Below are 144179 nucleotides of genomic sequence, written 5' to 3'. Positions count from 1 at the left end.
TGCGTTTATTTCTAAATAGTATTTATTATAAATAACTATGTTTTAAAATAATTAACTTCAAAATAGCACTGTCAATGATCAATTTACCTATTCCAATATTTTAAAAATAATACTAATGTGACTCTCGATTCTTTCTAGTTACATTTTTTTCCTTTCAACTTTTTAAATGATTACCCAACAAAAAAATTTCATTTTTTTCTGTCTAATCTAACTTTAATTTCTGGATTGACTTTTTAATTGAAATAGTTATGAACACGGATGGAATGTAGAACTTTAACTTAGTAAAGAAAATGTGAGAACTTACTTTTATTATTTTGAAAAATTGAGATATACAAAAAAAAAAAAAAATTATTTTCCCAACGGTTATGACTTATGACGTACTAGCTAGCTTTATAAATTAAAAAACAATTATTAAAAATTGCCTTACAGCTATATATATAATATGCTTGAGTCCCCACGAGTCCTTATTCTGACAATATATCTCAATCTTTAATTGAAATAAATAGAATTATAAGTTAACCCCACCCACTCCATAAGAAATCAAGACATGTTTAAGCAGCTAGATCAATCAAATAACATATAAAATAGTTTAATTAATTAAAGAAAGTCACTTCTAAGTTCAAACAAATGTAACCATCATTCATCTAAAAAAATAATAGCATTTTATATAGTTCTGAAATTAAGGTAATAATAATCACATTATTTTTATAACTTGGTGAAGCCATCAACCAATTAGATGTAAGTGTCTTGTATATGGACCATCAACTAAGACTTTAGTCATGTCTTGCATTGACATCCACATATAAACAACTATAAAATTAAGTTCAAATTAATAAAGTTTTATTTAAATGATTAAATCATCTCATCAATCCACTTCATTTTGAGTGAGCAAAAACTTGATGATGACAATTAACCCAATAAAAAATAGATTAATATAAGTTATGTAATTCAGATTCTAGTGTCACTGTCATTTGTTATAGCATCTCGAACATGTTATTACTGTCATTTGTTATAGCATCTCGAACATGTTATTATGAATATTATTCGAATTTAATGTATATAAGATCTTTATACGATACATTGGGTCCATTCTCATACTTCTTCCTCGTAACATAAATGTATCTCATTTTCGGTCATTCCCTATACTTAAACCTATTAGTGTGATCAACACTTGCCCGGGCCCTCCACGACAATAACATATGTTGGAGGCAGGATGGACGGGTGAGAATAATCGAGGTGTCGTGTACATCATAGACCCTTTCAATGTGATCCTCTCGCTTAGGTTAGTAGATCGAGATCTCTTAAAAAGTGATGGATCAAAAGAGAAAAGAGTTCATCGGCCAAAGATGTGTGATGCACAATATCCCCAGTCAGCCTCTTGATCGCATAGGTAGGCTCCTCAGCTTCCTCTTAATTAGTTTCCAACCATTCAAAATCATTTATCATAAATCCATAATGTAACCATTTTATGATCAATTATACAAATATCTTTGATTCATATTTCATAAAATAATTTATCAAACCTTAACATTTAGTAATAATAAACGTTTTGTAGTGAAGACGAAGCAAGTACATTTATAAATCATTTGTAAAAATTCCTTGCACGGAACAGTTTAGTTCTTAGATTAATTGATCAAATGCGAAATTAAACTTTTGAACCAAATTATACAATCTTTATAATCCTTTTATTTTTCACCTTGTCTCAGTTTGCGTTTTTATACCTAAACAAGGTTCATTTAGTCATCTATGGTGTTGTGCTAGCCTCCTCAGCTCTTCTAAAGTATAAACTTAGTCGAAAAAAAGTTTTTTTTAAGCATGTGTTATGTCACCTAAAAAGGTGACACATTTTATTGCTTTGTGGCCATAAATGTCAACAACACAAAATAATGGGCCAAGGCCAATTTCAAAGGCATGATGTCAAGTGTTACATTTTCTATAAGAACAAAAAGAAAAAAGAAAAATCAAATGTATAAGTGGAAGGAGCTAAGTTGCTGTCATTTATTTTCATTCCAAAAATAGAAACTCAGATCTACCAGGAACATCAACTTTGTTTCATGGTGATATTTTCAAACCAAAGGTAAGAGATCGATAACCCAATCATGAAAAATTGTTAGCGAACTCATTGCGTAGCTTTTTGTTGGGGTACCCCGAGAAAATACAACTATTAAACCCTAATGCATTAAGATTCTTACACTAATTTTTAAAATAAGTAAGTAATTAACAATTAGCTAGATTAATTAAAACTGTTCAAAATTATTTAATAATCTAGGTTAGAGAGCCTAAATTCCAAAAAGAAATAAGAAAAAAGTACTTACTAATTACAATGCAAGTAAGAAACATCTAAAAGACATGAAAATGAAAACATCCACAAACCTTCAACCTAAAGGACCTAGATTTTGACATGGATTATTTTAGCTTATCTTGGAACATATTTGCCCATCTGTTTCTTTGTCTAGGTTTAGGAACTCCTACTGGGAGTTTTTTTTTCTTGCTTGTGGAGCCAAAGATTTGATCATTAAATGATGTCAAGAACTTGTCGACGTCGCAGAATCTTCAACGAAATGATATTCAATAATTGTAACTTAATTTTGGCATTATATATATGTATTTTATTTTTGTGTGAATTGGATCACTTGTGAGTGCCATGTAAAAACTAATTACAATCATAATTACCTGATCATAAACTAACCTCAATGATGAATTTGTCTTTGTATTGTTTTTTTTTGTTTATCTTATTAGTGTTATGTTTATTTGATTAATTTTTAATAAGCATCTTAATTAATTATTAAAAAAAATAAATAATAGTTTTGCATGTGTTATAAATTTCAAAAAAATAGGTTTTAAAGTCCTCTAGCTAGTATATATATAGCTTAGCTAACTTAGGTGACTTGAATAAATAAGCATTGAATTAATAACGTACGTCGACCCCACAAGATCAAATGCATGAACAAATACAATATTGGAGCCGAAGAATCCTTTTTTTCATAATTAAGTGGTGACGGGTGCATGCATGACTTAATGGACATATATATGTATATATATAAATATAAATTGCGTGGTTTCCGTGACCATTTGATATTTGATTGTAAAGAGTATATAAATGATTACTACTTTTATGTCATTTCATTTTCTCACTTTAATATTTCTTCTGCTGTGAGAGGTTCAAAGCACCCAACATATAATTAAAATAACTAACAACTAATTGAAGGTACAAGTATAAATTACTTGTGGGACTAGTACTGCTCTATATCACACATTCATGAGGGTCCTCTCTCTTAATTTATTTATTTTAAATAAATAAATAAATAAAAGAAAAGGAAGAAATTAAAGATATGCCATTGAACATAACTACGTCTTATTGGGGGTGATACATTTTCTCACAAAACCCTAAATGGATATAGGCATCATAACCCATATGAGATTAAATATATACATCCCAACATAAGGGAAATTCTTTGTAGATAGAAACATTTTTATTCCTTAATTTTTTTAAGATATCTTGGAAGAGTATAATATTCAATTATGGATGATACATAAACCGATGGAATATATTATATGTGCTTCTTCCACATATAATTAGGTGCAAATAAAGAAATTAATGACCAAAAGTTTGGGAGAATGATGCATTTACCATTTGAGTGAAAGCAAAAGTCGAGCATATTAAGGAAGACTTTGTAGCGTTTAGTGTTCAATTCGAGTTATTGAGTAAAGTTTGTTCTTATTGTTTCATTCTTGTTTTGTTATGTTGTTTGGTTATGTTTTTATTCTTTACTAGACAAGTTATCTCATTTTTGTATGATCTTATGTTTGATGGTTTAATGAAAGTTTTTACATATTCAATAAATAATTATGTCTTAATAACATGAAAGTCATGAGAGATTCCAAAGAAATAAAAAATAATAGAATTATTCATCTGAATAATATGCTTAAGTGGTAGAAATTAAGGAAGTTGTTTATGAATTTTAAACTCTTCCGCCTCTGAAGATGAAGACAACAACAACGTCGCATAATGTAATCATATATATGTCGATGATCTTTATTGAAGTTTCTAAAATAACTGACTTATTATTGTGATTGGTTTATTTCTCTTAGTTGTTCATGGTCATTTGAATAATTAAATGATCGAATAATCAATATTGATAGTTGACTTTCACATTTAAGGTCTTATCGTTGATACTTGTATTATATGGGAGTTGATTACTCATCTTTTCTCAATATCTTTCTCTATCACTTCACCTAATTTCCTTTTAATAAAATCACTATTAAGTTAAAAAAACAAAAACAAAAAACTTTATTCTAATAAGTAAAATATCTTAATTAAATTATCTTAAACTAAGTATGATGTGATGTTCAATGCCGACAAATCACAATAAATATGAATTCATTATAAGAGTGAAGTTAATAAACTACACATATTTAATAAATACTTTTTGAGCTTGAGTGTAGTAATTTATTTGATGATATTTGTAGTTTATTTTCTTTAGAGGTAACAATATCCGGGTTTGGGGCATTACAAGTGATATTAGAGCCGACCTGCTGGTAGAAACAAAGTGTCACTCACGGGGAGTACCTCTTGAATCCCAACGAGAACATCGCGTGACTAGGTTGGGAAGATTGTGATGTTCCATATTGGAAAATCACACTAAATATGATATTCTTATAAAAGTGAGGCTAATAGACTGTAAATACCTTCATGGGTACCTTTTGAGTTTGGTATGTGGTGACTCAATGGTTTGTTTAGGGTATTTATAGTTCATTCGTAGTCACAGACTCCCCCGATTAGGACTGTAGAGAAGTGACCCACATGAAACTCTGTTCCCGTAAGATTCAAGAGGTTCTCCCTTGTATCCGGATTCGGGGCGTTATAAGTGGTATCAGAGCCGACCCGATGGTAGGAACAAAGTGTCGTGTCGTGGAGAAGCACCTCTTAAATTCTGCGAGAACAAAGTGTCACGTTGGTCACTTTTAGAGTTCTAACTGGGGAATCTATGACTATAAATGAGATGATGACTAAGTTAGAGAGATTATGATGTTTTCACATCGAGAAATCAAAGTAAATATGAATTTTTATAAGAGTGAGATTAATAAACTATAAATACATTCATGAATATCTTTTGAACTTAAACTGTAGTGACTCATTGATTTGTTCGGGGTATTTATAGTCTATTTTTTCACATGTAACAATACATGTTTGGGGCATTACATACCAATACGCCTGAAAACAAACAAGAAAGCCTATTAGAATAACAAAAATAAAAATCAACAATAGTATTACAATTCAATTTTTTTGGACCATTGTTTATGAGAAATGACAGGGTGGTCAGAAAATTTATGGGAGGAAATAATGTGGCGAAATTTTCTTAATTGAAAAAATAATAAAATTTATATCTCTTTTACCCTTTTATATATCTTTTTCCATTATTACTCCTTATTGTTTATTTGATCATGTATAAGGCTAGCACACTGTTCTATTCACCACCACCAGGACATTGCACTTAAATTAGATCATTCTCTATGGAAATGTAACTTAAATACGAATTATTTTTTTAAACAAAAATATAATTTCTTTTTAAAAAAAACTCTATTATGATAGACCAATTAGATACTTCAACGCGTAAAAGTATAAATATAAATAAATAATTGAGCTAGCTATAGCAGCTTAAATTTGACTAAATAAAACTATAATTAATTATGACGTGGGTAGGTTTACCGTTTATGCATGAATTCGACCAAACTAAAGAAATTGAAGCCCACACTCACCAAAAAGAAGAAGTTGATCATGATGGTGACCAGATATCTACAATGATTTCATGATACTAAAAGAGTTTGGGATACTTGGGACCAATTGAGTGAATAAATAAGATTTGTTTGTTTTGGGATATAATTATATAAAGACATTATCAGAACATAGACAATATAATGTTGGTACCACGTACGTAATTAATAATGTTCCTTCAAACTAAACACGCAATGTGATGTGTAACCATCAATACTTACTTATCAAACCCTTTTTCTTCTAATTAATATTTCCATTGTAAGGTTTTCTAACTTAATTCATTTGTTGATTGATCACGACCTCACACGAGTAAGTTAGATCTCATGGCCAATATAGTGAAGGGTATGTGACGAGAAATTGTGATTTGCATACTTAATTGCTCTCGGAATTAGATTGATCGTTGTGTTGAAACTATAATTTTTATTACAGACGAATTATAAGAATATAATTATGTCTTTGTCGAATGATAAGAATTAACCAGACGATTTAATTGTTTTGAGCTTGAAATGCAACAATATTAATTATGCTAAGAAAAAAATATATTGCATAATTATTATTATTATTATCCTATCTATATAAAAAAGCATTATTTCATTAGAAATTCTCTTAATAGAAAAACAAAAATAAAATTGTAGCGATATGTTTAACCATTTAAATTTAAAAAAAAAATATTTTAGCAACAATTTTGTAATATTGTAGTTTACAGCTTGAAATGGAATATTTTTTATATAACTTTAAATAGTCATGCTAATTTCTTGATTTTTAAAAACAAATATCTTTAAAACTTACAAATATATATAACTGTTGCAACACTTTCTTGTAATACTTTTGTAACTATTATTTAGCCATTACTATTGTAATTTTCATCAATGAAATTTACAATGTATCTTCTAATTATTATTATTGTTATTATTATTAATATATATGATATTAAAATTTAAATCTATTGATTATTTGTAAACCATTAAATATATGTACAATATTCCAAAATATCTAAAACATAGTATGCAAAAAGATTAAAACATATAACTATGTAACAAAATGGAAGCATTCCACTTAATTACAAAATGGAAAAATTCCACCTTTAATTACATTATCCATTCCACCTTTTTCAAATAGACCAAATCTTTCCTCTCCAATTTCCAATTTGTACCAACAAAACATGAGAGGTTTGTGAGAGATTATTCAAAACTTACCAACACCTAGCTCAATCATCCATAGATTTCGGAGGTATATTTGCATTTCCTCTCGAAAACATCGATCATTCCTCCAACATGGATCCCTTCCTTGAAATGGAAACAATTTAAGCACTTATTATTATTACTTAATGATGAACACCTTCCACCTGAGTAAATGCATGTACACACACGAAAAACATAAAAATCCTAATTGTTTTTTGTTTTTGTTTTTTTGTAAGTAATCCGAGTTTGAAGATTCAAACCCATGATTATAATTTTTTTTACCCTACCATTGAGTTACGAATTTTTAAATGTAAACCCTAATTATTATTAGACAAAAATAGTAAACATATCGACCGCATACTACGAAGTTATCATAAGAATTAAGATTAGTATCTATAGTGGTAGTTATAATTGTGGACAAACATTCAAAATAAAATAAAATGAACAACCTAAATTTCGACCATATATGTCTACTTTTGAGAAAGCAATTCAAGTCAAGGAAGGATAATGAGAATGAGAAAGAATAGGATCAGAAAGTACATGTTAGCATCCCACCAATCTTGAACTAAGTTCATAAGGAAGTTTCCAAATTTGAAACGTCTTCTTCAAATTAGGGCTGCCAAAATAACATATGACGTATGGTAGTCTCACTCCTTCATATCATATTTCTTAATTTTGAACTACTTACTTTACTTTTAGATACGTTCACTCTATCATATTCATTGAAATCTAGCTAGATCATTTTCATTGTATATTGTTACTTGTTAGTGGTTCAAACGCTTTATATAACTAAAACAGTTATTTTATAATCGAACAAGCTAGCGCAGATAGATATTAAAAAAAAATAGGATAACAGATTAAGTATTTAGCCGCAAATACACTTAACCAGGCGCAGAACTTGTCGGATGTCCGGCTCGAACCTAGGAACTTAGGATTAATATCCATATCTTATTACCGCTAGACTAGAAAATGTGATAGCCAGAGTATATATCTTTTTCCTATACTATAGTTGCAAGTCTATTGTTGTGTGTTTTTTTGGAATTAGGGGAAACAAAACTTCAACAAGTAGAAGCTTCCTGGCAAAGCTTCAAACAAATAGCCAGAGTATATATAGATATAGATATGTGAGTTAATTTATTTACTTAATTATCAAAAGAAATTACTAATATCCACTTTTAAACAATTACAAATTATAAACTAACATATAACAACTTTTAATACAATTTGAATCGTTACGCAATAAACATTCGCAACACTTTTACTGACATATACAACAACATATCGTGAAAAGTTACAAAAGGTCCGATTGTATTTATCTATTCACGACACATTTTACCAACAAAATTTACAACTAATTTTTAGCGAGTTTCAGTTGTTAGCAATTTCTAAATAAATTTCCGATGATTTTTCTATTCTTTTTTTCGACAAAATTTGACTGATACATTACATTTTAATTAGGATAGTATAATAAGGTTATAAAATAATAGATTTCCCATGCGTGTGTTATATTGCATAGAATGGTATTATACTAACAATTAACAAATATTAAACAAATTCTTAAACATTTAAAAATTCATTTAATTATTAATTTATATATACACCTTTTATGATTTACCTATTCTATAATTATATATTCCTTATAAAAAATTATTGACATTCACGTGAGGGCCACATGTTCTTCATGTGTATCGATTAATTTATAAATTCTATTTTATTAAGAGATTATTGCTATTGCCCACAAACTTTCTTCTGATTTTAATTTTGCCACCAAACTTTAAAAAAATTGTCACCATTGTAATCTTATAGGTAGGGTTAAGAAATTGGGGAGAGGTTAAAAGTTTGAGAAGTTAATTGAATATTTAATTATAAAAAGAGGGCATAATTCATATTTTGTGAAGAGGTTATTTAATAAGAGAGAGAATGGGTCCCATTAAAAGTTGACACATGGGTAGAAAGAGAATGCCCACCTGGTACGGTGAATCCAACCCCATTCTTTCTTGGTCTGCTTACGTGTCAACTTTGACGACTTGAGTAACCGACGTTTGATTATTAACGGCGAAAGTGACGGCGTCCATCTCAACCCTATCTTATAAATAATCTTTCTCTTTTTTTTCTTTTTCCCATGGAAATCGATCCCAAATCCAAATCCTCTATTTCTCTCTCTAGAAAATCTGACGTGGATTTACATGCACTGAACCGGCTTGAGATGATAAAGAGATGGGAGAAGGATCATATGATGATGAGAACATACGAGGTTGATCGGCGACCATTGTTATCCGACCGGATCACAATTTACAAGATAGCAACAAAAGAGTCGGTGGTACAGAACCGGAGCAGTTTGTTCATGTTGGCGAAATACTTCAGTTTGAGATCGGTACTTATAATGGTGGCTTTAACTGTCTCTCTTCTTCTGCTGCCTCTAATCCTGCCGCCGCTTCCGCCGCCGCCATCCACGTTGCTCCTAGTTCCGGTCATGATTATGGTGCTGCTTGTGCTTTTGGCCTTGTCTCCTCCGGATGTTCCTGGAAATTACGTGGCATTTGCTTCTGTCTAATTTTCTCTCTCTTAAAATCTATTCCAATGGCAGATCGATTACTTAATGTATGTATAATCAAATGGTTTAACTTAGTTGTTGTTGTTCTTTTGTTCATCAAAATGTGACGAAAATACTTCTAAAGGAAATCGATCAATAGTTCAATTTTGGTTCAAGTTTGTTTCGATTTAATTAATAATTAGCATCTTTTTATTTTTTATAATGTTTTGTAATTATAAATTAAAACTGTAATGAAATGGGTTAATTTTATCCTTTCAAATAACTAAAGTTGGGTGTACAATAATATGTTTTTATAGATTTTTTTTTTATGAAATGTCAATAATTTAATTGTACTTGTTATAAATTCAGTGTTTATTGTTTAGAATGAAAACTTTAATAGGCTGTCATTGTCTTTGTCCTTATAAGTGGAATAAATACGCTGTTTAATTAGTTGATGGTTTTCTTAGTTGGATGCAGATTAGCACTTGAGTAGCCGCCACTCACTTCAATGGTTTATTGAGTTGTTAAATAAACAACTAGATTATTTGAATGATTTTTTGGATTATAGGTTAAATTTATACCCAAAACGACTTTAATTAACTTAATTGGTTAAATGGTTTTACTTGATTATCCCTTCTAGTCTAGCAACAACAAGATATGGGGCCTTCTGAGATTTTGGGGTCGAGCCTGTCAGACGATAAATTAATCTGTGTCTAGTTAAATGATTAAGTGTGTTTACGGGTTATGTGCTTAACCCGCAGGAATTAGTCGCATTTCATAAAAGAAAAGAAGCATGTTACATGTTTGATCGATCTTAGATGAGATGAAACTACAATATCATTGTCTATTTGTTGCTATGGACAAATTTCAATTAATCCAACTATGGACAAATTAAAGAAAAATATTGTTGCTTGACTTGACAAAGTTAGCATGTGTTTAATCAAATAATATTTACAATACAAATGCTAACTCATTACTTTTTTTTATATAAAAAAACTTTATTAAGAATAGTGTTATGATTAATATAATCTACATACTAATTAATATTCGCTACTATTTTAAGTTTTCAGTACTAGAAACTCTAATATTTGTGTTTTGCTAACCAACATTAATATTATTATAATAATCAGTCCATTTATACAAACAATGATTTGATGTTTAATATATATATATATATATATAATGATATAATATTTGTAATATTTATGTAATGGTGCTTTAAGTTCTAATGATTAAATTTTAATTAATAACTTAATATGCTTTGCAATAAATATAATTTTTGTAATTTTAGAATATGAGATTTAATTTTTTTAAGTAGAAAATATAAAAGAAAAACAGTTAAATATATCTTCTCAAATTTATTTTACTTTTTAAATAAAGGATTAAATGCATAACTAATACATGCACAATACTTAAAACTAATTTAAACACAACAGATAAGATATGATCAAAAACAAGGCAAGACACGGTGACACGGTAAGACACGAGTTATCAGGCATGACAGACTCGTGTCCATTTTAAACACAGATATATACGACTGAGTGCTTAATAGCTATCATAAATTTGTAACCTACAAAACAAACAAAGTTATATAAAACAAACAAATACATGCAGAAACACGACAAGCATGTTGTAGGTGTTATAAGCAGCGGTCTTAAGTTTGACATGTGTAGTGGCGCTCTCCGACTTCGAAAATAGAGAAGTTGTTCAGACGGTGCATGAGACTTTATTATGGTCAGATAAGTACATCTGTATGAAGACTAATATTTTTCAAATGGATACATCTGACAACAGAAGATGCTGGTTTAGTTTTGTCATGATCACCAAGATAAATATATTTTTTTTTTTTTAAATTAAACATTATAAAATATATATCATTATCAATTTTTAGAATAAAAATATAATTTTTTATTTTTTAGATAGGCTCTTCAACATGAGAAGCATACTAAAATTTTAAAAAACATATATTAGTTAAATTTTTAAAAAAACACTAATTACTTTGATTTTATACTCGCTAAACTTTTATAATTTTGTGGGTTTATAAATTATTTTTATTTTATAGGAATAAATGAACTTTTATTTATAAATTAAAAAATATCACTAATTTTAATAAATGAATTCATATAATTAATTTTTATTTATTAGATTAATTGTATATTTAATTATATATAATTAATATTATTTTAAAATAAATTCTTAAAATTTGAAGTAATTCTTAATTTACTATACTTATATAAGAAGGGATTAAATATAATTTAGCTCATAGATTAGTCAATTTCTTAAGATTCGTAATTTATGATTTTATGAATAATTTTAATTTTATACTATTTTATAAAAAGAAATTGAATTTAAATTTAAAATTTCAAAAAAGAAATATTTATTCAAAATTTCAAATAGAGAAATTTATATAATTATTTTGTAAATATTACTTATTTTTGTGTCATTTATTTATTATTAATATTATTTAAATGATTTTTATATTTAATTATATAAATATAACTAATAACTTGCAAATAATTTTTACAATTTTATTGGAATTAGGGGTGAGAATTGAGTAGATTAATCCAAAATTCCGATCTAAATCCGAATCCGAAATACTAATTTGGATTGGATTAAGATCATATCGGATTGAGTCCGGATCGAATTAAATTTGAATTAAATTAGGATTATTCAAACTATCTAAATAAAAATATAATTTTCAATTTATTTTTCTTTAAATTACATTTCATGTCAATATAATATGTTTTTTTTACTTATTTTCTACCTCTTGTCCGGTCAATTTTACATGTTTTTCAGATTCAAATTATAAATAAATTAAATAAATTATAAAATTAAAAATTGAATACTATTTTTTTATAATTAAACATTAAATAATAAAATAAATTAAGTAATTAGATTTTCTTAATCCAAGAGATGAGCATTTGACGGACTAATCCGAACCGAATTCAAATTACAAAATTGAATTAGCTATTTCAATTTGGATTAAATTCGGATTTAGTTTAATTCGGATTGGATTTAAATAAGTAAGAAAAAAGGAAAATATTTTTTCTTAGGATTCTCTCAAATATAAATAGAAAACAAAAATACTAGAAAGATTGCTATAATCACCTTCTTCTAGAGAGATCATCTTGATGGTGAGAATTCAGTACTCGAAAGTATCACTAGCTTACGCTTTGACCCGAGTAGCATGGGGCACGTGGCAAGGTTAAGATTGTTTCGTTGGACCGAACCAAGGAATCCCTTAGATATGATGTAAAAAGATCTTGTTCTATCCTTAATCATAAGAGATTACTCTAAAAAGTTGTTGAATAATTTTAAGCTGACATTTACAAATATATAAATATTTTTTTAGTTTGAATCGTACTAATCATATTCATTTCAATCCATATATCCTTATTAATTAGTAAAATGATTTGTATTACGAATTAAATAAATTCAATTTTAATTTAGTATGGATAGAATAAAACAAATTGATTTTTACCTTCGTTCTAACTGGAATCCCCCAATTTTGAGTTCGGACTGTTTTGAAACAAATTGATAGTTGTCTTTTTTTTTTTTTTTTTTTTTTAAATAGTTATATATCTATATTTATTTTGTTTCAGTCAAAATTTAGAAGGCCCAAAACCTTTTTTTACAGCCCAGGTTCAAACAAAGCCCATAGCCTCCATTAGCATTATCCAACCCAAATTTTCTACTAAAAAAGTTGGGTATTACAAAACGAAAAACACAATAAAAAAGTTTTGTGAGCTTCATGGATTAATGTCAAATTTCTCCTCCAAAGTGCATGCTGAATTGTATCATAATTTCATTTGAAATGAAAGTTTAACATAGCTGGTCCTAAAAGAAATGGATAACTCAAGTCAGCCTGTACCTATTGGCGCAGTTTGTTTGTTTTGATAGGTTTATATATGTTGGGTAATCATTGTTTGATTGCATGCCATATTAATTGGCCTTTAGGCCTATTTACTTGTTATAATATTTTTAATATTTATGTAATGGTGCTTCAAGTTCTAATGATTAAATTTTAATTAATTATAATTGAATATGGTTTGCAATAAATTTAATTTTGTAATTTTAGAATATGAGATTTGATTTTTATTCTTTTTAACAAAAAAAAAAAAAAAAAAAAACTATTTAATGTTATATGAAAGAAAAGCCGTTGAAAGTTAATAAATATTTTCCCTCTTATTTTACTTTTTAAATATAGGATTAAATACACCACTATAATACATGCACATTACTTAAAAAACTTATTTAAAAACAATAAATACATTCAAACAAGGCAAGGCAAGACACGAGACAGGCTATCAAGCATGGCGAATTAGTGCCTAGTTTAAAAACAAAATAAACAATGTTAATCTTTGTAGTCCTACAAAATAAACATATAAAATAAACCAATCAACTAAACTAAGAGTGTATACGATTATGTTTTATCGGTTTATGGATTGAAAGGCACATTTAAATTGTTGACGTCGGTTTATTAAATTTCAAACCGTTGGTTGTTCGGTTTGATCAGCTTGATTTTAACGGATAGAAGATCGGTTTAATTGGTTTGATTCATTAACGAATTTGTTAAAATATATTTAAGAACATCAATAACAACTAGCATATGAACAAATGACAATAATATAAATATAGGTGAACAATATAAGAATAATGTTAATAACAACATATTTTATGAAAAACTTATAAATAAACTTATATTGTAGTTATATGAATAATATCATGTATTAAAATATCACTACATAAAATTTAATAAATTGTTCTCCAAAATAAAATTTTATTATACTAAGAATTTATTTTTCGACACACTACACTAATCTTAGTCAATAATTTTGAGATTAAGTTTGTTTACCAATGAAAATAGTTAATATTCTTAATAATTTTTGACATGTCTAAACGTTCATGGTGCTCTTTAGTTACTTTTATTTTAAAGGTTTGTTGTTACATAATAAATAATTATAATACATTACTTATCACTAAGTGTTTAAGACGTTTTATTTAAACATTTGGTCAGGTTGAACGGTATAAGTAGTTTCAGTGGTGTTAAACCACAAACCAAATTGTTGGATTGATTTGGTAAAAAGAAACCGTAATAAATCTGGTTTTATATTTAGTTTTGTTTCAACAAACAAAAAAAACAATAAAAAAGGATACATATAGAAACACCATTTGATGTTTTACATATGAAGTGGTTCTCTCAGACTTCGAAACTAGAGAAGTTGTTCAGACAATGCATACACAGATGAGGCTTGAGCTGGGGTCTTAAGCCCATTTAAGCTTATCCCTACTACTAAGTTGTTAAAATAATAACATATACCCAATCTGAATTTGAGGTGTTAGAGGATGATATTTAAAAGAAATTTAATTAGATATAATTATTTGGATTTTATTTATTTTTTAGATTGGTTTGATACGAAATTATTTGAATGTTTTATAATTTATGGATATTTTTATCTTTAAAATCTATTTAATTCCTTTATAATCAAATAATATTTTATAATAAATAATTAAATTTTAAAAATAATTAACATTTATGTAGAAATTTTTTATAAAAATATTATTATTATTATTATTTTCTTAGACTAGTTTGATACATATTATAAATATTTGGATTCTTTTCCACTACATTTTTTTTTAAATCATCCCAAATATTGTTTTTATTGTTTTCAAGTCACCTATAATATTACTATTTTAACATATTTGGTTTGACGATTTTTTTAAATTTGAATTATTTTTATTATATTAAATATTATAAACATGAACCAAAATCAAAACAAAAGAAGTTCTTAAACAAACACATAATCAAAGTACTACACCAACATTTGAAGTCGAACCAAAATTATAACAAAAGTTCTTACTTAATTTGCATCTTCCCTAGAATCATCGTTGTCTAGATGTTGGGGCTGCACGTGTAGAATTATTGTAGATGACCCATGACACGATGATTGAATGCCAATATTAGTAAATTGTGCAAACAATGTAGGATCTATTGAAGCACCTCCAGACATAAACTGTGTCATAAGACGCATCATCTCGGCTCTCTCCACCCTCATCCTCTTTTTCATTTCAGCCTTCAACCTGTTTTCCATCTCGGCCCTCTCAGTGTCCCTCTAGGTCCTCATCATCTCTTCCATATCATTGAGTTTTCTTTGTATTGTCACACTGTCCTGACGTAGTTGTTTTTTGGACTGTGCTGACCCTCGAACTTGGGAAGCTAAAACTTATCCCATCACAATAGTTTTTCCCTTATCTTTAGGGCCAAAAATTCCTTCAACTAAATCGACATCAGAAATGTTAGGACATTCAGATTGCAAATGTTTTAGTTCATCCTACAACAAAATATGTTAATGCCAATAAAATATAAAATGTAAAGTAAACATATTTACTTACCACTTTCTCTAGCATGTGCGAATCAACATTTTTATCCTTTTTGGTCTTAGTCACCAAAAAAAATATTCATAGGATGTAATTGATCCTTCTTGCACTTTCTAAGATTGTAAGTTCAATTTTAATTTATTTGAAAGCAAAGTTAAAAAATAAGTCTTACCATTTATCGCTGCAGCTGTGTAATGATTTGCTACCAGGTGCACATTTTGATTTTTTTTGTTTTCTATGCTAGCAGCGATTCGTTTCTACAATTAATATATATATATAATGTTAGACTAAAAATGTTATATTACATACGAAATTTGAAAGAAGAAACCTGAAATTTATCGGTAAAATAATGGTTTTTAAGCAGCCACTCCCAATCTTGTTGGGTCATTTCATCAAGCTTATCCACCCTAATTGCTTCCACATTTCCTTCGTGCTTCCTTATCTTTTTGACATTTATGTCATACCTCCAATCCTCCCACCTCGTCTTCATGTGTCTCAAAGTGTCGTCTCGATAACTCTCAATATCATTTGAATCAAATTTATCCTGAAATAAAACGATTTATAAGAAACAAATTATTTATTCAAACAGAAATGTATTAAAAACGATTAAATTACGATAAAGAACTATCACAAAGTATCTTATGTGATGGGGGTGAGGTGGTGCCAATGGACTATGCAATGTGGAATAACATTATTCTCTCGAATAGTGACCCCCAAATACCGACTCCATAAGCACCTATTTTTGTAGCACGACTTTATATCAATTGGGTCGAATATGACCCGTACCATTTCTTCATTGCCTATCAATTTGGCCAATTCAAAGTTCTGGTTGCTATCTCGCTTTCTCTAGGATTTGGAAGACTCTATATTTGTGTCTTCATTAGTCGATGGTGTAGGGCTCATCAAGATTTTGCACATCCTCATCAGTGGATGGCCGTGTGGGCTCAACAAGATTTTGCATATGCTTAGGGAGATCCTCCACTGGAGTATGCGATGAAGAGTCACCCGAATTTTTTTCTTTCTAAGAAAATTGAGTTGTGACTGTAAAAATCCTGGTTGAAAGCTCTTTGGAGGTGTCATTTATACCTGAAAGAAATATTTAAACATTAATATTTGAACAATAGTGAACAATAGTAATATCATACATTTGACTGTTTAGGATTTGTCTTTGTTACAATATCCCAATCCGGTTTATTACCAATGTATTTGTCATAGAATACTTGTTTTTCTTGGGTTGCCAATATAAACGACTCATTTTGATAATGAGACTTCCGTTTAGGATTAACAAATATGTATTTATTAGTTTGATGTCTTGTAGCTACGGAATTCACATCATACCAAATGCACTTAAATACGACAATTTGTTTACCATTAAGGTATTGCATTTCAATTATATCTGTAAGTAGCACACCATAATAATTTTGTGTTTCCGTGTCATGACAATCAATCATGAGTATCCCACTATTTTGAGTCTTCAATCTAAGGTCATGTCTTCTAGTGGTGAATTTATATTCATTTACTTTACACCAAATAAAAGTTGAGGCATATTGTGTTGGACCGATTCCTAATATTTGTAGCTTTATACTTCTTTCTCTTTCGTCAGAAAGTTGTTGAACCTTTAAAATTTACAAATATAACGATATTTAGAATCGTCTTAAGGAAATTGTCAAAAGAAATTTCACAATAGTTAACTCACTCTATTTTTGAACCATTTGTTATATTCTTCATTGCATCTTGAGCATTCTTGGATATACTCGCTACATATTAAAATTAAACACATAATCAATTTTTTTGATAACATTCATACATATAAAATAACTTGAGAACATTCATATCGATAAAATGGCTCCGCTTCTTCACAATTATTTAACACATATGAATGAGCCAATTCTTGATCATCTAATTCATAAATGTATGTTCTCCGTGATGATAATTCCTTAATAGATGAAAAAATGGCAAGAGAACTCGGTGGTTAGGGTGACATGTGCACTAAGGAATCTTAAAAATACGTAGCACACAAGTGATACTTTCATTTACCAGATAACTCTCACTAATTGATGCTTTAGGATGATATTTATTTTGAACATATTGTTTCAAAGTTCAGATATATTGTTCTATTGGATACATCCATCTATATTGAATCGGTCCTTCAATCAAAGTCTCCATTGCTAAATGAACAGAAAAATGTATCATAATGTCAAAAAATGCGGGCACAAATATTTTTTTCTAACTTGCAGTGTTACAACAATATCATTTTGAAGTTTTTCCAAGTTGAATTTCAATAGTGATTTCGAACATAACATCTAAAATAATTTTGAAAGACCCACAAGAGCTTTATATACATCATTCTCAAGTAAACCAAGTGTCGCAAGCGGAATAAGATACATTAGTGAAATATGTCAATCGTGACTTTTTAATCTAGAAATCTTTAAATCTTTGACATTTATACATTCTCCAATGTTCGAGCAAAACCCTTCTAGCATTTTTATGTCTTTTAAAAATTGACACAATTTTAATTTTTTTTATTAGGAAATGTATAAGGACCTGCTGGATATTGAAGAACACCCCTCACATGAACTGCATGTAAATAATGACGTATATTCATGAGCTCTAAATCTTAACGTGCTTTTAAATTATATTTGGTCTTTCCTTATAGATGCATGATGGTTCCAAGAACACTATCATATATATTTTTTCAATATGCATCACATCTAAATTATGTCTCACTAATAAATATTTCCAATAAGGTAATTAAAAAAAATACTCATCTTATTCTAATTGTCGCCCCGATTTTGATGATTCACAATATCCTTTCTAGTGGGATCTCGAGTGAGAACTCTACCTTTAAATTTGTGTACTTGTCTAAGAATCTCATGTCCCGATAATAATTGAGACACAATTCTCAATTCGTTAGTGTCATCAAACAATTCCTTTTGTCTACGAAATTTATGATTTGGTGGGAGAAATCGTCGATGACACATGTAACACTCTTTCTTACTATTTGTTAATCTCATGGAGCAAGTGTTCTTATTACAAGATGTGCATGCCAATTTTCCCTTTGTACTCCATCTAGACAAGTTTGCATAAGCAGGAAAGTCGTTTATTGTCCATATTAAACTAGCACGCAATTTAAAGTTATGAGAAGTTGATACATCATAAGTTTATACGTCGGTACTCCATAACTCATTTAATTCGTCAATTAATGACTGTAAAAATACATCAATTGTATCGTCTGGACTCTCTAAACCCAGAACTAACATAAATAGTATAAAATTAGAAGAGTTCATGAAAAGTATCAGATGAATGTTTTAAGGAATGAGGATCACATGCCAAATGTTATACGATGCATTTCCTTTTACAAACGGTTGAAATCCATCACTTGCAAGACCAAGTCTTACATTACGAGGCTCGATTACAAAATCAAGATAATCTTCATTGAATGATTTTCATGCCAAAGAATCAGCGAAATGTCGCAAAACTTTATCATCAACCCTTGTATCTTTATGCCACGTCATTAAAGGAGCAGTTTTAGAACACATATAATATTTGCAATCTCGGTATTATTGAGAAGTAACCTAACACCTTATTGGTGATAGTTTTCCATTCTCATTCTTCTTAGGTTTTCTATTCGATTCTTCAGTTTCCACCAAGAAACTCCACACACTTTACAAGAATTCAAATTCTTATCATCTTTTCGATACAACATACAACTGTTTTTATAAACATCTATCTTTTCATAATAAAGACCAATATCTGTAAAATTCTTCTTACAATGATAATATGAATCGGGAAGATTTGAATTTGCCAATAATATTTCTTCCTTTAACAAATTTAACATATTAAATAAAGAATTGGTCTATTTTCCAACATTATTGAGGTGGAGTAATTTTAATAATGTTGATGCCTTTAAAATTTGAGAGCCTTCATATAACGCTAGAGCGGTTAGACGGGCCAACCCATAGCGGGGCGGGCCTACCCACCAAAATCCATCGTTTGACGAGTCGACGGCGGGCCGGCCCCCCCATCCCGACGGGCTGAAAATCCCCAACCCAAGGTGGGTTGCGGGTTAGGCGGGCTAGCCCGTAGGTTGTCTCACTATAAATATAAATAAATATAAATCATTAATAGTTCTAGAAAATAAAAGTTCAAGAACATGATCAAATGATCATAATACATACCAAACAAGAGTATTGTCTATCGTTACACATTAATTGACCAAATAGTTCAACAAAGTAACTAAATTTTGAAAAATTTATAAAATAGAAATTTCAGTAAAGTCAACATTCTTTAAATATCATTAATCGAGATATAATCCATGTCAAATCCTTCTTCTTCATCGCCTTTCTCTTCAATGTCTTCATCAGCATCCTTTAGAACATTTGATCATTACTTAGCACTTTCAAAAATTAATCAACATCCATATTTATCAACATCTAAATATTAGAATATTCCTTAGACTTTTTAGATGACCCTTCATCATGCTTAACACTTTCAAATTCATCAATATCCAAATTAATACCTTGATTTTGAGAGAAGTCCATTTTGAAAATGATTTTTTTATTTAATAAAATATTAAGTTTCAGACTTTTAGTGTGAAACTTCTAGAACTAGAACCAAGTTTGAATCCACGAACCCTTGAAAACAAGAACGAAGAGAAGAAAGGCAGAACAAATAAGTAGTTGGAAGCCAATGGACGAAGTATTGAGTATTGACTGTTGTAGACTAGAACCAAGTTTGAATTCAGGAACCCTTGAAGGCGAGAACGAAAAGAAGAAAGGCGGAACAAATAAGTACCCAACGGTTGATGGACGATGTATTGAGTATTAACTGTCGTAGTTCTGCTTGGGAGTGAAAAAATAGGGTTATGCGGCATATGCCTATAAGGCTATAAATCAGAATAATTTTTTTTATCAACCCGCGGGCCAACTCAAGCCCGACCCGCCTAGTCCCGCAACCTGAGCGGGCTGGCCCTTGTAGGCCCACTTCTAAATGAGTTGCTAATATTTCAACCTAACCCGTCTAAATTGTTTGGCGGACCCGACCAACCCAATGGGCCTAACCCAAATTAATGACTCTATATAATGCTTCATTAGATTCGTTTAAGAGTCTATAGAACTTTTTAGCATTCTCATTTGTTCCATCCTCATTTGTACTATCCTTATTTACTCCTTCCTCATTTGATGCATCAACACCACATGGATGGAAATCGTATAAACGTCTCCATCAAAATCATCGCGCTCCGAGTTTACATCCATTGTAGCATCAATATGAAGTTGTCCCAAATTATATATTCTTCAGTTTGTACATTAGAACTACTATCAATCTGTACAACAATCCTATCATTGTGTTGTTATTTTTCCCCATGATAATTCTAAAATGTATAACTCTTACTTATTCCATACAAAATCAAATGTTTTTTTACGCATTGTTTGTCAAAATATTCTCTATTACCACATTTAATTAATGGACATGCAATGTTGGTAATTCGGCTAGAACTCACAATAAAACTGAGAAAAAATATACTCCTTGAATGTATTCTGGAAGATATCGATCTTTTTTCGTATACATTATCCATTTTTTATCAGAGATATCCATATTTAAACTTAAATCAATGTGAAAACCTAAATCAATATCTATCAAAGAACCATATCTATTAATAATCCATATAATAACTTAAATAAATATCTATCAAAAAATCATATATATAAAAAAATCATATCATAACCTAAATCAATGTCAAAACCTAAATCAATATATATCAAAAAACCCATATATATCAAAAAGTCATATCATAACCTAAATTAATGTCAAAAGTTAAATCAATATCATAACCTAAATCAAATATCATAACCTAAATCAAATATCAAAACTTAAATCAATATCATAACATAAATCAAATATCAAAGCACATAATCTTTTAGTACATACCTGAATTCAAGAAAAAACTCTGGTCTCAAATGAAGAAGAAGAACTCATGTCGCACAAGGAAGAAGACGTCTACAACAACTCCTTGATATATCGCTCAACCAAAAAGACATGGAATGAAAAAATTAAATCATCTACTAATAAAATTGAAGCTCAATTTGATTAGGTTTTGTGCAATTAAATTAACATCATCATGTTTAACACAATAAGTAATTAAATTAGCAAAGTTGAAGCTCATTTCATGAAGAGAAAAGAAGTTTGCACACAACCTAATCATAGTCTAGTTTAATTAAAGTTATTTCATATCAAAACCTAATTCCTATCAAAACCTAAAAGCATATCATAGCAGAGTGTTCGTAACCTAGCATTACAAAGTTCGTACACTAGTAAAAAAAAGTTCAATAACGATGGTAAGAGTCGTCGGTGTTTAGATATATACCGTCGTTATAAATAATTAGGGAGGGTGAAAAAGCGGTCGTCAGTTGTCGGCATTGCACTTGTCGTTATTGCTAACTAACACATATACCGACCGTTTCAGCACAGTCGCCATAGAATACTCTATAACGACCACTATTACCGTCGCCATAGAGAATTTTATAATGACTACTCTTACCGTCGCCATAGATGACTCTATAACGATCACTTTTACAGTCACCATAGAAAGACTATATAACGACCATTCTCACCGTCGCTATAGAAGACTCTATAACGACCACTTTCACCGTCACCATAAAAGACTCTATAACGACAACTCTTACTTTCGCCAAAATATGCTTTATGGCGACCACTTTTAGCGTCGCCATAAAATATTTTATGACGACAACTCTTACCGTCGCCATAGAATGCTCTATGGCGACCACTCTTACCCTCAGAGTAACATGTTTGTAATGTTATTTTTTTATAATATATTTAAATAAAATAAATGATATTCTTAAAACATAAACCAAACATCGAATATTATAAAATATTTAGTTTCAAAGTTTTAATAAACTGATTTCTAACTTTCCATTGATCTTTACTACAAAAATAAATCGAAATTGTTTAACAACTTTAACAAAATGACCAATTTAAGACAAGAAAAGTGAGAAACATTCAAGAGAAAATTTATCAGTTCCACTTCACAGTTCAAAAGAATCCTCCTTAAAGCACACCAACAAGATCTACTTCGTCCACCTGAACCGGAAACAAAAATGAATTATATACAAACCTTACACAACTATTGGATCAATCTATCTATTTGTTCGATTCTAAACTACAAAGATCAATCTATCTATTTGTTCGATTCTAAACTACAAAGATCAATCTATCTATTTGTTTGTTAGATTCTAAACTACAAAGATCAATCTATCTATTTGTTTGTTCGATTCTAAACTACAAAGATCAACTATATAATATTCATTTTACACATTAATTTATAACTTAAGGCAACAATAAAAACTATGCATTGTCTTCTTGAATATCATTTAAAATGAACATATCTGTGAAATAGTTTCTCATTAGATTCATGATGTAGAAAATAGTTAAAAGCCAAGCAATTAAAATTCACAACTTGTAGTTAACAACAACATAGATTAGAATGTTAACAACTATAAAATGATAATGATAGTAGTAGCTTTCTAGTGTGCAGATTAGAAATAAAGAGAAATGCAATCGATAAACTAAAAATAATTACTCTTACTCAGTTTCCAGCTATAAAATATTGGTATTCCTGAAAGTGAAAGATATAAGGTATTACATTTGAACCTTTTAACAAAAAATGTGTTTGATAAAACTGAAAATTTAGTGTAAATGTTGAATCGTAAGTGCTAAATCGATTACATCTTTAAACAATAAATGTTGTTTAAACTCTAAGTACTCGAAAAATACTAAAGTCTATTTACTCTTCTAATTTGTCTTTTGGACGCTCTAAATAAAGTCCATACTTAATTCATTTATAACATAATAAATAAGTAAGATTTTTTAACTTAATTTGTACTAAATCTAAATAATTAGGTGACAATAAACAACTGTTATCAAATGATCTTCATTAGAACAAATGGAGAAAGAACAAAGATTGTAATCTTATATAGCGTTCCTATAAAGAAAAGTAGGGTCAGGGAGAAATGAGTAATAAACATACTTTTCTCTTCATCTTTTTAAGCATGTCTTTCAATTCATTCTCGTTGGGCACCAAGATTCTCCGATTGCCTCTACAATAAGAAGGGAAAGTAGTCAAGAATGAAAGAAATAGTCAAAATGGAGAATGACTATTCAATACAGGAAAAACAAAAGAAAAATATCAAATATAATTTTAATTGTTAGCACTATTTCCACCAAATAAGGTCACATTTAACAACTTACATTAATTGAAACTCATATGTTTAATTTGGATAATAACTACTTGTAAAATTAACAAGATCCTAATGGGGCAATTCATTAAATTCCTGAGTTAAATTAATCATAATTGGTTTTATTGCTATATTTGTAGAGAAGTAACACGCTGCAATTCTTATGAGTTTGCCAACTTATAAGTTTTGAGGAAGTTAAACTCTAGAACATGAATTCTAAGTTTCTGAAGTATGATTTCAACAAAACTACAAGGTTGATAAATTATATTAGGAAACTGGTGATTGTATTTTCATGGCACTTCTCATTTACTCCATCCATCATTACTATCAAATTAATGTCCAAATTAAAAAAATATTAATACTGCATTTTGTGCACTAAAAATATGGAGTAAATTGAACTTACTAAGCTTTGCATTAAGGCCCCAATCACAACATCTTCATTTGCATTTAGTCACATAATGTGCCTCAACAATGTAGGAAGGGCAGATTCAATCTGAATATCAATTTAGACATGTTAGTATTAATTTTTTAGACAAACACTTTTTTTCTTGGAGAAGGCTGGCACAACATCACACCGTTGTGACCCCACCCCGAACCTAAGACTTCAACCACTTAGTTCAAGACTTTTACCACTTGAGCTACTCTAGGTGAGTATGTTAGTACGATACTTCTCCACTATCAATATGAAATACATATTCTGATCCTTTCAAATTGAATTTGAAGGTCAAGACAGAAATTGAAGAAAGCTCTCACGGTAAAATATAAATTCCTACTAGATGCTTGTTAAGGATTGACATAAGTGGTAAATGATCTCTAACTGATCGCTCATGCGAACATTAGTTTCTGAAGCTTGCTTCAAATTTCCAGCAAATCTATTTAGCCTATCAAGCAAGTTCTTGGTAAGTCTACTTGATTTAGGCCTAGTATCAGTAAAACAAGACAACAAAAACACCTTGTAGCATAGGAAATCATACCTTCTCCATCGACATGAATGCTTCATCTTCAAGAATGATAGAGTGTTTAAATTTAGGAATTCGTTTAACATCCAGAATCTGAAACAAAAAAAAGATGAAAAATAAGCAAAATAATTGAAGAATGAAAGAACATGTAACTGAATTGTATACTTTCACAAGATCAAAACTTCAATGACCTTACTTTCCAGAAGATTATCAAAATTCCAATCTATATATCAACCTTCAGCAACTCTTAATCATTCAAAAAAAATTGAAAATGAAAATATCATAACTACACGATGAAAATATATAATAAACAATATACATAACTTATTGCAAGCAAGTTATCTGCAATAAGAAGAGCATTAATGGCCCAAATAACTTGAAAAAATGAATTTGTGATAAAAAAATAGATAACTATAGTGCCTCTCTTATCCGATTAAGAGGACAAAACTTATTGATTAGATTGATCATGTGATAAAATGCCACAATAGAAACAAATAAAATTATTCTTTTGTCGTATAAAATGTACCAGTATTGTCAATTACTATAACAGGTTGTAAGGAAATTAGTGTTTCTGATTTCTTGATGAATCAGGTTGTAAGGAAATTAGTGTTTCTGATTTCTTGATAAATCTTGTTTTTAGTAATGGTAAAAATTTAGGGGGAAAAAGGGTTGAAGAGATAGAGAAAAATGTGTAGAATGATCTCTTTCACTCAAAATAATGATGCTTTTTTCCCCTTTTCCATACCAAGGTTTTTTTTTCAGGAAAGGCATGAGAATCAACCAAATTATGAAGCACCTATTTAACCTCGCCGATTATATTTACTAAATAAGAAACAAATTGGTAAATAAAATTCCAGATCACATCTTTCTTATCCTATTCACTAATGTACTACTTACATTTTATACACGTTTTTAACTAATTCAAATTTTTAACACAAGTTTTAACCTCATTCGAATGATCATTCCATTGAGGATCCATCTTTACCTTATTTACTACAACAATACCTAACATATGCCGAATATCTATGTATTGATGTTCCAGAATAGGAAATCTGGATTATTAGAGTTAATATGACATTTTATGGGGAAGTTTGGAATGTGAAGACCCCCTTCAAATATGAAAGCACTTTGCATTCACAATTATTTTATCTAATAAAATTCACCTTCTAAGAAAGATATTAAACCTATAACTTTAATACGAATATTCTGGTTTTAGAAAACACAGACAGTAGAAAAGTACAAAAATAAAATAAAATTAACCCATCTTACCCCATAACTGTTGAATTCCCAATCAATCCCAACAACCTTAGTCTCTGAATTGCTCGTGGATTTGGTTTCTTTAACAATAAGCTAAGATTAAGATACAGTAACTTCATTTCAGTAGTTCAATGGATGTTTGAAAAAAAAAGTATTCTATAATAAACACATCAAATGCCTCAAAGAGAAGAGAAGAGATAAAACATACTGCTGGCCCTGTATCACGAAGCCAAGAATCATTCAAGCTCATTTCAATCACCATTTTTGCATTGTCTCTCCAGTTATCTAGAAGTCCTGTAAAATAAAAATAACTTCGTAAATTCAAATGATATTTTTGCATTGTCCTGCCCGTTTATACATCAATCATGTGTGGACTTTAGCTTCTCCCATTTAACTAAACTACGTGCTAATCTGATTCAGGCAAATAAAATAGAAATACATATAGATAGATAGATTGTGTGTGGATTGAACTCACAGGACAACCGATCCAACAATGAGAATGATGTTCCCATTCTGCAGACATAATGTATCCATAAAGAACCGCGTCCCTTTCAAATCGATCCATTACCGTCTTCAATAACTGTTACCATCTCTTCTTCTAGATCATAGATTGAACAGAGATATACAAACTTGTAGTTAATTTTGTTAGACCATAGCTCGAAAAGAAGGGAATCAAAACGGGCGACTAAGATCACTTTACCCTAATTTCTTCGCAGCCTAGACAATCTCACTCTTAAGTTTTATGTAAGTTCACGTTTATTTTGTACTTTTATATATATATATTACACAGTTTAAGTATAAATAAAAACTTATCTCAATATATATTAAAAGAGGATAATTAATGTTGCCCAGGCAACAATCAGTTTCAATTAGTAATTGCTAAATCAATTTTTTTCTAAAATTAACAGTAATAATTAACACAGTTATTTTTCATTAAAATAAAACCAAACCAGATCAAACAATAAGATTTTAAATTGTGAAATAAGATATTGAGTTAAAATTATGTATTAAAAATATGAATAAATAATTTTAAATATTATGATTATTCAACAAATTAATATAGAGTATATTAATTTGATAATATATGATATATATAAATATATTACCTTTTATTTAAACTAAAGACGTACGAGGACCTAAATCATACCGAGGGTCTTTTAAGCGGTCGTTATTAAGCCGCAAACACCGAAGGTTTTTTAAGTAGTTGCTATTAAACCCTAAATACCTACCACTATCACTTTGGTTGGCAATGACATGTTATATACCGACAGTTTTTATTTCTGTCAGCATTTGTCGTCGCTATTGAAGTTTTTTCTACTAGTGGTATCATAACCTATAAATTATAAACAAACCAATTTCCTTTTGTCAAGGTGATACTCATAATCATTTCAAATATCCAAAATCATGAAACTATTTTAATTCAACTCAAAAATCATCTAATCCATTCAAGAACACATTCAAATCATGTTTAAAGTTATAAACATTCAACAAAATGCATTTAAACAAACACATTGTGAGGATAATTTAATTCAGAGTAATGCATTTAACCAAACACCTTGTGAGCATGATTTCAAATGAAAATAAGACATTAAATTCAACAATTGCGGCGAAGAAGACTTAATTGGAGACTTGAGGAGAAGATGTGCAAGAGATGGCGGAGGGTGGCGTTTTGCAAAAAAAACCTAAACAAAGATGAATAAGATGTAAATAAGATGAATCTAATTGGACGACTCTAAACGAAGATGAATAAGATGTGAAAAAGACGAAGAAGACTTACCGATCGGATATTGGTTGTGAAAGACCCCTTTTTAGTAGTGCTCTATAAAAATATGTCTCACATTTTGAAATTAATTATAATAATAATTATTTTTTTAATAAAATTTAGATAATATTTTAGATTTAAAATAATCAAATTACAATTTGATTAAAGAAAATTGTATTTAAAATTAATTAAAAATATTATTTATTTATTGAAAGAGTCGCTAATGGATTTTTAATTTTAAAATCAATAATATTATACGTCTACGTATATTTGACCAATTTTTTTTTAAGTTCGGTGTTTGGTGATACTCGAAAAGGGGTTTTCGCACTATATCCCTCGTACATGTTAAAGAACGGTCTTTACCTTATAAAGTCTTAGCTTTTGAAAATTTGATTTTATTACGTTTTATTTAACCAATTATTCTTCAGATTCTAGACATACATATGTTTTGCATTTAAAATTGTAGAATAATATTTAAATGAAAGTACCTGAAAAATATCGTTTAAGGTATTATGATGTAAAAATAAATCCCAAACAAGCTCTTATCAAAATATTTTTTTATAAAACTATTAAAAAATATATTTTAAAATTGTTTTCTATTTTTTCAAATTTTTAGGAAGTGATTTGGAGTTCCAAATTAAAAAAGTATATATTTTTTTAAATTTAAAATCCCAGCCAAACAGGCCTTACACTAGTAAAAAATACACAATTACCGAGAATGATTTCCGAGAACGAAAGAACGCTCTCAATGATATTAATATAATAGAGAACAAATGGTTGCTTTTGGTAAAATTTATGATTATAACCGAGAGTAGAAGGTTGCTCTCGGTAAAGTTACATTTTTGCCCTAATTAATTACAGCCGCCCAAAACTATCTTTCTCTATCTCTTCTTCTTCATCTAAAATTCTTCTTCCTTTATATTCTATATCTCTTATGAGAAATGATAAACCCAACGAAACTTCAGCGAAAGCAAGTCCACGAATCCTACGTGGCCTTTCCACGTGGGTAGGAGAGAGAGAAAAAAAATTAAAAAATATAAATAATATTAAAAAAATGTTTCATTTCCCAGTTCCCCCTCTTTCTTCTTTTCATTTTTCATTTCTAGCGATTGTTCTCTTTCTTCTCTGGCGATTTGACTCTCCGGCATCCGCGACTTCTTCTCTTTTCTTCATCGTCGTCCGACCGGAAATGGTAAGTTTTGAAGCTTTCCTTCGTGTATCTTCACTTCATTTAGGGTAGGTTCAGGTTCATACTACTCTTCTTTTCAGGCTGGTGTTGGTCCAGGTAGATCGCCCGACAAGACTCCAAAGACTCCAAGGTAAATCTTATCTTTTTAGAAATGAATTTGTTTCATATAGATGATTTTGAACTCCATGCAAACCCTAGAAATGTATACAATTCATGGTTTAGGGTTTATGTTTTAACGTAGAAACGTTTTTGGTATCCATATATTGTGTTTAATTGAGTGTATATTGTGTCCCGAAACCACAATTTCGGGACAAGAAACTACCCATTTCGGGACGAGAAACATTTGAAAAGAAGAAATTATGGTTTCGGAACCCAAAATGGTGGTTTCGGGACAAGAAATGATGGTTTATTGTCCCAAAATGTTGGTTTCCGGACCTAAAAGGGTGGTTTCGGGACACACTATGATAGTTTTAGGACACCATAGGATGGTTTCGGGACCCAAAAGAGTGGTTTCAAGAGCCGAAAGGGTGGTTTCAGGACCCGAAAGAGTGGTTTCAGGACCCAAAAGGGTAGTTTCAGGACCTGAAAGGGTAGTTTTTGGATCCGAAAAGATGGTTTCAGGACACAATATGATGGTTTCGGGACCCGGAAGAATGATTTTTTGTCCCAAAATCATAGTTTTGGGACAAGAAATGGTTCATTTATTTGCTTATCTGCTTCATTATTCATTTATTTGCTTATCTACTTCATTCTTCATGGTTTTTAAATGATTATCTTTTGTTTTTGTAGAGCAAATAAACGTAAAAGGAATGCCGCCCAAGAAACCAAAGTAGCCCCCCACAACTTATTTTTAACTAGGACCTCGTCTTTTGACCTTTTCAATCTTCTTCAATTGTTTTCTAATGAACAAAAAGAGGATGTGAAGTCAATAGGTTTTGGCTCTCTTCTATCACTATCGCTTTCAAAATGCCCCAGCGCGATCTCTCGTTATCTCGTCAAATGTTTTGAACCTAGTAAATGTGCATTCATCCTAAAGAGTGGTGATGAGGTAAAAATCGAAGAAGAGAATATTCAAATGGTATTGGGTCTACCCAGGGGAGAACTGGACATTGTAGATACGAGCATAACGAGACCGATGAAAAGTTGAAGGCCTTTAGGACTCGATGGGGTAACCCTGTTAACGACGCTCCTATAGTGATCGAAATGCCAATGAAAATCATGGAGAACAAAACAACTGACAACAATTTCAAGATAGATTTCGTATTAATTGTTGTCAGCTGCTTTCTCTGGTGTGATCACCTGGGTCAACTAACCAGGTATATCTCAAAACTTACATATATGTACGGTATATGCATTGTTAATAATCCTCAAATCTATTTTTTTCACTTGCAGATTTAGAATTCTAAAATTTATTTCAGATGTTGATAATATCAAAAAGTTTAATTGGTGCAAATTTGTACTTGAAGGATTAGTTCAATCATGCGCAAAAGTGAAGGCGAATGAAAAACGACATTTCTAAGGTCCACAGACGTTCCTTATTGTAAGTTATCACTGATTTATTTCCGTGGTTGCAAATGTAAATGGTTTTAACATATGTATATTTGATGAGCATCGATTTCCTATATTGTCGTGTTGGAATTACACGAAGTTGAAGCTTAAGTTGGATTCGGAGTAGAAAATGGAGGATTCGGACGTGGAAGCGATGTTGGACGCATTCCACTACCACCTCTTTAGAAAGAGGAGACATATAGGGATGAGGGGGAGTACGAGGATGTAGATATGGAAGATAAGGATGGGGGGCAAACGTGGATGCATATAAGGAGTGCTTGAGCCTTAGAAGGCAGCGCCTAAGAAGACATCACCTAAGAATGTAACACCTATTAATGCACCACCTCTAAACACAATAGCACCTATTAATGCACCACCTCTAAACACATCAGCACCTATTAATGCACCACCTCTGAACACAACAGCACCTCGGAACGCAGAAGTAGCTGGGAATGCACCACGTGCGAATTTTATAGAGAAATTGTTTTGCATTTCTCAATGTACAGTGATGATTGACAAAGCCACCAAAAAATTGTCATATTTAAGTGGCGGTTGGGATACAACGCCATTGTATGACAACGCCATCCACATCTTATCACAAAGGCAATTATGCAGCGGAATTTTTCTAAGTTTTTCGCCCTTGTGCGGCCTGCTTTGCGCACCAAAACAGTCAGCCAACTCCGAAGTTCACTTCTCACAAAGAAATAAACAACTCACTCAACGAAACTGCCCAGTCCCACAATGATAAATCAAACATTCAACAAAGATAAACACACACAACAATTACGGGCAAATGCCCAACTTTGTAATATATTCACTCACAAATATCGACTACAAAGAGGCTATAAATTATCAAGGCTGCACACAAAATGACATTCACTTGTGGGGGATATTTTCCTATCCGAAAATCCAACTAGATCCCAACAACTCGTCTTGTGCAGCTCATGACCTATTTATAGCCATAAAGAATAACAATGGGAAACCTAGAGAGTAAGGCAGCAGCCCTTGGCCAAGTCGTTGCTGAAAAAGTCATCCAAGACTTGGCCTTCCGAAAATATAGGGTCTTGACCGGGCCCTCCCGAGATACTCGGTCGTGGCTGAGACTTGTTCAATCTTTGACCTAGCGACGCACTTCTCCTCGGTCTCCAAGTGGGTCGGAGCGGGTACCAGTCCAAAACCGGCCCAAGGTCCGATCCATGGTCGAGGCCTGACCCATGCACAATGATCCAGCCCATGTCTGAAACACTCGGTCCTCAGTCCTCGGTCTGATGCTTACGCTTGGTCAGTTTTCCCCCTCGGTCGGATGCTTCTGCAAGGCTAACCTTCCCTCGGTCTGATGCTTCCTTCTCCACACTTTTCCCACTTGATGCCCGCACACTCCATGCGCTGGCTGTTGTTACTCTTTCGGCCCTAGGTCGCACGCACACGACCCCACTTAGGCCTCCACTCGGTCCTAGCCTTCCGCAATCTGGCCCCCGACCGACATTTTACCAACACCTTGTGCCTTTGTCGCACGCACACGACACCCCTTCAGCACACCCCTCTCGGTCCTGGCAGTCCACACTCGTGTCATGACAAACGCATGCTAACATTAGTTTCTCGGTCCTGGTACTCAACCCTTCGGTCCCGACAGCAACTTTGATTACTTAGCATTCTGGGGCCAGTGCCGCACGCCCTCGACACTCTTCTCGGCCCCTCTCGGTCCTGGCATTCCACACTCGTGCCATGACCAACACATTCTAACATCATTCTCTCGGTCCTGGTACTCAACCCTTCGGTCCGACAGCAACTTTGATTACTTAGCATTCCTGGGCTAGTGTCGCACGCCCTCGACACTCTTCTCGGCCCCTCTCGGTCCTGGCCAACACACGGCCAAGACAACTTGGTTGAAACCCTACACCTCAGTCGCCCGCACACGACTTCGTCTCGGCACACTTCATCTTGGTCCTGGCGCTTCACAAAAGTGCCAAAACATCAGCTTTAGTTCCATAGCCTTTCTCATCTCCGGTACCCTGCCGCACACCCGCGACTCTTTTTTGGCACCTCTCGGTCCTGGCCATCCGCAATCAAGCCCGGACCGAGGCCAACATGTTACGCTTGTAACACACCACCCCCACTAGAAGAGCACAACGTCCTCGTTGTGGGTTGCACCAAACACGCCTCGCCCAAGTACTTAGAACATACTTTCTCGGTCCCCCTAGCCAAACTCACCTTTAGCATCCGCATCAAGACCGTGTACTTATCCAATCTATCCACACCCTGGATAGAGGTCTTCCTGTTCGCCTTCAGGAATATTTCCGCATCCAAATATATGAAACACCCTTCAATAGTCTTCTCGGTCGAGCATCCCTTCATCCATTCAAATAAGACTATATACTTGCACAATCTATCCACTCCCGGGATAGAGATCTTCCCGCTCTCATTTGGGAATCCAAGAAAAAGGCTCCCTGAAAACCGTGGCCACATTCCCCAAAGAATCCCCAGCAGTAGCACCCCCTGCACCTCTTTCTCGGTCTTGTCTAGGCAAAACCCTAGGCAAGTTATCATCTTCCTCGTATAAAGTTGATGTGTGAAGTCCGCCTTGGTTACCTTTCGAGCATCCTTCGAAAGTCTGGACTTCATAAGCGCCGGGCCTTTAACATAGGCCGACACTTGGCCCTCGCTGGCCCTATTCTCCATCACAGCCGACGCATCCGCCTCTTCTTCCCCCATTCGGCTCACAACTGGCTGAATGCTTATGAGACATCTCGACTTCTTTCTCCTTGGAGAATCGCAAGTTTCTGCCATAAAGGAGAGAGAGTTCGACTCTCCACTTGGCAGCACTTCAAAATAAGTCTGCACCTCCACCTTTTCTTGGACCAGAAACATCTTTCCTAGGATGATATCACCATCATCTAGGAGTACAGAAACACACTTGATCCGCCCCGGCCAATATTCCACATGGAAATCAGCAATCTACCCGCCTTTACTCGGCGCTGCTTTAGAATTCAAGGCCTTCTCACGGCCTTTAAATTGGGACCAAACATATCCCCGCTTTTGAATTCCTAAGATGACTTCTCGCAAGCCCATCTTCTTATGGTTTGAACAAGGACCTTCGAATAACCAAGCCCTCCAATAGAGGTCTGCATCCCCCATATGACACATGTTGATTCTAAGTCCTCGCTCCTCCATAAGGACCTTCGTTGCTGTGCAATCTGCTCCAGAATCCCACATAAACTTTTCTCTTTCTTTGCAGCTCTTCAAACTGCCAAAGAATGTTGGTTCACGTACCTTGAACCATGTTGAAGAACATGCTACTGTTTCCAATCTCGAAGCAGCAACTTTCTTCCACAGCTTGATCTCTCTATCAAGTTTTTCCCGTTTAGACTCAAGGTCTTCCTCGCATAGAAACACCTTCTTTCCAACAGAATCCGAAACTTCAGAATTAGTATCCCGCCTGGACAACCAATCTGAATTTGGGCAGTCTGTTCCGAAAATAGATAAAGAATCTTCTCCACCGGGAGTTGGGACATCAACCAAGTCTTCAAGGTGTCGCACCCTTGGTTCTCACTCTAGAACTCGACTTCTGATTGATTTATTTTCGGCCATCTTTTGAAAAATATCCAGCAACTTGGGCTCTGATACCACCTGTCATAACCAAGGTCCGATCCATGGTCTGATGCTTACGCTTTGTCAGCTTTCCCCCTTGGTCGAATGCTTCTGCAAGGCTAACCTTCCCTCGGTTTGATGCTTCCTTCTCCACACTTTTCCCACCTGATGCCCGCACACTCCATGCGCTGGCTGTTGTTACTCTTTCGGCCCTAGGTCGCACGCACGCGACCCCACTTAGGCCTCCACTCGGTCCTAGCCTTCCGCAATCCGGCCCCCGACCGACATTTTACCAACACCTTGTGCCTTTGTCGCACGCACACGACACCCCTTCAGCACACCCCTCTCGGTCCTGGCAGTCCACACTCGTGCCACGACAATCGCATGCTAACATCAGTTTCTCGGTCCTGGTACTCAACCCTTCGGTCCCGACAGCAACTTTGATTACTTAGCATTCTGGGGTCAGTGCCGCACGCCCTCGACACTCTTCTCGGCCCCTCTCGGTCCTGGCATTCCACACTCGTGCCATGACCAACGCATGCTAACATCATTCTCTCGGTCCATGGAGAATGATAAACATTTTAGGGATGCCATGCACAAATACTTCATAAATCGAACACCCATTGCAGAAAATGAAGATGTAAATACAAATGAAAAAACACCCGAAGTAGGGGTACCAAAAGGGGGAGTACCCGAAGTGTGGGTACCAAAAGGTGAAGTACCTAAAGTGGTGGTACCAAAAGGTTGAGTACCCGATGTGGAAAATCGTTTACATATGGTGGTTTGTGTTGTACGACCAGAAATGGTAGCTAAAGAAAAAGCCAGAAGAAAAAAATGCCCTGCGAAATGCGAAAGTTCCAGCATGCCTTCAATCTCCATATATGATGAAGAACAAGCAAAGAAATCAACTTTACTTTGAGTCTGCCCAAATAGATTACCGAGATGAAATCATTTTGGGGTTCATTTATGCAAATGAAGATGATGAGATTGCAAGGTAATTACTGATGTTTATATATCTTAGTTAGATTAAGGGTGATTTCGGGACCCAAAAGGGTGGTTTTAATTTGGGATCCTATATGGGTGTTAATCGTCCCTAAATGATGGTTTTTATTTGTGTTTCTTCATTATGTGGTTTCAGAAAGGAATTGTTGTATGAAACCGAGCATACCAAGATCAACATAGGGAATTTTCAATCAATGAAAAATGGATGCCATGTTGAAAGTGGTATTATTGATGCGTGAGCACACATTACGTGTAATAATAGTCAAAAATGTTCCTAGGAGAAAATTTGTTTTTCAACAATGGTTTCTGTAAGTCACTATATCTTTTATTGTTGTTTAAACCAATGGTCTAATTGTGATGTTGATTTCATTTGCAGAGCTTTTATGCAGATTCAGAACTTTTTAATGACCAAGTTATTGAAGAAATGAGAATATTCATAATAACACCCGAAGACATAAAAATGTTAATCTTGTAAGTCCAATTTTTTAATATCATTTGAATCTTACTCATATATATCATCTGAATCTTGATCATATTTTTGCAGATATTTTTTCCAATTTTATACGAAAGTCACTATTATGTTGTTTGCATCAATACGCATAAGAGAGTAATCGAAATCATCGACAACCTCCCACTACCCAAAAAAATTCCATGGGAAGATAAATATGTCACAACTCAGAAATTGGTAATGTTGAAGTGTTTGTATGAACGTGTTTGTATGTTAAAGTGTTTTCAAATCTCTGTTTATTAACTTCATTGGTAAAACAGATAGAAACCTTCGTGGAGTTCTTCAAAACCATCGACCTGAACATCGCAACCAAAATTGCTAAATTTCCGGTCCAAGTTTGAAATTATCTTGACAACACAATTCAAATACAACAGATTGCGCAATATACTATATGAGACATATTCAAACTTATTTGGGTGGTGCAAAGTGGGATTGTGGTATAACCAATACAAATGTAAGTTACATATTTCACATTTGGATTGTTTTATAATTCTTTAATAACTGCTGAATTATCATTTTTTTTGTAGGTAATGGGAATCATTGAAGCTTTATGAGTAAAATTCTGTGCGTTCATCGTTAGGTCAACTTTAAACAAAAATTTGAACAATATCTTTAAGAGATATTTAGAAATTTTAAAAGAAGATTGTCCTGAAATGTATAGGTTGTATTCAAATAAGTAGTACATTGTGGATTTTCTAGTCTTCAATTATATTCGATTTACTAGTCTTCAATTATATTCGATTTACTAGTCTTCAATTATATTCAATTTTTTAGTCTTCATTTATATTTGATTTACTAGTCTTCAATTATATTTAATTTACAACTCTTTAATTATATTCGATTTACTAGTCTTCAATTATATTCGATTTACCATTTCGGGTCCCAAAACCATCATTTCAGCCTCTTCTTTATTAGATGGTATTCAGTATGGCTTCCAAGTTTTATAGAAAGTTTCTTCATTATATGCCACAAACAAAATCGATGATGAGTTTTAGGAAATACCTTCTCAATTGCAATCGCCATGGATCGACATTGGTCTGTGATTATGGCATTTGGAGGTCGATCATCCATACATTCCAACCAAGTGAAAGAATTTGAATCTTCATTTAACAATAATCCACATCCAAATAAAATGGATTGACCATGATGATTAACCCCGACAAACGGAGCGAACGGCATGTCATAGCGATTTGTCAAATAGGTTGTATCGAAAGAGATAACATAGTAAAAATCTTCAAAGGCAACCCTGCACCTACCATCTGCCCAAAACATGTTTTTAATTTGGGATTTCTCGTCCAAATCAATAAGGTAGAAGAAGTTTGAGTTCCTGGTTTGCATTCTTAAAAAATAATTAGTGATTGTTTTAGCATCCCCACTCCCTAACCTCAACCTTCGTGCTTCTGTAACGTAATTTCTACATGTTCTCTCATTGAAAGACATGTTTACATACCCTCTAGCTTCCACTACAAAGGCAGCCTTGCACCTACCATCTGCCCAAAACATGTTTTTAATTCAGGATTTCTCGTCCAAATCAATAAGGTAGAAGAAGTTTGAGTTCCTAGTTTGCATTCTTAAAAAATAATTAGTGAGTGTTTTAGTATCCCCACTCCCTAACCTCAACCTTCGTGCTTCTGTAACGTAATTTCTACATGTTCTCTCATTGAAAGACATGTTTACATACCCTCTAGCTTCCACTACAAGGGATTGAAATGTTTTGGCCACAGTTATTCTAACTTCATCGTTTGTATTCAATCTTCTCTTTACATTTCCGTTTATTATTTTGTAGAATCTAACATGGCATATCCTCTTAGGGTTTAATGTATGGTTGTGCTCAAGACAAATACTTGTTATTACATATTCCCCTTCATTTCGAACAACAACATTAATCTTTAATTTACAATCTATATTTGTTATTGGTCTAGGCTGATGAAACTTATTTTTGGCATTCGATTCTTTCATAAAACTCTTGGCACAACCAATGCTGAAGTATTTCTTCTTACCACCTACATTTTTCTCCCTAACTTAGTAATGCTGAATCTAGTTAAGTGGGCATATGATGTGTAGAATTCAATAAGTTGTTCTTCGGAGGAAAATGTCATTCCAACACTGGGAATGTCACTGTAAAAAATAAGTGTAATCGTAAGAAATACATCCCGAAACCACCCTTTCGGGTCCTGAAACCACTCTTTTGGGTCCTAAAACCACCCTTTTCAAGTTCCGGAACGACCCTCTTGGGTCCTGAAACCAGTATTTTTGGTCTAGAAACCATTCTTTTAGGTCCCAAAACCATCCTTTCAGGTCCCGAAATGACCCTCTTGGGTCCTGAAACTAGCATTTTTGGTCAAAAAACCACCATTTCAAGTCCTGAAACCATCCTTTTGGGTCCTGAAAAAACCCTCTTGGGTCCCGAAACTAGCATTTTTTTTGTCCAAAAACCACACTTTTAGGTCTCGGAACCATAATTTCTTGTCTTGAAACCATCCTTATAGGTCCCGAAATGATAGTTTCAGAACCTGAAAGGATGGTTTCGAGACATTTTGAGACATTGAAATATACATTTTTATACCAACAATCGGGTACCTTTCGGGTTCAACATGAGTGGATTTGTTCAGGTTCAGTGCTTCATCTATTGTGTTGTTCAAGTTCGGTGCTTCAGTAGTGCTGGTTTCCTGAAAGTTCAAACAGTTCATCATCATACAAAAACGAACTGAAATAAATCCCTAAACCCTAAATAACTAGATTTGTAAAAACTAAATAACTAAATCTATAAAAACTAAAAACTAAATAACTAGATCTGTAAAAACGATACCATGGAGTTTCGCCGGAGAGGTTTCAGGGAGAAAAATAAATAATGTCGTAGAAGTTTCAGAGAGAGAAATAATAAAGCCGGAGAAGTTTCAAAGAGAAATAAATGAAGCCAAAAATAAATGAAGTCGGATTGGTGAATATATTTTTTAATTTTTTTCTCTCTCTCTCTCCTACCCATGTGGCAAGGCCACGTAGGATTCGTGGTCTTTCTTTCGCTGAAGTTTCGTTGGATTTATCATTTCTCATCTCTTATTCTCTCTCTTCTTTCATATGCAAATCTTTTTCCTTTATATTTTGTCATCTCTTATTCTCTCTTCTTCTTATGTTCTTAATTTATGTATTATATTTATATATCTATAATTTGAACAGATCTGAAGAAGCTAGTCCGATCCGACGAGATTAGCAGCGATATCAAAGAATCACCCAGTTCGTAATGTTCGTCGTCAAGGAAAGTTGTTGAGGCTTCACCTCGGATCTACAAAATAGCAATTCCACCTCAGATCTGCAAAAAAAACAACCAATTACCTCAGATCTACAAACCCACTTGTTACTACTATTCTAAGACAGATTAATCAAGATGAGATCGCACCAGATTTCCTCCAAGTAACAAACCCACTTGTACGATTCATCCTTCTCTACTTTGACATCTAAAGATCCATTTTCTATTTTCTTATTCTTATTAGAGGCGCGTTCTGCACAAAATTTAACAAAACAAAACCCCTCTTTTTTTCTCTCCACTATATCGCCTATTATGCTCTCACAATGTCTTCTATTCTGAATACTCGTGTTTTTTTCTTCACTTATTGAAAAAGGTAATCGTTTCCTGTAATATATTGACTTGGATCCGTTGTCTTTATGGATTTTGTGTTTTTGTTTGTTCTCATTTATTTTTACATATGATGCTTTAGCTGTCACCAAAACTTGGTGAATTTATCAATAATACCTTCAGATCTTCCACCGCGAGCAAGCATGTTTTACTAAGCGTTTTTTAAGAGTGTGTATCCGACAAATTTATGAATAATAACTCAGATCTGTAATTTGTTGGACTATTCAGATTTCATATTATATTTTTTTTTATAAATTTTTATTATCACCGAGAGCTAATAGCCCTTGGTAAAAAATTAAATATCTCCGAGAGCTACATATGCCCTCGCAGACATTTCCGTTTACCGACATTTATATCACCGAGATGCTGCGAGAGCATTTAGCGCCCTCGGTGAACACTATTACCGAAGGCATTTTGTCTTTCTTTAAGGGTTTTTCCTCTCTTTAAAAATCATTTTTTTACTAGTGCTATGACAGGTTCTCTCGGGTTGAGACCTCTCGATCGGGGTGCGGGAGCTCTCGGTTGGGTGTGGAAGGCTCTCTATCCTAGGCTAAGGACCCTCGGTCGGATGCGAAACTCCTCGGTTGGGTTCGATGAACTCTCGGTCCTAGACTAAGAATCCTCGGTCGGGTGCAGGATTCCTCGGGTATGATGAGCTCTCGATCATAGGTTAGTCCCATGCTATGTTTCCTTAATTGGAGTATGATGAGCTCTCGGTCCTAGGCTAGTCTTGGGCTATGTTTCCTTGGTCGGGGGTGCGAGGATTTCTTAGTCCTAGGCTAAGTTTCTTTGGTCGGATGCAAGGGAGGGTTCAATTTTCTCAATCATAAATCAAACCCAGGTTAAACCTTCGGTTGGTTGTTAAGAACCTCAAACTATAGGTTTGATGATTTTGACTATGGCAATGATCTGTTGATCCAAGGGCATGTGGAGCTTCACCTAGTCTCATGGATCATTTATAACATCATCCTGATGCATCATTCGATCGAGATGATATTTTATTCAACTTAAATAGTTTTGAGATAAAAAATGGGTTTTCGATTTTTAAAGTTTGATAAAGTATATAAGGAGCTTGCCAATAGATTCCTTATACCTTATAAGATCAAATGAAACTAAAACATGATCGGGATGGCTTGAAATTGATATGGATATGTTCCTAACATCCTTAGAAATATATTAGGAAGGTTTCTAAATTGATGTTCTTGAGTTATCAATCAAGAACAGAAACCTGGTTTTAAAAAATTGAAAAATCAAATTTGGGTACTTTCAATTAGGATCGATTGATTTAGATTTGTTTCTATAGAAAGATTACAAATGATCTTAAGATCGTTTACCAATCAAGAAATCAGATAATCATGAAACTAGTCGAATTGAAATGTACAAATTTCAATTTAAACTTGTAAACCGAATGATAGTATGATTGGAACCTTGTTGTGAGTTGGAGAACACTCCTACACTCTTAAAAAAACCTTTGTGAATACCTGGATCCGAGTCTTATAACCTTACAAACAAATTCTATTTTTTTAGAAAAAGTTTGAAAATTTTAATGGCGAATTTCGGAGTGATTGAGGACATTGAATTGGATTCCTTGCCTTCGGTTTGCTTGGAGGAAGCTACTTATAGCCTCCCAAGGACAGTTGATCGACAAAGTGGATTGAATTTCAGTGAAAAACCATCAATGGAATTTTGTCTGTTCATCATCCAAGTTGATCGATCAGGCCATGATGAGAGCTATGATCCATTTTCAACATTTGGGCTTGTTTGAAATTGATTTTTCTTACATCCCTTTGACTTTATTTTCAACTTACAAAATATTTTTAATAAATTCAACATTTATTTTGCCTATTTATTTTATTTTATTTATATTTTGTGGGTTTAATAAATAATTTATTTATGATAAAATTGATACAACAAAATTATATATTTTGATTCTTTTTGACTTCTTAAAATTAATTTGAGATAAGATGAATATAACATCTATCTTAAATTATTTATTTTTCTTGGCCATTATATTAATTAATTTGAATTTAATTATTATAATAATTAATTCAATTAATTATTTAATTATTGACCTTAATTTTAAATATTTTAATTTTATTTATTTAAAATAATTATTTTAAAATTTATAAATTGGGTAACTAACATTATAGTGCTTACAATATATATATATATATATATATATATATATATATATATATATATATATATATATATATATATATATAAAAGGAGTGATAGAGAGAGGGAATTTGGTGAGGAATGACTTGACATCACCTTTTCATTGGTTGGAAAATGTAGAAGTGGGAGGAAAGAGAAAAAATAGAGAAATTATTTAATTTTTTCAGCGAATAAGATTATTCCAAGTCATTCCCTCATCAAATTCCCTCACCAAATTCCCTCACTTAATCATTTCTCACACACATATATATATATATATATATATATATATATATATATATATATATATATATATATATATATATAATTAATGATACTTAAAATTTAAGCTCCCCATAATCATTTTTTTCTCTTAATATATATATATATATATTATTTTTCTTCATTAATTTTATATAAATACATTTTATTTTTTATCACACATTTTATCTCATCATATATATATATATATATATATATATAATATTTTCCTTATCTCATAAATAATTTTTTAATTAATATAAAAATTAACTAATTGGTAAAAAATATTAATTAAAAAAATATATATACATACACAAAATAATAAAATTATTTCATCAATCTAAAGTGTTCTAGCAATTAAAGTGTTCACATTTCATATTTAAGACCAGGGTTCGAATACCAAAACATGCAAATTTATATTTATAAGAAGTCATTTTTTATTATAATATATGGTGACGTAACTTTTAAACAAATGATACGAGGGATCTGAAAGTATAATGTCACGAGATGGAGGTCGGGTGATTGGTGGTTTGTCGAGTGTGAGATCGAAATTAGTGGTTGGTTTGACGATTATTTAAAAGTGTGAGGTCACGGGATGGAGGTCGGGTGGTGGGTCGTTTGTTGGCCAAGATGATAAAGATGCATATGAAAAAGTGTAAGTCACAAGATGAGGGTCAATTGTGGGTTAGTGGTTAGTTTGACGTTGGATAAGAGGTCTATGATCAATTGAGATTGATTGTTGATTTGTTGAAGTGGTAGTAAAAGAGAGGTCGATTAAGATTGGTGAGTAGTTTGTCGAGGGATAAAGAGGCATATGAAAAAGTGTGAGTCACAAGATTATGGTCAGTTGTGGGTTAGTGGTTGGGTTTTGACGATGGATAAGAGATGTGTGATCAATTGAGATTGGTTGTTGTTTTGTCGAAATGAGAGTAAAGGAGAGGTCTACTAAGATTGGTGAGTGATTTGTCGAGGAATAAAGAGGACATATAAAAAAGTGTGAGTCACAAGATTAGAGTCACTAGGTGGTTTGTCGAGAAGATAAAAGATGCATAAGAAAAAGTATGAGTCAAAAGATGAAGGTCAATTGAGTGTTAATGGTTGAGTTTGACGGAAGATAAAAGGTGTGTCATCAATTAAGGTCGACTAAGATTAGTGGGTGGTTTGTCGATGAGATAAAAAATATATATGAAAAAGTAAGAGTTACAAGATATAGGTTAAGTGGGGGTTGAGTGGATAAAATATATGTTAACATTAACTTTAGATTAAACTTAATTTTTATAAATTAAAACAAATTAAAATTAATTAGATTTGAATAATATTGATTTTATCTAAAATATTTATAGATAAATAATATTTTCTATATATTCTTTTCCGTGCAAATTCACGGGATTAATTGTAGTATATAATTAATATTATTTTAAAATAAATATTTACAACTTTAAATAATTATTGATTTCACTAATTTATAAGATCCAATCAATCTAATTAAACTCTCTATTTAGAAATAGACATTTGTTGGGTTTACATATCATGTTTAGTTGTTATAAGTAGAAACATGTTATTACAAGTGTTCACGATTAATTTAAATCAATAATTTTTTTATATTTTAAATTTATGATTGTAAAATTTTACAAGTATATAGATAATAAAAATATTTAACGTATTTTAAATAAATTCGTATAATTTTAAATAATAAACTCTCAATATTTTACACCATGGTCCATGAATAGAGAATAATTTTAAATAAATAAGATAAGGCCCAAAAACATTATTTTTTCTTCAGCTCAATATTCAAACAAGGCCCATAGCCTCCATTAGCATTATCCCACCCAAATTTTATACTTAAAAAAGTTGGGTATTGCAAAAAGAAAAACACAATAAAGTTCACTATTCATTATCAGATGCATTGTCAAATTTTGTCTCTCAAACTGCATGTTGAATTTGTATCACAATTTCACTTGAAATGAAGTTTAACAGTTAGATCTATATGGGGCTATGGAACCAGCTGGTGGTCCTAAAAGAAATTGATAACTCATGTCAGCCTGGACCTATTGGCTCAGTGTTTAGACCTCAGGGATAGGGATGTGTGTTTGTTTGTTTTGAATGAAAATGCAGATCGATCGATCGATCAATGGCAATAAGAGAGTGAGGCTGAGCTTGCTTTGATATATAGGTCTATATATGTTGGGTAAGCCATTGTTTGGCTGCATGCCTTGGCCTTTTGCGCCTATTCACTTGTTATTATTATATGGGTTCTTCATGATTAATGGTCCCTTTTTTATATCTATTAAACGATCAGTTCTTTTCCTTTTTATTTAATTGTTTCTTGATTTTGATGTTCCAGAAAGACACCACGTGACACTCTCATCTTTCTCTATTTTTCAAATTTTATGATCTTGACTGGTGACCTCATTTGAAAGCTCAAGTTTGTGTTTTGGAGAGCAATTTATAATTTCATTTTATACATTTTTAATGTAATATATATATCAAATAATTTGGGTTAAAAGCTTACTTTTCTCATAGTGATATTGATATAATAAAATGTTGTAAATGATTGTATCAGTGATTTAAATAGGGATATCATATTGATAGTATAAATTTTAATAACACACTCTATTCAAATGATGTTGTAGGCGCTCTTAACTCACCTTTTTCTCCATTGTCATTTCGGAAACAAAGTCCATCTTTCAAGGAAAATGTGACTCCCATTATGATTATTATTTGCTGTTTTATTTGGATAAAAAGGATTCTAATAGTTTATTCTGATTGAGATTGATATGGGAGCTTCGATTTCAACAATGCGGGACATTTCATTTTTATTGATATAAATGACATTTATTAAGCAAAATTTATCATATGGTATGTGTACACACCCTCCTCAATGTTATAATTTATATATTTAAAATAAATGTTGAACATATAGTTATTTAAAATTTATATAACGGATTTTTGCACAATTTTTTAAATAAATAATTGTTTTTGTAGACATCGGTTCTTCTGATTCCGAAAATAATTATTTTCGGACTTTATAAACCAAAATAAATAAAATAAATGATAAGTTAGTAAATAGGTTAATTTTAAATAATTTAATCTATTATTAATTTTATATGTATTTAAATAGAGTTAAATCAAAATATATTAAAAGAAATTATAATTTAATAAAAAGATGAATTTTACATGAATTTATTTATCATTATTTTGTTTTGTAGGTATTTTGTAAAAATAAAAATATATATTTGTCGCTTAATTCAGAAGAACTAGTGGTGATTTAGAGCTGATTCAAGCTCTAGGCTTAGAATTAGCTGATGAACTTTTACTCTAGTTTATAAATACCTTAAAACCCTAGGCTAGCTAGCATAACAATAGTAAGGACACTTTCCCATACAAAAATCGAATTTTTTTTTCTACACAAATCGTCAAGTTTGTCTTCTCTCACGTACAGAGACGGACCCAAGATTCGGTGGTTGAGTGGGCTTAAATTTTTTTTAAGGTGGGCTAAAGTAAAAAACGATTTTTTTTTTTGATAAAACGAGTAAATAAAAGTAAGTTTTACTATTTTTTTAATAATTAAATAAATAAAATAATGAATTCTATTGAAATTTTTTAATAATTAAGGAATAATGTCACATTTTAACCGTAAAAAAATTAAAAAAAATTTTGGGCGAGCTTTCAACCCACCCGAGTCCCCACATAGATTCGTCCCTGTTCACATCATTTTAATTATTTTGCTTTAAAATTTGATACATGTATTCTATGAGATCCATAAGCACTGTAAAGATTTTTTTTTTATATTTAATTCTATGGTTTGTAAGCCACATTTAATAAATCAATATATTGGCATTTTTGAAATTTTGTATGCATATGATGTTTGAATGTTGAAATTGAATTAACATTTTGAATATTTGAGTGATTCTAAAGCTTTCTATATCCCCAAAATTTGTTAACTTAATCCCAATTGAAAAAGTTTAAATTTGAAAATCGAAGTTTGGAATGACTTTTAACTTTTATAATTTTTTCTTTTCTTTAATTTTTTATTCTAGATGTTATGGATCAATATTTTGTATTAGATTTGTTATAAATATGTTAAATAACATTTATGTCTAATTAAATTTCAATTTAGGTCAAGTTTTAGGTACCAAGTGTTTTTGGCCAAGAACACCCGAATGTGAGAAGAGAGCAGCGGTCGAAGATTTTGGGCATGGCTTGATTTTCGATCGAGAAACCCAGCCATATCATGATTTCTGACCAAAAAATGGGAGCAGCGACCGAAGATTTGGGCCATGGCTTAGTTTACAAACGAAAAAATTAGCCATGACCTATTTCTAACCGAATTTTGGAGGGTGACCAAGAAAACTAGCTAGGCCTATCAAACGACAGTATTTTTCATCCATTCGACCGAGAAAATCGGCCTTAGCTAAGTTTTTGACCAAGAAAATTAGTTAGGACTGGCATTCGATCTCTCGGTCTTAGCTAAGTTTTTGATAAAGAAAACTAGTTTGACTGACATTCAAGCGCATTTTCTAGCCATGGCTTGGTTTTCTACTTAGAAGATTAACCATGACTCGTTTTTCGATTGAGAATCGCTCAATTGGCCGCTGAGATGCCTCCTAAACCTAGTTTGGCTCGGTTCAACTAGTATGGTTTATCCTTAACCTGTTTGCGTGTTGTTTTATGTTTATTTTATTTATTTTACTTCTTTTAATTATTTTATCACTTTAGTTAATTATTAAAAATCTAAAAAATAGAAAATGCATGAAAATATTATTTTTATCCAAAATGAAAAATATCTAGTTAAAATTTAACATTTTCTCAACTTTGATGAGACAACTTTATTTACTTCATTTGTCCAAAAAAAAATATGAAATCTATTTATTTGCACTCACAAATTATTTCTAACTAAGAAATCGATTCCATATATTTTATTTATTTTTTATTATTCTAACTTTTTCACTATTTTATGACATGTCTGTATGTTTGTTTGAAATGTTAAATAAATACCTATGAATCTCATATAAAATATATTTTATTTTTTTCTGATTTTTCCATGATCAAATTTGTTATCCATGATTTGTATACTATTTTATCTACATGCATGTCACTTGCTTGTATATATAATAGTTTTACTATTCTTTGCATTTTTTATATATTCATATATATTATTTGTAACCAGATCCACATAGATGGATGGAATTTATTTGTTTTTTTAACTATAGAATTAGTCTATGTGACTGATCATCAGGAGGAAATCACTCCTAACACTAATAGAATCAAATTAAATTGAATAAAAAGTCAAGTGAGGATATTTTTTAAAAGACCAAAATCATATACTATTCATAGTAGTATAAACTCTCTAACTAGGCGAGGCGAGCGTGTGAGACATAGCTTTGATACCATTTTTTCACATATAACCAAGCATCAAATTCATTTTTAAAGAATCTCCTTACTCTTACTACTCTTTCCTTTTGAGACATGCCACCAATTCTTAGTGTCTATACACCAAAATATATTTTTCTAATTTTGCGAGAAAATTAGGTTGCGGTTCTTTATCATGAGATTATTTTTAAATCAAAAAAACTAAAATATAAGACATATGTTAAATTTACCATTTATTCAAAAACTCAACTGAAATTCGATAAGAAGAGTTAATTATGAGATTTAACTATAAACTCTAATTTATTTATTTTATGAGACTTTCAATTTCGTATATTTTCTAAAGAATAAATTCTTCAGTGGTGCAACCCAAAAAAACTGAGCACTTTTTATGTACACTATAAAGGAGCTCCTCAAAATGATTATGGCATGTGTCTTTCTTTATTCTCAAAATTTATTCTTTTTTGCTTTTACTTCAAATTCAAATAATCTATAAATAAGGATGAATACTAAGTCAATTCATTAATTCTAAAGGATTTGAATGATACTATCAATCCATTAATTTATGTCATAACCATATCAAACCTTAGTGCAATACTCAAGGTTTTTCGCTAATTAAGGAGCAATTGAGCAACACATTATTAGGGTGAGCAAATAGGTAAAACCAATTCGTTTTGCCCAATTCGTATTAAATCCAAACTAAATTTATTCAATCCATAATCCAAACAATTTTACTAATTAATACGGATCGGATACGGATTGGATTGAAAATGGTTCGGATAATCCAAACAAAAAATATTTAGATATATCAACTTGAAATTAGTCAACAATTTTTTTTTATTTTTTTTTTATTATTTTTTTATTTTATGTTTCGATTTTTTATTATTATTAAATTTGAATCTGAAAAAAATATAAAAAAATAATAATAATAAAAATAAAAATAAATATTGTTGTCAAAGTGATGATAAGTAAAATATATATTATATTAAGATGAAATTTAATTTAAAAAAAATAAATTGAAAAATATATTTTTATTTAGATAGTTTGGATAATTTGGATAATCCTAATCCAATCCGATTTAATTCAATCCTAATTCAATCCGATCCGATCTCAATCCAATCCGAAATATCCAATCCGAATTAGTATTTAGGATTCGGATTGGATTGGATTTCGGATTAATCCACCCAATGCTCACCCCTACACATGATAAATATTGCTGAGTAGACTTGAATATTTGGGTTACCTAAGAAAATGTTAAGCTATCTTGGAGACAACTCTAGATCTAGAAGAGAGAAACAAGTGCATCTAGATCATCCAACACCGACGAGTGCATTTGGGCCATCTGGCACCGGCGAGTGCATTTGGACCATCCGGCACCGGCGAGTGCATTTGGGTCATCCGGCACAGACGAGTGCTTCTGGGCCATCTAACACCGGCGGGTATATCTGGGCCATCCGACACCGACGAGTGCTTTTAAGCCATCCGACACCGGCGAATGCATCTAGGCCATCCGACACCGGTGAATGCTTTTGGGTCATCCGGCATCGGTGAGTGCTTTTAGTCCATTTGACACCGGTGAGTGCATCTGAGCCCATCCAGCTCCGGCGAGTGAATTAGGGTCATCCGGCACCGGCGAATGCATCTAGGCCATCTAGCATTGACGAATGCATCTGTTAAGTTGTCTTATGACAACTCTAGATTAGAGAGAGGAGATAAAATAAATGAGCATTGATAAATGAATTTGGGGCATTTGAGGGAATTCAAGTCAAGGTGGAGATTTGTTGAGATGTCTTGAATTGATGATGCAAGGAAAGAGAATATTGAACAAATGGAAAATATATCTTTTTGGAGTGTAATCTTAATTTAAGGAAATAAGATTAACACAAAAGGAAATATGATCTTTTGTTATGGTAATATAACTAGGAAAGTATTGTGATAATATTTTTGAAATTATTTGCCAAAATATTGTGTTCACCTAGTTGAAGACTATTTAAAGGTGCAGTCGGGCACTTTAGAAAGTCGAAGTCTTTGCCTTAAGAGCATCGTTTTCAGTCCCAGTTTTGTAACTGTTAGGGTTTTGGGGGACTGAGTGTTATATAAACTCGTGTCATAACCCTAGTTTATACGGTTGTAATCTTTGTTCTGATCTTCTAATAAGATTCTCTCTTTCTGGTGGACGTAGCCAAGTTTTATCTTGGTGAACCGCGTTAAAATTTGTGTCGTTCTTTATTGCTTATGTCATTTGACGCGTCTCGTTATAACAAACTAGTATCAGAGTTTTAGGTTATTCGATTATTTGTTCTTTCAATTGAGATGGCAGTAGTAAGAATCAAGACGACAAGTTCAATGAGAAGAAGACAATGTGGCAAATCAAGATGCGAGCTTTGCTGAAACAACAGGGCTTATGGAGGTCGTTGAAGTTGTTGACAGAAGCAGAAATAACCATTGATATTGTAATTCTGGAGGAGAAGATAATGTGGCAGATCAAAATACGTGCTCTACTAAAACAACAATGCTTATGGTGTTGCTGAAGTTATTGGTAGGAGTAGAACAACCGTTGAGATTGTCAATTTGGAGGAGAAGATAATGTGGCAGATGAAAATGTGGGCTTCACTAAAACAACAAGGCTTATGGGGGTCGCTGAAGTTGTCAACATGAGCAAAAACAACCGTTGGGATTGTCATTTTAGAGGAGAAAATAATATGAAAAATCAAGATGCGGGCTCTACTACAACGATATGGCTTATGGGCTTACTGAAGTTATCGGTATAAGCAGGACAACAATTGAGATTGTCATTCTGGAAGAGAAGATAATACGGAATATCAAGATGCGGGCTCTACAAAAACGATGGGGCTTATGGGGTTGCTAAAGTTATCGGTAGGAGCAGAACAACCGTTGAGATTGCCATTCTGGAGGAGGTGAATATGTCAGAACCATTCACCTACGAAGAAACTGTATTCTGTTCTGAAGTTGCACAATGATTTACAGCAATGGGAGTATTCAAGTCAAGGTGGAGATTTACTAAGTCGACTTGAATATTTGGGTCAACAAATGAGTTGTTAAGTTGTCTTAGAGACAACTCTAAATCTAGAAGAGAGATGCAGTAGATCATCTGGGCCATCTTGGACATTGACTAATGCATCTGGGCCTTATCTGTCATTGACTAATGCATCTGGGCAATCTCTGTCATTGACTAATGTATCTGGGCCATATATAGCATTGACTAATGCATCTATGCCATCTCTGACATTGACTAATGCATCTAGGTCATCTCTAGCATTGAATAATGCATTTGGGCCATCTCTGGCATTAACTAATGCATCTGTGTCATCTCTAGCATTGACTAATGCATTTGGGCCATCTTTGGCATTGACTAATGCATCTGGGTCATCTCTAGCATTGACTAATGCATCTACTCCATCTCTGGGATTGACTAATGCATCTGAGTCATCTCTGGCATTGACTAATGCATCCGGGCCATCTTTGGCATTGACTAATGCATCTGGGTCATCTCTGGCATTGACTAATGCATCTAGGCCATCTCTGACATTGACTAATGCATCTGGGCTATCTCTGGCATTGACTAATGCATCTAGGCCATCTATAGCATTGAATAATGCATTTGGGCATCTCTAGTATTGACTAATCTATCTCGGCCACATCTGACATTGACTATTGTATTTGGATCATCTTTAGCATTAACTAATGCATTTGGGCCATCTTTGGCATTGACTAATGAATCTGGGCCACATCTGACATTGACTAATATATTTGGGTCATCTCTGACATTGACTAATGCATTTGGGACACATCTAACATTGACTAATGTATTTGGGTCATCTCTGGTATTGATAAATATATCTAGGTCATCTTTGGTATTGACAAATACATCTGGATCACATCTAGCATTGATTAATGTGTCTGTGCTATTATGGTTTGCAACAATGAGAGTATTCAAGTCAATGTAGAGATTTGCTGAGTAGACTTGAATATTTGGGTTAACTAAGAAGATGTTAAGTTATCTTGGAGATAACTCTTGATCTAGAAGAGAGAGACAAGTGCTTTTAGGTCATCCAACACCGACGAGTGCATCTGGGCCATTCGGCAACGGCGAGTGCATTTGGGCCATCTGGCACCGGCGAGTGCATCTGGGTCATTCGGCACCGGCGAGTGCATCTGGGTCATCCGGCACCGGCGAGTGCATTTGGGTCATCCAGCATCGGCGAGTGCTTCTGGGCCATCCAACACCGGCGAGTACATCTGGGTCATCCAGCACTAACGAGTGCTTTTAGGCCATCCGACACCGGTGAATGCATTTGGGTCATCCGGCACCGGTGAATGCTTTTGGGTCATCCGGCATCGGTGAGTGCTTTTAGGCCATCTGACAGTAGTGAGTGCATCTGAGCCCATCCAGCACCGGCGAGTGAATTAGGGCCATCCGGCACTAACGAGTGCATCTGGGTCATCTAGCATTGACGAATGCATCTGTTAAGTTGTCCTATGACAACTCTGGATCAGAGAGAGGAGATAGAATATATGAGTATTGATAAATGCATTTAGGGCATTTGAGGGAATTCAAGTCAAGGTAGAGATTTGTTGAGATGTTTTGAATTGATGATATAAGGAAAGAGAATATTTAACAAAAGGAAAGTATATCTTTTTGGTGTGTAATCTTGATTTAAGGAAATAAGATTAACACAAAAGGAAATATGATCTTTTGTTATGGTAATATAACTAGGAAAGTATTGTGATAATATTTTGGAGATTATTTGCCAAAATATTGTGTTGACCTAGTTGAAGACTATTTAAAGGTGCAGTCGGGCACTTCAGAAAGTCAAAATCTTTGCCTTGAGAGCATCGTTTCCAGTCTCAGTTCTGTAACTGTTATGGTTTTGGGGGACCGAGTGTTATATAAACTCGTGTCATAACCCTAGTTTATACGGTTGTAATCTTTGTTCTGATCTTCTAATAAGATTCTCTCTTTCTGGTGGACGTAACCAAATTTTATCTTGGTGAACCACGTTAAAATCTGTGTCGTTCTTTATTGCTTACGTCATCTCACACGTCTCGTTATAACAAATATGTCAACTCCTTATAAATAGCTTCGTAAATATGTATTACATTTCCCTTTGAGAACAAGAATTTCCATAAGAGATGGAATATTAAATCTATTTACAGTGATATTTGTAATTAACATTTTTTTTTGTACAATAAATAATGAACATTTTGAACTATCTCCAATTTCAATTGATAATATATATGTTTTTTCATTTTATATAAAAAATACGGTTATATGACATCACAATTCACAATCCCTGGAAAAATGAAATTGTGACGGTATTATATAAGATATTATTTTGAAACAAATTTTATTGTGATTGAAAGAAAACAAACAATATATATAATTAAAAATAAAATAAAATAGAAAAAAAAGAAGAAAAGGACCCATAAAAATGGTTAGATTCTCACTTTTTGTCTTGCTAAGGCACCCGCATGTGCACTAGTCCTTCCAAAACTTACCAAAAACTTACCAAAATATAATAATCGTAATAATAATCCTACATAAATTTTATGTTTTAAAAATGATAATAATGTTTAGGCAACAATATATCTGTTAATTAATTTCTCTAATTAAAAATATAAGGAATGGTTAAAATTTTAAAAATTATTCTTAGAGAGAGAATGGTCAACTTTGTGTAATATAGAGTTATTCCACCTATAATCCCAAAGTGGGATTCCAAACAAGCGTGGCGAGGTCTAGAATGGTCCAAACAAGCAAGCACCAAACCCTAATTAAGTGTGGTGGTTGTCCTAACGGGCGAGAATGAGATAGTAACGGTCCTACATTTGCCAGCTGCCCCAAAACTAAAAAGATACCGTTGTATGTATACTAGAAGTGGACAATAGTTGACTGTTACTAATTTGCCTTGTTTGATTTGCAAGACAATTCTATCACTTGAGAGCCAGTTTCATTTTCTTTTTTTATTATGTAATTATAAAATTTGTAAGATTTTGAACCTATATTGGCCAACAAAAGGTGTCTCTGATGAACCAAGATACGATGCGATAAAAAAATTTGTATAAATTTGATGTGAGACATTGTTATTATCTATTTGATAGAGTCGTTTCAACTAAATTTTACTGGGAGAAATTATGGGAGTCTAAGATTTCCACTAAGATATATTTTTTCGGGTGGAGTGCGATCCGCAGTGGTATTCTAACTGATGATAGATGTATGCGCAATGGTCTTATCTTAGTCAATTAATGTCGTATGTGTCTTAAGGATGTGGAGACGGTCCCTCATCTCCTTTTACATTGTAATGATGTCGCTAATATTTGGAGTCTTTTTTGGAGTATTACTAATATTCATTAAGTTATGCCGAGAACCATTGGTGCGTGTTGGGAAATATAATTTGAGACAACTAGATTTGCGAATCTGAAACAATGTGGTTATATCCCCCATTATTTTTTGGTGGGTAATTTGGTTGGAGATAAATCGTAGAACCTTCAATAATCTCAAACGATCGTTATGAATCATTCATAATGCTATCATCTTAACATTACATTAAGTTCGATGTGAGAAACCGATAAATTCAGTCGGAGAGTTTATTGTCCTTTTGGAAAATCTTTATACATATTAATTTTGTATAATTTGTGTAATTTTTTTACAAATGTATTGTTTTTGTCGTTGTGTTTAAACGAATATCCATTTCATAATATAATCGCATAATTATTTTTTAAAAAAAATTGTAATTCTCTCCCATATTATCAGGATTAATTGTCAAGTTGGTTGTTGTAAATAGTCATACTTATAATAAGATGGTTAATACGATGTTATATCTAGAGAAATGATTGAGAAGGAAATTTGGGATAGAGAATTTTAAAGAAAATGACGTTGCGCAATCTGATTTGTCAGAAAAATAACAAAATTTATCTCTCTTCTCTCTCTCCTCCCCTTTATTATTTTTCCAACTAGTGATATAGTGATACATCATTCCCTCCCTCATCCCTTCTTCCAAATTCTCTCCCTCTATAACTCGTCACACTTATTAAGTGCCAATTAAAGTACAAAATTGCATGATTCTTCAAAATTATAAATAATATATTTGTGTTCATAATTAACATTATTATGTGTAGTGTAAGATCTATGTTTTCATATGCTAGCTACTAGTTTAACATAGAGAATATTAAAATATGTAAAAAAAAATAAACAAATAAGAAATAAAATTTGTCACACATTCTAATTATAAGATATTTAAAATATATATATTAGAAAGTTAATAGGACGACACCCACCTTGATTTTAAACCTTCCTAATAAGAATTAAATATTATTTCAAATATATCATTTTAATTTTTTCATTTATATGAAGACTCATATCACACTCAAAAAATCCAAAAATGAAAAAAATGAAAAAGTTAATAGACATGAAATAATAGAATAATTTGATGAATTAATTAACACACACACACACAAAAAAAAAATTATTTGAGAAAGAAGACAGGTTCAATACACAAATGAAACATTCTTTGTCAGGGATAATTAATTTACTCATAATATAAAATAATTCTTATGCAAAAGGTCATTTTATTTTTGTAAAGCAAAATTTTGTATCTTATACCTAAAGTTTAGCGATTTGTTAAATCCTGGCCTTTTGTTTAGTTATTTTTTTCAAAGTGTCATTTAAATTCGAAATAAAATATTCAAAAGTATCTAACTGAAACGACTAAATCAAATGACTCTACTTATGTAAAAAAAGAAGTATGTTTACAATAAATTAATTTATATGTAATTTATTATTATATATTATGGTTATTTATTTTTAAAACAAATTATAGTGCTATTATTTATGGCAAATAAATATAACGATCAAATCAATTTTCTAACCTTGACAATAAACAAAAACCGACCTCAACGATTTGACTGTACATTTCCGTGTATAAATTCACCTAACCGCTTAGACTATTCAATTAAATTAGATAAATATTCCAATAAAAAAATATGTCATAATGTTTAAACTATTATTATTACTCTAATAATTTTAGAAGGAAAACTATTTTGTAAATCTAAATTATAAACAATAAAAACATATTTAAAGTTTCTTATCAATAAAGTAAAGGAGAATATAATTATGAAAAGTAAGAATTTCAGTAATTACATCTTATAAGGAATTTCATGAAAATAAGCTTTGATCCAATCACATTGGTAGCCACATGTTAAGAGCTTTTCCTTTTATTTATCTTTAGCAAAAGGTAAATTTAAAAGAAAGAAGATAAGGATATCTATCTTCAAAACTATTCCTAAATAAAGCATACCCAACGAATAATTATTATTTCCCCTCTTTCAAAGTTTTGCTATAGACTTCAAAATTAATTTTTCAATCTCTTTATTTAATTAAGATTTCAAAATTTTATTACTCCATCTTTTTATAATACTTTAAAATATTAATATTTATAATAACTTTATTTTAATGATTCACACTCACATCCTTTTTTAATTCATGTTTAGAAGTTAAGAGAATTTTTACAATGCAATATTGAAAATTCTCATGAAATATAAAAATGGGAAGTGTAAACACAGAAACATGATATCAGAAAAATAAAAATGAACTCCACGGACTTTCAAGGCAAATCTCAAAATGTCATAATAATGACATTATAGGTTATATGCATCGATCGAATACGATCACTGAAAATATAACGATTCTTTTCATGTTAAATAGTTCATCAAAAGATAACAGGAATCTTAACCTAATAATTCATACCCGTAATATCATCAATCCATATTTTCCAACAACTACCAAAAGACTCAGGCATTACTCACTGAATTTCAGTCATGCTCCAAAACAGACTCAAAATATTTGTCACCCCACGACAATGTAGAAGAATGTGAGAGGCTGATTCAATCTTAATTAGACAAATCTGACAACGACTAATCATAATACAACATTTTTTTATACACACGACGTCGTCCGTCAAAATTCCACCATAAATAACACTCTAGACGAAAAACGATATTTTAGAAAGAATATTAGATTCAAACAACTTCTCTCAACAATAATGATATGGATGATATGGAGATAACTCAAAATAAAGACATAACAATACTTTTGGTTTAACCACATTACTTCTATTATTTATAAATTACCTCAAATTTTTTGTTTTATATATTAAGCAACACTAAGCCTTTCAACATAACATATCATAATAGTAAAATAATATTTCTCAAACTAAAACATTTCTTAATAAAATCACTTATTTTCAATTTTCGCTTATAATTTATTTATTCATGGTTTTGAATTTATTTTTAAACGTAAGAATTAGTCCACGTGTCCTCTACTTCAACTTAAGACAGTCTAATTGAAAATTAAATATGTTTGACCTTTTTTAAAATAAGGTTTGTCACTTAACTAATAAGTTGAGTCTTATTTTAAATAAATTATTTATAAAAAAAAACTCATAATTTCATCTTAAATTCCTTATCTCATATAACTCTTTTTTTATACATATTTAAATAATTGAATTTTAATATGATTCAGTAGAGGAAATTAATTTAATAAAAACATAAAAGAAATATTATTAATGAAAGATAAACAAAACATGTGGACAACATTAAAATAGGTAAATAAAAAGAGTGAATTTTACTCTTTGGATAAGAGAGTTAAGATCCATTAATGGTGATTTCTTTGCCATTAAAACTTGCCTAAACCCTTTGCTAATTCATCCTATAAATGTCTCACCTTTATCATCTATCCTTCTCTCTCTCGATTTCAAAGGCTCCTACTCATAGGGTCGCATTGGCACTGCAGCAGGCGCATCTGTCATGGCAAACAATCATTTCAGCACCCACAACGGCGACGCCGACCCACTCAAGCCGGCGTTTCCAAACTCGCCGGCGATGAAGCAAAGGAAAAAGCCGGCGACCTTCTCCCGAGCCAGCTCCGACGTCGATGACATAATCAACCTCTTGCACGGCTCCGATCCAGTCAGAGTCGAGCTCAATCGTCTCGAGAATGAAGTTCGAGGTCTTAATTGTCCTCCCCATTTCCAATCTCTGTCATTTCTAACGAAATCAGACGCCTTTTTATATATTTATTTGATTTTCATTACCCTGATAATGAAATTTACCCTAAATGACTAGATTTCCATATTTGCAGATAAGGATAGGGAATTGGGAGATGCTCATGCTGAAATCAAGTCACTCAAGTACTATGAACGATTGAAAGAGAAAGCAGTTGAAGAAGTATGTTGTTGTTTAAGTTATCAAGTTGAAGAGAATCCAGAGATCAAGAAGTATGTTGATTATTAACTATCTTTAATGGACATGTAGTTAACAGATGAGCTAAAGAAAGTGGATGAGAAACTGAAAGCAACTGGACTCCTCTTAGAAAGCAAAGTATGGTCTTTCTATATTACATTAAATGGCCTATACATCTCTGCTTTATTTCATCTGAAAATGATGTCTATTAAATATGTTTAGAATCTAGAGATTAAGAAGATAAACGACGAGAAGAAGGCTGCTCTAGCTGCTCAATTTGCAGCAGAGGCAACACTAAGAAGAGTTCATGCTGCTCAGAAAGATGATGAAATGCCCCCAATTGAAGCCATTATCACTCCACTTGAGGCAGAGTTGAAGCTGACACGCTTGGAGGTAAGTAATCGCCTTCATCATCTTTATCCCTTTTTTTCCAATTAAATTTGTTCATGTTTCTGATGTGTAACAGCATTTTTGTGGGGGTTTCACAGGTAGCGAAGTTGCAGGATGACAACAGAGCATTGGATCGTCTTACCAAATCTAAGGAGGCTGCTCTACTTGAAGCTGAGAGAACTGTTCAGATGGCATTGGCAAAAGCAGCTTTGGTTGATGATCTGCAGAATAAAAACCAAGACCTCATGAAACAAATCGAAATATGCCAGGTTTTTTGTTTCTCTTACATTAGTTTCTCCTTTGTATGAATCTTAGCATTATCTAGACATGTTTTTATCATATATACTCAGGAGGAAAACAGAATATTAGACAAAATGCATCGCCAGAAAGTCGCGGAAGTTGAAAAGCTTACTCAAACTGTTCGTGAGCTCGAGGAGGCAGTTTTAGCTGGTGGGGCTGCTGCTAATGCTGTGCGCGACTACCAGAGAAAATTTCAAGAAATGAATGTAGATATATTATTTTATACTTTTATTTTTTATTTTTTTGATTATTAGTGCTTTGAAATTCTTGTGCATTCTCGTTGTTTGTTTAGGAGGAGAAAAGAATAATGGACAGAGAGCTTGCTCGGGCAAAAGTAAACGCGAATCGGGTTGCAACTGTAGTTGCAAACGAATGGAAAGATGGGAACGATAAAGTGATGCCTGTGAGGCAATGGCTGGAAGAAAGAAGATTCTTTCAGGTTTGTCTTGTAACCATAGTAAGATTAATAAGTTTGTAATTTGATTCTTATTTTCAGTGTAAAATTAGGTCTTGTGGGGCTGTTGGGGCTAAAAAGTAGGCATGCTGTAATCTGTAGGGAGAAATGCAACAACTTCGTGATAAACTAGCAGTAGCTGATCGCACAGCAAAGGCTGAAGCGCAATTAAAAGTAAGTATTAGCATATAATCCTATCTTTAATTGCAAACAAAATGCCATTTGTCTTAATCATGCTTCAATTTGACGAATTCCCAGGAAAAATACTTGCTCCGCTTTAAAGTTTTGGAAGAAAAGCTTAAAACACCATTTAATGGTGTTTCCCGTGGCCCCCCCACCATTGAACGAAGAAGCGTAAGCAATGGCCGAGCTCGTCGCCAGTCCATTGGTGGAGTTGAAACCTTGTCCAGACCGATAACCAACAGTTACTTATTGAAAAGATCAAATTCTGCCTACGCAGCTGCTAAAGCAATGAAGGGGAAAGATGAGTGCGAGAGCAGTGAAAATAATGGGATGGGAAGAACGGAAGCTGAAGAAGTAGATAGCGTTTCTGGAATTTTATACGATATGTTGCAGAAAGAGGTTGTGATGTTGCGGAAAGCTTGTCATGAGAAAGATCAGAGCCTTAAGGACAAAGATGATGCTATCGAGGTCTTGCTCTATCTATATATATATAACTTTTTGTTCCAAATTATGCGTCTAAAATTTTAGTTATGTGCAGATGCTGGCTAAGAAGGTTGAGACACTAAATAAAGCTATGGAAGTGGAGGGGAGAAAGACTAGGAGGGATTTGGCTGCAATGGAAAAGGAGATAACTGCAATGCGTAAAGAGGAGCAAGATCCAAGGACACGGCGAACTGGGGCAATTCGGGGCCAACAATTTGGCACTCAGTCGCCTTTTGTAAGAAGGTGAAGAAGATGTTAAAGGAATCACCAATATATTCTCTTTCTTAATATGAATTGGCTGCTGATATATAGTTAGTTTGTTTGTTTTCTTCAGGAACATATGAAATATGCAGCAAAGAGAAGAATATACAGTGAAAGCTCATATGTGAAAGCATATGTAAAGTATGTAGGGATTTATATATATCCTTTACCCCTCTCTTCTTCTTCTTCAACTTTTTTAAGCTATTTATGGTTATCTGATGGGTGGTGTTCTTGGTTTGATGTTTGTTGTATATTTTTTGTATTGATAATGTGACAAGGCATTCTATTTATATTTTGATGTGATCTTACTTGAGTGCTGTAAAAAGGGTGGAAGTGTTTAGGCCTTAACTGGAATTTTGGCTGGCATTGGCGATAAAATTGTTCTCGCGTTTAAGGTTCCTGAACAACCACATTTTTGGATTGGTTTCCAAAAATACTTGACGAATTTCAGTTAAATCATTATTATACAAAAGTGTGAATAAAACCACTTGTTATAGCTAGCAAATATATATATTTATGTTATGAAAACAAATAAAATACAAATTTTATTTTGATTGTGGATATTTTATAAACATGAATGTGAAATAAAATTATTTGAATTTACTCAACCACTGACAAATTAGGAAAAATCAGCCAAAACAGTTTGATTTTGATTCAGATCATCTCTAGATAAACGGATTGAAATTGTCATTCTTAGTTGCAATAGTGAGAAATGATTACAAGAAAGTACAAAAATTGACAACAGAGAAGATGATACTTTCAGTCAAAGTACAACAATGGTAGAGATAATGGAGGGATGATGATCTTCCTACAACAATTTTGTAATCTTCTAATGGGAGAAGAGATGAGTTTTAACTCAATCGATAAGTGTAAAAAGATTCATTTAGAAGAGAGATTTGCCCTGTAGAGATTAATTTACCAAGTCAACAGGCTTCTTTGAGAATAACTCTCTATAACAAAAGTGTGTTTTAAAATGAAACCACTATCTATAATAATGTTGGGTAGGGCAGTACATTTCCAAGCATTCTGTGTCCAATGACACAAAAGTTCTATAAAAGGTAAAAAGAGCATTCGAATGACAATAACTACATTAGCATAAGTTTTATAAAACAAAACCCCAAAGATGATCTTGATCTTCTTCCTCGTCGTCCTCAGAGGCCAAGGCCAACTGTGCGTCCATCTCTGCGACGAAGTCCAGCAGTGTACTGCTTCTCCAAGTCCAGCTGCAGTTGTTCCTCCCTCTGCTTGTCGGCAGCTTGATCTTGATGACCCTGATCTGTCTTCTTCTGCTCTCCCTTTACACCCTACAATAATGGGCCATATGCACCAAGCCAACCTCAGACTCTAAAAACTGTGTTAGTCCATCAGAATTAACTACTCTTGTTAAAATTAAATAAATTCTTTTCACTAAAAGTTAAAACTCATTTCTGTCAGAGGGATGGAGGAGTTTACCATGAGCTTTTTAAATTTCTCTTCTCGCTCACGGTCATTAAACAGAGATGAATCCCATCTATTATTACCAGGCTGCTGCAAAATATTCACAGGATTGAACAAAAAAACACTACTAATCTTAGTTTGAGAATATCACTTCATCTCCAATTGTCATACCTCTTCTGAAACAGTATTCTTTTTATTCCCCCATAGTAGCTTTTTCTTCTGATCAGCAGTCATGAAGCCAGTGCCGATAAGGTTCCTGTTAACTGTTTTATATTTTGATTTATAAAACAAGTCATGATGAACCAAATTTAATAAAGCATTAAGATTGTGAAATTGGGTCTTTGTTTACAGCATACCTGACTCTGCTACTTTCATTGCAGCAACCTTTGCTGCGTCTATATCATCAGAAGTTAGAGCTGGCTGTGTGGTCATCTTACTAACAACAACATCCCCGCTTTGCTTCAAACTCGAGGACTGCCCTCCACCAGCTACAAAGGTAGTAAGGTAAGTGTTTAAGAAACAAAAACAAGGGAAATAAAAATGCAATTCAATCTTGTTTGTTCTTCTGTTGCAGTTGTACCTTTCTCAAAACCGAGGAACTTAGCTTTTTTGGAAGGAGATTCCGAGTTTACTAAATGTTCTCCTTGGTCTTTGGTCCTACCCATTCCCAAATTCTCACTATCCTTCTTCTTTTCCTCTTTGTTATTCTTCTCATCATTCATTTCTTCATAGACAACTTTGGAAACTTCTTTTGATTGATGGCCATCAGTGTTCTTCTGTGAGCTTGTTTCACTTCTATGTCCCCTTGATTCTTCATGAAGATGTGAATGGTTGTTTTTCCGATCACCCGAATTCCTCAAGTAGTCCTTCCTTGCATCGCGATTATCAGATCCAGTTCTATGAGAGGCGGAATCCTTGTACTTGTTGTGTTCAGTAGACAAGGTTTCCTTCTCTCTATTATCTCTGCTGCTTCTATGTCCAGAGTAGTTTCTATCCTTATTACCCAAATGGTCTCTAGATCTATACTGATCATTTTCTTGCCTTGTCCGATCAGAATAAGACTTGTGTCTATCATGGTCATCATGCCTGCGATAATCACCACGAGAACTCCTTGAAGATTTATATGAATCACTGTTTCGTCCAACGTGAGTCCTGTCCATATCTCTCCCATCAGCTTTCCTCCTACGAGAGTCAGAATCTTTTGACAAATCTTCCTTGGAAATCATTGGGCTAGAGCTACGATCATGTCTCGGGCTCCCTAAATCCAAAATATTCGATCAAAAGGTCTATAATTTCACAGGAAAACAGACAAAAATGCCTAAACCAAAGATTTTCCAGTAAAGTTTCAACAGGGGAGCCAGCATAAACAAAACCCAAATGCGAAATGATATAGAATTATTCGAATTGAATAGAGAGAAAGGTAACTAATACCATCTGAGGAAGAGGAGCCGCTAGATGGAGAGCGGCGCCTATACTTTCGGTTGGTTGCGTCATTTGAAGGCTTACGAAACCCAGCCTTCGTATCACCACCAGTAGCCAGAGAGTCCATGATTCCTATTCAAATTTGGATGAGAAAGAAGAAGAGGAATTAGGGTTGCGAGTTGATGAAATCGTAAAACCTTGATCCGTATACGGTTGTCTCTCTAGGGATTGAGCTCTCTTCAGTCCGACATATTTCCGGTTAGATCTGTCACCGGTTCAAACTTTAACGGTTCAACCATCAGAAATTATCTTTTCTTTGGGCCTCAGGCCCAGTTCGAAATTTTATTTTCTTTTATCTTCTATACATATTGACTTACACTTTTTAAATATCAAGCAAGTGAGATTACATTTTATTTCAAATGAATTCACTTTTTAATCATGGCCTTGTTCTTATTCAAGTTTTTCAAATAACTTAACAAAATTAATTATCAAATCACTTCTCTCTTATTTATCAAATTAATCGATTCATTAATCGTTCTTTTTACCAAAAAAACATCATCATTTTCTCAAAATCACCGTCCATAATCATTGTTTTCTCCTTTAAGTTATTTAAATAAAGGAAGTAACAAGTTTTAGAACTAGTCCTAAAATTGATTATTTATTTTTTAATTTTAAATATATATTTTTATTTGTTCAATTATAACTCAACAAATTAATTATAATTTAATATTACTTATTAAAGATATTTTATTTTTTATTTTTTAAAAATATTTAATATTAGAATCTTTTAGTGAAAATAATTTGACCCAAAAAATTATAATATAATCAATTATATTATTAAATTTATTAATTAAAATATTCCTTTTTTTATTTAAAAAAAACATTTTATCATTATATATTAATAATATTTAATTCTATTTATAAAAAAATCAGAATTATTATCAACCAATAATTTTTTTTTAATAAATCAAGTTTTTTAAAATACAAAACCAAACAATCTTAAACTTTATTCTTTTTGAATTTTTAAAATAACCTAAATAAAATTAATTTTTCAATCACATCACTTCTCAACAATCACATCACTCATTTCATTAACTAAAATACTCTCTATTTTAAATTATTATTTATTATTTTATTTATATATATCAATATTTTTTAAATCTTTTTTTATCAAAAATAATCACTATCTTCTTAAAATTATCAACCACCATTATTTTTTTTTCCTATAAATTTTTTTAAAAACCCCAATCCAATCCAAACATGGCCTTAATAATAAATCATTAATATTTTGTTCTTAGAAGTGGGAGGAATACCATTTCATTATTATTTTCTCAATATATCTATATTTCTATTTATTTTCTTAAAATATTTTGAGTTCTCTAAACCCAGTTATTAGCTTATTAATTAATTTAATAATTACATACTTTTTTCTATAAATTCTTTAATTTTATAAATAAAAATATATATAATAAAAATAAATAATATTTAATTAATTTTTTTTAAACATTATATTAAAAAAATGATATATAATTAAATAAATATTAAAATAACTTATATCAAAATAACGTACCTATATTATAATTATTTAATTAAAATTAAATCTATAATCTCATACTAGTCAATTAAGAATTTTAAATTTACTCTAAATTAAATAATTTAAATAAATATTATAAACTAATATAAAATACATCTTTGTAATTCAATTTATTTATACAACTTTATATATAATGTTTATTTATTTTTATTTTTACTTATTTTTATAAATATAATATATATAATTAAAATTAAACATACCATTTTCAACTAATTAAAAATATTTAAATATACTTTAAATTAAATAAATATTATAAAATAAAATACATTACATTATATAAACGATTTAAAATAAAATACATATTTTATTTTGGTAAGTCAATTTATTCATACAATTTTATTTTATCTTTATGCATTTTATTTTAAGGATTTATGTATGTATAATTATTTAATTTAGTATATTTAATTTTAATTTTATATATTACATTTATAAAATTAAATAAAGATAAAACATGAGTTATTTTTGTAACGTCATAAAAATCAGCTTTTCTAGACTAATAATCTTCGGTCCTGATAGAGATCTAGGACCGTGGATGATGGAACTCAATACCGAGTGGTCCGACCGATAATCCTGTAGATAAAGGATTTATCAGACAAGTACCTTTTTTATAATGTTTTCTAAACCCACACAATACTATTTATTCATGTGTTTTATATAAACGATGTATAAAGTTTTCAAAGCATGTCCATGATTTCTAAAGAATGATGATTTTATATAAGGGTTATGGATTCAAAGGAATTGACGGATATAGGAGGATGACTACCAAGATGAGCTCTAGTAGTCCGAATCCAAAATATTGACTGATTATTTATGGGACTATAGTTTCTTGCGTGAGCTCTAGTTACTGCTACTCAAACTAAAAGACGGTCCAAACAGGCCAATGGCTTTTAAGGACAGACTCCTAATTGTGCCTATCCAAATACGGCTCAAACGGATTCCTTGGCTTCAGGATCAGATCTGAAAGGTGTATGGTCAAAATACGACTCAAGATGTTATTGTACAAGCCCAATGAAATCATATTTTCTAAACATGCCATCGATGTTTATAAACTGATTATCTTTATTTAATTGATGAACATTTTTATGCATATGTCTGCTTTTAAAAGCAAAGCATCCCAGTATGTTTTAAATACTTAATTGCTTGCTGGGTCATTAGACTCACTATGCTTATGTGGTGTAATCCAACCACATGTTTTATGACCGGTGAAGGAAGATTTGGAGTTGAGCATGGTGCAAGAGATGTGTGTGGAAGGAGGGACTGGGACCGTACAACCGACTATTATATCACCATTTTCAATGGTCATGTCAAAAAGGCACCCTAGCGTTTCCGCATTTATGATCGAAATCACGATGAAATAGGTGAATGTAATTAGAATTTTAGGGCCTTACAATTTTAATATATTTTATTTTAATATATGTTAAGTATTTTATTTAAATATATCATTTTTATTTTTAAAAAAAATGTTAATGTATATTATAAATAAAAAGATAATAAAAAACGGTACTAAATAAGTTATCGAGCTCGTAAATTCTCGATAAAAACGATTAATTTTCGACAAACTCTGCTGTTTTTCTAAACGAATATCAGAAAACATCATAGCCATACGTAAGGCAACTTATGTAGTTGTATAGTGATAGGGCACCACCTTAATGGGGAAATTTGATTGCATCTGTGGTCACCACATAATTTTTAATGCGCTAGTGACCACTTTATTTTTTTGGACGAAAATACCCTCATTGCGAAACGCGATGGGCCTTCACGTTTCGCGAAGGGAAATGTTCTTTATATAAATACTCAATTTTTTTTCATTTCGTTATTTTTTTTCTCTCTCTTCTCTCTCTACTCCGCGCTCTCTCTCGCGACGACGACGGAGCCCTAAATGAACACATCATACAGATCGATGACCAAAACCCGTTCTAATCAATTATTGTTCATCATACGTATCGATTTATGTTCTTATTTCCATTATGTTCATCTTCAAACCATAAACCATGAGGTTGTTCTTATTGTTCATCTTTTTCATATTTTGTTCATCTTCTTCATATTGGTTGTTCATCTTGTTGATGATGATATTTGCAGATGATGCTTTAAATCGGTTCCGTTTTAAGGAAGATTCGTGTGATCTCGTGAAGCAGCACAGTGGTCACGCGAAGCGGCACAGTCGTCACGCGAAGCGACACGGTCGTCAGGCGAAAGATCATCATGTTACGTGAAGGCCCATCGCGTTACACGAAGTGGCACGGTGGTCACGCGAAGCGACATGATCGTCACATGTTACGCAAAGCGGCACGATCGTCGTTACACAGTAGGCGTACGTGCTATGGCGGAGTTGTACTTAGATTTGTGTAAAACACCAAATTCGATTTCTATTGTTTTTTAGCTGAATGAAAAATGATTTTCTTTGTTTTGTTTGATTAAAGAATCTGTCATCTGCTCATATTCAGGCCTATTTGTTTGTCTTGTCTTATTAGTTAAATTCCTAACTATGGTTGAGACTTTTGCTAGGGTTACTTAGTATTTAAGGGCTTTAATTTAATTTGGATAGGTTTAGGGTTATGTTGAATATTATGAACAAACATTGTATCCTTAAGTCTATCAATCTTTTCTCTACTATGTTTTCGTCTCAATCTATAGGTGTAAATCTCAATCAATTTGAGATTAATTTCAAATAAACTCGTTTTCGAATAAGAATCTATAACTTACAGTAATTGAGGTTATTTGAAACAACAAGGCCTTATAAATTGCTCAAAAAATAATTGTCACAAAGAACCAAATTTAAGATAATCCAACAATTGGATAATCACACTAAAACCAGTGAAAAAGATACAACAAAAACAAGTGTATTATTAATCACTTTAAACAATTGCCTTTCTAGGCAATCTTAGAACATCAAAAGATACGAACAAGGAAAACTTTCAACAAAATCCGAGTCAGAAGGTAAAACAAAACGCCCAAGGGATGACCCTTCGCCATAAGGGATGGCCTTTCGCGTGACGACCGTGCCGCTTCGCGTAATGCAATGGGCCTTCGTGTGACGACCGTGCCATTTCGCGTGACCACCGTGTCGCTTCACGAGATCACACGAATCTTTCCTGAAACGGAACCGATTCAGAGCATTATCTGCAAATATCTTCATTGACAAGATGAACCACCATTATTAACAAGATAAACAAAATATGAACAAAACTAAATATGAACAAGATGAACAATAAGAACAACTTCATGGTTTAGGGGTTGAAGATGAACATAATGGAAATAAAAACATAAATCGATACGTATGATAAATAATAATGGATTAGAACATGTTTTGGTCGTCGATCTGTATGATGTGTTCGTTTAGGGTTCTGTCACCGTCGTGTGAGAGAGAGCGCGGAGTAAAGAGAGAAGAGATAGAATGAAAATAACGAAATGAAAAAAAGTTGAGTATTTATATAAAGAACATTTCCCTTCACGAAATGTAGAGGCTTATCGCGTTTCGTGATGAGAGTATTTTCGTCCAAAAAAAATAAAGTGGTCACTATCGCATTAAAAATTATGCGGTGACCACGGATGTAATTAAGGGAATCTTTAGGTCATTTCGTCAAATTTCCCTCTTCATGTCTCAATTTTATAATATAGTATAATTAGAGGTGGTCAATATTTGGTCTGAACCGAATATCCAACCGAATTCGAATTCACCGAATTCGAATTTCATTTTCGGTTTTCGAATCGAATTTCAAATCAATTCGAATTCAAATACGGTTTTCGAATTGATTTTCGAGTTTGGGTTTCAACTCGAAAACCAAACCGAAAACCGAATTTATTTTTTTATTATTTATTTTTCTAAACTTAGCTTAAGAAAAAGTTCAAAAATAATCAAATTAGAATATTTTAAACTCAAGATTTAATAATAAAAAAATGGTAACAAAAGCACCAGTGGTCTAATGGTAGAATACTACCCTGCCACGGTACAGACTCGGGTTCAATTTTCGTTTATTCTTATGCTAGTTTCAAAAAAATAAAAAAATCGAATTCGATTCGGTTTTCGAATTGGCTAAAAAAAATAAAAATTCGAATAAACCGAACTGAGGAACTCGAAAACCGAACCGATGAAGACCTCTATTATTAATTATATATTATATTATTATTATTTTTTCTTTTTTTTCTTTCTTTTTCATATTAAATATATATTATATATTATATATATATATAATATATAACTTTTTTTTAATCTATTTTCGGTATTATAATATATTAATTATTTATATCTTATTTTATATTATATATAAATATTAATTATATTTCACACTCTTATCTATTCTAATATTGTCACACTTTTCTAATATTATGATGTAGTCATAATTTTCTAACCTTAAACCCTACTATTATTGTGGTACTCATTTTTTATTTCTATTCTAAGTTTCTAACATAATAATTTTCTAACCCCTAAATTCTTATTATTGTTGTCATCATTTTAACTTATCTCTCTTCTATAAATCTTCAAATTTACAAATTTATAAAGATAGTAAAAATTATTTTTGAGGAAATGATGTTATTGACACACTTATTTATTTGATTTTTTTTCTTATTCTTATGTTTATATTTTTAATATTTTATCATTTTAAAATATTTATCATTATATATTTCTTATTATAGAGACATAAGACCATATATCACCAATACTATCCAATCATGCTTCAAAATTACGAAAAACATATCACCCGACCCTATCATAAAGTATTTTTTTTCTTTTTTCAAAGTTTAGATCTAGTTAAATAATTTACTTAATGTCAGGACCGGGTTAGGGTAAGGCTACCTATGAGAAGTTTTTCTAAATTAAAGTTGATAAAGAGTTACTTACGAAGTACAATGTCACAAGAAATATTAAATGGATTAGCGATGATATCATTAAAAGATTTGTCTCAAAAAATTCAAATAGTATTTTTATAATTGTTAATTATTCTCTTGTATCTTTTTCACTTTGAACTTATTATATTAATATTTTTGATATATATTATAATGAAATGTTTTATATATGAGATATTGTTGTTATTTATTTAATTAGGATATATATTTTGTTAATTATAAATTTTAAAATTATTAATTCTAAAAAAAAGTTAAAAAATAAATTATTTATAATTTTAGGGGACACAAAATTAAAATTTGCATTGGGCCGACCATGAATAATAACATTATTAATGATACGTATCGGACGACTACGATCAATTAAAAGTTCGACGATTTCTCTTAAACCAGATAATTCACCAAAAAATAATTTCGATGATAACCCAAATATGTAGGGAAATTTGAGCAAATGACCCTAAAAATAGGCCTAATTGCGTTTGGTGGGGGGATAAATTAAATAGCGTTGATGACCCCCATTTTTTTTAATGAAATTTATACCCTTGCGTAACGCAACTCCAGTTGCGTGATGCACCCGAAATCCTATAAAGTTATAATTTTTTTTTCATTTTTGATTCATTTGCTCTCTCATCCAGGTCTTCTCCGCCGTGAACCCTAATGGTGGCAGAGAAGACTTTCTCTTCTTTTTTATCGTCAAAGAATCAATCGAAGAGGCACCGTCGACCATTCCACTATATTCAATGGCCTAGAGCTGCGAAGAACTTCCAACGGCGAACTGCGGCTCCAACGGCGAACGACGACGGCCGAAGCAAAAATTTCCACTATACTCGTTTATATTTTGTGTTTATTTCGTTTATATATGATTGTTTGTGTTGATTTTCTATATATATGATTGTTTGTGTTGATTTCCTTTACAGAACGTCATTGATTCGCCCTGATTCGTTGAATGCAGGTTGGTTGGTTAGTTGATTGGATGTGTCACGCAGGATGCGTCACGCAAGATTCAGCTCAAATCCCTTACAGCAATTCAGGTAACAAACAAATGTGTTTCTTGTAGAGTTAGTTAATCCATCCAGTTCGATTTGATATCTTTAGTTATCTGGAAATTGTCTGGGTAAATGTGCTTGTATGCAGGAAGGGTTACCCCAGAAAGTGTCATGTTTAACTTTAGAACAGTGCTTCTGGATCTTCTCAGTGGGAAACACATCCCACCAAGTCATGTAAGTGCTTCCCCATATTTTTTTAGGTTGTATTAATAGAGTAGTCCATAAAAACAACTTCTAATAATTGCAAACATTGTTTATACCAAGTGTAGAATATTTGATATTAAATGAGTAATTCACTCATGTAGGTTGGTGCCTAGACCTTTAAATTGAGAAATTTGAGACAAAATTAAAATTGCATTCTTTATTAACAAACTTTGTCCTAATGCAGGCGCTTGATATGATGCGTGGGAAGAACATTCTTCTTTTGATTGATTCACACTTGGAAGGAAACTTTTCAACTGAAGAGGCTACTGTTGTTATTAATTTAGCTTCAAAATGTTTGCAGTATGAACCAAGAAAACGACCAAACACAAGAGACCTGGTTGCTACCCTTGCCCCATTGCAGAATAAACCTGATGTGAGTCCATTGTCTTTCTTTCACTCTAGTTTATAATTTGTAGCAATTAATACAATTATATCAATTCCTCCTCCATTCCATTAATACAATAATATCGATTCCAATTCTACAGTAGTTGGAACTAAGGTCTTCAAAGAACAATTCTTGACTGTAATGCAAATTCATTTATTTAATTCATTTTGCAGTTCAAAGTGTCATATTCACACTAATTATAAGTTCATTTTGAAACATTTTATGATCTGTATCCAGATCGGGATGAGAAGTCTTTTATATATTGATGATACGTTGTTTCATCAGATCCAATCTTATGTGATGCTTGGTATCCCTAAACATGAAGAGGCACCAGCCACCCCTCAACATCCTCTTTCACCAATGAGTGATGCCTGTCATAGAATGGACCTCACAGCCATCCATCAAATCTTGGTAACAACTCACTATAAAGACGACGAAGGAACTAATGAGGTATTCTTTTTTGCTAATGCCATTTTGGTGCAAACACAAGCGCTTATTTTTTTATTTGATTTGTTCCAACTTTCTTTTCAAGAATGGACACAACAGATGAAAGACATGATGGATGCAAGGAAGCGTGGTGACTTGGCATTCCGTGATAAGGATTTTAGAACTGCTATAGATTGTTATTCTCAGGTATATAAAAATAAAACATTTTGGTATGTAATATATGTATGTTTGGTTGTTTATAATTTGATTATGGTTATAAAAATGTTGCAGTTCATAGATGTGAGAACGATGATTTCCCCAACTGTATATGGAAGATGAAGTCTATGTTATCTTATGTGCGAGCAACTTGATGCAGCTCTCCGAGATGCCATGCAAGCCTAGTGTGTCCTCCCCGATTGGTCGACTGTTTTTTACATGCAAGCGGTTTCCCTTGCGAAGATGGACATGCACAAATATGCAGCCAATATGCTTAATGAAACTGCTGCCCTAGAAGATAAGAAGCACAAAGGAGGAGGGACTAGCAGATGACATTTTTTCTATTTTATTTGATTCTTCTTCTTGTTAATGTTATTGTTGTTGCTGGCTTTGACAGAACAATTGTTGTGTTTATATATATATATATATATATATATATATATATATATATATATATATATGCAAATGTATTGTTTTGGGGTGACATGCAATTCTTACAAAAAAAAATCATAGAAAGGGGAATTAGGAAACATAAAGTTCAGCTTTGCCATCAATAAAGAGGCTCATGAACTCTTCACCATCAACAGTTTCTTTCTCTATGAGAAGTTGAGCAAGCTTATGGAGAATGTCAATTTGGCTTGTGATTATTTGTGTTGCTCTCGAGTATACTTTATCCACCAGCTCCCTCACTTCTGCATCCACAACATTTGTTGTCGCCATCGAGTAATCTTTCTGTGAAGACATCTGCAATCACAAACACAACACAGACTAACTCTGTTACTACACATAACATTTTTATCAAATCAATGGATTTCGAATTTTCGATCAACACCTGTTGACCCAAGAAGGGATTTCCACCGCCTCCACCAATGGCAATCTGGCCGATCTTCTTACTGAACCCAAACCGCTCCACCATATGTTTAGCCACTCGCGATACTTGCATAAAGTCATTTGATGCTCCTGTTGTTACGTTGTCTGGGGTGCGTTACGCAGATGCGTGACGCAACTACGTGACGCAACTTCGTTACGCAACTGCATGACGCACCCGGATTCCGTCGCAATGGTGGCATTCACCTACTCAATCCCTAACCACTAAACCCTAACAAACAATGCGTCGAAAGAGAGAAATAAAGGAAAAAGGAAGAATACCGGTAGCAGCGGACATCTCCTTCGTTGGGATTCCGCCGTCTTCGTTGGGGATCGTCGTCGGGGGTGGTCTTTTTAGAGAGAATGGGAAGTGAAGAAAGAGAAAAGAAAGAAAGAAATTAAAAGAAATGGGAAGAACTGGAATTTTTTTAATTATATAGTAAGGGCATTGTGGACTTTTCACAATGCCCTCGGGTGCGTCACGCAACTGGAGGATGCGTGACGCAATAGGGGCATTTTCGTCAGAAAAAAAGGGGTCACCAGCGCTATTTAAATTAGTCACCCTCACCAAACGCATTTAGGCCTCTTTTTAGGGTCATTTGCTCAAATTTCCCAATATGTAAGTCTGTCATACCAGTCATATCAATCAAAATTTTAGCAACTACCCAAAGACTCGGCATCACTCAATAAATTCTAGTAATACTCCACAAAAGATTCCAAATATTAGACACTCTTCGACAATGCAAAAGTAAGTGAGTTGTCGATTCAACCTCTTCGTGACACATACGACTAATCATAATATAACATTTTTTCATGCACATATGATCATCCGTAAGAATTTTACCGTGAATAACGTTCAATCCAAAGAACGAGATTTTAGGTGGAATCTTTCCCTCTAAAATATTTTCCTACACAAAAATTTATTTTAATTATTTATCTAATTATTATTAATTTTAATTATATATTTATAAAAATAAGTAATTAATTAGTAAGTTAATTAATGGATTTGGAGAGACGTTAATATTTTAGAAAAGGGAATAAAAAATGGATATAGAAAAAAAAAATGAACAAAAGTAGGTATACAGAAAAGATCTAAAGTTGGAGCTCAAGTCAATTCAAACAACCCAGCTAAATCTCATCCATAAAGCTTTCGAAATGGTTTATTGTTTGGATGCATAATGGGTGATTTACCCGTTTTCAAACAAGACCATTGACTTACATCTGTTTAAAATCTAGTAAGTGAGATTACATTTGATTTTTTTTTTTTTAAAAGTACTTTTCCCACAGAAAAAATAAAGTGTATTTAAACTTACTCTCACATATATATGGATCTACTTACCCTAAAAATATCCACTTTTAAAGATCTACAAAATATTCAATTTCCATGATAATCTAATATCATGCCATGTTTGATTAGATTAAAAACAATAGCCTTAAGAAAGATCTACAAAATGTTCAATTTTCATAATAATCTAATGTCAGATAATGTCCAATTATGCCAAATACAATCACTTTAAAAAAGATCAATATATTCAATTTTCATGATAATGTAATGCAGGCAATATCTAATTAGGTTAAAAGAATCACCCTAAAAAATATCTACAAAATGTCTGAATTTTCATAATAATTTGATGTAAGTAATTTGAAGGCGACATAATTTAAGGGAAGAATGTCAATTTTATTATCGAACTAAAACGAAATATTTATGTATATTATCGAACTAATTTTTGTTCATTCATACCACTGTAGTTGAGCTAAATGTTCATCTATATCACTAGTTAACAAAAACATCTTTGTCTGTTAAAATATTAGTTCGGTGATATACGTGAATATTTCGTTTTAGTTCGATGATAAAATTGGATTTCTTCCCATAATTTAAGCATCTTAATCCATTCTCATAAATGTATTGAAAGTGACATAATTTAAGTATCTTAATCCATTCTCATAAATGCATTCATGGTTTCTTATTTATATATAACCCGGTTTAGATTCTTAAACATAAGTTTCTTGCTACGGGTTATTATTAACGCGAAACTTAGGCTAAAGACAATCTCCTTTAAAAGATCTAAAAAAATATATAATTTTCATAATAATCTAATATCAAGACATGTCTGATTATGCTAAAAACAATTGACTTAAAAATCTTTACAAAATGTTCAATTTTCATGAACATAGGTTTTTTTGGACTTTTATATTGTCCAGAAATATGATATATGTATTGTATCATATTAAATCTACGAGTCTCCCAAAGATGAATCGAAATCATTCAAAGCCAACTATAACTACTAGTTTTAGGTATACAAAGGAATTTCATGACAAACAAAACAAAACAAAAACCCTAATTTCCATATAAACATTCCATTTCCATCTTTATATAATAAATACAATAAATTATCAATTATCAGTTACATCAAACATTGAACAAGACTAAAGGAGAAACAGCACTATACTCGGTGCATGATTTTTGGGGGGAGTCGCTAGGTTGTTTCCTAAACCGATCCGGAGATATTTGTGTCATTCAACTTTCAATGACAACGGTTGGATTTGAGTTGTTCAAGCCTTCTGGAAGGGACGTGCAGAAAGGCCATGGAGCAGTCTAACAAATCCCAAAAAACTTAACTTCCCATCTGAGTGTCGTATCCAGTCCTTGAGAACTACATGAATTGGAACCGAAGGGCTAAGCCCAAGCTCCTGCAGAAAAAACAAAACAAAACAAAAGTAAACAACGTTTGCACCTCATGATGATACATACATAGTGCACATTGATGATACATACAGAAGCAAGTTCTTCTATCATAATTGATCTGTTCCCATTCTTCTCGAAAAGCTCATATGCATGATGTGCATGTTGCTCCCATGTTTCCAATCCTTCGAGCTGATAAACGCTTATAGCAGCCGCACAAAACTCCTCCAAATCAATCTTTCTATACTGAAGATTACTCACCTGCAATATTTAAAATCACTCAAAAAACATGACTGATTAACCTAATAATGCACAATCCAAACAGGGATGCTTAATTACCGATGCTGCATAATCTAAAACCCGTGAATCCTTCATGGCATCGGTTGCATACTTCATCCCAGCCTGGTTAGTTTAATGTAATCAGCATAAACCTTAGAAAAAATGACTGGTAAAAGAGACTTGTCTGGTTGGCTAACCGTTCTGAAGTTTTGCATGGAAATAAAACCACTCTTGTTTGGACCTAACAGAGTGAACTGTTCTCGTAAATAAGCCAACTGAGGTATCGTTAATGTCTTCGCAAGTGCCTGTTAGCAAATGAACGTCAATCAATAATCAATATGTAAGTAGTCGATAATTGATATCCACCATAATATTAACTCATACATACCCCTAAAGCTGTTTTTCTTAGAGAAGATGAACAAATGTAGGCTTTAACGAGCTTATACACAATCATATCCAATGGAATCTTCACCTCTTGACGATTTGCTAGCCATGGATGACCTGAATAGAACGCGAAAATAATAGAATATGTGAATCTTTAAATAAATGTTGGTAAAAAGTTGGCCAACTAAACTTACATAGAGCTTGTGCTGCTGTTAGTCTCTTTCGATAGTCCTTGTTTAACAATCTTTTCACAAAGTCAACCGCTTCAAGAGACAATGTAGGCCAAGGGGCTTCATCAAAACTTGGATCAGCTTTAAGAACAGCTCGAAAGATTCCTGATTCTGATCGGGCCCAAAAGGGTCGGCTCCCACATAGAAGAATGTAAGCAATCACTCCAATACTCCACATATCTCCTTCTGTTCCGTATGATCTATGAAGCACTTCAGGTGCAACATAATACGCACTCCCCACAATATCATTTAGTCTTTCGTCTGTATAAGCAATCAAACATTAGCTAACTTTCTTTCGGAAATAATAGAAGAATTTAATTTCACCTGGTTTCACATAATCAGAGAGTCCAAAATCAATGGCTTTAAGCGGGGAATTATCATCTTTGGTCGTGAACAGAAAGTTCTGAAACAAAATAAGAAAAAAGTTAATAAGCCGAAGAAGAAGAACAACAACAAGATGATTGACTGTCATTCAATTATACCTCGGGTTTAAGATCACGATGAACAACACCTTGAAGATGACAATAGGAAACTACACTCAAAATCTGGATTAAAACAGACTTGGCATCTTCTTCAGAGTACTTTCCACCTCTGTTGAAAGAGAAAAACATAACAAAACAAAAGACAGTAATTTATGTAAGCTATCGATCTCATCTTTGATTATAAGGATAATACAGACTACAGTACCGTGATAGTATTCTGTCTAATAACTCCCCTCCTTTGCATAACCTTAAAAAAAACAAAAATTAGACAGAAGTGAGACAAAAAACATGAAGAAGAAAAGACAAAGGATTAATTGAACTTACTCCATTGCTAAATAAACATTGTCATCATCCTCATATGAATCATAGAACTGCACAAGGTTTTTATGGCCAGTTAAAGCACTAAGTATTTTCACTTCTCTTCTAACATCCTCAATAGCTATTGTAGTTGTCATCTTTGATTTTGGGATGACTTTGACTGCAACTTCATGTCCCTTTAAGCTACCTTTCTTTCCTTTAGCAGTGCAAGTGTAACCAAAATGGCCTCTCCCAATCTCTTCACCAAGTTCATAATGATTAATGAATTGTTTTGAGAATCCAAAGTTCTTGTCCAATCCGACATCACATTCACTTCCTTCAGGAATCGAGGCTTCGTTAGGTTTAACTGAACCATGCCTCCTGGCTAGTAATGCCCTTATATGCTTTGCAGGGGAAGGAGGAGGAAAAGGGCGCTTAAAGAAACGAAGAGGGGTTGAAACGCTGGAATTGGCTGGTGAATTCTTGAACCCATTTGGAAAAGGACTCGGGCTGTAGAATGAGTAATTTGGGGTTTTCCCAATTTGGTCGGTTCCGACCAGAATTTCTGGGTGTTCTGACAGGTTTTCAGGTGGTTCAATTGGCTTCCCATTACAAAGTCCCATGGAAACACAAACCCAGTTGGGAAAAGATTACTGAGAAAAGAAAGAAAGTAAATTTCAGATTATAGAATTGAGACAAATATAAGCAGCGGGAGAAAGAGGAAACCCGAGAAAGGAGAAAAATCTCACTTGATCAACAAAACAAAACAAAACAAACCCAGAAAACAGAAGCTTTAGTAGAGGAAACCCAACTGAGCACTCGTCAGATCAACAATGGCAGAAGAATATCATCAAGAATACGAATCCGATGCTCTATTAAGTGTAGAAGATTTCAGAAGAAGAAGAAGAGAGAGAGAGATCAGATTAAAGAGCATTAAAGGAAGATGCTTGGCAGAGACTGCAAGAAAGTGAAATGAGAAGAGAAAAAGGAAGAAACCAATCACTGTTTCCTTGCCTGCCTTTTGAAGCTTTTCTTTTTCTTTTTGCTTCGAAATGTTCTTCTTTCCCTTGTTAGAAGAAGAAATGTGTTAATGTCGTTCTTCTCTTCATAGCATCATCAAATAATAATAATGGTGGTGGGGGGTTCTGTTTGGATTCTTCCAGCCTGTCCACATATAACCCATTATCAACAATCAAACAAACATCTGTTTTTTTAATTAATCTTAAATAATCCAATATTTCATTATCAATCAATTTCAACCATTTTTAAGAATAATATTTTGTTATAATCACTTTGTATGATTATCAATTAAAAGTAAAAATAATTTTTTTTAAATTGATATAAAAATTGTAATTTCAAAAATGAATAAAAAATTGACCAAATCTGTAAATCATGCTATAATCTTTTTTTTTTTTCTTTTATGATTTTTGACCACTTCAATACAAAACAAGGTAAGTTTCTTTGTCCTTTCTCATTTTCCATTAATAGATTTAATTAAAATAAAACTAATCTTATATTCATTTATTTAGTGTAAACAAATATTTTTTTAAAAGATTTATGTATATTAAAAATAAAATAAAATCGTTAAATCAAAACGATAAATAACGACATAAAAAATAAAATAAAATAAAAATAAGAGAAAATGGTACTCAATAAATTATTGAGCTCGTAAATTCTCAAGAAAAACGATTAACTCTCCGACAGAAATTGTACTAAGTCGTTCTCCCCCCACAAAAAAAACTCTCTAATAGACTCTACTAACTTTTTGAATTAATTTTATAGTCATAATAATAGTATTATGAATGATACGCATTTGACGACTACGAACATTTAAAACTCGACAATTTTTTTATAAATAAATAATTCACCAAAAAATAATTTGTATGATAACACAAATTTGTAGGCTAGATATATCAGGCACATCAATCCAAACTTCACAGCAACTACCCAAAGACTCGGACATCATCCAATGAATCTCAATAATACTCCACAAAAGACTCCAAATACTAGTCACACTCGATAATTTTGAGTTATGAGGTCTACACTTATAATCAACTTTATAATAGTTAATTAGAGTTTATTAGGTTTATATTTGGTTTGGGCTTGAGTCTGACCATGATTTATTTAGGTTTTATTACCTGAATGTTTACCCTATAAATATGTTATTATTAAGAGTTTACATTAAAAGACAAAGACATAATTCTAAAGAGATAAAGTGTGAGGCAAAAACTTTGTATTCCTTCTTTTTCTTCATAATGAAATCTGGTGGCATCTGAAGTAGACGTAGCTCATTTGAGTGAACCACTATTACAAATCATTTTAAGGTTAGATTTGAGGATCCAAATCCTAACAACTAGTATCAGAGTTACTAGGCTAGATCGGAGCATTGGAAACGATGGCAAACGAGAACAGTATAGGACATGGGATTGGAAGATTTAATGGAACTAATTATGCATTCTAGAGGATGCAGATTGAGGATTATCTCTATGAAAAAAAGCTTCACGTTCCTTTTAGTGAGAAACTAGAGAAGATGGATGAAACTGAATGGAAATTCCTTGATAGACATGTTTTGGGAGTTGTCCGATTGACGCTAGCCAAAATTGTTGCTCACAACATAGCAAAGGAGAAGACCACCATGGGTCTGATGCAAGCTCTCTCTAATATGTATGAGAAATTATCTACTAACAACAAGGTACATCTAATGAAAAAACTATTTTACTTTAGAATGGTTGATGGTACTTCTGTCATTACTCATTTGAACGAATTCAATACAATAGTGTATCAACTGATATATGTTGAGATTGATTTTGGGGACGAAGTTAGTGCATTTCTTTTGTTAGCATCTCTACCAAATAGTTGGAAACCTATGAGGGAAGCAATTAGTAATTCAGTTAGAAATGCTAAACTAAAATTTATTGAAGTTATAGATTATATTCTTGCTTAAAAAGTTTTTAAAATGAATTTTGGTGAAACGTACAAAGATTCTGCTCTGAATGTTGAAAACAAGGCATATGTAATAATAGAAATTTTAACCGAGGTAAGAGTAGATCTATGTCGAGGAATATGAAAAGTCCGTCCAAATTTGGACGAACATTTGATTGCTGGAATTGTGGTAAGCAGTGTCACTTGAAGAGGAACTATAAAGCACCAAAGAGAAACAGTGATGATAAAAATGATGCAGCCAACGCATGTACAAAAACTATCACTGATGTGTTGCTTCTGTCTATTAATAGCCCAATAAATTCATGAGTTTTGGACTCGAGAGCGTCTTTCCACACCACTGCCCACAAAGAATTAATGAAGAATTATGTGGCTGGAAACTATGGGAATGTTTATCTCGTAGATGGTGAGCCACTGGATATTGTTGGCATGGGGGACATCAAATTGAAGATGGCAAACAATTATGTTTGGAAGATTAATAAGGTGAGACACATTCTAGGTTTAATGCGCAATTTGATTTCTTCTATACAACTTGATGAAAAATGTCACAATTTTAGTTGTGGAAATGGTACGTGGAAGGTGACTAAAGGAGCGATAGTTGTTGCTCGAGGTCACAAAACTGGAACATTATACACAACTTTAACATGTAGAGAAGCAATTGTTGCTGTAGTTGATGACTCGAAGAACAATGAGCTATGACATTGTAGGTTGGGACATATGAGGGAAAAAAATGATGAAAATTCTTTTGAAGAATGGTCAGATTCCATAACTGAAGTATATTGAACATAAGTTATGAGAAAACTACATTCTTGAAAAATAGAAACATGTGAGTTTCTTAAAAATTTGGAAGGAGCTCAAGAAAGAAAGGCTAGAGTTGGTACACACTAATGTGTGGGGACCTGCACCTATTTCTTCTATTAGCGATCATACTACTACATGACGTTTATAGATGATTCGAGGAGAAAGATATGAGTATATTTTATGAAGAACAAATCTTATGTAGTTGTGGTTTTCAAAAAGTGGAAGACTTTGGTTTAAAATAAAACAAATCAGAAGGTTAAATGCTTGAGATCCTACAACGGAGGCGAGTACATCAGCTGATATTTTAGAGAATATTGTGATGTAAATGAGATTAATATGGTGAAGACTGTTCCTCGAATGCCTCAAGAGAATGAAGTAGTTGGACGGATAAATCGAACATTGAACGAGCGTGCTAGAAGCATGAGATTGCATGTAGGGCTGCCTAAAATCGTCTAGGCAGAAGCTATCAACACTACTGCCTACTTGATAAACAGAGGACCCTCTGTTCCTCTTGAATTCAGAATTCTTGAAGAAGCCTGGAGCAATAAAAATGTAAATCTTTATTATTTGAAAGTGTTTGGTTCTTTATCATATGTTCATATTAATGATTTTGATAGGAGCAAGCTTGATCCAAAGTCTAATATTTTTTATTGGTTATGGTGATACCGAGTTTGGTTATCATTTCTGGGATGATCAAAATTGGAAGATTATTCGTAGTAGGAATGTTATCTTCAATGAATAGGTTCTCTACAAAGATTGTGTTTGGAAGATATCAAATGGTGATTTCAAACTGGAAGAGACTAGTACAGTCGATTTGAGAGATTTCTCAACTAAATATATGTCAACTGTCGAAGAAGACCAATATGTTGTTGAAGATAAAATCGTTGAGAATGTGGTCCTAGAGTCAAATCAGCAAACATCGGTTATATAGTTGAGAAGATTATCAAGAAATCGAAAACCAGTCGAGAGGTGGTCCCCATCTCTGAAATATATCTTGTTGACAGATAGAGGGGAACCTGAATGCTACGAGGAAGCAATACAATCTGATGAATAAGTTAAGTGGGAGTCTGCAATGAAGGATGAGATGAATTTTTTGACGTCGAATCAGACTTGAGAGTTCACTGAGCTACCAAAGGGAAAGAAAACATTTCACAACAAATGGATCTTCAGGATTGAAGAAGAACATGATAAAACCATGAAGTACAAATCAAGGTTGGTTGTGAAACAATTTCAACAAAAATAAGGTATTAACTACAATGAGATCTTATCTCTAGTGGTCAAATTAATGACAATCAGAACTACGATACAACGATACTTAAGAGGAAGTATGAGTTTCGCTTTGTGTTTTCGAAAGTTTAATATGGGTTTGAAAGGATATGTTGATGCTGACAATGGTGCTGATGTTGATAGTGGAAAGAGCATAACATGATATATTTATACTCTGTGAGGTACTGCAATCAGTTGAGTTTTAAAATTGTAGAATATTGTTGTTCTCTCTAGTTGTGAGGTAGAGTATATTGATGTGACAAAGGTTGTTAAGGAGATGATATGGTTGCAACCCTTTTTACAAGAATTTGGTCAAGACTGCAAGGGAAGTGTGTTGTGATGCGGTAGTTAGTGTGGCATTCATTTGGCAAAGAATCTATTTTATCATGGAAGAACAAAGTATATACATGTTCGTTATCATTTCATCTGATCGGCTTTAGAAGATAGAGTGTTAGATCTTGAGAAGATTTCCGGGAGTGAAAATCCATCTGATATGCTGACGAAAACTGTGACAAACGAAAAACTAAAGTTGTGTGTAACTTTAGTTGGTCTTCTTCGTTAATACACCGGATGGAAGCCTCTACCGATCGAGAGATGATGAAGTTAGTCTCTATGTAGGAGATTGTTGAGTTATGATGCCTACACTTAGTCACTTATAATAAACTCTACAATAGTTAATTATAGTTTATTGGGTTTGTATTTGGTTTGGGATTGACCTAGATTTATTTAGGTTTTATTACTTGAATGCTTACCCTATAAATATGTTATTATTAAGAGTTTATATTAAAAGACAGAATTCTAGAGAGATAAAATATAAGGCAAAAACTCTGTATTTCTTCTTCTTTTTCACACTGAAATCTGGTGGCAGCTGAAGTGGATGTAGCTCATTTGAGTGAACCACTATAAATATGTGTTTTCTTGTGCTCTTCTTTTCTTCATTTTTACAGATTGTTTCAAGCATGTCATACTTGGGGGATTCAAATCATAGCAGACAATGTAAAAGTAAGTGAGTTTTCGATTCAACATCTTTGTGACACATACGACTAACCATAATATAATATTTTTCTATTCACACATCTTCCGTTAGAGTTCCACCATAAATAACGTTTCATCCAAAGAATGAGATCTTAGATGAAATCTTTGACTCCTAAAGTTTCTCCCAACAAAAATTATATAGAATCTTCTTAGCGAACAACTTGTATCAATGTCCTACATGCAGGGCGGATCTATGTAGGGCTCGGGTGGGCTGAAGCCAACCCCGAAAAAAAATGTTTTTATTTTACGGTACTAATGTGACATTACCCCCTAATTTCTTAAATTTTTTAATTTAATACACTATTTTTTTAATTTAATTTAAAAAAAACAAAAATTACATTTATTCACTCTCGTTTTATCCATAATTTTTTCGTTATTTTTTTAAGGCACCCTAAATTTTTTTCAAGCTTTCTCCAACTCGGATACTTGGATCCGTCCCTGCCCACAAGAAAACTATTCATATCTTGCCAACGCACAATCTGACTGTGACACTTGCTTGTGTCCTTCAAAAAGTAAAACTCTATTATAGAACGAAGTCTCCATAATGTTTAATCTCTTTTTATATCTAATTCGGCTAGCAATACCACTAGGTCGGTGATCAAACATGTCATTAACTATGACATTTCTATATATAGCAATGAAAACAAGCTAATGATACGTCGTAGCTAGACTTTTGACACTACACCAAATGTCGTTCCAAAATCTAATCGAAGAACCATCCCCCACAATGAATTTAGACGGTTCACGAAAACTTTTCCACATAAAATAAGTTCCCCTTCAAATACTACATCCCGCTAAAGGTGAGTATTAGGTGAATTAATCTGAAATCCAATCCGATCCGAATCTGAAATACTAATTCAGATTGTATATTTTGGATTGGATATTTCGGATTGAATTGAGATTGGATCGGATTGAGTCCGAATCGAATTGAGTTCGGATCGGATTAAATTCGGATTGGATTAAGATTATACAAATTATCCAAACTATCTAAATAAAAATATATTTTTCAATTTATTTTTCTTTAAACTAAATTTCACCTCAGTATAATATATTTTTTACTTATTTTTGCATCGTTTAGTCAACAATTTTTTTTCTTTCAGATCAAATTATAAATAAACAAAATTAATTATAAAATTAAAATTTTAATACTTTTTTTAATTAAACATATTAAACATTAAATAATAAAATAAATTAAGTAATTAGATTTTTTTAATCCAAGAGGTGAGCATTTAACGGACTAATCCGAATCGAATTACAAAATTAAATTAACTATTTCGGTTTGGATTAAATTCGGATTGAGTTTAATTCGGATTGAATTTGAATAATTCAATTATTTTAAAATTATTAAATAATTTCAAGTTGACATTTATAAATATATAAATATTTTTTAGTTTGGATTGTCTCAACCATATTCTATTCAATTCATATCAGATCCGTATTAATTAGTAAAATGGTTTGGATTGGATAAATTTAGTTTGGATTTAATACGGATCAAATAAAACAGATTGGTTTTACCCGTTTGTTCACCCCTACATCCTGCTAGATAATTAAACATTTTGGTGAACCAACTAGACCAATAATTATCATACTTACATTTGATTATCGATGCTCAAAGACTATTTGGATTCATTGCAAATCTACTACACCATTTTGATATAAGAACATTATTAAAAGAAATATGATTTGGAATATCTAAACCTTCTTGATCTTTAAAACCTTATCTCAATTAACTAAATAACAAAATAATGAATTAGAAAATCCCATAAAAATTTACACATTATTCTCTTATTTTTTTTTACAATCTAAACAAATTGAGTCAAGTTTTAAAACTAATACAGGTTAGAATTACAAAAATAATATAATTTATTTTTATTTAATATAAAAGATGCGATTAAAAATTATAACTTTTTGATAATTTTTTAAATATGTTACAAGAATTATATTTGTTTTTACCAATTATATTTTATTTTATTTTTGACCAAATAAAAATGATAACATATTGAATAAACTCATTATTCTATAAATACTATTCTTTTCAAAATCTAACATACTATATTTGATTTATTAAGAGTTTATCAAAAATCAAACAAGAAGACCTAAATTTATTAGTGTGAAAGATATAAACAATTGCATAAACAAATCAATAGTTCAAGAGTTTTAGTGTCTAAAAATCAAAGATTTTGAGTTCAAATTTGACTTCTAAGATTTTAAAATGAACTAAAATCATAATAAAATATACATTAAATTAGAGTTTATTTGATTTACATATGTTGAAGGAGTTATTGCTACAAATATGTAAGAGCTTTTTTAATCAATTCATTCAGAAAATTCAATAACTTTCCTTTTTTTTTTTGTTCATCATGACTAAACCATAGAGTAATTTTATGTCAAGAGATAGTAAAGAAAAGACAGTAATCTTTCTTAGAGATTGTTTATTTTTGCTTATATTCTAAAGCCAGACTAAGACTAGAAAAGAAATTCCAAACAAGCACGATTTTAATTTTTTTTTATAAAAAACGAGCTTACAAATGATCATGTGTGCTGTCCAAAAAATAATGCAAGCAAAGAATTATTCTCACAAAGAATTATATTATATGTTAATTAATGACATTTAATACATAACTTCTACTGCTGGCCAAATAAAACAGATATGGATATTTAATTTGTAGGGTCACAGTGCCTCCATCAACCATTACAATTTCTTAGAAAAAAAATCAACCATTTTATTTTTTAATAAAGTTATTTCTAATTATTTTATACATAAAGTTAATATAAAAAAATTAATTTACCAATAATACAAAATAATATTTATAAAATCAAACCTGAGAATTTAAAGATTAAAAAGTATGCCTAATTAAAATTACAATAAAAAATATCTAATAAATATATGTATATTTTTTTATGGTGGTTCCAAAGAAAAACTCATATTAGTTCAATATCAGTAAGTAATGAAGTAGAATAAGATTAAGAGACAGCAAAAATTGTCTTTCTGAATTTTTGTTTGTCAAATAATAATTATCATTTATATGGTCAACATAATGAAAAACTCATACGAATCATGACATCGATAAAAAAAACCTTCAAATTAAATATCAGTTTAAAATAATTTTTTATTGAACAAATGAAAAAAATTACAAATCCGTTAATTTTATATATTTTTTATTAAGAAAAAAACAAACACGAATTCGAGAAAAAAGATCACAAAAATAATCGGAAGGTATAGACATCAGACGACGTACCCAAAACTCAAAGTATTATTCGAATTTTAAAAATAAGTAATCCGATTCGGCTAAATAAAAATTCGTATAAACAAGACATAAAACCAACTCGAATATAAAAGTTTGTACAAATTGTGTTATTTAAATAATTATATATAATTCAACATAATTACATTCTCACTCTCATCCATCAATTCACTAATTAAAATATATTATATTTTAAATTGTTGTTTTTTTTATTGTATCATTATAAATTAATATCATTTTAACTTTTTTACCAAAAAAAATATTCACTTCCTCAAAATATCATTAAATATTATTTTTAAGTTAAAAAATATTTGAAAATAAGTAAGGAGTAGAAAAATGATAAAAAAAAATTGTGAAAAGAGGAAGGAATATAGATTGTGGGTTCGATTCCTTTAGTCGACAAATTTTACGCTGGATTAAATATTTAAGTGTGTTTGCAGACTATGTATTTAACCAGCGAGGATTAGTCCTAATTCATAGGAGAATCAGAACTCAGCGTTCTAAATATATATATATATATATATATATATATATATATATATATTATTTTTTATTTTATTCTCATATAGAATTTAATATTTGTAGGCATTTCAGTTTTATTTTTATTAAAATATTTAAATTAAAACAAAATTGTGTTATTTTTTTTAGAATAAATCCTGATTGAAAAAAAATAAAAATTAATACTTATATTATATGAAAAAAAAAATATGGAATTTTAACAATAAATTAAAATTCAGTATATAGTCACAATTCAATTTATGGATGTACTCAAACAAGACAAATATATGTGCTTCTATAGCAGTCATTCAAAAATTCATTGTTTCTGAATTTGTTTCTCTATATGAATAATTTTTCATTTCATTATTTTATATATTGGAGAATAATTTAAATTGAATTTGAAATATGATTAGCATAATGATATATATTGGCATATGTTATATTTTTATTTTGAATTTAGAAACAAATTAAAAGTTCTTTATTCATTTTCCATAAAAACTTGTCTTAGTATAAACTTATTAATCTTTATTTTTAGTTATTTAAACCATTCAAAATAATTAAATATTATTTTATTTATCTCTGGTTAATAATTAAATCACTAAATTAATTTACTAAAATATTATTTATTTTAAATTATTATTTTATAATTTATCATTATATATTTATACATTTTATGTCTATTTATAAAAAGAAATTGAGAAAGAGGGAGAATTGAGTGAGGGTTGAAAAAACGATAAAATTGAAGACAGGGAAGAGATAGAGTAGAGAGAGAAATTTGTTATTTTTTTTTTATCGTGGCACGTAATTCCTTCTCGAATTTTCTCTCCCAAATTTTCTCTTTCAATTATTAAATTATCAATTCGAATAATTACTTTTTAAATAAGAGGTTATAACCAAATTAAATCAGAATTTGAACAAATTTTTCACTCTATTCCGAACAAGCTCTTATCAATTTTTAAGTTTTTTTATAATTAATCAAAGTAAAATGATGATATTTTGGTATTTAATTGATGTTATATATTGGTTAATCATGAAGTACTCTATATATCAAAAGACCTAAGTATGTATACTATTGTTTGCATATAATCGATAATATAAGATAATTAACCACCACACAATATTAAATTTATTTTATATATTTATATTACACAAGGTAGGTATCATCTTGGCATTGGTCCTTTGAAAAGAAGTTTGCATTAAATTTGGATCATCAACTTGAGGGGTTGAAATGTCATTATCTCATTATGTTGGGTACTCCATATTTCTTTTAGTGGAATAAGAAATTATTATTATTTCTGTTTTGCTTAAGACAACAATTATATGCAATTCACAATTTTCTTATAAGTTTCCACATTTAATAAGATTAGGCCAGAATTTTAGTTTTTAATAAATTTATTTTCTATTTGAAAGCAACATTTTTAGTTTTGTTGAGTCTCACACGAAACCTTGAATGAGATGGTTTATGGTTTAAATGTTTGAAAATTCATATTCTCCTTAAAGAATTTAAAATGAACTATTTTTTTTCTTGATTTGTATTAAATTTTAGTTAAGTTGAGTATTCTACATGTAACTACATTAAAGTTTATAGTACTCTTTCAATATGGCTACTTTTTATATTTGGTTTTGATTTTTTAAAAAATTTCTGTAAAATTTTTATTTTTGTTATTGTTTTTCTCATTCATTTAAAAATAATTGCTAATAAAAGGAACAAATATGCTCAAGAATCTTAATTGATTAATTTGAAAAAATAGGACCCATTAAGATAACTCAAGTAACACGTAACAAGAGTAAGAGTGGTTCATTAAAGACTAAATATCACTGATTCGATTCTCACTTAAAACGTCTTAAATTGAGGTAGATGTCATGAGTGTAGGGTCATCGCTAGTCTCTTTCCTTAAAAAAAATCTCAATTGATTAAATCAAATTGCTAAAATGACTGATTCTCCAAATTTGAAAAGCAAATCCTTACAAATTTTTTCACAAATTTTCAGAATAACTTGTACTAAAAAAAAAATCGAACACAAATTCAATTTGAGTCATAAGGGAATTGTTCATTAAAATATTAAAATATTAAACAATCCAAATACAAACAAATGCACAACCAAACAATAATGCAAAACATGTATAGAAACAATGATAAATATTATAATTGATTTTAACTTCGTACCCTAAACAAATCATATCATTATAATCAATAGGAAGGCACTTTTTCCCTTTAAAAAAAATATTTCAACATTTCATATAGCAATCATTCAAATAATTAACTGGATAATAAATTAATACAACATTAAATCATTGTTCTTAATTTTATTTTATCAATACAAGTTCCTACCAAATTGCTGGTGATATCCCAAAATTTAATAGACACTATTATCATTATATCCTTAACAAGAATATATTTATAAAAACAATTATTTATATAATATTTTTATTGACTTCTATATTAAGAAGGTGATTTTTCTTTTTAATATTAATGGCTATATTTAAACCTTTAACATCTCAAATAAGAATATGATCACCCACCCAAGATATTACCTTATTTGTATATCTCTGATTCAATTTTTATTGAGAACTTGAAAATAGAAGTAATAATATTTATGAGTTATTGTGATATAGTTAAATAGCCTCTTTGTAGAATTAATGGAGGTAAGAAAAAATGGGTTGAAAGTTCTAATTAAAATGTCACTATGAGTCTATGTGGTTCACTAAATTGAGAAAAATAATAACATTTTTTTTCTTCTAAAATTGGTTATATTTCATATCAACAAAAGCATCACAAAGGAGGAGAGAAATGAAACAAATAGATAAAAATCATTATATATAATTTTTGTTATGAGAGGGAAATGAGATCCTTAATAGAATATGAATTAATGGTTTTCAGATCTAACCTCTTATTGTCATTATAATAAAATTGTGTTTGATTTGCAAGGCAATTGATGTTGTTAAAAAGATTACTATTCCTTTGTAACCAAATTATTCACCAAAAAATAATAGAGATGTAATATATTTTTTTGAGACCCGCAGGTCTAGTTGTCTACACCACAAATATTTTCTGACATAACCTAATAAACACCGCCTTCTTTAAAGAGACTCTAAATATCAATAACACTATTACAATAAAAAAAAAAGAAAAAAGAGATGATGATCTTTATGCTTCATCTTCAAGCCCTACATAAAAAAATTGAATACATAAGATAAAGATAGAAGAGCATGCTCAACAATCATCCTATATATATAGTCCTTCACTTTTCCTTTTGTTGTTAAAGTGATTCCTCAATTTTCAAGTCAAACTAAAAAAGCCAGATCTTTTTATAATATGCTAAATTCCCTCTTCCTTTGTCTTTGACCTATAAAAAAATTAAATAACTTGAGGCTTATATTTGAGATGAATACCAGCATATTAATTTGTTCACGTAAATATAAATTAACAGAATATCAGTAGTTAATATTTCCCGAATGCATAACCTATTTATATAATGAAAATAAATTAAGATTAATATTTTTTCTCCCCAAATAATTAACAATTTTTTCAAAGGGTGAAATGCACTAAGATTATCCAATTAAATAAACAAATAATATAACCACTAACATAATTATATATATATATATTGGCATATATAAGAAAGACTTAATTATTATGCACAGATAATATTAAACATAATTCAAAAATAATTAATGGGACAAAAAGGGCGGCATTGATAGGTTGTTTTCACAGGATTCCTTCTTCATGTCTACTTTTGCTTTCTCCTCTCTATATTTTTTTCCATATTAATTTAACTAGCTAAAGGCTCATGATTTCTATTCCAAATCCTTGAAATTTAATATATATATATATATATATATATATATATATATATATATATATATATATATATATATATATATATATATATATATATATATATATTATAATATAAGATAAGAGGGTCGATCAAATGATCTAATACCATTAATTCATTTCATTGAAAATCATTCATAATTTTAATTTTAAGGGATTGAATTAAAATATTTTTGGTAAGCTAACATTTTTATTTTTATAAAGTAAATGAGTATTACTTACACAGATAACAATGAAGGGGTTGATTAAAAGGGAAGGTATGTTGCTAATTACTACGTACTATATAATTGATTAGGTAATTTAAAACTCAATCTTGTAAATTATTTAATGGTAAAAAATAATTTTATATTGAAATAAATAACAAGTAATTCTATAAATGAAGCAATAAAGACAGAATTTTGTAAAAAAAAATCATAATTATCCTTCGTAAGTGATACCGTCGGTCGGCGTGGTGACTACAGAAACAGACCCAGAAAATAGGGTTGAAGTGGGCTTAAAAAAAATTGAGGTGAGTTTAAAAAAATAGCGAAAAAATTCAGTATAAAACTAATTGATAAAAGTAAGTTTTATCTTATTTTTAATAATTAGATAAATAAACATTGAAATATATTGAATTTTTTTAAAAAAAATTAGCGGGTATAGTTAAATATGAACTATAATTTTTTTTTTCAGGGTGTGCCTCATGCCTTCATCCCATTCGAACCCTACATAGATCCGTCCCTGACATTACATGTATATATCACTAAATTTTTTTTGTCAAATCACAACATATATGTGGAACATTTCTTCTTTTAATGCAAGTTTTTAAAAACTGCAATCCACGTGGCAATATAAATTTGAAATATTGTAAATTTTCCAATTATATTTTCAATCAAAAACATATTTTAAAAAAAATTATATTTTTGAAAATATATATTGTAAAATATATCACTAAAAATGGAAAAAATCTAATATTTTATTCTAAATTTCTATTAATATATATTCTTGCAACTAAACTAGTAATAAGAAAACCACATAATCAAGTTGATAATATCTGTTTGCAAAATGTTTTGCAATAAAATATATATATTTTTTAATTATTATAAAAAATAATATTAAAAAAATAAGATTGTGATTATTACAAATTAAATTCTAAGTAACTGAGATAATATTGATAAAGAAATTTGTAATATATATTAAATTAACACAAATAAATAATCTATTCACAACTGATACTGCAATTTTATTATAAGGTATTAGTACAAACTATAATACAATTTTATATAATACTTTTGTAAATATTTTTTAAAATATTCGTAATATAATAGTATTAAGTTATGCATTAATTCTTATATATAATCTATTCACAACTATTTATGATATTATTACAAACTACATTGCCTTAATATTTATTACTTTTGAAAATATCGTTTGACATATTTGTAATATACTAGCATTATGTTTTGCATTAAACATTATATATATATATATATATTTTCCGCAAATAATTCTGCAATTGTATGATATTATATTATTGCAAATTACATGACATATATTTAATAATTTTGAAAACATCTATTAGTAATCTATTAGCAATATATTTCAAATTAACAATTATAGATAATCTTTTAGCATTATAATGTGTAGGGATGACAACGATACCCTACCCGACGGGTAGTGAAGTACCCATCCCCGAACCCGATTTTTATTTCACTATCCGACCTCGAACCTAACGATATCTCTACTTTTATCCACATCCCCGATTCGTCGGGTACCCGATCCCCGGGTACCCTGACCCATTACCAATTAAAATATTTATAAGATTATAAAAATTGAAGAAAAGAAACACAACTTTAATAAATAATAGTAATATCAAAATATTAAAAATGCAAATAAAAACATTACTTACCTACCTCATAATTTTTGTAAATCATAAAGAAGATAAACTAGAGTGGAAAAAAAGTATAATAAATATTAAAAAAAATTACAAATTGAATATGAAAGAATGATGAGAGAGAGTATTATTTTGTGTTATATATATATAATAATTAATATTTTTAATTTTTAAAGTGTTCGGATTGCCGGATCGAGAGCTGTGGTTAATTTGGATATATATGTGAGAAAAAATGGATACTTGGGTCGGATTGACCTGCCCACATATAAACTTGAAAAATTAAATAAAAATGTGACAAACATAAATTTTGAACTTGCAACCTCAAAATATAAGTTTAATATTTTAACTAACTAGGCTAATACTATTTTATATTTTAAAATCAACTTCAAAATTGATGAACGTATGGCATTTTTAATAATATAACTTCACCATTTTAAATAATTAGACTAATAATATTTTAAATTCGTTTATATAATTTATTTTTTATATATATAACATTCTATATATAATATATATGATTGTTAGTCATATCAATTATATATTCATACATAAATTTATAAAAAGAATCAAAAAGTTTAAGTGGTGTAATTGTTAAGTATTCATTCTACATAATAAAGATCGAGGGTTCGAATCTCACCCTTGGTAAGTGGGTGAGAATAATATTGTTGTTTGTCGAAAATGAGTTGATAAAGCTTGGTAAAGAGGAGATGGTTGAGTAATATAGAACATGTTGGCTAATGAAAGTGAGTTGGTAAGTGGGTGAAAATAAGATTGTTGGTTAACCGAAGTGAGTTAATAAAGATTGACGAAAATGAGTCGGTAAGTAGGTGATAATAAAATTGTTATTTTGTTTTTAACCGTACAAATGTACGGAAACCTCGCTAGTTAAAATAAGGGAAATGATAGAGAGCGAGAAAAAATTGACAGGAATATATAGGGAAATGACGTGTCATCCTTCTATTGGATTGAAAATCTAATAGGAGAGAATGACACATCATTTCCCTACATATTCTTGTCAATTCTTTCCTACTCTCTATCATTTCTCTTAAAATAAAAGTTGAAGTTGAAAATTAATGTAGAAAAATATTTTTTTGGGAATATAAGAAAATTAAAATTGGAGTGTAGTGTTAGAGCATCTCCAGCGCATGACCTGTGCCCGCATCGAACAGTGTGGAAAAGGGCAGGTCATTATTTTTTTTCATTTTTTGCATTGGAGATAAAAACAAAAAGAGGGCAGTGCCATTTTTTTTATTTAATTATAATATTTTTTCTTATTTTTAAGTAACATTATAATAACATTAAATAAATATATATTCTAAAATTTTAGAATAATATAGAATATTAATTATATATTAAATTATAAAAATATTTTATATTTTATTATAATATTGAAATATTAGTTATATATTATCAAATTTTCCTATAATATAGTTATATATTCTCAAATTTATAAAAATATTTTATATTTCAATTTTAATATTAGTTATATATATATTTAATTAATAAATATATATTTCAAATAAATTAATATATTTTTCTATTAATTATATTAACATGTTTTAAGGATGAAATTCTCAAATTTTTCTATAATATATAATAAAGGAATATTACTTATATATTTAATTAATAAATATATATTTTAAATAAATTAATATATTTTTTTATTAATTATATTAACACGTTTTTAAGGGTTTAAATTCTCAAATTCTTCTATAATATATAGGAATATTAGTTATAATAGTATAAATTAGTTATTTATTTAAAATAGTATAAATAAAATTTATTTTTAAATTATTTAGATAAGAGAGCGTGCGGAAGCATTGGAGTGTTTTGTAGTATAATGTGTGCCCGTTTTCTGCTGAGGTGGAATATAAATTTGACAAAATAAGAGGGCAAATGTCTTGTGCGCTGCTGATGCTCTTATGACTATGTTTGGAGTGAAGTGCAGATAAGATCAAATTAAATAATGTATTTATGATACATTTGTAATGATGAAGTATTTAAAAAGTCACACATTAAACTTTAATAAAAAATAATTTTAATATTAAAATAGTCGGGTATCGGGTATCGGGTTTGAATTTCGCACACTCTAATCCCCATACCCGACCGCGTACTTTCTCCCTCTCTCCATGCCCGACCCCAAACCCGATTTAAAATATTCGAACCCAACTATCAGATACCCACAGATATCGGGTATATGAGTATTCTTTGCCATCCCTAATTTGTAAAATATATTTTTTTTAAATATTAATAAACATTCAATGCAAAATTAGTGCGAGCCTTATTAAATTATATCTCATCGATTCTCGTTTCACCATTAATTCGATCAACCAACTATGTCTTTTCCACTCTCACATGCCATCATTTCACTCTCTTCATCATTTCATCATTTCAACATATCTTTCCTATCTTCCATATCTTCAACCTATCTTCTATATCTTCAACATTTCTTATCATATCATTTCTCTTTTTATCAAACTCTTTCTTTTCATCATTTCATCATGTTTTCAATTCGTTCTACTCGCAATTGATTGCTATCAATGACTACAAGCTCCTCCAATCATTTCTACGACTTAAGTTCCGACAATGAGAATCAAACGACACTAGAGATAGAAGCAAGTATTTCTTTTGAATCCACTAGCTCCAAACCGTCAAGACGGAGCTTGCATCAACTATTTCAAATATAACAAGCATGCAAGCTCAAATGGAGGCTACGAGTAGTTATCCCATCAAAATATCCCATCGAAAGTCCCTTATCCTTTGATGGAATGTATATTCTCCTAGAGGATATACGCACAATCAATAATACAACTATCCAGGTTGTTAATGAGATGACCACGAATGTATTTCATTTGTAGATCCTTTGATTTTTATGAATATGTAACATTTTTAAGTTTTGGTATTTATTTTGTTGTTTTATTGATTTCATAGATAAAAAATGTTTTGTTGGTGGAGAATATTTTGATAGATTATGTGATGAGTTCCATGGATGCAAAGAAGATTGAAAGGAGAACCATTAATGAACTTTCATTTCTTTTGAATGATATTTATAAAGTTTTTGAACATTTGTCTTTTAAATATGTTTGGTGCTTTTGGTTATGAACATTGTGGTTGTTTAATGGTTATGAATATTTATGCTTTTTGGTTATGATTATTTATGTTTAACACTCACATTTCACATTTTATTCACTTCGGTAAAATAACTTATCTTCTCACATATCTCATCACATATTTAACATTTAGAATCTTGACTTTACACTTTGGTTAATCAAATATTTGATTCATATTTTTTAACCATTTTCAATTGATTCGGCATATTATACCTCGGCAAACCACATGTCAATCACACTTGGTTAAAATATTGTACTTGTTTTGTTAGGTTGTAAATTTGAAACCTACATATAATATTTTTAATTTTATTTTTAATCGTTTGAAGTTTATGGACGGGTCAACCCACAATCCAACCAAAATATTTATTTAGTCTCTCACACACATATATATATATATATATATATATATATATATATATATATATATATAGATTAGTTAGTTAAAAAGTTGAACTTGTAATGTTAAAACTATAGATCCCGACCCGGCAATCCGAACACTTTAAAAATTAAGCTCATTATATATATATATAGATTAGTTAGTTAAAAAGTTAGAACTTATTTTGTTAAAATGTCCCACGTTCATCAAATTTAGTGTAGAATTAAAAATATAAAGTCTTATTAGTCTAGTTGATTAAAAGGTTGTACTTGTTTTGTTAAGTTGCAAGTTTAAAACATACATATAACATTTTTAATTTTATTTTTAACCGTTTGAAGTTTATGGGCAGGTCAACCCACAATCCAACTCAAATATCCATTACTCTCACATATATATCCAAATTAACCATAACTCTCGACCCGACAATCCGAACACTTTGAAAATTAAGCATCATTTTATATATATATATATATATATATATATATATATATATATATATATATATAACTCAGTATTTAACAAATAAGAAACAACTTCAGATCTAGGAAATTCATTCATTTTACTTTTTAAAGGGAAGTACGCAGACTTTACAAACATCACTACAACAATCAGTATGTATGAGCTGCAAACGACTCACCATAGATTGAAAATATTATTCGGATTATAAAAATCAAAAACAACAAATTCAATTTGATTAAACATGGTGCTGAATCGAACAAAATATAACATTAACTCTAATTTAAATGGTAGAAAAAGAAACGAGACAATCTCTAATGCTAAAAATCATTTAGGGTGAATTTTTTTATTTTACTTTATTTTAAAAAAAAAAATTCAAGAGAAGATTATAATTAGATAGCTAGGTAAATTATCTGACGCGTTTTGAAAATATTATATATATATATATATATATATATATATATATATATATATATATATATATATATATATATATATTATAATATACATATGCAATTAGAAACACAGAATTGAAAACTCTATTTAGTTCTTAATACTAAAAATTGTATTTAATCATTTTTGTATTAAGAGTAATTACACCATTATAAGTAGACGAATCTGATCACCAGCTCACAGTCAAATAAATAAATAAGAATTTAATATAGCTAGAGCACGAGCAGGGAATATATTCTTTATAAAAGATATTATAATAATTTGGACTTAGGCTAAAAATTATGTTAGAAATGGAGACCCTTCAAATAAGAATCTATTTGTTTTCAAGAAAGAATTATATAAATGTCAGAATGGATGGATTTTAAATGATTGGCAAACAAACTGTAAAACCAATGTCAGATATAGAGCAAATTAAAGGTTTTGAATCCTTTCCAACCATTTATTCTCTTCTAACTATATATAGTTGTAATAATTTACTTCACTTAAAGCTCTCTAATTAAAGTCCAGTATAGTTTAATTAGTTGTTCCATGAAGGAATCTATTTGAGAGACCTAGGATGTAGAAAATGCATATGGACGGTTTTTTTTACCAAAGTTGCCTACCTAGAACATCGAGAGCATAATTCACTCCACGAGTAGGGTTGAGTCCGAGTATAGTTGAAAACTCGAACTCATAATCTTTAAGAAATTGAATTGATGCAGTCTACACTGAGAGTCCCTTGATGTCATTCACATGTGAGAATTTTACAACTGGAATAAAGGTAGAATAATTGGTGGCTAAATGAAAAATGTCAAATATCAAATTAAATGGAGACACAATTATTTTTATTTAATTATTCAAATTATAATAACAGTGTGACTTTTGCTTGATTTGATATTTCTTTTAAAAAAATAATATATGATTTTGTAATCACTAGTCTTTTTTTTCTATGCCAATTAGGTAAATTATCAGTCTTTACTTTTAGCCTTTTTTTTAAGTGTAATGATTATGTTTTTGACAATAATTCATATATTGTGATATTTAACTTTATTTAAGATTATTTTTAATTATTATTATTTGAAATTATAATCAAAGATAATTTGATTAATTTTTATAAATTTTAATAAACATCATATATTTAAATTCATATGATCATTATTAAAATTTTAAAGAAATTACATAAGAAACAGTCAATTTTTGCTTTCATTCCTATTCAACAACCTAGCTACCAAATCAGAAAACTACTCGAATTAATTTTTTCTGTATTTTTCCTAGGATCCAATTGATTTGATTTGACTCATTCTCTTCTCATTATAAAATTGAAAGAGAGATTTTTTTTTTTTTAAGGAGAGTGGTTACATAGTCAATAACCACATCATCAGCATGTAGGAAAATAACATGGGTTGATAATTATATATTTTCAGTTCAACAAATTTTTGAAAAAAATTAATATAAATGAAGTATTCAATTTCTGTAAATTGGAATTCCAATATTTTAATCTGATTACGATCAGAACTGTTGGATCGATCTCATATCTAATTGCAGGAAATTTGCTTTCTTAGATAACCACCAGATAAAAGACAAATAAGCAGCCCATTTTTTTTTAAGATAAGTTTTTATTTTTTTTTCCTCATGTTAGACTTTTATCGTTGTCGTGTTTTTTATTTTTTTATTTAATGAATCTTTTAAAAAAAAAAATTAATCAGACTAGCTAACATTAAAAACTCTAAAGTAAATTTTAACATTTGATATAAGAATTACTTTAGTGAAAAATATATATAATTTTTTTTATTGGTATACAGTTTTGTTTTGTTTTTCAAAATGTAATTATTATTTTATTTATGTTTTAATATTTTGTTCTATAAAAAAAAGCTCATATATTTAATTGAACTAGAAAGTATGTATCATAATACAATGTTCTTACTTCTGTAAGAGGGAACAATTTTGTGATTTATAAAAATCTTGATTACTAAGGGCTTGATTTGATTTGGTCAATTAGGGAATATGCGATTGGATTAATTCAGTTTATACATCGAAATGCATAACCAAATTGTAGACAACGGTTTGAGAAAATCACAAACTATCAATTTAGTATTTTTGGTTGGTTAAAAAAACGGTTTTGTTTGTTATATTTGTTCGCTAAAAATTATTGCTAAATAATATACATAATTATATCTAAAATTTTGCTTAAAAAATGAAAATCAATGTATATTTATTTTTGAAAATAAATAACAACTATCTATATTAGTTTTATGGATGAAAACTTAATTATTAAACAAAATATTTAGTTATAAGTTCTAATCAAATTATGTATATTTTTAAATTTTAATTATGAGTAATTGGTTGTTCGATCGACGATGACCATATTAAACCGACTAACAGAATGGACGATTTTGATTTAATATACATGGATTAAATTCAATTTTGTTTGTTCAATTAAGATTCAGTATAAATAGTTGAATTGGTTTTACAGGAAAGTGATAGTCTTAGAGTGGAAAATTTTCATCATTATTTTATTTTTTGTTTTGAATATTGCATTATTTAAGGTGACCCACTACTTCAATATATATAATTTTATTTTTGACTAGTTTGAGTTTTGTTAAAAATATAAAAATATGAAGTAAAGAAGTAAACAACTCTATTCATACTAATTTTATCCTTCCAAAAAAAAAAATCAAATCATTTTTAAGTGTTCATTTCTCATTCATTTTCTTGTTATTTGAAATAATTCGTTTTCAATTAGAGTGAAAGAATCATTTTCAAAAAGAAAATTAACTCAGTATAAAGAATTTGAATTTAAACCATCAAGATAAATTAAGTACTGACAAAAATTCTTATCTAATTAAATGACTAAAGTTGTCAGTTCACACATTCTATCACATATTAATAACACTATTTTTTTTAAATATAATGTCATAATAAAAAGTACACTCCTATCATAAAAAATAATTGAACTTGAGATGTTAAATCTCAAATTAAATTTATAGTTTAATTACAGTAGGTTTTATAACTATAAGACCATATATTAATTAGGTTCTCTCAACAAAAAAAAAACTTAATTTACAAAATAAATTAAACATATAACAAAATTTCTATTGAATTCTCTAGAGTAGCTAGGATCATTTGTTATAGTTTTTTTACGTGTCCTCCTCTATAAAGAGGGGGTAATTTTTTTTCTTCTAATATTACATTTTTACCCCTATCTATAAAGGGTACATAGAGGATTTCGTAACAAAAGATCTCCCCCACGGAAGTACTAACTAATTCACGAAGGAAAAACACATCGACAACAAAACAAACAGCGCAGATTTTCAGGACTAGCTATATAATAAGATAGCCGAAAATCGACTTTAACTTCGTAAACTTCTTTACAAACTCCGAATCACATCTCATGCATATGAGGAGTCAAGGCAAGAGTGATTCATCCAACTCTAAATATCTACGTAGATTCATCATCCTATGACGCTCAAAATTCCCATGTCTCTTTCTGGACCAAACCTAAAGTAGAGCAGCCGAGATCTCTGTTACGAAATTCTATATGTGCCCTATCACATGGAGATATAAAAATGTAATACTTTGGCATACATGGATAATAAGAACTTGCATCCACCAAAAATAATGAAAATAAAAATAAAAATAAAAGAAGCTTCAATGATGGAAAGTTTCAACAACTAGGATTGCTTCTAATTCTTGAAGAAAGAGGAATCTAAGCTAAGCTAGCTAGCTATAATAATAAAATATAGAGAAAGAAAATTCATTCACAATATATATTTTGTAAATTACACTCAAATATTTATTATACAAGATTTCCCTTAATTACGACAGTCATCGATTATTTTACCATATTATTTGCATGAATAAAGGGACTGACAATGATCATTGATCATGCTGAATCTTGATCATCACGATCACCATTAATGTTCTTGATCATGACCTCACCCGTTGTATCATCATCTAATACTCTATATTTGTAAAAGTGGGCACAAACCAAGTAATACCCGAAATTAAGCAACCCAATCCCGAACAACAACCAGAAAACAATATCCATCCTACCTTGGTCTATGTTATCGGGTAGCCAATCGGTGGACCTCCGAAGAACCCCCACTATCGCGGTGCTTAGGTAAAACGCGATCCCAATAAACATGGCCAAAGCAGCAGTGGCTGTACTCTTTAATGAATCGGGAAACTCCTGATAATACAATCCTGAGTTCCCCGGAAAATGGAATGCTTCTCCAATCCCAGCTAAGACCAGCTGTGGAGCCAGCCATAGAACCGGCATGCTCATGGGCTTTAGGGCTGATTCTTTGAGCCGCCTCGACTCCACCAACGCTGAAACCGCCATGCTCAACACGTTTATAAAGTGACCAACTCCAATTCTCTCCAAGGGAGTTGTAGACCTTCCTATGAGATGTTTTATTAGTGGGTAGAGGAGGCGGTCGAGTAGGATTATGGTAAGGGAGACGGACATGAGAACGAACACGAACATGGATCCGGCTGGGATCTTGAAATGATGGCCAAGGTGCCGGTCCATGGCTAAGGCTTGTAAGACGGCTAAACTCGATTGAATGGCTAATGGGGTGGCTAGGAATATGCCAGTGGACCATAAAGGAAAAAGCTTGATTAATACCTTTAGATCTTCAACTTGTTGGACTGTACACAGCTTCCATGGGTTCGCGATTGAACCATCCGCGTTCACATCTCCATCTGTTTTCAAAGCCGCCTTATTTAGAAATCTACAACATTTTCAAATAAAAAATTAATCTTTATAATTAATGCACTAAAAAGTGGTAATAACTACTGTTTTACTTGAAGAAACTTGATGGAGTAGGGTCGGCTCCTAATTCTTCTTGAGGGCGCTTGTGCATGAAATTGTAGTATCGTTCTGAATCAGAAGAGCCGGATGTTCGTCTCTTTCTAATAGCCGCCACAACAACACGAGCCAAACCTGCGAACGGACTTCCCTGGGGCTTAACTCGACGATAAAGTCTACCTCCGAGCAAGAACAAGGCCAAGCCCACCAAATTAGCAGCTACACAGAGCCCAAATCCTAGCCCCCAACTAACATTGTCTTGTACATATACTATGGCAATGACACTCACCATAGAGGAAGTGTACAAGGTGAAGATGAACCAGTTAAAGAAGCTCTGTTGTTGCTTAGGTTTATCCAATTGGTCTGCCCCCATGGTGGCCAAGGTGAACCGCGTTCCTCCCAATCCTATGGTGGCCAAAGTGATGGCAACGTAAAGTACTGCATATTGAACCTTTGACGGGCCTTCACACAAAGCCGACTCATCATGCACACATGGAACAGGTCTCAAGTTGTTAACCGTGGCAGTTAATGTTAGAAGTATTATCCCCTGTCAATGGCATTTAACATAAGGAAAAACAGAGATTGGTTGATTGATTATATAATTAGATAGAAAATTAAGGGTAGTACTTACTAGTAATGAGAAAAACGAAGAGATCCAAATAACAGAGAAGCAGCCAAGAAAGGAGTCAGCGAGGATTGCTCCGAGGATAGGAAACATGGCGGAGCAGCCATTGACGACGTTAAAGATCTGAGTGGCATCGATGCTCGCCACGTTAAACTCGGTAATCAAGTAAACTATCAGGTTATTGATCCATCCTCCGGCTGCTAAAGTCAATCCGGCCATAGTGGCTATAATGAAAGGGATGGTGATCCATCCACCTCCACCTCCAACAGTTGGGCTTCCCATGGTGATGATCTTTTAATGTCTAGCTTATTATCTTTCTCATATGCACAAATATATATAGAGTGAACATGATCAATAATGTAACTCTCAGAGGGCCTACTGTCTATATCTTTAATTAATTATGAGCAAATTGTTTGATCATTGCACAAAAAAGGTTCTCTTTGCATCATTTTGAATAAAAAAATTCATAATGAAAATATTATAATAAATAGAAGGTCACCAAACATTTAGAATTTAGATACGCCAGCATATATCAAAAGATGGTTGTTGTTCACAACCTTACATTATACTTTTATTATTATTATTATTATTATTATTATCTTTAAAAAAATAAGTAAATTTTATTAAACCATGAAAAGCATGAGAATGTTTTAGTGATTCCTTTTCATTAGAGTTATCTCCTTTTTAAAGGAATACATTCTCATTTGTGCATGATAAATTAAAAATTCGCTATTTGATGAAGTTTAATCAAAAGAACTCAAAGTTTTATATCCAGATTAAGCTCTAAATTAAATTATTAGTAAGAATCTAACAATTCACTCTTTGTTATAGCTAGTTTGCCTTCAAACATACAACCTTCCCCCACTAATATTACCATTACTTCATTTAGTTCCTCATATCAATTACACATGTTGATTGAATAACCACCAAAACTACTACAATTTTCAAAATACCTTACCATATTCATATCATGTATAACTTGCTAAGTATTTTTTTTTATTGCTTGTGATCATGTAAGCTCAATCATAATTTAAAGATTGATAAGAAAATCCATTTGTTTCTTAAGGGTAGATAAGTTAGTTCAATCAATTAAATAAAGATCTTTTTCTCAACACACTAGGGACAAAAATCAAAAGTATTGGAAATCATGCTTGCTTTCTAAATTATTTTATTTTTCTCATGCTATAAGCTTTATTCATGAATTGTGGATCAAGCTTATAAAATATACCAGATAATATGGATAAACTTATAACCTCGATTTCAAAAGTAAATAAGTATATAGTATTGTAATTTAATTGATATTTTATATAGTGGTTGTAGGACTATAAATAAGTTTGTATTCAAATGATAAGACTAAAAATTTCATTTAGAATGAATACACCTTCATAATATTTTATTATTATTGAGATTTGCTTATATACTGATTGATAATTCTTGATAATTTTTTATAAATTTTTTAAATAATTCATGTTTATTTATTTAGGAATTTAGTATATATTTTAATATCAATAATAAAAAATTAAATCAAACGAAATCGCTACTAATAATAAATAAGATGCTAAAATAATCACCAACCATAAGTTTATGGCATATTATATAAGCGTCACTATAAAATTACATGAATAAATAAGATTGGATGATTATCAATTCATCATTAGGCTGAATCTTGATCACCATTAATGTTCTTGATCATAACCTCATCCGGTGTATCATCATCTAATACTCTATATTTGTAAAAGTGGGCACAAACCAAGTAATACCCAAAATTAAGTAAGCCGATCCAGAACAACAACCAGAAAACAATATCGAGCCTACCTTTGTCTATGTTATCGGGTAGCCACTCAGTCGTCTTCCGAAGAACCCCCACCATTGCGGTGCTCAGGTAAAACGCGATCCCAATGAACATCGCCAACGCGCCCGTGGATGTAGTCTTTAAAGAATCGGGAAACTCCTGGTAGTACAATCCTGAGTTTCCAGGAAAATGGAATGCTTCTCCCACCCCGGCTAAAACCAGTTGTGGTGCCAGCCATAAAACAGGCGTGCTCATGGGCTTTATGGCTGACTCTTTGAGCCGCCTCGACTCGACCAAAGCTGAAACTGCCATGCTAAACACGTTTATAAAGTGGCCAACTCCAACTCTCTCCAGGGGAGTTGTGGGACGGCCGATGAGAATTTCGATTAGAGGATAAAGGAAACGATCTAGTAGGATTATGGTAATGCAAACGGATATGAGAACGAAGACGAACATGGACCCTGCTGGGATCTTGAAATGTTGGCCAAGGTGACGGTCCATGGCTAGGGCTTGTATAGTGGCTAAACTGAATTGGATGGCTAATGGGGTGCATAAGAATATGCCAGTTGACCATAAAGGAAATATCTTGATTAATATCTTCAGATCTTCAACTTGTCGGACTGTACAGATCTTCCACGGGTTCGCAATTGAGCCATCCGCATTCACATCTCCCTCTGTTTTCAACGCCGCCTTATTTAGGAATCTGCAACCAAACCATTTCAATGAATGAATACATCATGATTAGATAGATATTCATGTTTTAAAAGGCTTACTTGAAGGAACTCGACGGAGTAGCAATAACATGACCGTGGTACTCATCTGTATCAGAAGAGACGGATGCTCGTCTATTTCTAAACGCCGCCACAACAACACGAGCCATAACCACAAACGGGCTTCCCCCTGGCTTAACTTGACGATAAAGCTTAGCACCAAGCAAGAAGAAGACCAACCCGACCATATTAGTTGCGAGACAAAGCCCGAATCCTAGCCCCCAACTGACTTCGTCTTGTACATAAACAATGACGGTTGCACTAACGATTGAGGCAGAGTATAAGGTGAAGACAAACAAGTTGAAAAAGCTCTGTTGGTGCTTAGGTTTGCTCAGCTGGTCTGCCCCCATGGTGGCCAAGGTGAACCGCGTACCTCCCACTCCTATGGTGGCCAAAGTAAGAGCAATATACAATATCGTATATTGGGCATTTGATGGACCTCCACATATCCCCGACACATCTTGCTCACATGGGACAGGTCTCAAGGTGTTAATAGTTGCGGTTAAAGTTAGAAGTATTATCCCCTGTCAATGACATGCATTTAACATAAGAAAAAACAGAGATTCATTGATTGATTATACATTTAAAGAGAAAATGAATGACTTACTAGTAAGGAGACAAGAGAAGAGATCCAAATAACAGCGAAGCAGCCGAGAAAGGAGTCGGCGATGATTGCTCCGACGATGGGAAACATGGTGGCGCAGCCATTGATGACGTTAAAGATCTGTGCGGCATCTATGCTTTTCACGTTAAACTCGGTAATCAAATACACTATTATGTTATTCATCCAGCCTCCGGCAGCTAACGTCAATCCAGCTAGAGCGGCTGCAATGAAAGGGATGGTGATCCATCCCCCTCCTTTGGAGCTATGAGATATTGCCATCGTGATTAGAGGAGCTAGCCTGATGGAGCCACTGATGATCTATATATATATATGTGTGTGAAAAGGAATCCTCAAGTCATGTAACTAATTATTATTCTAGGATGGCCTATTGTTTATCTGATTAAACAATTATGGGATCTGATGTCATTGTAGAAGAAATTATGTATATCCTTGAATAAATATTCAACTCATAATAATAAAAATTAATAGAAACCCACTAAACAACATATTCCCCGGTCTATATAGTGCCCATGAGGTGATGGTTGACTTGTCACCAACCACACATATATACTACCAATAATAAGAAGAAGAAGTGAAGGATTCATTTAACCACTGAAAAAGTTACGTTTATGGATTGTTAGTGAATTTTAAGAAGAAGTTTTGTATGGTTGAAAATCATCAAAGCCAGGTCTTGTGGGTGAAAATCAAGTATCTAACAATTGGATGGAAGTTTAAAAAAATTACATATACGGGTTATTAGTCAAATTAAAGTAGAAGTTTTGTATTGTTGAAAATCATCAAAACCTGGTCTTATGGGTGAAAATCAAATATCCAACAATTGGAAATATGGGACTTTCAAAAAGTTAATCAAAGCCGAGACTTATGGGTGAAAATCAAATATCTAACAATTGAATGGACTCTTAAAAAGTTACATATATGGGTTATTAGTCAAATTAAAGAAGTTTTGTATTGTTGAAAATCATAAAAAACTGGGTCTTATGGGGGAAAAATCAAATATCTAACAATTGGATGAGACTTTTATTATGTATTTGAGGATAAGGGAGAAAGATGTCTTTGACTAATCCTTTTTGGGTTGGTTGATGAAGACCATCAAGTAGACCATCAACATCACTCATTCAGTATATATTGATAAATTATTTTATTTAGAAAGTTATGATTTGTAGTGATTTTTATGTAGTTTTTATTATTATTTTGTTTTGGTATAGAGATACTTAAATGATATGAATATATAATAAAAAATAAAAAATAAAATAAAAACTTATTTGAGTTAGTGAATTAATTAATTTAATAGGTAAGAGAGAAATTAAATAATGTTTGATTAGGTTTAAATTATTAAATAATTCAAATCAAACATGACTTAATTAATTGGTAGTTGTATTGGAAATTGATTAAAGAATTTTGGTCAACTCACGATTTACCATTGTTCTTGATACAATGATATAGAAGATAATAAAAAATAAATAAAATATTTTCTTTTGTTAGCTTCAGATTTTAGAAGGCTAAATATTTTGGCAGGATCTCCAAAATATTGATAACACATAAATAACTATTATATATATAATAATTCATATGATTGAATTTAAATAATGATAAAATCTTTAAATAAGATAATAAAATATTTTATTATTTAAGGGGTTTTACATAAATAAAATATTAGTTTTAGAATGATGAATATTTAGAATTTTGCGTACTCAAAGAATTATGGATATTATTATGTTTGCACAAATGAGTTTCAATTTATTATACTTAGGTCTAATATTATTTTTATAATATTTAAATGACTTAACTTAATATTCACTATTTTAATATTATATTTAATTTCATATATAAATATATATATATAAATTAAAAAATTATTTGTAAATTATATATTAAAAAATATACTTAATTTAAAGAGCAAAAAGAAAGATATGGTATATAACAGTTAACAGACGGGTTAAGATAACATATTTTGTTTCAGATCTATATTAAGTTCTTGAATAAAATTTATTAATGATCGGTTTCAAATGATTTTTGTAAAGTTATAAAATATATTGTATAATTTTTAATACAAATAAAAGAAAATTAATACTTTGTTTTGACAAGCAAGATCATTAATAATAGAAACAGTACCTATCCATACCGCGGGCAAGGCAAACCGTTTCAGTTTAAATAATAATATAATAATAATAATAATAATAATAATAATGTAATAACATTTAATTACAAAACATATCAAGTTTTTGATTTGGGATTCAGCCGTCCTTGAAATTAGACCCATTAATTAAAAAAAAATAAAATTAAAAATGATACATATAAATTTTAGAGTTATGACAGGAGAGCGGCAGTGGGACACGACTCCTCGTTGACTCTGCACTTGGCAACCACGTGGAAAAAATAAACAATGGTGAAAAAAAAAATCAGCGCGCATTCTTCTTAGTTTGATCCATCATAGCCCGACTATCATCAAATCATAGCATTCTCCTTTCAAAAAGAGCTCAAAAGTTTGAGCTTTAGATTTCTCTCTCAATGAGAAACCCAAATCGAAGCAGACGACAACCCTACTACGAAGACGAGGACGTCTAACTCATTTAGACGTTGTCTAAATGGAAGCGTAGTTCAAATCTAAAAGACTTTGTTACTTCAGACGCAGTCTAAAGCAGACTGTCTAAGACATCTAACGTAGTTAGATGAGGTAATCTAACTCTTTTAGACGCGGTCTAAACGAAACGTAGTTAAATGATGTAGTCTAACTCTTTTAGATGTTGTCTAAAGAGAAACGTAGTTAGACGAGGTAGTCTAACTCCTTTAGACACGGTCTAAAGGGAAACGTAGTTAGACGAGGTCGTCTAACTCCTTTAGACGCAGTCTAAAGGAAAATATAGTTAAACAATGACGTCTAACTCCTTTAGATGTTGTCTAAAGGGAAGTGTAGTTAGATGATCACGTCTAACTCCTTTAGACGGGGACGTCTAACTCTTTTAGACGCTGTCTAAATGGAAGCGTAGTTAGACGAGGACGTCTAAATCTTTTAGACGCTGTCTGAAGGGAAGAGTAGTTAGACGAGGACGTCTAACTCATTTAGACGCTGTCTAAATGACACTGTCTAAATGGAAGCGTAGTTAGACGAGGAAGTCTAACTCCTTTAGACGCTGTCTGAAAGGAAGAGTAGTTAGACGAGGACGTCTAACTCATTTAGACGCTGTCTAAATGGAAGCGTAGTTAGACGAGGACGTCTAACTCCTTTGGACGATGTCTAAAGGGACGCGTAGTTAGACGAGGTCGTCTAACTTCTTTAGATGATGTCTAAAGGGAAACGTAGTTAGACGAGGTAGTCTAACTCCTTTAGACACAGTCTAAAGGGAAGCGCAGTTAGACGATGTAGTCTAACTCCTTTAGATGTTGTCTAAAGGGAAGCGTAGTTAGACGATGACGTCTAACTCCTTTAGACGGGGACGTCTAACTCTTTTAGACGCTGTCTAAATGGAAGCGTAGTTAGACGAGGACGTCTAACTCTTTTAGACGCTGTCTGAAGGGAAGAGTAGTTAGACGAGGACGTCTAACTCATTTAGACGCTGTCTAAATGGAAGCGTAGTTAGACGAGGACGTCTAACTCCTTTAGACGATGTCTAAAGGGATGCGTAGTTAGACGAGGTCGTCTAACTTCTTTAGACGATGTCTAAAGGGAAACGTAGTTAGACGAGATAGTCTAACTCCTTTAGACACAGTCTAAAGGGAAGTGCAGTTAGACGAGGTCGTCTAACTCCTTTAGACGCGGTCTAAAGGGAAGCGCAGTTAGACGAGATTGTCTAACTCCTTTAGATGCGGTCCAAAGGGAAGCACAGTTAGACGAGGACGTCTAACTCCTTTAGACGCAGTCTAAAAAAGAACGCCTGTTGCCTCGCTTTAGCAGTTGTCTGAAGGACGCATCCGTCTAACCACGATCTCTCAACTTTCTACTCCACTTTCTTCTGAGAAGTCTGACAAGCCAGCTAATTCCATCAAATGAATGAATGCCACGTACACTGATATCTCTCAAATATATATTCCCATTACAAGACAAGATCAGAGGATATTCAGCGCACTACCTGTTCGGTACGGCCACGATCTAAATACTCAGAGTCTGATGTACTATCGTACTATAGGTGGCCGTCCAACGGACACATGCCACACGTCCATAAAGAATATTCGACCGTTGGTATACTTCAACCATAAATAGAAGCTCAATGACAACGGTCGAACCACATATCGAAATTCACATCAACGAACAAACGAACAACTGCTTAATACACACGAAAATCTCTTACTGTCTATTTGTCTAGCTGTGATCATATTATAATTGCATATTGTCTTCTTTGTGAGAAATCTCAGTATTGTAAGTTGAATAGAGGTTGTTTTGTTCAACAGAGAGTTAGCTAGGTTAGTGAGTTGTAACTGATTCAAAGTTTTTAGTGAATATCCTTCCGATTGTGGAATAAGGGGGTGACGTAGGAGTTTTATCTCCGAACATCCATAAAACTCCTTGTGTTCTTTACTTTCTGACATTTGCATTCGATTGTCTAAAGCTTCAAATCCAACAGACAATTCCGCACTTGAATCCATTTCAAGAGTTTGGAAGATTTGCGAGGAATAGAAATAGATACTAATCCCTCACATGATTATTATCGAATCGTTTATCGTAAGTTGTTCACAATAGTCACACCCTAGTCTCTACTGTTAATACCGATCTTAATAAAACTATAATGTATGAACTGTTTTTTTAAAAGTGAACTATAATGTCTAAACTTTAATATTATTTTTAAAATTGAAGTGTAATGTCTGATAAACTAAACTTAATGTATGAACTGTAATGTATTTTTTTTTGAAAATTAAAGAAGAACTAGCATGACAACCTAGAACCTCAGGGAGGATGAGAATATCCACCTCATATTACCGCTAGGCTAGAAGAGGAAATTGAAATGTAAATTCTTATAAAGTGAGGTGTAATATCTGATATACTTAAGTGTAATGTCTGATAAACTGAAGTAAAATTTCTAATACACTAAAGTGTAATGTCTGATACACTGAAATATAACGTCATATATACTGAATTATAATTTCTTTTACACTAAAATTAACGTTTTTTAAAACTCAACTAAATTGTATTTTAAACTGAAAATTAATTTCTTATATACCAAAAATGTAATTTCTTTTACACTGAAGTGTAATGTCTAATGAACTCAAATTTAATGTCTGATACACTGAAATATAATGTCTAAAACACTAAAGTGTAATGTCGTATATACTCAACTGTAATTTCTTTTACACTAAACATTAATGTTTTTTAAAACTTAAATAAATTATGTTTTAAAGCGAAAATTTAAATTCTTATATACCAAAAATGTAATTTCTTTTATACTGAAGTGTAATTTCTGATGAACTCAATTGTAATGTCTGATACACTAAAGTTTAATGTCTGATACACTGAATTGTAATGTCTGATGAACTGAAGTGTAATATCATATATATACTCAATTGTAATTTCTCTTACACTAAACATTAACGTTTTTAAAACTTAAATAAATTGTGTTTTAAATTGAAATTGAAATTGAAATTGAAATTCTTATGTACTAAAAATGTAATTTCTTTTATAATGAAGTGTAAGTGTAATGTCTGATGAACTCAAGTGTAAAATCTAATACAATAAAGTGTAATGTCTGATGAACTGAAGTGTAATGTATGATACTCTGTAGTGTAACATCATTTAAACTCAAGTGTAATGGGTGATAAACTTAACTGTAATGTCATTTAAACTGAAGTTTAAATTCTTATATACTAAAATGTAATTTCTTTTACACTAAACATTAATATTTTTTAAAACACCACTAAATTGTCATTTAAACTGAAATTTAAATTCTTATATACTGAAATGTAATTTCTTTTACACTAAAGTGTAATGTCTACTGAACTCAAATGTGTAATGTCTAATACACTAAAGTATAATGTCTTGATACACTTAAGTGTAATGTCATTTAAACTCATGTGTAATTTTTGAATATGGGATCCATGAATCTCTTCAACTTGCTTGACACCGAGCTTCAAATGCATCTCGATGAACTTGTTTCTCCCTAAAACCTTTGTTAGGATATCAGTTAACTGACCATCAGTGCAAACATAATCAATGTCCATCTTTCTTGATTCAATGCACTCTCAGATGTAATGAAACTTTGTGTCAATGTGTTTACTCCTCTCATAATGAACTGGATTCTTGTAGAGAGCAATGAATGACTTTTTTATCAACCAATAATTTTAATTTCAAATCCTTATACCTAACTAGCTCACCGATAAGACGACTAAGCTAGACACCTTGACATGCCGCTATCGCCGCTGCGATGTACTCGACCTTGCATAAAGATAAATCAACGATCTTTTACTTATGCAAAGTCCAAGTCAAAATGCTACTTTCGATAAAGAAAACTATCCCGGAGGTGCTTTTGTGGTCATCAACATCGCCAATGAGATCACTATCGCTTTAGCCTACTAATGTAGCTTCACCTCCTCCAGACTTATAACAACACCCATAATCCAACGTACCTTGTACGTATTGAAGTATCTTCTTGATCGCAACCTAATGTTGAGAACTTGGCGCCTCCATGTATTGACTAACTATTCCCACAACATGAGCAATATCAGGCCGCATGTTTACTAGGTAGCAAAGACTACCGATTACGTTCCGATACCTTGTTGCATCCATATACGTACTCCCGTCATTGTTGTTGAGACGGAGTCAATGCTCCATTGGACTGCGACACATGCTATAGTTACACATGCCACCTTTATTTAAAATCTTCGCAACATATTCCTTTTGACGAAGAGTAGTTAGACGATGTAGTCTAACTCTTTTAGATGTTGTCTAAAGAGAAACATAGTTAGACGAGGTAGTCTAACTCCTTTAGACGCGGTCTAAAGGGAAACGTAGTTAAACGAGGTCGTCTAACTCCTTTAGACGCAGTCTAAGGGGAAACATAGTTAGACAAGGACGTCTAACTCCTTTAGATGTTGTTTAAAGGTAAGTGTAGTTAGACGATGACGTCTAACTCCTTTAGACGGGGACGTCTAACTCTTTTAGACGCTGTCTAAATGGAAGCGTAGTTAGACAAGGACGTCTAACTCTTTTAGACGCTGTCTGAAGGGAAGAGTAGTTAGACGAGGACGTCTAACTCATTTAGACGCTGTCTAAATGGAAGCGTAGTTAGACGAGGACGTTTATCTCCTTTAGACGATGTCTAAAGGGACGCGTAGTTAGACGAGGTCGTCTAACTCTTTTAGACGCTGTCTGAAGGGAAGAGTAGTTAGACGAGGACGTCTAACTCTTTTAGACGCTGTCTAAATGGAAGCGTAGTTAGACGAGGACGTCTAACTCTTTTAGACACTGTCTGAAGGGAAGAGTAGTTAGACGAGGACGTCTAACTCATTTAGACGCTGTCTAAATGGAAGCGTAGTTAGACGAGGACGTCTAACTCCTTTAGACGATGTCTAAAGGGACGCGTAGTTAGACGAGGTCGTCTAACTCTTTTAGACGCTGTCTGAAGGGAAGAGTAGTTAGACGAGGACGTCTAACTCTTTTAGACGCTGTCTAAATGGAAGCGTAGTTAGACGAGGACGTCTAACTCTTTTAGACGCTGTCTGAAGGGAAGAGTAGTTAGACGAGGACATCTAACTCATTTAGACGCTGTCTAAATAGAAGCGTAGTTAGACGAGGACGTCTAACTCCTTTAGACGATGTCTAAAGGGATGCGTAGTTAGACGAGGTCGTCTAACTTCTTTAGACGATGTCTAAAGGGAAACGTAGTTAGACGAGGTAGTCTAACTCCTTTAGACACACTCTAAAGGGAAGTGCAGTTAGACGAGGTCGTCTAACTCCTTTAGACGCGGTCTAAAGGGAAGCGCAGTTAGACGAGATTGTCTAACTCCTTTAGATGCGGTCCAAAGGGAAGCACAGTTAGACGAGGACGTCTAACTCCTTTAGACGCAGTCTAAAAAAGAACGCCTGTTGCCTCGCTTTAGCAGTTGTCTGAAGGACGCATCCGTCTAACCACGATCTCTCAACTTTCTACTCCACTTTCTTCTGAGAAGTCTGACAAGCCAGCTAATTCCATCAAATGAATGAATGCCACGTACACTGATATCTCTCAAATATATATTCCCATTACAAGACAAGATCAGAGGATATTCAGCGCACTACCTGTTCGGTACGGCCACGATCTAAATACTCAGAGTCTAATGTACTATCGTACTATAGGTGGCCGTCCAACGGACACATGCCACACGTCCATAAAGAATATTCGACCGTTGGTATACTTCAACCATAAATAGAAGCTCAATGACAACGGTCGAACCACTGATCGAAATTCACATCAACGAACAAACAAACAACTGCTTAATACACACGAAAATCTCTTACTGTCTATTTGTCTAGCTGTGATCATATTATAATTGCATATTGTCTTCTTTGTGAGAAATCTCAGTATTGTAAGTTGAATAGAGGTTGTTTTGTTCAACAGAGAGTTAGCTAGGTTAGTGAGTTATAACTGATTCAAAGTTTTTAGTGAATATCCTTCCGATTGTGGAAGAAAGGGGTGACGTAGGAGTTTTATCTCCGAACATCCATAAAACTCCTTGTGTTCTTTACTTTCTGACATTTGCATTCGATTGTCTAAAGCTTCAAATCCAACAGACAATTCCGCACTTGAATCCATTTCAAGAGTTTGGAAGATTTGCGAGGAATAGAAATAGATACTAATCCCTCACATGATTATTATCGAATCGTTTATCGTAAGTTGTTCACAATAGTCACACCCTAGTCTCTACTGTTAATACCGATCTTAATAAAACTATAATGTATGAACTGTTTTTTTAAAAGTGAACTATAATGTCTAAACTTTAATATTATTTTTAAAATTGAAGTGTAATGTCTGATAAACTAAACTTAATGTATGAACTGTAATGTATTTTTTTTTGAAAATTAAAGAAGAACTAACATGACAACCTAGAACCTCAGGGAGGATGAGAATATCCACCTCATATTACCGCTAGGCTAGAAGAGGAAATTGAAATGTAAATTCTTATAAAGTGAGGTGTAATATCTGATATACTTAAGTGTAATGTCTGATAAACTGAAGTAAAATTTCTAATACACTAAAGTGTAATGTCTGATACACTGAAATATAACGTCATATATACTGAATTATAATTTCTTTTACACTAAAATTAACGTTTTTTAAAACTCAACTAAATTGTATTTTAAACTGAAAATTAATTTCTTATATACCAAAAATGTAATTTCTTTTACACTGAAGTGTAATGTCTAATGAACTCAAATTTAATGTCTGATACACTGAAATATAATGTCTAAAACACTAAAGTGTAATGTCGTATATACTCAACTGTAATTTCTTTTACACTAAACATTAATGTTTTTTAAAACTTAAATAAATTATGTTTTAAAGCGAAAATTTAAATTCTTATATACCAAAAATGTAATTTCTTTTATACTGAAGTGTAATTTCTGATGAACTCAATTGTAATGTCTGATACACTAAAGTTTAATGTCTGATACACTGAATTGTAATGTCTGATGAACTGAAGTGTAATATCATATATATACTCAATTGTAATTTCTCTTACACTAAACATTAACGTTTTTAAAACTTAAATAAATTGTGTTTTAAATTGAAATTGAAATTGAAATTGAAATTCTTATGTACTAAAAATGTAATTTCTCTTATAATGAAGTGTAAGTGTAATGTCTGATGAACTCAAGTGTAAAATCTAATACAATAAAGTGTAATGTCTGATGAACTGAAGTGTAATGTATGATACTCTGTAGTGTAACATCATTTAAACTCAAGTGTAATGGGTGATAAACTTAACTGTAATGTCATTTAAACTGAAGTTTAAATTCTTATATACTAAAATGTAATTTCTTTTACACTAAACATTAATATTTTTTAAAACACCACTAAATTGTCATTTAAACTGAAATTTAAATTCTTATATACTGAAATGTAATTTCTTTTACACTAAAGTGTAATGTCTACTGAACTCAAATGTGTAATGTCTAATACACTAAAGTATAATGTCTTGATACACTTAAGTGTAATGTCATTTAAACTCATGTGTAATTTTTGAACATGGGATCCATGAATCTCTTCAACTTGCTTGACACCGAGCTTCAAATGCATCTCGATGAACTTGTTTCTCCCTAAAACCTTTGTTAGGATATCAGTTAACTGACCATCAGTGCAAACATAATCAATGTCCATCTTTCTTGCTTCAATGCACTCTCAGATGTATTGAAACTTTGTGTCAATGTGTTTACTCCTCTCATAATGAACTGGATTCTTGTAGAGAGCAATGAATGACTTTTTTATCAACCAATAATTTTAATTTCAAATCCTTATGCCTAACTAGCTCACCGATAAGACGACTAAGCTAGACACCTTGACATGCCGCTATCGCCGCTGCGATGTACTCGACCTTGCATAAAGATAAATCAACGATCTTTTACTTATGCAAAGTCCAAGTCAAAATGCTACTTTCGATAAAGAAAACTATCCCGGAGGTGCTTTTGTGGTCATCAACATCGCCAATGAGATCACTATCGCTTTAGCCTACTAATGTAGCTTCACCTCCTCCAGACTTATAACAACACCCATAATCCAACGTACCTTGTACGTATTGAAGTATCTTCTTGATCGCAACCTAATGTTGAGAACTTGGCGCCTCCATGTATTGACTAACTATTCCCACAACATGAGCAATATCAGGCCGCATGTTTACTAGGTAGCAAAGACTACCGATTACGTTCTGATACCTTGTTGCATCCATATACGTACTCCCGTCATTGTTGTTGAGACGGAGTCAATGCTCCATTGGACTGCGACACAGGCTATAGTTACACATGCCACCTTTATTTAAAATCTTCGCAACATATTCCTTTTGACGAAGAGTAGTTAGACGATGTAGTCTAACTCTTTTAGATGTTGTCTAAAGAGAAACATAGTTAGACGAGGTAGTCTAACTCCTTTAGACGCGGTCTAAAGGGAAACGTAGTTAGACGAGGTCGTCTAACTCCTTTAGACGCAGTCTAAGGGGAAACATAGTTAGACAAGGACGTCTAACTCCTTTAGATGTTGTCTAAAGGGAAGTGTAGTTAGACGATGACGTCTAACTCCTTTAGACGGGGACGTCTAACTCTTTTAGACGCTGTCTAAATGGAAGCGTAGTTAGACGAGGACGTCTAACTCTTTTAGACGCTGTCTGAAGGGAAGAGTAGTTAGACGAGGACGTCTAACTCATTTAGACGCTGTCTAAATGGAAGCGTAGTTAGACGAGGACGTCTATCTCCTTTAGACGATGTCTAAAGGGACGCGTAGTTAGATGAGGTCGTCTAACTCTTTTAGACGCTGTCTGAAGGGAAGAGTAGTTAGACGAGGACGTCTAACTCTTTTAGACGCAGTCTAAATGGAAGCGTAGTTAGACGAGGACGTCTAACTCTTTTAGACGCTGTCTGAAGGGAAGAGTAGTTAGACGAGGACGTCTAACTCATTTAGACGCTGTCTAAATGGAAGCGTAGTTAGACGAGGACGTCTCACTCCTTTAGACGGTGTCTAAAGGGACGCGTAGTTAGACGAGGTCGTCTAACTCTTTTAGACGCTGTCTGAAGGGAAGAGTAGTTAGACGAGGACGTCTAACTCTTTTAGACGCTGTCTAAATGGAAGCGTAGTTAGACGAGGACGTCTAACTCTTTTAGACGCTGTCTGAAGGGAAGAGTAGTTAGACGAGGACGTCTAACTCATTTAGACGCTGTCTAAATAGAAGCGTAGTTAGACGAGGACGTCTAACTCCTTTAGACGATGTCTAAAGGGATGCGTAGTTAGACGAGGTCGTCTAACTTCTTTAGACGATGTCTAAAGGGAAACGTAGTTAGACGAGGTAGTCTAACTCCTTTAGACACAATCTAAAGGGAAGTGCAGTTAGACGAGGTCGTCTAACTCCTTTAGACGCGGTCTAAAGGGAAGCGCAGTTAGACGAGATTGTCTAACTCCTTTAGATGCGGTCCAAAGGGAAGCACAGTTAGACGAGGACGTCTAACTCCTTTAGACGCAGTCTAAAAAAGAACGCCTGTTGCCTCGCTTTAGCAGTTGTCTGAAGGACGCATCCGTCTAACCACGATCTCTCAACTTTCTACTCCACTTTCTTCTGAGAAGTCTGACAAGCCAGCTAATTCCATCAAATGAATGAATGCCACGTACACTGATATCTCTCAAATATATATTCCCATTACAAGACAAGATCAGAGGATATTTAGCGCACTACCTGTTCGGTACGGCCACGATCTAAATACTCAGAGTCTGATATACTATCGTACTATAGGTGGCCGTCCAACGGACACATGCCACACGTCCATAAAGAATATTCGACCGTTGGTATACTTCAACCATAAATAGAAGCTCAATGACAACGGTCGAACCACTAATTGAAATTCACACCAACGAACAAACGAACAACTGCTTAATACACACGAAAATCTCTTATTGTCTATTTGTCTAGCTGTGATCATATTATAATTGCATATTGTCTTCTTTGTGAGAAATCTCAGTATTGTAATTTGAATAGAGGTTGTTCTGTTCAACAGAGAGTTAGATAGGTCAGTGAGTTGTAACTAATTCAAAGTTTTTAGTGAATATCCATCCGATTGTGGAAGAAGGGGGCAACGTAGGAGTTTTATCTCCGAACATCCATAAAACTCCTTGTGTTCTTTACTTTCTGACATTTGCATTCGATTGTCTAAAGCTTCAAATCCAACAGACAGTTCCGCACTTGAATCCATTTCAAGAGTTTGGAAGATTTGCGAGGAATAGAAACAGATACTAATCCCTCACATGATTATTATCGAATCGTTTATCGTAAGTTGTTCACAATAGTCACACCCTAGTCTCTACTGTTAATACCGATCCTAATAAAACTATAATGTATGAACTGTTTTTTTTAAAGTGAACTATAATGTCTAAACTTTAATATTATTTTTAAAATTGAAGTGTAATGTCTGATAAACTAAACTTAATGTATGAACTGTAATATATTTTTTTTGAAAATTAAAGAAGAACTAGCATGACAACTTAGAACCTCAGGGAGGCTGAGAATATCCACCTCATATTACCGCTAGGCTAGAAGAGGAAATTGAAATGTAAATTCTTATAAAGTGAGGTGTAATGTTTGATATACTTAAGTGTAATGTCTGATAAACTGAAGTAAAATTTCTAATACACTAAAGTGTAATGTCTGATACACTGAAATATAACGTCATATATACTGAATTATAATTTCTTTTACACTAAAATTAACGTTTTTTAAAAATCAACTAAACTGTATTTTAAACTGAAAATTAATTTCTTATATACCAAAAATGTAATTTCTTTTACACTGAAGTGTAATGTCTAATGAACTCAAATTTAATGTCTGATACACTGAAATATAATGTCTAAAACACTAAAGTGTAATGTCGTATATACTCAACTTTAATTTCTTTTACACTAAACATTAATGTTTTGTAAAACTTAAATAAATTGTGTTTTAAAGCGAAAATTTAAATTCTTATATACCAAAAATGTAATTTCTTTTATACTGAAGTGTAATTTCTGATGAACTCAATTGTAATGTCTGATACACTAAAGTTTAATGTCTGATACACTAAATTGTAATGTCTGATGAACTGAAGTGTAATATCATATATATACTCAATTGTAATTTCTCTTACACTAAACATTAACGTTTTTAAAACTTAAATAAATTGTGTTTTAAATTGAAATTGAAATTGAAATTCTTATGTACTAAAAATGTAATTTCTTTTATAATGAAGTGTAAGTGTAATGACTGATGAACTCAAGTGTAAAATCTAATACAATAAAGTGTAATGTCTGATGAACTGAAGTGTAATGTATGATACTCTGTAGTGTAACATCATTTAAACTCAAGTGTAATGGGTGATAAACTTAACTGTAATGTTATTTAAACTGAAGTTTAAATTCTTATATACTAAAATGTAATTTCTTTTACACTAAACATTAATGTTTTTTAAAACACCACTAAATTGTCATTTAAACTGAAATTTAAATTCTTATATACTGAAATGTAATTTATTTTACACTAAAGTGTAATGTCTACTGAACTCAAATGTGTAATGTCTAATACACTAAAGTGTAATGTCTTGATACACTTAAATGTAATGTCATTTAAACTCAGGTGTAATTTTTGAACATGGGATCCATGAAGCTCTTCAACTTGCTTGACACCGAGCTTCAAATGCATCTCGATGAACTTGTTTCTCCCTAACACCTTTGTTAGGATATCAGTTAACTGACCATCAGTGCCAACATAATCAATGTCCATCTTACTTGCTTCAATGCACTCTCAGATGTAATGAAACTTTTTGTCAATGTGTTTACTCCTCTCATAATGAACTGGATTCTTGCAGAGAGCAATGAATGACTTTTTTATCAACCAATAATTTTAATTTCAAATCCTTATACCTAACTAGTTCACCGATAAGACGACTAAGCTAGACACCTTGACATGCCGCTATCGCCGCTACGATGTACTCGACCTTGCATAAAGATAAATCAACGATCTTTTACTTATGCAAAGTCCAAGTCAAAATGCTACTTTCGATAAAGAAAACTATCCCGGAGGTGCTTTGTGGTCATCAACATCGCCAATGAGATCACTATCGCTTTAGCCTACTAATGTAGCTTCACCTCCTCCCGACTTATAACAACACCCATAATCCAACGTACCTTGTACGTATTGAAGTATCTTCTTGATCGCAACCTAATGTTGAGAACTTGGCGCCTCCATGTATTGACTAACTATTCCCACAACATGAGCAATATCAGGCCGCATGTTTACTAGGTAGCAAAGACTACCGATTACGTTCCGATACCTTGTTGCATCCATATATGTACTCCCGTCATTCTTGTTGAGACGGAGTCAATGCTCCATTGGACTGCGACACAGGCTATAGTTACACATGCCACCTTTATTTAAAATCTTCGCAACATATTCCTTTTGACACAATGTAATTTCACCATCGTCTTGACGTACTTCGATCCTCAAATAGTAACTTAGAAGACCGAGGTCACTCATTTTAAACATTTCATGTATCTATGTCTTGAACTTGATGATGTATTGTACACTTGTGCCGTAATAATCAAGTCATCCACATAGACACCCACCAACAAGAAATATTGAGCATCACCTCTTCTATAGACGACATGCTCGTGCAGGTTTCTTGTGCTTGTTGGAGCTTGTATAATGCTTTACACAGTTTAAGAACTTTACGTTCATTCTTGGAATCGATGAACCCAAGTGGTTGTTCTACATAGACCTCCTTTGCGAGATCACAATTCAAGAATGCTAACTTCACGTCCACGTGTTGTACTTGCCACTTGCTTTGTGCAGAGAGTGCGAGTAACAAATGTTGGTTTCCATTCTTTCTACTAGAGCAAAAATTTCCTCAAAATCCACACCTTGTCACTACGCATATCCTTTTGCGATGAGTCTCGCATTGTGCTTCACGATGTTGTCATCGGGGTCTTTTATAACTCTGAACACCCATTTCAGTCCGATGGCTCGATGACTAGTTGGAAGTGACACAAGCTCCCATGTCTTGTTCTCAAAAATCGACTTCATCTCTTCCTCCATGGCATCCTTCCAATACACATTAACAAGTTCATTGTCCACGCTTTTAAGCTCCTCAACAACCAAAATACAAAGTCCAAATACTTTGACATTAACGACCTCATTAGTAGGATTGTAGATGTCTTCAACCCATCAGTAATGTCGAGGTTCTAAGTCGGTGTTATGGGCATCATCATGTGTTTACGGTGTGGCCCACTAGTTTTGGCTCAGACTAGGCATAAACGTTTGTGGTTCTAGTTCCTATGCACTAGGTTCAGATTTCGAAACATTGATCTTTATGGGGTAGGCCACATTGAATATAACTAGTGTTATTTACATCTTTGTGCTATCGACTATCTCCAAATTCTAGACACAATGTTCCTAAAAAACAACGTCTCTAGTCACGTATAACCTCTTCCCTACTAGATCATACACCCGATAGGCTTTCGCTCCATCTTCGTAGCCCACTAGTACCCCCGACATCGAGAAATACACAATCTTGTGAATGCCTAGACCGAGATTCTTCACATGTACTATACAGCCGAAAGTCCTCAAATGGTGTACGTTAGGCTTCCTCATGTTCTAAGCCTCATAAGACGTCATGCCTTCAACACTCCTTGTCGGTGCGCGGTTTCGGAGATATACCACCATCTTTATTGCCTCTCCCTAGAACATACCTGGTATTTTCATTGACTTCATAAGATAATGTACCATCTCTACTACTATCTGGTTACGCCTCTCTACAATGCCATTTTGTTGTGGTGTGTAGGAAGTCGTAGTGTTGTGCTTAATGTTGTTCTCCTCGCAAAATTCTATGAATGCATCAGAATTGAACTCACCTCCTTTGTCAAATCAGAATGCGATCAATTTGCACTCGCGTTCTGCCTCTACTACTACTTTGATCTTCTAGAAGTAGCGCAATGCTTCATCCTTCGTTTTGAGGACCTCAAGACACATATATCGACTAAAGTCATCGACTAAAATAAAAATACCGTTTCCTACCTTCGGTTGCTGGTGTGATCAGGCCACATAGATTGATGTGAACTAACTCTAGCAGGTGTTGTGCTCGATATGTATTGGTTTGTGGATACGAAGTCCTTTGTTGTTTTAAGAGCATACAACCAACACAGAACTTCTCCACGTGCTCAATTTTTGGAATACCATGTACTAACCCCTTGAGCGAAAGATTTCAAAGAGCACTGAAATGAAAATGAGCGAAGCGTGCATGCCACAACAACGCAATATCATCCTTTTGAGCCAATAGACTTACTGATGCTGTGAGATTCAGTTTTAATGTGTAAAGTCGGTTCTGTGTTTGTTGAACCCGAGCGAGTATTTTGTGTGAGTGATTAGAGATGAAAAGTTTCCCATTTTCGATAACGATCTTGTAGCCATTTTCGTCAAGTTGACAAATTGAGGAGATTATTATTTAGGCTTGGGATATAGAACACATTAGATATAATTCGATGGTCGCTAGTGACATATTAAATCATCACCATGCCTTTTCCGCATATATTTACTACAAAATTGTTGTCGAACCATACTTTACCCTTTATAGTTTCCTCAAGCGTTGTGAACACCTTCTTGTCACCCATCATGTGACTACTAGCTCTGGTGTCTAGGTACCACACACCGTTATTGGTATCCTTGGGTATAACCTTTTCTTCATTTAAAAATACCTCTTGTACGTCGTCAGCGACTGATGTCGTGGTACAGATCTATGCCATTAGTAGCATCGGACCCTCATCTTCCTCAAAATATGCTTCTACGAGATTCACTTTCTCTTGCTGCTCCCTCAGTTTGTCTTACGACACTCGGCTCAATGACCAGAGACGCCATAGTACTTACAACTTCCCTTTTTTCGTTCACTATTTTCACCTTTTTCTTATTGCCGCTATTGAATGAGCCTCTGCCTTACTCACGTTATCGTTTCCGAGACTGCCACTCCTCTTTTGTGAGTAGTAATCGCTCACTAGAAAATCTAACATCATCGAGTTTTCCACGCTCCTCTACGACTAGGAGCCGACCTGTGAGTTCCTTAATGGATAACGTTTTCAGGTCGACGAGTGACTCAATCACCATAGCCATATGCTTGTATGTACACGACACTCTACGAAGGAATTTGAGCAATGCCTTATGCTCAGACACTAGATTGCCCAACACCTCGAGCTTGTTGACGATCACCGCAAGTCGAATGCCTAAAGCCTCCACCCCCTCACTGTCTTTAAATGTGAGGTTTTCAAACTCCGTTTGTCGTGTTTGCACTTTGGCTTCTCAAACATGTTCAACTCCGGCCCGCATGATATTAGTGTGTCCCATGCTTCCTTGGTCGTCTTTTTGCTTCCAAGGATTTGAATCAAATCTAGTGGCACTACCTACAGAAGTAACAACATAGCCCTTCGATCTTCACGAAGACCTCCCAGGCCATTTTCAACGACATCCCACAAATCTTGCGCTTGTAGATGTACCTTTATTATGATCACCCAATTCGCGTAGTTAGTATTCCTGAGAGGCGTGAAGTGCATCATCCTTTCGTTCTCCAGCCTTTGTTCATTACCTCTTTTCCTTTTCTTGCCAATGCTAAAACAGATCGAACACCGTTCAACTCTAATGCCATTTGTATTTGCAAAAAAGAAAAGTATAGTGAAAAGAGAATATTTTTTAATTGTCTTTTATTAAGCTCTAGGCATAGTTTATTTATACTTACAATATTGAATTGAAAATGAAATAAATAGCATAAAGAAATCCAATCTAATCAAATAAAGTAAAATAAGGGAATGTTCTTAGCATATTCCCAAAATATGCTTTAGCATATTTTCTAAGATAAAATCTTTGAGTTGATATTATTTAGGGCATGATTTATTGGGTTTACCAAGATTATACAACATTTCAATCACTTATAGTTGAAGTTGGTGGATATGATAATCTGACTTTTGATGAGAGAAGTTGTACAAACTATATTTCAGAAGCTAGGTGGTTAATGTTAGAAAATGGTGATGCCGAAGCGCTTTGTCAATATTTCTACTGAATGCAAAGTAGATGTTTAATTTTTTATGTTTATGATGTGGATGAGGAAAAATGGATAAGGAATGTGTTTTGTGCTGGAAGATGCATAGCTACTTATGAGTACTTCTCATATGTCATCAGTTTTGACATAACATATTTGACAAACCGCTATGATATGCCTTTTACTCATTTTGTCGAGATTAACTATCTAATACAGATAAGAGTTAAGTTGATAGGAGAAAATTCACTATTCGCTCGAGAAGAGGAAGATAACCTGAGAATTTGACAAAGAAAGGAGAGATAAAGAAGAGAGAGCTATTACTCATTCATTCCATAAACTCTCTAAGTAGATATTCTACGAGTTAAATAACAATCCTCTCAAAGAATGCAAGAAAAATAGATCACCGTTTTTCATAAAAACAAATTGGCTTTGATAATTTATTCTAAACTATCAAAAAGAGAGAAATTGTTAGAATCTAAATTAACTTAAGCGACCAACGATTACAAGGTTTTGAATATTTAGATTAAATAATCAAAAAAGAGAAATTGTTAGATAAATTAGATAATTAATTAGTAAGTAATTAATTATTTAAAAACATTTAACTAAGTTAATTTTTGTGCAGGATAAAGAAAACCGGAAAGCAAAGCAGTTCGGATCTTCCTTAAAAGAAAAATGCAAAAATCGGCAAACCACAACTAGTATTATATTTTCGGATCTATAAAAGACGGCGCAACTGGCTATCTATTCGTCTATCTATCAAAGAAGCGCAACCGATAATGGAAATCGGTTTTACCGCTCAGCTAGTTTGACCGGTAATATTTTCAGTATTCTATCCATGAAGCACAAGCCGGTAGTATGATCAGCTATCCGTTCAATGATTCACTTAAAGAACTACAACCAATACTATCTCATCGGTTTCATAAAGACGACGCAAATTAGTTTTATCTGATCGGCTTTATGTTCGGTTATTTATACAAGAAGTGGAACCGGTAGTGGTCGGTTCGGTGGTGGAAATCGGCTCTACCGCTCAGCAAGCTGATCAGTAGACTTATCGATTATACGTTATGAAGCAGAACCAGTAGTCTGACTGATAGTATATTCGGTTTATAAAAGACGACGCAATTGGTAATTTTTCCGGTAGTCTATCCGGTATTATACGCAATCGATAGTTTGTCCGGTAGTCTATCCAGTATTATACGCAATCAGTAGTTTGACCGGTTTTTACTCCAAGAAGCGGAACCAGTAATATCCATTTAACGGTAGTTTGACCGGTTAGATTCAAGAAGCTGAACTGGTTTTATGCTAAGACAACTTTATACTAAGCGTAGCCGACAATTTCCTTTTTAGTGCTAGGCAGAACAATTTCGGTAATTACAGAAGGGAGACTTCACATGTCCAGACTGTATTATTTCCATTTTAATACAAGTCTGATGAAACTTTCTTGGGAGCAGAAGCCTACTAAATGAACTCAGACCACCACTTCGGTATAAGTCCGATGTAGTCCACTAAGAGTAGTTGTCTATCACATTATCCTAGACAAGCCAAATTATTAGAAGACAAATCTGCATGCTGATCTGCTCCTTGGAAATCATTAATCAAATTAATGCCATGTTGACTTATTATCAAACAAGATCAAAGGATATCCAAAAGTTGTATTATACCGATTCTAAACCAATTAGATTCAAGAAACGAAGTACCATCAAAGAAATATATCCATTGAAGAAGAATATGACTGTTGTCATATTCTCTATTTAAGAGAACAAGACTCAACCGGATTAACCATCTTTTGACCTTCATAAAACCTGTGATAATCTTTTGCTCAAGCTTTCAACCCTACTCAAGTTCACATATTTTACTATCAAATTGCTTAAGTTTTCAAACCAGTGTGTGTTATAAATTCAAGTGTATTACAGTTTCATCTATTCTATGTGAGTGGTGAGTATTGTAAGTTGACAGAATCTGTTTCTGTTCAACAGAGTGATCTTAGTAAGAAGTCGAAAATGAGTAGTAAATAAGCCTCGGTTGTTCGACGTAAGCATTGTAAACAGTCTGAATATTCTGTGTGAATATTCTTCTTAAAGTTTGAGAAGAAGGGTGACATAGGAGCTTTATCTCTGAACATCCATAAATCATTTGTTGTGTTTTCTTTCTACTTTGTGTCCTCTCATTGATGTCCAAACCGTGCACTCGTTGCTTCAAGTTGAAATAAACACTTCCGCGCTTTAACTCGGTTAAAGAGTTTGTGACAACTTGCGAAGTATAAAGACCGATATTAACATCTAACATGATTAGTATCAACCAACGTGCGTGTAAGCAATTACCCTAGTGAGACCCTAGTCTCTTTCGGTGACCCCGATCCTAACAAGTGGTATCAGAGCAACTAGTCTCTATACTCAAGCGACCAGACGTCAACATGTCATACAGTGAAAAGGCTCCACTACTCGAAAGCGAAGACTTCATTGATTGGAAGCTACACATGCAACTGCACCTAACCACCATAGACGATGAAATGGTGTTCATCATCTCTTATGGTCCAATAACGATTGACAAGGATAAGAGCGAATGAAAAATTGAGGATAGAAGAAGGAACAACCTTGACAATCTCAACAAAAATTCCATCTACAAAACCTTGGACAAAAACACGTTTGCCAAGATCAGAGGATGTACTACTGCAAAAGAAGCATGGGAGACAGTCATCCAGCTTCACGAAGGAAACGAGCGAACTAAGGAAAACAAGATCATGGTGGCTACTCAAAAGTTTGAAAATATCAAGATGTGCCCCGGAGAAACAATAAAGGAATTTAGTGACCGTTTCACAAGTATTGTGAATGAACTGTCACTTATTGGAAAGAAATACAACAAAGAGACAATTGTCAAAGCTTTAAGATCACTTCCTAGCGCTTGGGATATCAAAACCATGGTGATGAAAGAATCAAAATGTCTTCATAAGATGAAGTTGCATGATGTTTTTGAAGATCTAAAAGTATATGAGTTCGAAATGAAATCAAGAAATGAAGATGAGACCTCAACTTCAACAGCTACCAGAGCTTTGGTGACCTCCGTGGAACCGACAACTCCAGTACCTGTCAAATCGGATGAACAGTTTAGCGATGATGCAATGACCATGCTTTCTAGGAAGTTCGGAAAGTTCATAAAGAAGAACCAACCCACCAACTCATACAACTACAACTACTATAAGGTAACGAAGCTAACATTCATTGCTTTTAATTATGAAGCTTTAGGTCAATACAGGTTAGAATGCCGAAAGCCAAGAAGAGACGATAGCCAACCGACCAGAACTAAATGGAAGATCACCAATCAAACAGTCAAGGTAAGGAGATCCAAAAGGCATTCCTAACTGATGATGGTGGAATCTAGTGGGCACATAACGATTTAGACAGTGATGATGAAGGAATCAGATGTCTTATGGCAAACGAGGAAGAGGTATTCGACTTTGCCTCTAAGGAATTCACCCGAGAAGACTTGATTACTGCACTCAATGCCTATAGGAATCTGTCTAATCTCGTACCAACCCGGCTAAATAATCAAACCGGTAGAACGATTGAACTATCCTATGAGAATGAGAAGCTCAATGAGAAAGTCCAGTTGTTGACTGAAGAAAATGAAAGAACTAAATACGTGATTGCTGCATGGAAGAAATCTGGAGATGATGTGAGCTAGATGATGAGTCATCAAAGACCTCATAATTGCAAGTTTGGTCTAGGCTATGACAACAACAATCTAGATAAGTCTAGATCTTTTAACTGCAAAGAGTTGAAACTCAATAAAGACAAGCTTTCATTTATAAGCTTTGTCAATAGTACATCAACCGATAATGAAGCAAGTCACGATTCAAAACTAGCAAATGAACCAACATATGTAGGACCAACCGACAAGTCACAATGGCTTAACCCTAAGAAAAGGAAAGCCAATCGGCCGGTTAGGAAAGAACACGACAAAAGGTCACAAAAGTTTCATAAAAAATCATCACCACAATACAATGAGGTATTCAAATGCAGACAAAGAGATATCAAGCCCGATACAAGTAGAACTATTAAGACTATTATAGGGAAATTCATTCGAATAATTCGAGTATGGATTCTCAAGGGACTAATTAACCGTGAACCCAATTAAATGTGGGTACCAAAAAGTGTAAATATCTATATTTTTCAGGGTAAACAGATTAAGTTACTGGAGGATTCATAATGGTATTTTGACAGCGTGTGTTCAAAACATATGACAGGAAACAACAAGCTGTTAACTGATATTGTGAAAGAATCCGATTCAAAGATCATCTTCAGTGATAACTCTAAGGGTAAGGCTGTGGGCAAGGGTAATATTGTCCATGGAAACCTAACCATAAATAACGTATTACTTGTTGAAAATCTATGTTTTAATCTGCATAGCATTAGTCAAATGTGTGACATATGATATACTGTCGAACTTCACAAACAAGCATGCTTAGTCAAAAATCAACAGGGGAGCACTTTATTAACAAGGCATAGGATAGAGAACATTTATAAAGTAGACTAAAAAATTAAATGTCTTAATTCTATTTGTATGATTGCTAAGAATGATCAAAACTGGCTTTGACATAAAAGACTAAATCATTTGAATTTTAAAACAATCAACTACATTTGTACTAAAGAACTAGTTCAAGACATTCACATTATGAAGTTTTCGAAAGAGAAAGTATGTTTTGCTTGTGAAATCGGTAAACAAATTAAATCAACTTTTAAAAGTAAAGGAAACATTCAATCCCGCAGATGTTTAGAACTCCTTCACATGGATCTTTTCGGACCGATTAAGGTAACTAGATAAGGAGGAATGAACTACACCCTAGTTATTATTGATGATTACTCTAGATACACGTGGGTTATTTTCTCAGTTTCAAAAGATCAGGCTACACCAAACTGATTAAGATGCTTAAAAGAGTACAAAACGAAAAATCTGTACGTGTTAACAAAATTAGAAGTGATAGAGGCACTGAATTTACTAATAGGATTCTATTTTCATATATTGAGAAATCCGGTATTAGACACGAGTTGTATAATGCTAAAACTCCTCAATAAAATGGACTAGCTAAGAAGAGAAATCGAGCCTTCAAGGAAGCTGCAAGATCCATGATAGTCGATTCAGGTGTCGCTCAAAAACTTTGGGCAAAGGCTATCAATACCGCATGCTATACTCAAAACCGGTCCATGATAAATAAACGTCTTAATAAAATTCCTTTTGAGGTTTACCATGAAAAGTTCCTAATATCCGGTATTTTAGGATCTTTGGCTGTAAGTGTTACATCCACAACAATGAAAAAAGTTATTTGACCGCTTTTGCCGCTAAGTTAGATGTTGGTATCATGTTAGGTTATTCTGAAGTCAATAAAGCATATAGAGTTTATAACAATAGGACTCTTACTATTGAAGAATCATCACATATTGTATTTGATGAATCTATTGAAAGTAATACTTCATCAACCATTGATCTATCTAACAGATTGGAAAATATAAATATTCAATCTGATAGTGAAGATGAAGTTCCGGTCTACCGAAGATTTGTTTATGATCAACCGGTTAACAACGCTGAAGTTCAGCAAGATCAAGCTGCTCCACAACAGGAAGTTGACGCCTCAGAAAATGCTGAGGAAACTGGTCGGCTTGACATTGATCAGTCTACCGGTCCATCTAGACTTGATCAAATAACCGGTCGGTTAGAAAGCATTTCAGGACCAAACTTTAAATGGAACAAAAATCATCCTCCTGAGTTAATCATAGGTAACCCTCTACACCCATCAGAACTATGTATCAACTGTTAGAAGAATATGCAAAATTTGCATTTATTTTACAGATTGAACCGAAAAAGGTGGATGAAACACTACTGGATCCTGAATGGATCCTATAAATGCAAGAGGAACTAAACCAGTTTGAGAGAAACAAAATTTGGCATCTAGTTTCACGACCATCTAATCAATTTGTCATTGAAACTAGATGGGTCTTTCGAAATAAAAACAATGAAAACGGTTTGGTTACGAGGAACAAGGCTAGACTAGTGGCCCAAGGATATAAACAGGAAGAAGGCATTGATTTTGAAGAATCATTTTCTCCAGTTGCCAGAATAGAGGTCATTAGAATCTTTCTAGCATTTGCTGCATTAAAAAATTTCAAAGTTTTTCAAATGGATGTCAAAAGTTCTTTTCTTAACGGTGTCATAAATGAAGAGGTGTACGTTGAACAACCTCATGTTTTAAAAATCCCGCCTTGATTAGTCATGTTTATAGATTGGACAAAGCTCTTTACGGTCTTAAACAAGCTCCTAGAGCATGGTACAATACACTAACAAAGTTTCTATTTAATCACAACTTTACCATATGTTCTGTGGATAAAACTTTATTCAAATTTGAGAAAAATGAGCACATATTACTTGTATAGATCTATGTAGATGATATTATTTTCGGTTCAACTAATCCAAAATTGTGTGATAAATTCTCTAAAATGATGACTGACAAATTTGAAATGAGTATGATGGGAGATTTGAGTTTCTTCTTAAGCCTTCAAGTTCGGCAGATTGAAGGAGAAACATTCATCATTCATGCCAAATATACAAAAGAGCTACTAAAAAAATTTGGCATGGAAAGTTGTTCTGCTGCCTCAACCCCAATGAGCTCCTCGATCAAACTAGATAAGGATGAAGATGGTCAAAGTGTTGAAATCACGGCATATCGTGGAATCATTGGATCACTTCTCTATTTAACAACAAGCCAACCAGACATTCTATTTGCAGTTGGAGTCTGCAGGAGATTTCAGGCTAATCCTAAACAATCTCATTACATTGCTGCTAAAAGAATATTGAAATATCTTAAAGGCACTCAAGATGTGGGACTGTGGTATCTGAATGATTCCAATTTCAATTTGACGAGTTATTCTGATGTAGATTATGCATGGTGTAAAGTAGATCGAAAGAGTACCAGCGGGACTTTCCAGTTCTTAGGTGAACGACTCGTATCCTGGTACAACAAGAAGCAAATGCCTGTTACAACTTCAACGGAAGAAGCGAAGTATCTTGAAGTCGGTAGCTGTTGTGCTCAACTTCTCTAGATTCAACAACAACTGAGAGATTTCGGTATTACAGCTGAGGAGTTCCCAATATTCTGTGATAATACAAGCGTCATTGCAATCACATATAGTTCGGTGTTGCACTCAAGGACAAAGCACACATTGACATCCGACATCATTTTATCCGAGAGCACGTGACGCAGAAACATATTCGGCTAGAATATGTTTCAAACGAGCAACAAGTGACCGATATCTTCACTAACTCGTCTAGGAGGCTAAGTTTACTCACTTTAGAAATATGTTGGGTCTTGCTATTATTGACTAAATCTCTTTGTCATACCGGCATGCATTTAGGGAGAAACTTTCTCAAAAAGAAGAACATTCTGCATTCCGCATTCATGGAAAACCAAGCATGTTCTCAAGGAGAAGCTCTCGCTTTTCAAAAAAGTCATCTTAGTAGAAAAACCATGACTTCGGTATTTTCATAAAATTGATCGGCTCTTTCAAATTTCGGTATTTAAAAAAAACAATCAAACATTTACATTTATCTCTTATGTGCATAAATTTAAAAGGAAAAGTCTCAAACAATTAAAACCGATCAAATGCCTCTTGAAATCGGTAAAATCATTCTACTGAAACAAGTGTAAACGAAACCGAACTACTTAAGAAAATCGGTGAACCGATCAGTTATCTCTGATTGAACAACTACCGCCCGGTAAAATCTCTAGCTCCAAGCGGAAGTAGTTTTTCTTTAGGATTAAATAACCGATTTCATTAATACCGAACTTACAGACAACCAACCGGTTAATTACATCAAAATTTCGGTAGTCTCATTTTCCATTCAAAATAGAAAGCTGACCAGTGTTTATTAGTATTTGTTTCAAAATATTCCTTGTGAAAAAGTAAACAGTCATTCCTCAAACAACGTGAAGACCTATGTCTATCACTGTTTAAATTGGAAAGACTAACATCCTAGTAAAAATCACTTTTCTGGAAATAAAACGGATACATCTCTTTGAAAAGTAGATGGCACATTGGTCAATCCAAATGGCATCACTAGAAACCCGTACAACCCCTCATGAGTACGGAAGACAGTCACGTGACAATCTGTTTATTTCATTCGAATTTGATGGTAGCTAGAGCGAAGATTGAGTTTGAAAAAAACTTCTAAACCATGCAGTTCTTCAATGATTGGTATGCGAAATTTATCCTACACTGTAAATGCATTTAGTTGTCTGTAATAGATGCATAGTCTCCATAAAAGATATTTTTTTCGTACTAGGATCACTGGTGCCATGAATGCACTATGACTATGTTATATTATTCCTTTATCTACCATGATCTTAATTTTCCCCTTTTGAATAGCAGGATACCTATAGGATCTTAAACATATTGGTTGAGTACCCTCCTTAAGATGGATTTGATGATCAAAAGTCTGAACAAGAGGTAATCCCACTAGTTTCTAGAATAAGTCTTCATGTGTCGTAAGTATGTGAGTCAATTCTTCTGGTGCTTCATGAAGACTCATAGTTGAAATAACAAAGAATTGACTCATACTTTCTTGTGGATTTCTACTTGAACAAAACAATTTTTTTCCCCTTTTCAGCATCTTTGATAAGTTATCACCTTCGATGATATTGATATTCATTTGATTAACGCACTAAAGGAACCGAGTTTCACTTTCTTGATTAAAAGAGAGCGTCAATTTCTCAAAGTCTCAATAGGAGGACCAATCGTGATAAGTCATTTGATTCTCATAACTACATCATAACTGGGCATATCCAGTACCCGCATATCAACTATACATTCTTCATCATTCATAGTCCAGTTAAAATTCTTACAATACCCCTCAATTATTAGGTTAAAACCATCCTCCACTTTGATAGATATAGACTAAGTAGATATGGGGGTGATTAACATTCTTAAGGATTCTAGAATTGATAAAGTTGTGGGTACTACCTGTATCTATGAATATTATAACAGGTAGTAGTCCAATCTTACCAGAAATCCTCAAAGTTTGATAGTTCTTGGATAGAAATAGAGGGTGTATCATTGGCTGATTTGAAACTCTTAAAATCTTCGCTATATTCCGGTAAAATGTTCTCACATTCCCCTACATCATTTAATACAATCATAAATAACTTAGCTTTATATTTGTGATTAACATTATATTTCTCATCACATGTATAACAAATTCCCTTTTTTCTACGATCATCAAGTATTTTCGGGTCCATCTATTGCATATATCCTTGTCTAGCATTCGAGGTATTAGGTGAGGTGTAGTTAAGAGTTGACTGATGAGGTTATTAGACCAGTTAGATTTTGGGAGATTAGAAGTAGGTAAAAGGGGTGGGTAATTTCTATATAAATAACCGCTCGTCAATAATACTTTATAAGTGTCAATCTACACTTTAGCTACTGCCATAGCTGCATTTAGGGACTCATGTTGTAACAATCTAACAATATTTGAGATCTCCCCTCTTAATCCACTTAAATAACAATATAATACATACTCCTATGATATATGAATAAGATTTTGAGAAATAACAATGTACCTCAAATTATATTCTTGAATAATGTTTTTTGTTTCAGATTCATCAGTCTGCTGATTGGTGAACCAAACTGTTGGAGTAACGAGTGTTGAGAATGGATTTACAAATATTACAAATATTGTATATTCATGATACACAATCTTAGTACAAGGAAAAGGTATATTCAACAAAAGGAAACTATATCTTTTTATATATAATATTGATATTAGGAAATAAGATTAACACAAAAGGAAAATAGATCTTTTGTTATGGAAATATAATTAGAAAATATGGTAAGAATATTTTGGAATCTCTTTGAGAGATTTGCACAAGATATTGATATTGACCTAATCGAGGCTTATTTAAAGGTGCAGTCGGGCACTTTAGAAAGCCAAGTCTTTGTCTTGAGAGCATCGTTTCCTTGTGAGTTGTGTGTGAGATTTCATTATAGAGAATCATTGTAATACTCATATAACATTATTGATAATAAAGTTGAGAGCCTCTTGTGCTTCAAAGTGGATGTAGGCCTGTTTTGGCCGAACCACTATAAATATTGTCTATGCGTTCTTTAGTTTGCTTTCTTTCGTTTCCGCAATTGTTCGATGTTGTTGTTGTTATTGAATTAAGGGATACTTCATCTCCTGGTATCCCAACAACGAGTTCTTAAAACTTTTCCAGGTGAGAACTACCATTGGGTTTCTTGATTGAGCGCAATTAAGAAAAGAATTGGCACAATCTCTACCTTTGTCACGTTTGCAGTTCTGTCCACACGAAAAAACTATTCTACTGAAATTAGCCAGTCTTCCACATTTGTTCATCAAACTTGCGGAAATCCACTTTCGTCAAGCGAGTGGGTGGAACATAAGGCATATACCTTGGTGGTGCATTTTGAGACGAACTTACTGACTCCTCTAGGTGATCAGCTCCATTTCTACTTGCAAATATGTGTAGATGTTCTTCAATAGAACCTACTTTTCTTTCCATCTATTTTTGCACTTCTTCCAACATTCGAGAAATCGAACCTACCGTTGTACATAGGGAGTCGTCTGAATGATGTCTGGTTTCGACCATCATGAGAATCGTCGACTCTGATACTAATTCATACATATAAGAGTTAAGTTGAAAGGAGAAAATCACTATCTTCCTGAGAAGAGGAAGGTAACATGAGAATTTGATAGAAAGAGCTATTTCTCATTCATTCCATAAACTTAATGAGTAGATATTCTCTGCATTAAATAACAATCCTCTTAGAGAATATTGCCCTATGTCTGTTACAGTACTAATGATGTGGCCTAATAACACAATGACCAAAATAAAATAGTTCGGGGACTAAAAGAAATTAAGACAAACAATTACAATAGAACAAATGTAAGCTCTTAAGAAGCTCTCTTACCATCGTTAGATCAAATTTCATTCACCTTTGTATCATCATCATGGATAATCGATTTTACTGTCCAGTTATGATTCAAAGTCTGGTTGACATGTATGAACGAACATGCTTCAAAGGCAATAATCACTGATCAATGTCGATCAATGATCATAATTATTGATAAGGTATTTCCGAACACTCATCATCATTTTTATCTTTGGAATATAATGAAGAAACTCCCTACAAAATTATTTGTTGAGGTATAAAAGTATAAAAAAGACATTGAAGAACATTGTCTATAACTCAATCACAATCAATCGCAGAACTCATATTGATTGGTAACTCTTTGTTAATTATACTTGAATACGATCACATTATGTATAAACTTGTACTGTTATGTTTTACATTTCGGTTTTAAAACACATTACAGTTCAATATTTAAATGACATTACAGTTCAAATTACGTTACATTTTAGTTTATTAGATATTACATTTCAGTATATAAGAATTTAAATTTCAATTTAAAATAAAAGGTAGTTGAGTTTTAAAAAAATGTTAATGTCCAGTGTAAAAGAAATTACAGTTCAGTATATATGACGTTACATTATAGTTTAAATTATATTACACTTCAGTGTATCAGACATTACACTTTAATGTATCAGACATTACACTTCAGTATATCTGACATTACACTTAAGTTCATAAGAATTTACATTTTAGTTTTAAAACACATTACAATCCAGTATTTAAATGACATTGCAATTCAAATTATATTACATTTTAGTTTATCAGACATTACAGTTCAAATTATCCGACATTACACTTCAGTTTTAAAAATAACATTACAGTTTAGACATTACAGTTTATAAATTACAATTTAGTTTATTAAACATTACACTTTAGTTTTAAAAATAACATTAAAGTTTAAACATTACAGTTCACTTTGAAAAGAACATTACAGTTCATACATTATAGTTTAGTTTAAAAATAACATTGCAGTTCATACATTACAGTTTAGTTTAAAAATAATATATGTTAACGTCTTGTTCGCGGTGGTCGTCTTGTTCGCGGTAGTCGTCTTCTTCGCAGTGGTCTTCACGAGTGTCTTCTTCTCGGTGAACTTCTTCGCGCTCGTTGTCCTCACAGTAGTCGTCTTCCAAGTCGTCGTCTACTTCGATTTGGGTTTCTCATAAAAAATTAAAACTCGTACTTTTGAGCTCTTTTCGATAGGAGAATACTATGATTTGATCATAGTCTGGCTATGAATTGAACAAAACTAAAGAAGAGCGCACAGACTTTTATTTTTCATTTCCATTGTTACTTATTTTTTTTCATGTGGCTGCCAAGTGGAAGAGTCGCCGCCCAACTATCGCTCCCCTACCATCAAAAGGGGGTGACATAACTTCTTTCAACTAATTTTGTATTTTTAAACTTTATTCTCATTAATATAAATTGATTTTAAAAATTGTTCGGATTAGTTAAGGAATATATAGCTATTATTATTTTTAGAAGGTTTAGACCTATCAGATTTTATAGATAATAATTTTTATTTTTATCTTCATTCCTTAGAAAATTTGCTAGTAAATAGTTGTTTACAATGCATAAATAAGACTTTGAGAATCATTTTCGGGTTGAATCTTGATCATCAAGATCACCATTAATGTTCTCAATCATGACCTGATGATCACTTGGGCTGCCATGGATCATATGATTACCCAATCTATATTTGTAGCAGTGTGCACCAACCAAGTAATACCCAAAATTAAGCACCCCAATCCCGAACAACAACCAGAAAACAATATCAATCCTACCATGGTCTATATTATTGGGTAGCCACTCAGTCGCCCTCCTAAGAACCCCCACTATGGCTGTGCTAAGGCAAAATGCGAGCCCAATGAACATCGCCAACGCACCCGTGGCTGTACTCTTTAATGAATCTGGAAACTCCTGGTAGAACAATCCCGTGCTTCCAGGTAAATGGAATGCTTCTCCTATCCCTGACAGAATCAGTTGTGGTGCCAGCCACAAAACCGACATGCTATTGGGCTTTACCGCAGATTCTTTGAGTCGCCTAGACTCCACCAATGCTGCAACCGCCATGCTCATCGCGCAAAATACGTGGCCGAGTCCAATTCTCTCGAAGGATGAAGAAGGACGACCGATGAGATTTTCTACTAGAGGATAGATCAGGCGATCCAATAAGATTATGGTGAGGCAGGTGGAGAGGAGAATGAACACTATCATGGACCCTGCTGGGATCTTGAATTGGTGGCCAAGGTGCCGGTCCATGGATAGGGCTTGGAGGGTGGATAGGCTCAGTTGGATGACTAATGGGATGCTTAAGAATATTCCACTTGACCATATAGGAAATAGCTTGATTAATACCTTTAGATCTTCAACTTGTTGAACTGTACACAACTTCCATGGGTTTGCAATTGAGCCATCGGCCTTCACATCTCCCTCTGTTTTCAATGCTGCCTTATTTAGGAATCTACAACATTTTCAAAAAATTATATAAAAACAATTGATAGCACATTAACAATTATTAAAAAGTTTTCATTATAATATTCAAAATATATATATAACAAACCTCCAAAGTCCAAACATAATAAAGTGATAAACTAGGAAAAATAAACATCCAAAGAGGATGTCTCAAACTTCACAAGAGTCCATATCAACTTGAAGCTCGACAATAATGTGATTCCTATCACCTTCAATTCATTAGATGTTGGTGACAGAGCAACCGTGGTGGGTTAATTTAAGGGAAACATCTTGCAACAAAGAGATGGTTCTAAGTGGCCCATTATATTTACCATTATCAAGATGAGCCTAAATGGAAAGGGAGCTTCTCTATCACAATATCACAAAACTAATCCTCACCCGGATCTAATATGATTTTTCGAGAAACCTCCTTAGTAAAATTATTATATTATATTATTAAAAGGGTCGTCAAATTAGAGGTTATGAATGTAGCATCGTGCAGCTTCTAACATTTAAAATATATATAAATAAAGACTTAATAATAATTTTTCTTTTGAATTGGAATTAAACCCATTACAAGATCTACATCAATCCATCTCTAGTCACATCCATCGTCCAAATTACTCTACTAACACATATTAGTTGGGTTAGTTTGATGTTACTTATAAAGGTAGTGCCTAATCCATCAATAATTGACACATGTCATCGATCTTTAAATTTCTCCTTCTCACCGCTAACTCATAAACTTAAGTATAGTTGAGAATTTAAAGCAGGAAATAATATATTAAATTATTTTATATTCTTTTTTAATTAAATAATTTTAAATCACCTTTATAAATATATATGTATTAAATTATTATATATATTTTGTTATGAGGAATAACACAATAATTTAAAAAATTATTAATTAAATATATATCAAATTATTATTATTTGTTAATAACAAATTAATGTTATATATGTTTTGTATCATATATAAGGAACAACATAATAATTTAAAAAATATATTATTAATTAAATATATATTATATTAATATATTTAGTACTGACATAAAAATTATAACATAATAATTTAAAATTACTATTAATTAAATATATATATATATATATATATTGCATTAATATTATTATATTGCGGTGAGGATTTAAAGGAAAAAAATTATGCATTAAATTATTATATATATATTTATAGGAGAAATAATATTATAATTGTAAATAATTATATTATTTTTGGTTAAAACAAAATATATAATAATTTAATATATTAGTTTTTTCTTTAAATTCTCAAGTACCTTTAAATTCTCAACTATAACTATCTTTAAATTCTTAACTATAGTTAACTTTATGAGTTAAGGGTGAGAGAAACATATTTTATGATTGACATATAGTGATTTAGTGAATGGATTCAGGCAGTACCAATAAAGGTAGCATCGAACTGAAACCTATTCATTGAGACCTCTCTAGACTCTCTAGTTTTGCATAAAATTTCTTGAATGAAGGAGCCAAACAGCAAATCAAATATTGATATGAAATACATTGACTTTCTCATATTCTAACATTGTTGAATAGACTATCAATGACATATAATCATCTTTTTAAGCCTTTGGCAATATTTTATCATTGTGGAATCAAGGCATGCATTTTTGATATTTTTGTTAGAAAAATAGAGAGTATATATATAGTCTCTTTGTGCTAGCTAGATCACAATATTTTTGTCTTAAATAGTTGTTAACTAACTAATTAACTATGACCAATTATAGAATAACTTACTTGAAGAAACTAGATGGAGCAGTCACAAAGTGTTCGACTCCTCCTAATTCCTCTTGACTGTACTTCTGCGTGAAATAGTAGTATCTTTCCGGATCAAAACTAACAGATTCTCGTCTTTTACTAAATGCCGCCACCACAACACGAGCCAAACCCACAAAGGGACTTCCATCCTTCGGCTTAACATGACGGTAAAATTTAGCACCGAGCAAGAATAAGGCCAAGCCTATCAAATTCACAGCAAGGCATAGCCCAAATCCCAGCCCCCAACTTACATTGTCTTCTACATATACTGTGAAGGTTGCACTCACCAAATTGGAAATGTATATGATGAAAATGAACCAGTTGAAGAAGCTCTGTCGGTGCTTAGGTTTGTCCAGCTGGTCTGCCCCTATGGTGGCCAAGGTGAACCGTGTTCCTCCCACTCCTATGACGGCCATAGCCAGAGCAATATACAGTACAGCATATTGAACTTTTGATGGGCCTCCACACAAGCCCGGACCATCATGCACACATGGAATAGGTCTCAAGGTGTTAATAGTGGCGGTTAAGGTTAGAAGCATTATCCCCTGTCAAAGACATGCATTTAACATAAGGAAAAACAGAGATTCATTGATTGATTATATATTTAGAGAGAAAATGAATGACTTACTAGTAAGGAGAAAAGAGAAGAGATCCAAATAACAGAGAAGCAGCCGATAAAGGAGTCGGCGATGATTGCTCCCACGATGGGTAGCATGGAGGCACAGCCATTTAAGACATTACCGATCTGGGTGGCGTCGATTTTTTCCACGTTATACTCGTGAATCAAATACACTATCAGGTTACTCGTCCACCCTCCGGCTGCTAAAGTCAATCCGGCCAACGTAGCTGCAATGAAAGGGATAGTGATCCATCCTCCTCGATTGCATGCATCAGTTTCGCTTCCCATGGAAATTCTTTTGATGATCTATGATCACTGGGTCTCCTCTCTTTTTTATTTACAAGAACAATTAAATATATATAGTCAACATGAGTAGTTAAAGAAATAAATATGCTTTAAGAAGGTTTGAATTTGGAGAAGCCCTGACGGCACATTTAACTTTTGACTTTCCCCATAATGCATTATGGTTGAGATTACCAAATATAAATTCACTTCATTAAGACTACACCAAAATATATATTGAACTTTTATTTTCTTTACAGTTTTTTATTATTAAATATTTTGATTTAGGGAATAACTGCTTCACTTTAATAAAAAAATATATTTTGATTTTTTTATGTTATTTAGCTAAATACAAGTCAGGCTAACTGTAAACTCATTTTATAATTTTCTTAAAATGGCTGACTTTTGTTATTACTTAGTATAAGTCTATGTTGGTTAAGATAATCAAAATTGTTTTTATTGTTTTTAACTTATATAGTTGTTGAATTATTTTAATTAAGATATAACAATGATTCTTTTATTTATAAATGACAATGGGTATTCTATTAGTAAGGAAGTACTCATCCCTACCCAATATTTATTTGTCATATTACCCAACTAAATGATAAATTTATATATTACTAAAATAAATTAAAAAAATATTAAAAATAATAAATAACTTTAATTTAGTTATTGAAATTAATACGAAACAAATAAAAACATTAGTTACCTATAAAAGTACAGGCAATGCATATGTCATCATATAAATATGACAACACTTTAATTTTAAATTATACCAGTCACCTAAAAGCATTTAATAATTTCTCTCTTTTCAACTTTTTATTATTTAAAAAAAATATTTAATAATTTCTCTTTTTTTAATTGTTTTTTATTTTAAAATCAATATAAATATTTATTTTTTAATTATTTTTTATTTTAAAATTTATATAAATATTTATTTCATTTGAAATTAAATAATTATAAGATAAATTATTCACTTAAACTATAAACTAATAAATAAAGCACAAATTACTAACATTCAACCTAGATAAAAAGAAAATCTAAATTTTAATATTATATACTAATTGAATTTAATTTTTAATAAATTTTATAAAACGATAAAATAGGAAAGAAAAAGAAACTTTTAAAGATTAAAGAGAAATAAGATAGAGAACTTACAAAAATAATAATTTAATAATATATATATATATATATATATATATATATATATATATATTAAACATATATTTTTATATATTTTATTAATTTGATTTATTCATTCTCCTTATTATTATTTAATAATTTTTATATTTAACTTTTTATTTTATTATATTTATTAATTTAATTTGTTTTTCAATTATTATTTTTAAAAATATATAAACTAATTAATTAATTAAAAAAATAAAAAATATATATATAATTTAATATATATATATATATATTAAAAATATATTTTTATATATTTTATTAAGTTGATTTATTCATCTCCTTATTATTATTTAATAATTTTTATATTTAACTTCTTATTCTAGTATATTTATTGATTTATTAATTTTTTTTAATTATTACTTTTTAAAATATATAAACTAATTAATTGATTCAAATATATAATTAGAAATTAATAAATAAAAAAATAAATTTATAGAATAAATTTTTAGTGGAGGTTCTTCTTCTATCCTTGACTATAGAATTTTTTTAATAAATAAAAGAGAATAAATTATTGAGAGAAATAATTAAAATGCATTTTATATGTCATATACAATAATTTTAAAAAAATAATATTTTTAATAAGAAAAAATTAATGAGAAAAATTATTAAATGTTTTTTAATAATAAAAATGATAATTTATTTTTTATTAAATGAGTCATATTTAAATATTTATGAGAGAGAAATGTAAATATTAATAACAGAACAAAATAAATATATACTATACCAATAAGTCTAATAAGAAGTTCACGTATTCATTGGCAAATATTTCACTCACTGTGAAAAGTTACATATTAACTGATAATATAATATAATAAAATAGAATAAATAAATATATATTTTTAATTTATTTAATCAGGTATCAAGATTGGGGTTTGGATTTAGCATACTCCCCATCCTCGACTGTAAACCCAATCGGGTACCTTCTTCACTATTTATCCTCAATCCTGAAACAAATTTAAAATATCATAACCTCATCAACGGGTACTAAGGGTGTAAGCAATTCAGTTTGGTCGATTTATTGGTCGAAATGCACATCCAAATTGTTAACGTCGGTTTACTAAATTGCACACAGTTGGTTTGTCGATTTGATCGATTCAGTTTGAACAGTTAGAAGATCGGTTTGATACATTGAAAAAAAAGTTTAAATATATATCAACAAAATCCTATATTTATTCCATGTGTATGCACAAATATACCATTGATAATAGTTAATATATTTTATACTCTACTAACAAGTTTTTAAATTCGTGATATTCTCTCATTATTATTAGTTTAAATGTGTTATGACTTAATATGTATAATACATTACTTATCATTGTCAGTTTAATATTCTATTTTTGTTCTTAACCTATTTAAATATTTGGTTAGTTTGAACAATTTCAGTGGCCTTGAACCGACAAACCGAACTGTTAGGATCTAGATCGCCGCTGGTGGACCGGGGGTTGAACCGGTTAACGGTTCTCACTCGTAGGGTGGTGGTTAATCCGGTTAGAGATTAACACCGGGGTTTCAATACTACACAACCTGTCACAAACCCTTGAACTAGGTTCAAGCGCGGAAGAGGTTTGCTTTCAGGTTGAAGCGGCACGCTTGTATGATAGGCACGGTCGGTTTCGGATGATGGAGATTTGGAAATGGTGGGTCGGTTTCGGTAATCTGGATATTCGGTATGGTTAGTATAAAGTCGGTTTGGAGCGGTGTGGTTAAGTTAGTTGGTTAGATAATGAAGCCGGCAGAAAGTAAATAGCAAGACAGATTTTATGGATGTTCGGAGATAAAACTCCTACGTCACCCCTTCCTCTCGAAACCGCGAGAAGGATATTCACTAAGGAATACAAGTACAGGCCGATCGAGACTTATTTCCTGCTCGATAACACTCTTACAATTTACACCGAAATTGTAAAACACACTTTAACTTTCAACACTTAGGCTTTCTAAAACAGCACACTCTTATCACTTGTAGTAAATGCTCTTAATATCTCAATATCACACTGTTGTCTCTTAATGTCCCACATTTACTCTTCTGCAACTGCCTCCTTTTATAGGTGAAATATGCCAACGGTCATATTTCACTTCCTTGAATCTGATTGGCTGAGCAGAGGTGCAGTGATTCAGTGTTTCAGAGGTTCAGACCTGCGGTCGTTTCCTCAGACCTGATGGTCAACCTCAGGCCTGGTATTCTATCTCAGACCTGCCGGTCTGTTCTTCCGGTTTGTAAGACAGACCTGCCGGGTTTGTCTTTTACTTGATATAGGCACTGTCTTTTTGGACAGTTGTCTGTACTTGGAAGATTTCCTTTCTGGCTTATCCCGAAGTAGAAGGATCCGGTAGTACTGTTTTCTGCAGCCTACAGTCTTTCCTCAGACTTGCATGGATATGGAAGTATTCAGTCTGTTCCTTTGGTATCATTCTCAACAGATACCCAAATTGTCTTCTTGTACTGGTCGGTCATTTGACTTGGCCGAATGTCTTTTGGTAGTGATGTAACCGGACTTCTTCCGGTTATTCTTGTCTTGTGGATGATCGGCTGTTTGATGATTCCGGTTTTGAGCTTTGGCCGATCCTTTCTTTGTGCGGTCACGTTCCGAATACTCTTGATCGGTTTGGTAGCTTGACCGGTTAGGTTTCTTTAGTCGGTTCTCTTGTTCATCCGGTCCGGTTCCTTGTTCCTGCATGGAAAGTTTATTTAAGTTAGGTTTATTTGAACCGGTCTTATTTTATCTAACAATTTCTCCCTTTTTGATTATTTTATTTAAAATTATCAAAATCATGTAAGTTTGCAACCGTAGGCCGGTTGTTTTGTTTGGCCGGATTTTTGACTTGGGAGAATTTTTCGAAAAATGTTTGAGAAAAATTTTGGAAGAGTCTTTATAAGAGTCTTTATCTTTTATCTTATCAATTTCTCCCTTTTTGATTATTTTATTTAAAATTATCAAAACTAAGTAGAAATGCAAAAGATGGCCGGATTCAAAAATAACTTTATATTTATATATATAGATGACCGGAAAAGACAAAGTATATAGAAATACTAAGGCTATTTAGAAAAGAAGGATAGTCCCTATTCAGAGTCCGTGAGTTCATATATGCTCTTCTTCTTCGGTTGCTGTCGACCGGTCGGTTCGGAAGGTCGTCGTCTTGTAGACCGAGACCGCAGTTGTGCTTCGACTTCATCTTCGATTTGGTCGTCCTGCTCC

The 144179-nt window shown here is 32.1% G+C and overlaps 8 protein-coding genes, 1 long non-coding RNA gene and 1 pseudogene across 12 annotated transcripts; 2 read left to right on the top strand and 8 right to left on the bottom strand.

Moving 5' to 3' along the window:
- Positions 1 to 26349: 26349 nt before the first annotated feature.
- LOC124919656 lies at positions 26350 to 26908 on the bottom strand. The gene is made up of 3 exons (XR_007097587.1): positions 26812 to 26908; positions 26545 to 26630; positions 26350 to 26429 (listed from the first exon to the last, which is right to left on the bottom strand). It is a non-coding gene; the product is annotated as an uncharacterized LOC124919656 (long non-coding RNA).
- A 30196-nt stretch (positions 26909 to 57104) lies between these two features.
- LOC124921488 (microtubule-associated protein 70-2-like) lies at positions 57105 to 59996 on the top strand. Its single transcript, XM_047462157.1, has 11 exons — positions 57105 to 57379; positions 57512 to 57597; positions 57685 to 57750; positions 57835 to 58005; positions 58101 to 58271; positions 58353 to 58508; positions 58595 to 58741; positions 58859 to 58930; positions 59015 to 59407; positions 59478 to 59665; positions 59757 to 59996. The coding sequence occupies exons 1-11, from the start codon at positions 57178 to 57180 to the stop codon at positions 59764 to 59766; spliced, it is 1662 nt and encodes a 553-aa protein (XP_047318113.1). The 5' UTR covers positions 57105 to 57177; the 3' UTR covers positions 59767 to 59996.
- A 551-nt stretch (positions 59997 to 60547) lies between these two features.
- LOC124921490 (arginine/serine-rich coiled-coil protein 2-like) lies at positions 60548 to 62803 on the bottom strand. Of its 4 annotated transcripts, none has more exons than XM_047462159.1 (6): positions 62552 to 62803; positions 61701 to 62378; positions 61477 to 61608; positions 61292 to 61383; positions 61136 to 61207; positions 60548 to 61027 (listed from the first exon to the last, which is right to left on the bottom strand). In XM_047462159.1, exons 1-6 carry the CDS (start codon positions 62667 to 62669, stop codon positions 60599 to 60601), a joined length of 1521 nt encoding a protein of 506 aa, XP_047318115.1. In that variant the 5' UTR covers positions 62670 to 62803; the 3' UTR covers positions 60548 to 60598. The 4 variants fall into 4 exon arrangements, with proteins under 4 accessions (XP_047318115.1, XP_047318114.1, XP_047318117.1 ...); XM_047462158.1 differs by having other exon boundaries at positions 61136 to 61210; positions 62552 to 62802; XM_047462161.1 differs by having other exon boundaries at positions 60639 to 60987; positions 62552 to 62799.
- Positions 62804 to 69635: 6832 nt separating this feature from the next.
- On the top strand, positions 69636 to 71588 carry LOC124923188 (annotated as a pseudogene).
- A 111-nt stretch (positions 71589 to 71699) lies between these two features.
- Positions 71700 to 72226, bottom strand: LOC124921347 (ATP-dependent zinc metalloprotease FTSH, chloroplastic-like). Its single transcript, XM_047461995.1, has 2 exons — positions 72088 to 72226; positions 71700 to 71999 (listed from the first exon to the last, which is right to left on the bottom strand). The coding sequence occupies exons 1-2, from the start codon at positions 72196 to 72198 to the stop codon at positions 71778 to 71780; spliced, it is 333 nt and encodes a 110-aa protein (XP_047317951.1). The 5' UTR covers positions 72199 to 72226; the 3' UTR covers positions 71700 to 71777.
- Positions 72227 to 74444: 2218 nt separating this feature from the next.
- On the bottom strand, positions 74445 to 77553 carry LOC124921487 (CDPK-related kinase 7-like). The gene is made up of 11 exons (XM_047462156.1): positions 77227 to 77553; positions 76505 to 77130; positions 76386 to 76427; positions 76181 to 76289; positions 76023 to 76101; positions 75663 to 75959; positions 75473 to 75585; positions 75282 to 75389; positions 75145 to 75207; positions 74899 to 75066; positions 74445 to 74813 (listed from the first exon to the last, which is right to left on the bottom strand). Exons 2-11 carry the CDS (start codon positions 77098 to 77100, stop codon positions 74676 to 74678), a joined length of 1713 nt encoding a protein of 570 aa, XP_047318112.1. The 5' UTR covers positions 77101 to 77130; positions 77227 to 77553; the 3' UTR covers positions 74445 to 74675.
- Positions 77554 to 100111: 22558 nt separating this feature from the next.
- LOC124921114 (protein NRT1/ PTR FAMILY 2.7-like) lies at positions 100112 to 102076 on the bottom strand. The gene is made up of 3 exons (XM_047461730.1): positions 101789 to 102076; positions 101154 to 101704; positions 100112 to 101080 (listed from the first exon to the last, which is right to left on the bottom strand). Exons 1-3 carry the CDS (start codon positions 102062 to 102064, stop codon positions 100231 to 100233), a joined length of 1677 nt encoding a protein of 558 aa, XP_047317686.1. The 5' UTR covers positions 102065 to 102076; the 3' UTR covers positions 100112 to 100230.
- Positions 102077 to 103434: 1358 nt separating this feature from the next.
- LOC124923172 (protein NRT1/ PTR FAMILY 2.7-like) lies at positions 103435 to 105227 on the bottom strand. The gene is made up of 3 exons (XM_047463551.1): positions 104952 to 105227; positions 104348 to 104868; positions 103435 to 104277 (listed from the first exon to the last, which is right to left on the bottom strand). The coding sequence occupies exons 1-3, from the start codon at positions 105225 to 105227 to the stop codon at positions 103437 to 103439; spliced, it is 1638 nt and encodes a 545-aa protein (XP_047319507.1). The 3' UTR covers positions 103435 to 103436.
- A 15297-nt stretch (positions 105228 to 120524) lies between these two features.
- On the bottom strand, positions 120525 to 123285 carry LOC124923156. The gene is made up of 5 exons (XM_047463550.1): positions 123226 to 123285; positions 122934 to 123043; positions 122642 to 122886; positions 121346 to 121480; positions 120525 to 120811 (listed from the first exon to the last, which is right to left on the bottom strand). Exons 1-5 carry the CDS (start codon positions 123283 to 123285, stop codon positions 120525 to 120527), a joined length of 837 nt encoding a protein of 278 aa, XP_047319506.1.
- Positions 123286 to 136244: 12959 nt separating this feature from the next.
- Positions 136245 to 139803, bottom strand: LOC124923140 (protein NRT1/ PTR FAMILY 2.7-like). The gene is made up of 3 exons (XM_047463549.1): positions 139525 to 139803; positions 138876 to 139441; positions 136245 to 137115 (listed from the first exon to the last, which is right to left on the bottom strand). Exons 1-3 carry the CDS (start codon positions 139801 to 139803, stop codon positions 136245 to 136247), a joined length of 1716 nt encoding a protein of 571 aa, XP_047319505.1.
- Between the last annotated feature and the right edge of the window lie 4376 nt (positions 139804 to 144179).

The sequence above is a fragment of the Impatiens glandulifera genome, chromosome 1 (assembly GCF_907164915.1).
Source record: "Impatiens glandulifera chromosome 1, dImpGla2.1, whole genome shotgun sequence".
NCBI lineage: Eukaryota > Viridiplantae > Streptophyta > Magnoliopsida > Ericales > Balsaminaceae > Impatiens > Impatiens glandulifera.
This window is presented reverse-complemented; position numbering and strand designations above follow the sequence as displayed.

Excerpts from the sequence above, each read along its gene's own strand:
- LOC124921488 (XM_047462157.1), top strand. The coding sequence starts at position 57,178 with ATGGCAAACAATCATTTCAGCACCCACAACGGCGACGCCGACCCACTC. Across the intron at positions 57,751-57,834 it reads GACTCCTCTTAGAAAGCAAA|AATCTAGAGATTAAGAAGAT; the intron begins GTATGGTCTTTC and ends AAATATGTTTAG. Across the intron at positions 58,006-58,100 it reads TGAAGCTGACACGCTTGGAG|GTAGCGAAGTTGCAGGATGA; the intron begins GTAAGTAATCGC and ends GGGGTTTCACAG.
- LOC124921490 (XM_047462158.1), bottom strand. The coding sequence starts at position 62,669 with ATGGACTCTCTGGCTACTGGTGGTGATACGAAGGCTGGGTTTCGTAAG. Across the intron at positions 62,379-62,551 it reads CGGCTCCTCTTCCTCAGATG|GGAGCCCGAGACATGATCGT; the intron begins GTATTAGTTACC and ends TTTTGGATTTAG. Across the intron at positions 61,211-61,291 it reads AGAATACTGTTTCAGAAGAG|CAGCCTGGTAATAATAGATG; the intron begins GTATGACAATTG and ends AATATTTTGCAG.
- LOC124921347 (XM_047461995.1), bottom strand. The coding sequence starts at position 72,198 with ATGCAAGTATCGCGAGTGGCTAAACATATGGTGGAGCGGTTTGGGTTC. Across the intron at positions 72,000-72,087 it reads ATCCCTTCTTGGGTCAACAG|ATGTCTTCACAGAAAGATTA; the intron begins GTGTTGATCGAA and ends TTGTGATTGCAG.
- LOC124921487 (XM_047462156.1), bottom strand. The coding sequence starts at position 77,100 with ATGGGACTTTGTAATGGGAAGCCAATTGAACCACCTGAAAACCTGTCA. Across the intron at positions 76,428-76,504 it reads AATGTTTATTTAGCAATGGA|GTTATGCAAAGGAGGGGAGT; the intron begins GTAAGTTCAATT and ends GTTTTTTTTAAG. Across the intron at positions 75,586-75,662 it reads AACAGCAGCACAAGCTCTAT|GTCATCCATGGCTAGCAAAT; the intron begins GTAAGTTTAGTT and ends CGTTCTATTCAG.
- LOC124921114 (XM_047461730.1), bottom strand. The coding sequence starts at position 102,064 with ATGGGAAGCCCAACTGTTGGAGGTGGAGGTGGATGGATCACCATCCCT. Across the intron at positions 101,705-101,788 it reads CTTCGTTTTTCTCATTACTA|GGGATAATACTTCTAACATT; the intron begins GTAAGTACTACC and ends TGCCATTGACAG. Across the intron at positions 101,081-101,153 it reads ACTCCATCAAGTTTCTTCAA|ATTTCTAAATAAGGCGGCTT; the intron begins GTAAAACAGTAG and ends AAAATGTTGTAG.
- LOC124923172 (XM_047463551.1), bottom strand. The coding sequence starts at position 105,227 with ATGGCAATATCTCATAGCTCCAAAGGAGGGGGATGGATCACCATCCCT. Across the intron at positions 104,869-104,951 it reads CTTCTCTTGTCTCCTTACTA|GGGATAATACTTCTAACTTT; the intron begins GTAAGTCATTCA and ends TGTCATTGACAG. Across the intron at positions 104,278-104,347 it reads ACTCCGTCGAGTTCCTTCAA|ATTCCTAAATAAGGCGGCGT; the intron begins GTAAGCCTTTTA and ends GTTTGGTTGCAG.
- LOC124923156 (XM_047463550.1), bottom strand. The coding sequence starts at position 123,285 with ATGGCATTAGAGTTGAACGGTGTTCGATCTGTTTTAGCATTGGCAAGA. Across the intron at positions 121,481-122,641 it reads CGATGATGTTAGATTTTCTA|AATTTTGCGAGGAGAACAAC; the intron begins GTGAGCGATTAC and ends ATGCATTCATAG. Across the intron at positions 120,812-121,345 it reads GAAGTCAATGAAAATACCAG|ACATCTACAATCCTACTAAT; the intron begins GTATGTTCTAGG and ends GATGGGTTGAAG.
- LOC124923140 (XM_047463549.1), bottom strand. The coding sequence starts at position 139,803 with ATGGGAAGCGAAACTGATGCATGCAATCGAGGAGGATGGATCACTATC. Across the intron at positions 139,442-139,524 it reads CTTCTCTTTTCTCCTTACTA|GGGATAATGCTTCTAACCTT; the intron begins GTAAGTCATTCA and ends TGTCTTTGACAG. Across the intron at positions 137,116-138,875 it reads GCTCCATCTAGTTTCTTCAA|ATTCCTAAATAAGGCAGCAT; the intron begins GTAAGTTATTCT and ends AAAATGTTGTAG.